At 43.8% G+C, this 144,179-nt stretch overlaps 1 long non-coding RNA gene and 1 pseudogene across 1 annotated transcript; one reads left to right on the top strand and one right to left on the bottom strand.

Moving 5' to 3' along the window:
• Positions 1 to 34,039: 34,039 nt before the first annotated feature.
• Positions 34,040 to 106,072, bottom strand: LOC147457486 (uncharacterized). Its single transcript, XR_015188282.1, has 3 exons — positions 105,839 to 106,072; positions 34,404 to 34,519; positions 34,040 to 34,319 (listed from the first exon to the last, which is right to left on the bottom strand). It is a non-coding gene; the product is annotated as an uncharacterized LOC147457486 (long non-coding RNA).
• Positions 106,073 to 130,906: 24,834 nt separating this feature from the next.
• LOC147457485 (uncharacterized) lies at positions 130,907 to 132,186 on the top strand (annotated as a pseudogene).
• Positions 132,187 to 144,179: the final 11,993 nt, after the last annotated feature.

The following is a 144,179-nucleotide window of genomic DNA, read 5'->3' as shown; positions in this document are numbered from 1 at the left end:
AACACTGGGTTCCTAGCCAACTGCATGCTGCTGAGGTTGTCACAATGAATGACAATCTGCTAGTCCACCTGCACTCCCAAGTCCTCAAGTAATGTGCGTAGCCAAGCTACCTCGCACGCCGCAACTGCTGCACCTCTGTACTCAGCCTCTGTGCTCGATAAAGCAACCGTAGGCTGCTTTTTGTTGCTCCAAGTAACAGCAGCACTCCCAAAAGAGAACATGAAGCCACTCGTAGATCTCCTATCAACAATGCTACCTGCCCAATCTGCATCTGTATACCCATACAATGCTAATGGTGCATCTGTTGCATAGAACAATGCGTAGTCAAGAGTACCTTGCACATACCTAAGTGTGCGTCGTACTCCATCCAAATGTGGCTTCCTCGGAAGCTGCATGAACTGACTCTCCAAGCCTACTGTGTAGCTCAAGTCTGGCCTCATGATAGTCAAGTAGATTAGACTACCCACAATCTTCCTGTACATGTTGACATCCTCAACAACATCACCCTTTTCTGCACTCAGCTTTGCATTCACATCCAAGGGAATAGAAATTGGCTTACAATCAGCCATACCATACTTTGACAACATGTCCAAAGCATACTGTCTCTGTGATAGCCATACACCCTCTCAAGTCCTGATCACCTCAATGCCAAGAAAGTAGCGCAACTCGCCTAAATCTTTCATTTCAAACTCCTGTTTGAGAAGACCCTTCACATGGTCAATCTCCATAGCATTGTCACCAACAATGATAAGGTCATCTACATATATGGTAATGACCACAATCCCCACATCACTCTCACGTACATAGAGTGAATGATCAGCATGAGCTCTCCTAAAACCAATACTGACAAGATACTTGGCAATCCTGTCATACCACGCTCTAGAGCCCTGCTTCAAACCATACAAAGCTTTGAGAAGTCTGCATACATAATCTGGGTAACCTGGATCGACATAACCAGGTGGCTGATCCATATACACTTCCTCTTGCAACTCACCATTCAAGAAGGCATTCTTTACATCCATTTGATGCATAATCCATCCTCTAGATGCAGCCACTGCTATGACAGCTCTCACAGTCGTCATCTTTGCCACTGGAGCAAAGGTCTCCTCATAGTCTATGCCATACGTTTGTGTATAACCCTTTGCGACCAGCCTTGCCTTGTGACGCTCAATGTTACCATTAGCCTTATGCTTGGTTTTATACACCCATTTACAGCCAATAACTTTCTTGCCACTTGGCAATGGCACCAACTCCCATGTGTCGTTTGCTTCCAATGCAGCCATCTCTTCATTCATTGCATCATCCCAATGCACATTTCCAACTGCATCCTCAAAATATGTGGGCTCCACATCCTGTATCACCTTAGCCCTGAAGGCTTGGTGATGCGCTAGATACCCATCATAAGTCAATTTTTTAACTGGATTTCTGACTCTATTAGATCTGCGTGGTCTTGGGTCACTCCTTTGCCCTCTAGCATCTTCTTGTACTTTCCTTACACCAGGTGTCCTGACAGCCGGGATTCCAAATTCCTCATCAAGACTTTGTTCAGAACCATCTGAATCCATGTCTACATGTGAAAAACCTGATGATGCATCAGCCATAAAGGGAGGTTCATCAACCTTTTCCTTTCCTTTTCGTGATACATTCCCTGTACCTGTTGGTGGAGTAACCTGCGTACGTAGTCTACCATTCCATGGTTTCTCAACAGAGCCACGAGAAGAGGACTCCTGTGGTCCACTCAAAACCTGTGACTGTGGCCTCACATTTTGTACAACCACATCATCTTTTACATCAGCCCCAATAGTGCCATGTGCATTACTGTACCAACTGCTCATCTCATCAAAGACTACATCTCTGCTCACTCGTAATTCTCGTGTAGTAGGATTGTAGCACCTGTACCCCTTTTGTTCAAGGGAATATCCCACAAGAATACATTTCTTTGCTTTAGGATCCAATTTCCTACGCAACTCATCTGGTACATGCACGTAAGCTATGCAGCCAAACACTTTCAAGTGTGCCAAATCAGGCTTTGTACCTATAAACTTTTCCTCAGGTGTTACATCATGCACCGTAGCTGTAGGTGTCCTGTTCATAATGTACACAGCTGTATTTACGGCTTCAGCCCAGAAATGATGAGGCATGTTCTTCTCATTCATCAATGCACGTGCAACCTCTGCAATGTGCCTGTTTTTCCTTTCTGCGACCCCATTCTGTTGTGGAGTATATCTGCATGTAAACTGCCTGCGTATACCATGCATTCGCAGAAAATCTGAAAAATCATTGGAGAAGTACTCTCCCCCTCCATCTGACCTCAATGTCTTGATTTGCATATCTGTCTCCTTCTCAATCATGACTTTGAAGTCTTGAAAATGACCAAACACTTCACTTTTGTTACGCATGAAGTAGACCCATACTTTCCTTGTATGGTCATCAATGAAAGAGACATAATACCTGCAACCATGTATACTTGCAGTATCGGTTGGACCCCAAACATCTGTGTGCACCACCTCAAGTGGCTTTTTACATACATTGCGCTCATGTGGAAATGAGCCCTTTGACTGTTTTCCAAACTGGCATGCTGCACACACTTTATGCATACCATCCACCTTGAATTTGGGCAAACCTTTTACAATCTGTTTTGATTGCATGCTGCGCAATCTCTGCTCATTGACATGGACAATGCGTTTGTGCCAAATGTCAACATCAGCCACAACACCTGTGCCCTGTGCAAATAATGCAGCTTTTACCTCAAGCATGTCTACATTCAGCGTAAACATTCTACCTACACATTTGCCCTCTGTGATCAGCTTACAGCCATTCTGGAAATCTTCTACATAACAGCCATTTGGATTGAAGCGAACCTGCAAACCCTGCTCAACCATTTGTCCAACAGAAACAAGATTCTTTGTAATGTTTGGGACATGAAGTACATCTGCTAAGTACTTTGATTTCCCACTCTTCGTATTTAGAGGTATGTCCCCTACATGAGCAATGGGGTGAGCTGTGTCATCTCCTGTCTGCACATAGCCTGACACATCTGGTTTGCGCATATCTCTAAACCACTCTCCACGAGACGTCATGTGATTAGAGGCACCTGAATCCACATACCAAACATAATCTTGGGTGGAATTCTCTGCAGTCATTGTATTCATTACATACTGCATAACAAATATGCGCTCGTTTTTGCTGTCATCTGCATCTCTGCTAGTAGATGCATAGTTGCCCTGTTCTCTCTTTCCACTTGCTTTTCCCTTTGGACAGTCACGTGACATGTGACCTCTTTCACCACAAGTCCAACATTCTCTGCTATCTGGAGTATGTTGTTGCCTGCTTGATCGTGCACCACACCTCTTTGACTCCCCCTGCCTTGAGACTGGTTTCCCCTGCCACCTGTATTGTTTTGATTTGATTGACCTTCCAGAAATTGGCCCCTGCAACCCCTTGGGCCTCGACCACGACCTCTACCTCTACCTCTATTGGAGTTAGAATAAAAGGCGTGTTCAGAATTATTTCTGCCATGAGAAGAAGATGTGTCAAGGTTCTTCTCCTCAAGAATAAGCATAGAAATCAAATCTTGGAACACGGGGATGTCGTCTCTTGTATTCATAGAAGACCTGAAATGTACATACTCATCTCCTAAACCATCCAAGCATGCACGGACAATGTCATCATCTTCCACTGAGACTTTAATAGATCCAAGAGCCTCAATGATACTCTTGATCTTCAAGGCATAATCATTGATTGAGAGGTTGTTCCTCTTAACCTGATTTAGCTCCGACTTTAGTTGAAGCTTCCTGGCCTTGGTGTTCACCTCGAACACTCTGCCTAAGTTTCTCCATGCAATGGCGTGGGTTTCAGCATCCTGTAGATAGCCCATCATGCCATTTGTGATGCTCATAGAAAGCCAATACATCACTTTGCTCTGGCCTTGTTGCCAGTCCCTCAAAGCTTTCCTTTGTTCTGCTGTAGCATTTGCCTCGGGAATCTCTGGTTCCTTTTCATTGTCTCCTTCTACATAGTCCCAATAACCTTTTCCTTTTAGGAAATTTGTTATTCTGAACTTCCATGCAGGGTAGTTCTTTTTCTCAAGCTTCTCAGTAACAATCTGACTGAAACCGTCAGACATCTTGAAGCAGTAAGACAAAATAGCTGCAATCTGCAAAAACCTGCAAATCTGCTGAACCTGCTATCGTGGTACCTGTAATGCTTTCTACACTCAACGAGTGTCCACAATCAAGCGTACATACAACCACTGTGCTTGTACAGTAAATCTCTGTATACTGCACTTTGGAGACCTGTTCAGAAATCTGGTCGTGGATTGCGAACGAAGGGATTGTGATGCTCTTGCTCTCTTAGCCTCTCTTGCCTGCACCAGGCTCTGATACCATGTAAAGAATGAGGATGCAAGAGAGCTACACAAGACAAGCACAAAGCACACAGAGATGGAAAGCTTCTTCTTCTTCTTCACAGAAAAGAGAGTACAAAATGACTAAGTGCTAAAGTAGAAAAGTAGCACATATGTACATGCGGTCACTAAGTGTGAACTCGCTAGAAGCGTACTAGGCTGGCACTATAAGTGTAGTCCAGCTGTAGAATCACTGGCAGAGATCCTCCGTGTCGGTCACCTAATGCGTCAGTGAGTAAATTCCGTAAGCGGCCAAGACCCGTAGTGGATGCCAGCTCAAGGTGTAGAGCTCGACATCTCAACAGCTTGCACATCCAACGATCATAGTGAAAGCATACGTACAAGAAGGTACGGGATTTTAAATAGTGCATCCCAATATCTGAAGCTCCAACCTTACAATGGTATCTATCCCTGTTGTGCATGCCCTCCACAAAACCCCATTTCTCTTCTAAAAGCCTTCCTAATTCTTCATAATACACATCTTTACATACAAGCATTGTGGTAGTCTCCACAAATCCAAACTCCTTAAAAATATGCAGGTAACAATGAATAGGCAAACACCAACTCAAGTCCACAGACCTAGAAGCTATAGAGTATTTCAAAGAGTTTTGGATATCTATTATCATCTTTTCCTTGAAAGATGTTACCGACCACAAATCTGGTTGTGGCCACTCCATACTTAATAAGGAAAATACTTTGATGGGTTCAAGCTTTCCAAACTCTTCTGTAGAAGTAGGCACAATATAAGAGTGAGAATAGAAGAAAATCCTTCTTTAAACTAGTTTGGTTGGGCAAAGATGTGCGGAAATTGTTGCTCCAATATCCGCATGTATAGCATTGAATGTTCCAGAGACTATGTAGCGACTGCTCCTCCACCAATGTGGATGAAAATATGACTATAAATACATGCAAAATCTTAAGTATGAATCCACAAAAACATTACATTGTGATTCATACCTAGCTTTGTATTCTCAAAACATGTACTTACAATGTGTTGGAAATCGATGTGGTTGTTGCTATAGCATGCTCGACATTGAGAAAACATGTTGCACAATGGCTACGGTCCCCTTGTCTTTGCGGTTCTTGAATCCAAAGAGCTTTCTTTTCCAATGATGATCCAAGTTTGCATGATTTCACACACGGTGAGGGCCAATATCAGATGGCTGCATATATAACCAAGCACCTTTGGTGAACTCTTGTGGCACCTACTCATCATATATACCTCATGTGTTGTGGCATGCAAGTACTGTGACCTCATCCTTTGGCCGCCTTTGCGGAGTAGAGCTGGCCATCATTGAACAAAGACAATTAGGAGGAGGAGCAAGACATTGCTTGTTGCTACAATGTAGGTGGGAGTAGGTGATAGGAGAAGGTGAATAACCCTTGCTTGGTGTGGCAATGGGAGGAAAAGATGGATAACCCTTGCTTGGTGTGGCAATGGAAGGTGGAAGGGGAGGAGAGAGGAGCTTTCTTACTACAGCAATGGACATGGTGTAGAGAGAGATTGTTGAAGTAGAGGGTGAGTGCGATGGTTGCAACCAAAGAGGGGTTGGTAAAGGGGTTCTAGAGAGAGAAAATCACTTTTTACCTGAGGACTAGTTTTGGGGGGGCTTTGGATAGTAAAAAATGATATTTCAAAAGTTTTTGAATTTTAGGGATTTTTGGTGCACGTTTTGAATTTTTGAGGTCAAAAATTGCTTTTTTGACCATAAAATAGGTTTAGGGAGGTTTTAAGAAGATAAAATTTGAGCTTTGAAAATTTTAAAAATTTTCAAAAATTTGGGATTTATTCAAGGCCGGATCAAAAATGAGGAAAGTTGGAGGTTCCATATGGCCCACCACACTCCCCCCCCCCCCCACACACACCTTCTCACTAGGTAAGAGGCCATTAAGAAGTGTAAAACTACTTTGTCCCCCTACTTTTTTGAGGACATAGAGTGTGTCCACCACCCTCTTCTCATTGGTTGGCCTCTAATTAACCTTAATCCCAAAGGGCTCCTAGAAGGTTCATATTTTTCCTAATGGCAAAAGTCTCTTCATAATTTTTGCTTTTTTGTTATTCATAACCCTTTGCAACAAGTCGAGCCTTATAGGGATCAATCTCACCATCCGGTTTGTGTTCCAATTTGTAAACCCACTTTGTACCAATGGACTTTTTGCCAAGAGGCAAATCACATAAAGTCTATCTGTCATTTTCTATAAGTGCACCATATTTTGATTGCATGGCAGCCATCCAATTTTTTGAATTCTGTGCTTCATCAAAAGACAGAGGTTTCTCAACATCATGTAAGCTAGACACAGCCACAGTACAACAATCTGATGCATAAGATGCATGGCGAGAACCTGAACGAGTATGACTATACAAAGGTGCATCCAATTTACTAAGTATGCACCAGCCATTTAGGCATACCTCTAGCTTGCTCATTCTTAGACCTTTCCTCATCATGTACATCATGTACATCTGCATCAGTGATAGGCTGATTTATAACATTTTCATAAACCCCCATAGGCTGTACATTTGCCTCATTGGAATTTACATTCGTACTTACACCCCTGAAAAGAGGCTACAAATTGTCATAAATGTCGTGTGAGCTTACATTAATGTCTATAGTACATGAGAGTACAAGCTGAACAAAATCTTCCACAAACACAACATCTCGTGAAACAGAATACGCTTTATTTGTAGATAATGCAACCTGTAATCTTTGCTATTAGCACTATAACCAACAAAAATACATTTGACAGCCTTATCATCCAATTTTCTGCGTTGTGTGTTTGTGGCACCAAAGCATATGCCAAACAGCCAAAAAAATGCATGTGCTCAATAGAAGTCTTTATATCATGACATGCTTCATATGGAGTAATAGATTTCAAAGCTTTCGTACGACACCTGTTAAGTACATAAGTCATCGCACACATGATGGCCTCAAGCCAAAAATAATGCGACAAAGCTTGACTTTTGACCATACATCGTGCTATCTCCGTAAGTGACCTATTTTTCCTCCCAACAATATCATCTTGTTGAGGCGTATAAGGCACTTTATAATGGTTTTTTATCCCACGACTAGCCAAAAATGCATTAAATTCATGAGACATATACTCCCCCCCTCGATCGGAATGAAGGGTGCCCATAGTACATTTCGAAACATTTTCAGCCATAGCCAAAAATTGTTTGAAGCACATAAAAACTTTGGTCTTTTCTTTTAAGAGGAAATACCCGTGCATGCCTAGAGTACCATCAATGAAAGTCACAAAGTACAGGTCATTGCCCAAGGAAGAAGTTTGCATGGGTCCACAAACATCACTATGCACAATCTGCAACCTGCATGTGGCCCTAATTGAACCATCCTTTGGAAACTTTGAATGCTGCATCTTAGCCAGAATACAGCCTTCAGATACATGTTTGGTAGGTGCTTCAAGAGACAACAAAGAAGCAACTATATTAGATTTTTGCAAACGTCGCAAACTGGTAGAATTCAGATGACCAAAACGTACATGCCAAAGTTTTGCATCTGAAATAGCCTTTGAATCCACAACTACATTTGCAAAAAAATTCGTACACTTGTCATAAAAAGTGAGCTTACATAGCCCACAACATAAAATGCCACATGCAACAAATTCATCACCAAAACTGAGATCATATACAGTTCATCTGTCATCCACAAATTTGACTACAAGACCAAGTCTAGCAAGTACAGATAGAGATAAAAGATTCTTCTTAATCCCAGGTACATAAAGTGCATCAACAAGTGTAAAAGAATTGTCATTTCTAGCAGTAAGCACAATCTTTCTAACTCCCTAAACCGGATAAGAGGAATTGTTGGCATAAGTAACTAATTTTCTGTAAGGGACATACTCAAGAGAGGTGAACAAATCATGATGTGAGGTAATGTGCTTTGTAGCACCACTTTCAAAATACCACACATGTGAATCTGTAGCAACTGACATGCATGCATCATGGATAGCAATATTATAGGTACACTCTGCACTAAAAGCCCATTCTGCATCAACATCAGTGTCACAGTCTCCTTTCATAGAGGACTAAACAATAGCTGCATTTGTAGTGGAACCAGCATTTACAGTGGAACTACCCTCTTTCTTCTTACCTCTTTAGCCTTCAATTTAGGATAGTGCTTGATCAAGTGATCATTATCTTTACAATAATGGCAACGCATCTTCTTTTTGCTCTTATCACTAGAATTTTTTGATGAATTGCTGTCAGCAGAAGCATTAGGAACATGTGATTTTCCACTCATAGAAGAACCATAAGAAGTGGCTACATTGTTGCTACCACCCTTTCTTTGAGCAGCAATAAAAGCATGTTCAACTGTATACTATCTAGTCTTGTTTTTTATGGAAAGTGACTCTTGCAATAGAAATGTGCACAATGCATCAAACTTGATAACTTCAGGATTTCCGTGGGTCACTAGTCTCCAAGTACTAGCAAAAGTATGGTAAGAGTTTGGTAAGGCATCAAGAACAGTCTGCATAAGGGAACTGTTTGAAATGACTTCACCTACAGAAATAAGTTGCTCATTGATATCTTTTTCACTAGCAAGGAAAGTGTTCATATCATCTTCCTCATGCATAATCTTTGACTCCAGCTCTTTACATAGCAATGCAATTTTTGCCTCATTGCGGCTTGCATAAAGACCAGCCACCATATCTCAAGCTTGTTTTGTAGATTTCACTAAACGAACGTGAGGAGTAATGGTGCGCTTCATAGACAACACAATCAATGCATGAGCATGTGCATCCTTTACATCCCCACGAGCTTGTTCTGTCTTAGGCAAAACAACTCTAATAGCAGCAATCCTTGTAGCAACAAGACCTGCAACATCCTCAACATCTCCTAAATCCTCAAAATTAGGACGTACATCAATGCCCTATGCAATATTCAAGACACCCTTTGATACAAGAACATGTTGCATCATGTAATCCCACATAGGGTAATTGTCCCCATCCAATCTGTCCTTATCAACAAACATCTTGAACACATCTGTGTTGTTGTCAGCCATGATAAATGTTGCACTTGATGTGAAAACTTCCCAAAAAGAGGATAATCAAAGCAGAAACAACACCTACTATATATATAGCACAAACTGTAGAAGACTGTAAGAGACTTGTTATGCAAGAAAAGGCGATGACAAAAATTTGCACAAAATGACGAAATAGCCCGTGCAATACTGCCTGTATAGTGGAAATGGGGGCCAAAATGAGCCCGAATAAAAAATCTAAACTCTCCCAAATATTTTGTCAATTTGTGAACGCTCCCAAAGCTCACAAAAATTGGAGAAAGTGAGCAGGCATGTGCTCGAGCTATTGGCAACTAAGTCCGGGAGGACGCAACCTGCTTTGATACCAATTGTTGGAATTATGATTGCAAGAAAACACACACAGCTTGGAGAAGATGAAGGAAGCTCAAGGTACACAACAAAGAGTGCATTACTTAGTGTGAAATGGAAAAGATAGATAGCCCTAGAATGATGAGCGTATATACAATGCACGGGGAAAAAAACCTCCTAGTGAGGGAAAAAAACCCCGATGGTCCTAAGTGTGTTCACACACATCACTACCACATGTATATGGTAACAAAATTATGGCGGTTCTCTACTGGATTCATCGCTATGGTTCACAAAGTGAGACTTTGGTAGGTTCACTAGTAGTCCTAGTAGGTAGTACAAAATTTTGTTCATTTATTCATTCATCTATAAAGAGAACGTCATGCGTGTTCTCTTCAAAATTGTCTTCATGTTGTTGTTGTTGTCATTCATCGTCATCGTTGTTGTTTCCTTCATCTTCATGTCATTGGCTTCATCTTTACCGTTTCATACCTTTTCATCATGTCTTTATTGGTCCAAAATGTCCAGGATGTGGCCTTCATGGCCAATGATTTTAAACACACATACAGTTCATTTTGTGTGCTTGTGTATGTGCTCATAGTGATGAGCGGTCTTACCGTACACTCATTGTGTAGGCAGTGTCTAGAACTCGTGTGCGTTATGCTTTTCTACATAAATATCACCTACATGTCTTTTATGGCTTGTGTGCTTGTGTTTGTAGTGCCTTCATGCACATACACATGATATGTCAATTCAAAGTGGTACATTGCTCTTGCTTACTAAGTACTATTACTAGAGGAATTCTCAACTCCCTTCTTGCTACTCAATCTGAAGTTGGGGCCTCAGTGCCAAACGAGCAAGTTATGAGACACTACGAGGTGGGAACCTCAACCTAAAATATGCAAGGCCAAGAAGTGGGTTTAAAGTAGGAACAACCGCTCGTAATGAATTTGAGCAAAAATAAAAATCCCAAATAATCACAAGCTATTGATGATCTGGGGCAGACGGAGTTGTAAGCGATGATTGATGAGGATGAGTGCATGTGTGGGACTTGGAGATGAGCAAGAGATCCAATTGTTGTCGGGTCTGCAAAGCATGGGATCAGCACAACGCATAACAGGGTAGTTCCAGTTGAGGACCCTTGCAAGTTGGTCGGTGCAAGTCAGCCACACCTGCTGTGCAAAAGGACAGTCCCAAAGACAGTGACGCTCACTCTCCACAAGATGGTCATAAGCTGCACATGCGGTCGACAGACCACTATGCACAAGCCAGCTCCCAACTGCTGTAGCTCTGTGTGCGACCAGTCACTGAAACAAGGTGACTTTCCTTGGCTATCTGGAGTCCCACAACCTCTCCCAGAAGGCTGCCAAGAACTCAACTGTGAGACCCTCCTCTTGCCAATGAGGTGTTGCAGTGGGGCGGGCCTCTCTCTATGCTGCTAGTATGTCATGTCCCAGTCGAACAGTGTACTGAAAGAACGGGACGCCTGGATGGTCTGTAGAAGAGAAGGGGTCCCTCCAAAGCCACTCTCCAGGATCCCACTGTACTCGTGCCAGTGGACAGCACTCCGAAGCCCACAGTCTCCAGTGTCCAGTCTCAAGAGCTGCTGGGTCAGGATCGACGACACAAGTCACAGATACCTACCACTCGGATCCTCTGAAAACAGCACTCTGCCACCTGCAGGGCCTCTACTGCAGCATCCCTCACCTTGTAGCTCGAAGAAAAGGGATGGAACAGTCTTTGAGCAGGCTTGAACTGAGATAGAACCTCCAGTCATGTGAAGGCTCCCATCCACCTGGGTGCTACTGGCTCGAGCGGTGTGAGCCACTCAGCTCGAACTGCCTCTGAAATGTCCTGACACATGCCCTGCACCTCTCTCATGCCCTGTAGTAGCTGGAAACCTTGCACCTCCTCTGACAAGCCTGAAAACGCTAACCAGTCACCTAAAGAGCACGTTGGACCCGCTGCCATGGGACCCCAGGAAACATGAGGCCGACCACCAACCAAGTGGCCTCTCTGAGTGCTAACCATGGGGTTCCAAACAAGGGGCTGCCGTAGGCGCTCCTCCGTGCAAGTAGGCTGTCGCTGCTCTAGGTCTCACCTTCGTGCAAGTAGGTGGTCGCTACTCTAGGCTCCCAAGATGGAAGCAAACTCACAGCGAAGAGGTCCTCCAGTCTCCTGCTCAAACCAACTCTGTGCATCTCTGTGAAGATCCATCTGGTGGAAGGTCGCCAGGGGCCTCTAGCCTGAGGCACCCTAGCACGAAGTGGTTGTAGCAAGAACTCCTTCCAGGGCTCCTCACCTGGAAGAAGTCCTCTGACTATGAACTTCCCAAGAAGGGCTCTGCTCTGTTGTGCTGGGTCAATGATCCCAAGCCCTCCCTGTTAACAAGGAAGAGTGATGACCTGCCAAGCCACTTTGGCTCGCGCTATCCGAGTGTCACATCCTGACCAAAGGAAGCTCCTGATTAGCCTCTCTACATGGATAATACAAGAACTCGAGAAGATCCAGCAAGAAGTGATGTACCACATAGTCGCCAACGACACCTGGTTGGCCACTACTACTCTGCCAGCCAAAGAAAGTCGTGTTGAGCTCCAGTGTAACAGCCTCCTCCTGATAGACAGTAGGAGGGGAGCAATCTACTGCTCGGGAGACAAGTCCAAACCGATCTGATACCCCAAGTATCGAGCTGCAGTACCTGGGGGAATCCACCTAAAACCCTCTCCTGGCATCCAATCAGGCACAGGAGCACTACCAACCGAGAAAGCCACTGTCTTTCTCCAGTTGATCAGTGCACCACATGCACAACAAAAGGTCTCCAGAGCCTGCTCACACCTGTGAAGGTTGGCCTCCTGGCCATCTAAGTACAAGGCTGAGTCGTCGGCAAACTCAGCGTCCAGTAGCTCATCTCCCCAAATAGGGAGTGCTAAGCCCCGTAGACCAACCTGCTGCGACACCAAAAACCTGCTCATTACCTCCACATAGAATAGAAAGAGGAAATGGGTAAGAGGATAGCCCTGTCTGACCGAACGTTTGAGCATGAAGTGCTCACCTCTACCTCCTACCAAAAGTACCTGACTGGAGCCTGTCTATACAAAGCTGACACCCCTCTGATCCAAGCATCTGAGAAGCCCATCCTGCATAGAGTGCCCTCTAGAAAGTCCCAGTCAACTCTATCGTATTCCTTCTCAAAATAGAGAAGAAGAATCACCAGGTCCTCACCACAGAGCCTCGCTAGGGTAGAAGCCTCCCAAACACTAAAGATGTTGTCAAGGATACTGCGTTCCTTGAAAAAACCTGTCTGAGTCCCATGCATAAGGCTCTGTAGAAGTGGCTGGATCCTCAAACTGAGAGCCTTGGCAAGAATTTTGTAGGCTGAGTTGGGGATGGTGATGGGACACCACTCTTGAATCTCATCCAAGGAGCCACCCTCCTTGAGAATGAGGTAGATCAAGCCCTCACTCATGTTGTCAGGCATCACTTCTGTGTGCAAGATGTACTAGAAAGAACTACAGAGATCTGGGCCAAGCAAGTCCCAATACTCCAAGAAAAATCTGGGAGTCCATCCATCCTCACTTGGACAGCTACCACGGGGGAGGGCACTAAGAGCTGTGTGCATCTCCTCAAGCTGAAGTGGCATCTCAAGCCTCTAACGCATCTCCTCAGTCACAAGGCAAGGCATATGTGCCCACACCTGCTCCCTGCATGCATCCTGATGCTCTAACTGAGGCTTTGCAGACAGTAACTCACGGTAAAAGTCAGTAGCAACTGCAAGCATATCCTCGGGCTCAAAAGCAACTGACCTGACGGGCCTCCTCAACTGACTGACCTTGGCATGCGAATGCCGAGGTCCCACTGCCTCGAAGAAAGCACCAGTCACTTTGTCGCCCGCCTGTGTCCAATGAGATGCCTGTCAATGGAAAGCAAACTCATGTCGCCGCTCCTCTGTGCTAACAAGCTCTTGGCGAGCCTATTCTAGCTGCTCCTCCAACCAAGGAGTGTCTAGATGCTGCTCCTGCATCCTCTACAATGAATCAATGCCCCGTCTGAGACACTTCTCCTCCTCTCTCCCTGAAGCCGGAGAGCCAAAGACTCCTGGAGAAAGAAACGATTAATCTGAGCTAGTCCTGAGCCCACTCTGTCAGCATGACAATCGTGCCTCTCCAAGCTCTCTGTCTAGAGAGCCTCTACTCGCCCTCTGAGTGCAGAGTCCATCAAGACCCTCTCTAGGATGCGAAGCATCGTGCTCCCTCTTCTCTGCCTGTCTGCCACTGTGAGGATCACTGGTGCATGGTCCAAGAAGGAAGTCCCTGCCAGAATTCCAATGGTCCCTCCCAAGTCACTGAAGTGGTCACTAGTGTAGAAGTGATCTATCCGTGATGGATTCACTCCTCCCACTCTGCGGTCCGAACAAGAGAAGGCAAGGCTGCCTGGGAGCCTCACAAAACTAGAGTGTTGCCATACATCCGAGACCCTCAGAGTCATACAAAACCTCTCCCAAGCTGCCAGCTCAACTCCATGCACAATAGCATGGCTACCACCAATCCTGTCAGAAGGGTCCTCCAACATGTTGAAGTCCCCCCCTATGCACCAGTGTTCTGCCTACAGCAGAGACTCAACTATCTGTGACCAGAACTCTGCTCGAGCACTCTCCACATTGGGTGCATAGATGTTCAGGAAGCCCACAAGACAACCCTGAACCTGCATACTAATCCACTGAGCCCTGGCACAATAATCCCTCTGCCCTCAATGGCTTGCTGCAGAGAATCCACAATAGTCATACATACCCCACCCTGGATGCCTCCAGGTCCAAAAGCAGTTGACCAAAAAGTATCATATCGTCCACGCAAGAGCTGACCACAGTTTCTAATGCGGCTCTCACATAGATGGTGCTCCTAAAGTATAAGGAGATCAATCTCTCCTCCCACAAGGCAGCGCTGAAGCTACTGACGCAGTCAGCCCCGCTGACGTTGAAACTAGGGCCCACCAAGTCCCTGCACATTCCATGAGACGATCCTCATGGGGAGAGAGAGAGAGAATAGATGCTGCTGCAGCAGCTAAGCGTGCTATCTTCGAGGCTGGATTGGATTGGGGATTAATCCGCATCCGAGCATCCTCTAGATAGGCGTGACTGCAACGAGTGCCTGGCCCAAGCCCAAGTAGAGCGAGCAGTCCGTAATGCAACCTCCTCTATCCATGAGTCCTCATGAATGTGTACTTAGCATGGCAAGCACTGCGTATCGGCAAAGAAGTAGATCACAATGTTTCTACATCCTGCTGTATCAGGGGGGGTCACCGCAAACTTGGCCAGTGGCCACAAGTCTGCATCATGTCTGTAACTCCTAGTTCTCCCATGTGGTGAGAGAACTCTAGGACCTGTGTGTGTAACCACCCCAACACTGAGTCGAGAGTCCACTCAGTCTGGTCCCTACCACAGAGGGGGAACGAGAAGCCAACCACTGATTCCAAGGCCTCTTACCCCCTAGCTACAAGGAACAGAACATGGACCCTGAAGCAGGATGCCTCATGGTCTGCTGATGGGTCGCAGACAAAACGAGTGAAGTCATAGTCGAAGAAGTCCCATCGGCCTCGCAAGTCAATTCTCGTCAAACCACGAGGGATAGATGCAAAAGGAGACATATGTACCTATAGAGGGGGTCGCAAGAAAGGCTGTCCCTCTCTTGCCAAGCGACTCGTGGCAAAGGCGCTGCCAAGAGATCTCCTAGCAGCCGGAGATGGCCCTATCCCCTGGGGCGACTAAGGAACTGGAGCGGGAGGGGGGAGTAGGAGCAGGGGGAAGAGGTGGAGAAGAAGGGTGGGGGGGAGCGGCAGGGGTAGAGGGGCGAGGGAAGAGGCGGCAGGAGCAGGAGGCGAGGGGGAGGATGATGAGGAAGGGGGAACCCTAGAAGGGCTGGCGAGGGTGAAGATGAGGTGGGGGCTGGAGCAGGGACCTCATCCTGATCAAGAGGACCAAAATGATTCCCCGTGGGAACCCACCTGTTGGGCAGGCACCTATGGACCACTTTGAGTGCCTGGCTATCGCTGTGGCCCCTGCCTTTTTGTCGCCCAGGGACCTGCTACCATCCCTCCTCTGTTGGAGCCCCAGGATCAAAGGGTGGCTATGCATGTGTGTGTTGTGTCTCTGTCTGGGGCTGCCGGCCAGCCCTTGCAGGCTAGGGTTGAGCCTCTGGTGTAGGTCGAGGCCTCCTTCTTGGACAGGCCTTCGCAAGATGGCCCATCTGTTGACAAATGAAGCAATGATTCGGGAGGCCTGAATACTACACGCTCTATCTAAACCAATCCCCACTCACCCGAGGCAGAAGAATGACCTTCGGGAGCGTGTGAGCGTGTGAGTGTCCCCAACCAGAACGCGAATTGAGGGAATGTCAGCCGCCTTGGCAGCGATTGAGGTTTCCGTGTGAGGTGTCTCTAGGATAGTCCCAATCGTTGAGCCTATCCTGGATAAAAGTGGTAGGTACTCCCTCCGCAAACCATGTCTTCACTGTCGAAAGTGGGCTCGAGCTGCTCGGATGGTCAATGGACTCATGGCAATGACCTTGGACGCCATCTTGGAGGTCTCAAACTCGGTCTGATAGTATCCTCGTCCGAATATCTGTACGTCCAAGATCTTGCCCACCTCTGCGAGAAGGCGGGCCTGGAGAAGGTCACATAGCTCTCCTCTGTTGGGTCGAGTGCCAAGAATCTTACAGATGACAGAAGTCGCCTGCAAGCGCTCTACCTCTCCGGCTAGGCTCGCTTGCTCTGATGATGAAAGAGCAAGTTGAATGGTGGGCTCAGCGGGGTCGGGCGAGGGGGCTTTCGATGAGTCCCTCTGTGGCAGAGCTGGAGCCTCCATCTGTGTCTGCTGTTGTGGCGGAGAAGAAATAGCAAGGAGTCAGAGAGAGAAGTTCCTCTGCAACAAGAATAAAAGACATAGAAGATAGGGTTCTTTGAGAACAACCTGCTCCTTGGAGGGATGAGGATGAAAATCCAAGTGTTACTTATTGGATCTAATAGATGTTTGGCAGGTTGCAAAATGGCTAGTGAGGACCTTGGTCACCTCTTCAAGGATTGCCCGGCTATAAGTGGCCTAGCTAGAAATACGTGCAAATGGGTACAAAAGACTTAGAAGATAGGGTTCTTCAAGAACAACCTTCTCCTTGGAGGGATGGGGATGAAAAGCCAAGTGTTACTGATTTTCATGCAAATTGTTAGATCTTTCTATGTCAAGCAAGTATGGAAGGCAATGAATTGTTGGGTCTTCAAGAATTGTCTTTCTTGTGTCAATTTTTTGGAGATCATGCAAGAAAGCAAGGAATTGATTGTATCAATTGGTAAAAGAAAGGACCTTGACAAATGGTATTCTGCCATCAATGTTATTTTGGTAGTGTAGAGATAATCTAAGTCCGTGGCTTTCTTTGTTGGATTCTCTTTGAGCCCTACAATGTCTCATGTATCTCTATGATCCTATGGGGTGCCCTAGATCGGATTGTGAGAATGTATAGTCTTGTAATGTTTTGATATGTTTAATGCGAATTTTCCCAAAAAAGAAAGAAATTGGAATCTCAGGTTATGTCCTGGTAATTGTGGTCCTTGTTTTAGGCTCTATGCATTGTGAGTATGCTTGAAGTAAGAATTGGTGATATATCATTCTATAGCTAATTGTGATCCTTGTTTAAGGCTCCATGCATTGTGAGTATGCTTGAAGTGAGAATTGGTGGTATACAGGTTCTTGGATCTAGCGATAAAGACAGATAAAGCTCTAGATTTGGACTAAGTTTTGATTGGCCATTGAATGTGGGAAAAGAGACACTTTCCATGGTAGTAAATCAATGAGCAAACAATCACAAACTTTTGACTTAGTATAAAGGTTTACACATGGTTGAAAAACTTGAGCAGGAGCTAAGAAGAGCACAAAGCTAAAATAGAATAAAGATGCTTACATCAAAAGAGTGATAGTTATCAAGAATGGGCAAGATGATGGGACGTGGGGATCTAAGGATTTCATCAAGCATCTCTGCTCCAGATAGGAAAACAATCTTTTGCTGGAAGAATATCTTCCTGTCAATGTACATGTTTACATGCATGTGTTGCAAGAAACGAAAAGGAAATACTTATGGCCTATTGTTATTATCCATGTTGGATGTAGGACAAGGCTTTGACCACGAGAGTTGCATACCTTAAGTGTTGACAAGGTGACACCTTCACCACAGGCCTCTACCTCTTGTTGAAGTCCACATAATCCTACATATTGGATTCATAATAGACTGGGCAAGAAGAGTCTACCTCAATTGGATTTCCATTTTACATGCAAAGGCGACGCTTGGGTGGTCGTGACTTGAACTCTCTAGGCCTAGAGAGAACTTAGGCCCACTTGCTTTCACCAAATGCTTTAGGCTTTGTGGCTTGGACTTCGTGGTTGATGTAGTTTATGACTCTTCTTTGACTGTTGGAGAGAAGACACTTGATGCTACACAAAATCTGATTGATGTGAGAGTCCTGATGCGGTTCTCAAAAGCAAAACTCACCGAACTTTATTCACCTTCTCTGCCAGTACTCATTGATAGAATGCTTTGGTTGACATAATGATGAAATTTTGTAGCCCTCCCTCTTACTGCTCTTGATTTGCGATTAGCACAAGAAATGTGAGATGGAGAGTTTACCTCTTGGATATCGATGACGCTACAACCTGGCAGTAACACTTCGATGAAGGCCTTGACTGCTACTACTATTTCCTCTTCTCAATCCTCCAATTTGAAAACTCTTGTAGCCACTCGTCCATGATTGATGGCATGCATTTCTATGCTTTGTTGACTGAATATCTTTGCAAAGACCTCCCTCAGTGGGGGTACCAAATGAGAGGCGGAAGCACAAAACAGACCTACACCAAGCCTATTCACACTAGATTTGTCATGGGAGGTACACAATAGGGTTACCACCTAGCTTGGAATGCGGCCAGGACACACGGTAAGAGGTGGGCACATAACACAAGGAGATTATGAGAGAGAGAGAGAGAGAGAGAGAGAGAGAGAGAGAGAGAGAGAGAGAGAGAGAGAGAGAGAGAGAGAGGAAGATACCATTAGATATTTATTAATATAAGCTTCATAAACACCATAACATAAGGAAGATGTGAGAGAAGGAGAGAGAGGGAGAGGAAGAGACCATTATAGATTCATTAATATAGGCTTCTTCTATGTCTTTTGTACCCATTTGCACGTATTCCTGGCTAGGCCACTTATAGTCGGGTAATCCTTGAAGAGGCGATCAAGGTCCTCACTAGCCATTTTGCAACCTGCCAAACATCTATTAGATCCAATCCCTCTGGTGAGATCTTCACTCCTGACAACAAGGCTCCCCTATAACACTTTCCATAGAAATATCTTCATCATCAGAGGCCACTATGTCTTCAAAGTGTAATTTTTTTACCACCATCCACCTTGCCTCGGTCCATTGCTTTCACTAGAGCTTTTTTAGGGGACATAACAAAAAAGATGAGACCAGAAGATAGTGGTAGATGCCTTTGGTCTTTGGTTAAATTGCAAAAAATTCTATCCTTGGGCCATTGCCAAGCTTTCCATTTGAACACAAACTCACACATTGTCATACAATAATTTTCTAGCCCATCCGAAACTCTATTGGCCAGTAGCCTTTCAATCCCATTGAGGTGGAATTGGGTGGCCATGTGGTCTACCCTTTTCTAGCTCTTGCTAATGTTGTCCCAGAAATGGCCCAGATGTCAAAGTCCTATGTTGTTGATATTTCTAGCCATTTTTTCCCCAGCATGCATTATGCTACCTTCCAATGTTAGAGAGCCAAGGGGACCAATGGGTAATGGAGTTTTGGAAGTACTTTTCTCCTCTTCCCATTCCACGGCCTCTATAGGTCTAGTACACTTTCATATGATCTCGCCATCTATTCGTAATCTATTCCTCCTAGTCTTAAGCTAGAAATAACACTTTGAGCCTCCTTTGACCCCAAGGGAAGGACAGGCACTAAAGGATCAAGCTTAATTTTGGGTCCTCCACCCCATTTGGGAGAAAACAATTGTTAGGTTCCATCTTAAGTCGAGGGCCAAACAATGGCTTGAACTTCAGTTTGAGCCATTGCCCCATTCATAGCAAAAAAGTTGATGGCTCCATCGATCCCAAGGAGAACATGTCAGCACTTGAGGCTCAAACTTAAGTTTGAGGGCCTCCACCCTGTTCAATAAAAAAAATTATGTGGCTCCACTAATCCTAGGGGGTAGATCAACGACTGTTGGATGCTAGAACTTAAGTTCAAGCCTCCAACTCATTTTGACAAAAACATCATGTGGCTCTGGACCAAACCTAGGGGGCCGATCGAGCATGGAGGCTCAAATATTAGTGCACGCCTCCACCCCATTAAAGGCTCGCACTAATGGGTAAGAGAGGCAGTACTCAAGCCTTAAAACTCAAAATTCACCTAAGATTCCAATTTCATTTTGGGCCTCCTCTAGTCCCAAGGGAAGATCAAGCAGTGAAGGATCAAGCTTAATTTTGGGTCCTCCACCCCATTAGGTGGAGGGCCAAGCAATAGCTAGAACTTAAGTTTGATCCTTTGCCCCATTCATAGCAAAAACATTGATGGCTCCATTGATGCAAAGGAGCATATATGAAGCATTGGAGGCTCGAGCTTAAGTTCGAGCCTCCACCCTATTAAAGAAAAAAATTATGTGGCTACACTAATCCTAGGGGGTAGATAACCAAGTATTGGAGGCTTGAACTTAAGTTCAAGCCTCCAACCTATTTGACAAAAACATCATGTGGCTATGGACGCTATGGACCAAACCTAGGGGGTGGCCAAGCATGGAGACGGAAACATCAGTGCAAGCCTCCGCCCCATTTGAGGCTCACACTTATGGGTAAGAGATGCAATACTCAAGAGTTAAGTCTCAAACTTCACCTGCAATTCCAAATTCATTTTTGGCCTCCTGTGATCCCAAGGGAAGTTCAACAATAAAGGATCGAGCTTAATTTTGGGTCCTCCACCCCATTTAGAAGAAAAACATTGTTAGGTTCCATCTTAAGTCGAGCGCCAAGCAATGGCTCGAACTTAAGTCCGAGCCTCTGCCTCATTCATAACAAAAATTTGATGGCTCCACCGATCCCAAGGAGCATATGTCAAGCACTAGAGGCTCGAACTTAAGTTCGAGCCTTCACCCTATTCAAGAAAAATTGAGGCAGAGCGAGCCTCTGCCTCATTCATAACAAAAAAATAATTGGCTCCGCCGATCCCAAGGAGCCTTATGTCAAGCACTGGAGGCTCGAACTTAAGTTGAGCCTCCACCCTATTCAAGAAAACAATTGTGTGGATCCATTAAGTTTGAACCTCCACCCTATTAGAAAACAATTATGTGGCTCCACCGATCCTAGGGGGTAGATCGACAAGTATTTGAGGCTCGAACTTAAGTTCAATCCTCCAACCCATTTTGACAAAAACATCATTGACTTTGGACCAAACCTAGAGGGTTGGTCGAGCATGGAGACTCAAACATCAGTGCAAGCCTCCACCCAATTAGAGGATCACACTCATGGGTAAGAGAGGCTATACTCAATCATTAAGACTCAAACCTCAGTTTGAGACTCATGTGAATTGATATTGATGCGGTTGGAATGCCCGAGTTTGCTGTATTCAATTGTCATCATGACATCAAAACTCATCTCTACAAAATCCTCATATAAAAATCTTTTACAACTAAAGTCAGGTTCATATGAGCACGATAGCAAAGAGTGGCCTTTACATCATCCTCCTCCCCCCTCGTTCACAAGAGGCGATAGCAACATATGTTTGTGTATTTTCGACCTTTGTTCTGATTTGTAGCCCAATGGTGGGTCCAAAGCCTTTGCACACATTGGCACCAATTCAACGCGCATGCAATGCATTTTATGCTGGAAAATAGGTGGTAGTGAAGGTCTTCCGAGGGGGGTGGGGGGGCAATTTTAAAGTGGGTCCAAAAATGAGCCATAAAATTTTTGTCAAATAAAAATTCTCCACAAAGGACTCATGCCCCTTTGGTATTTTGTGTGTCGTTGCCTCGTTTGAACCCAGAAGCAGAAAAAACCTTGGTATATGCCTACACATTACAAGAAGGGTAAATCGAACCTCTCAAGTAGCAAGAAGGACAACATGAGAGGTAGCAAGAAGGACAACAGCATTAGCCTCTTTGATCTTCTTCTCCCCAAGGTTAGAGAAGAATTTGAAAGTTGTAACGACGAGAGGAGTTTTCGGGGGTGGGGGGGGGGGGCGGGGAAATCGCCTTCAAAGCTTTTAAAAAATATATTCTCTAGCGCATCGAATTACCCAAATTGTGGTATCTAGCAAGGGCCGTCCTCGAGGGCAGAAGTGAGGAGAGCCGTATCTAGCAAGGGCCCTCGACAGGCAGAAGCAAGGAGAGCCGAATCCAACAAGGGCCGTCGACGGGAAGACCCTCACCATCATCCGTTACTGCGACCTTTGAGGGCCATCGACGCGCAGAAGCGGGCCATCGGGCAAAAGCTAGAAGAGCGGAATCCAACAAGGGCCTCACCATCATGCGTTACTGCGACCTCTGAGATCTTCCATGGCATTCACTGACATGAGATATTTTGCTTCAACCTAGTTGTCATGGCGGCCTCGCTACGCTTGAACCAGTCTCTCTCTCTCTCTCTCTCTCTCTCTCTCTCTCTCTCTCGCACTTGCTGCAACAAAATCGAGTATGAGACAAAGGGTGCCGACTTGAGCTACTGCACGCTTTCCTTCTCATGCCTGTGCCATGGTGTGCAGGTTTAAGATGGAGCAGATGATGTCCTGGAGTATTTGATGATAGACGTCTATTTTGAATTCAAACTTAACGTTGACAATTTTCTCCGTCAAGTGCAAGAGGAATAATGAGACAACCGTGCAGTCTTGATATTTTTTCCTAAATCTATCCTCAAACTCAAGTTCTAGCCCTTGAGGCCAATCCTCATTCCTCACATCCTTTGGTGTTTGACACATCTTGCATTTTTTTTATATTCCCTCAAGATGTTCTTCATTCACTGCTCCTCCTCACATCTTAGCTCGTATTCAGTTTTATGAGCTCAAATCTCTAGAGATTCCCTCCTTCGACTCGCTTGCAACAACACATGGAGTTTAAAACTACCAAAGTAGTGTGGGAGTCGAACTCGAGTGTGTGCTACTCACGCCAAGCTTGTTGGGCTATCCATCACACCCCATCCTCCCCGTGTCAAACTACCTGGCCAACCTCTTCCACTTCATCCTACCACATACCTGGCTCTCAGGTCCCTACCTTGCTCTTGCGACACTAAAGGGAAAGCAGTACAGCAAAATGAGGGCCAAGAAGAATTTGATGCTAGTCAAGTTGGGGGTCAGGGGATGAGAAGAGTGCAGATGGGAAGACTGCAAAATAGGGACGGTTCGCTAGCAGCCTGGCATCAAAAGGAGCAACGGAGCTTAGTCGGATTCATGGGCTGGACAAGGTTATGGAAATTTCACTGGATTCAGAAGAGAAGAGGGGAAGGCTCGCAAAGAGTGAGGGTTCGTTAGCGGCTTGGCATCAAAAGGAGAAGTGGATCTTAGATGGCTTCATGGGTTGTACAAGGTTATGGAAATTGCACCCAATTCTAGAGAGCATAATGAGGAAGAGGAAGATGAATAGGACGAGCATGATAACGATGATTTTGAGGGGATTTGGAGTTGAGTAGCCCGTGTCCTTGCCCAACACCTACCATCTATAATTCCTTCCAATCTTTTACTCCCCAAGGCATCCCTAAAGATTCAGAAGAGCATAATGAGGAAGAGGAAGTTGTAGAGGACGGGCATGATATCAATCTGGTAAGCTAGTCTCCTTGCCTAGCACCTGCCATCTATGTTTACTTCTAATATTTTACTCCCCAAGGCATCCCTAAAAACTTTCCTTAATAAAGGAATTACTAGAATCATTGGCACATACTAACTCATCTTCACAACTTTTTTGTTAGGTATGAATATTCCACCTCATTTTGACTCTCTTTGCACCTCTAAAAAGGTTGAGTGAACAACAAAAGCACATAGTAATCAAGCTTTTCACTTTTTGTTTCGAGCATAGGTCTTTCACATTCACCACCATAGTTTGAGAGCCAATCTATTGAGGGTGTGAATATGCCACTTAAAAGAACTCTCCCTACGCACCTCCTCATGATGTGGCACCCTCACTAAGCCCTCCACTTCATGCAGTGTGCTTTCCTTGGCTTCATTGTTAGCTACTCGTTGCTCCTCCATTGCGCCATCTGCTTTGCTTGGCTTCATTGTTAGGCCAGCTGACACCCTTTAACTTTTCTTTGTTTGTAATGGGTATCCCCTGGGATTCGCATTAATGAACTATTTTCCAAAATCTGTACCACGTACTTGCTACAAGCTCATGAAGTTGTGGTAAGTAATGTGGGGATGTTTTATGCTTGATCATAGTTCTTGGGTTAGTTGTTGGGAAGAGTTTAGGAATGATGAGCAACTTATAGCTAAGTTCAAACTAGTATAAGCTAGATGTGTTGAAGTCTCTACATAACCTAGTTACTTCATAATCTAATTTTGGTTGATACAACTTCTTCATAATGATATTGTGTCTAAAATTGTGTCTCCATGAAATGTCCAAAATTCATTTTCAATTCTAAGTTTCAAGCAAGCTATGAAATTCCTTTAGCTTAAAATCTCTCCACTCCTAGTTTCAAGACGTGATGAAGTCTCTAACTTCTCAACTAACAAAAATTGTCCCAAAATTGTGCATTTTTTTCAAAATTCCTAAATATGTCTTATACACATAATTACTTATAGGTTTCTCTCCGTTATTGCTTGATTTTCTCTTATTTTATCAAGATTCTCTCAAATATTATCAGGAAGCTCTTGGACTCAAGCTATGGAAGGAGTCATGACAAACCTCACCATGATAAAGGCGATTAGGAGGAAATTGATCAATAAACGAGTCACGCGTAACTCTCTCATTGGGGGAATGTCTCTAACTAAGGTTACTTTGTAATAAATCCTCTTGCTCATAATCTCTTTTCTAATCACTCTCTTGGCCTATAAAAAAAGGCCTCTTCTTTCGTAAATAGACAATCAAGCTTTGACACACACAATCAAGCTCTAGTACTCACGCTCGCATATGTACATCCTTATGTATGCACCTCTACGCACACATAGTTCTACTATGGCATGATATTCGTTTTGGTTTCTTAATGGCCAAGAGGTTAGAGTTACCATGCACACATGAGTTTGTGAGATGTTGATTATGTGAAATTTCCCTCGTGAATGTTTGTATGGTGTTTATGAAGCCTATATTAATGAAGCTCTAATGGTCTCTTCAACTCCTCCTCTCTCCTTCTCTCACATCTTCCTTGTGTTATGGTGTTTATGAAGCTTATATAAATGAAAATCTAATAATCTCTTCCTCTCTGTCTCCTTCTCTCATAATCTCCTTGTGTTATGTGCCCACCCCTTACCATGAGTGGAGTACCAAATCAAGCTGAGGTTTCTCTTCCAGCTTAAGATTTTACATTATGGCACTTTGATTTTTTATTTGTTCATTTTCATCATTTTAATTTTGTAACTTTGGGGGGTCATATAACACTGTTACCCTCCCCAAGCTCATCACACTAATAAACTCCATTTATAATACTTAAGCTAAAGGTCAATAGGGACTAAGCCCACTAGAAAGCCCTAGTACATTTCACACAATGCTGCCTAAATCGAATTAAGAACCTAAGTAACCATTGTTTATTAGGAAGGCATTCCCCATGGTATTAAGAGAAGATCTCTAACGCCTAGCTTGGTCAAACTAGCTTAGTCAGACAGCTAGATTTTTAAACCTAGACAAGTGATTATGACAAAAAATTACATTGAATTTAATGTTTGATACTAAGCAAATGTGTTGAATATTATGCTACCAATCACAATTAAAGCAGACAAACATAGATGCAAAAAAGATAAGGGACAATGCTAATGGACAAGAAACACTTGTTTGTGTTGATGGTCGTTCTTGATTTGAAGTGTGAACGAGAGAAAGATTCCATGAAGGTCCAAATCCTAACCACAGCAACATGTTCCTGTACACTCTATGAAACACAAGAATACCTCTAGGAGGCACATCAGTGGGAAGAAAGAACTTTGCTAATCACTAAACTCTAAAACAGAAACATGTTCCTGTACACACTATGATCTTAGCTAGGAGAGAGGGATAGCTATAGAGGAGGAGGAAAGCAAGCGTGGAGGATGGACTCTCTCTCTCTCTCTCTCTCTCTCTCTCTCTCTCTCTCTCTCTCTCTCTCTCTCTCTGTGTGTGTGTGTGTGTGTGTGTCAATTGTGGACATCTCTCTCTTTCTCTCTCGCGGTGGAGATGGAGTGAGAAGGGCGTGAGACCGGCGGCTCAAGATGGTGTGCAATGCTCACTAAGAGAGACATAAATTTTCTAAAGCATAGTTTTCTATTGAAGTGTTAATTTCAGCGTTGATGAGGCTTGTGACAAGGTAGTTCAACATCGAAAAACATCAATTCTTCATGCCATGCAAGTGAAGGCATGCCAAGATCGGCATGGCCCTCGACATCTTAGAGTTTTGGCATGCACAAATCTCATCTATACGTGGAGAGCCGACGGCTCGGCAAGTTACCGAATGATGGTAAGGGAGATTTTGCAAGGAAGCAAGGCTTCTAGTTTCTACAAAGTTATACGCCATCATTGACCATCAATTTTGCACACGACAACAAGCTTTGAGACCAGGGAGTATGCAACAAGGCTGAAGGTGGACATGAATTTTTGTTTTGGCGCTTAATTTGGGTTGCATGGAAGGTTTTCAAGTAAAAGCATGAAGCTGGACTATCAAGCAAAGCATTCATGCAAAGAGGAGAAAGGCTTCATATATTGTTGCTGAAAGGCAATTTCTTTTCGAATCACATCATATGGGCTCTAAGATCAGGATGAAAGAGAGTTTCTCTGACATATTTCGACATGTCTCACAAAAACAAGGTAACTTCTTTCCAATCTTTTATCAATTGATCACAATCATAGTAGATGCAAGTAGGCAAGGTTGCGTAGCAACATAAGTAGATCAAGCATGGCTTGTGACTTGTACTGCAAAGATACTCGATAAGACCGGTTATTAATTCCAATTCTACGAAGCCAGCATGCATCTTTTTCTTCTAATTCAGAGTTTTGGGGCATGGCTCCTAGACCAATTTACTAAACCCGATGCAGTTAAAACAGATCATGTTCACCCCATTGTCAGCAAGAAAAATCCAATGGGATTTCAAGGGTAAAAGCCAGCAACATTAAGCAACCTAGATACGGTTGTTTCTACAATTACCATAGATGTTTTTAAACTTTTACTCCTGTATATTACTCAACAAGGTCAACAATTGGCACGGTTAATTTTCTTTCACCTAGGGTAAAAGTCCTAGTTTAGAGACGGTGAAATTGAAAAGAGAATGCCCAGGCGTATGTTGCATTGTTTTGCAACTAGAGGGGCGCAAACAGTGGGCCTGCTCATGACCTATCTACAGCAAAAAGCCGCACCTTGAATGGCACACGAACGACATCGCACCATACCATTTTCTTTTTTTGCGTGTAACAAAAATGCATACCACTCTTGACACAGTGTAGGGGGTGTTTAGAGACAGGTCGTCAACAATGCTTGAATGCACGATCGGACGGATGGGATTCAATCCTAGCTAAGATAACCAACATAGATGAGAAGCTTCATTGTCTCTGAACCGGCGCTTTATATGTTAAATGTGCACGGGGTCGATGGGTGCCTAAAAAGGGACCCGTCTTTTAATTGGCGCCTTTACCCTATCTCAAGTATGATAATTCCATAAGATGCATCATGGGAGCAAGGTTCCATATAAAGATACTCAAGAAACTAACTGGTGCATTACGACGGTAGTATCTCTTTAATGCATCCTCTATGTGTCGTCAAGCGGAGGGGAAAAGCAAGGCTTTTAGGAGCACCTCTCCCTACCTATATTTATGCATTGGGGACATGGTTACTTCAAAGCAATCACAGGTTGCCAGAGTGCAGGCAAAATAAGTACACGAAGTACATTGAAGACACAATCATGCCATAGGATGCTACGATTTCTCATGCCAAGGATGGTGATCATAGAAAATCGGTAAGTACCTTATATCTAAGTTTCCATTTTGGACTTATTCCATCTTGCAAGATTTTCTACAATGCCAACTTGACAAGCAGATGTTGCTTCGTTCAAGCGGAGTTTGACAATTGGACGACACTTGATAGGTAATTAGATTTAGGAGCTATCTCTTGTAATACTAGGCAATCTCATGATTCTCAATAAGCTGCATGTTTCGAAAAGGCCGTTCCTCTATGAAAGATGAAAGATCGACAAAGTCGATTCTGTTTTGCTTTAACATTTGTGTGTCACCCAGAGCACATTTTAGCTAAGAGCACTCGGACTCTATTCTAATTCATCTCCTAGATGAACTTATGCGAATCAAGGCTTCACTTTAGGGCATATTGCCTAGAAGTTTGCAAAGTTTGGAATATGCTAGTGACATACGATCTTGGGAAAATTTGGTAACCTCTCTCACTCATGTTTTCTTGGAGATCGGTATGACCCAAGCCATGAGGGCATCTAGGGTACAATCGATAGCTCTAAATTTTGTATGTATGCATAGCTATTAGGTAGATTCATCAATATACATGGCTATGAGCCTGCTTCAAGTACAAGGACGAAAAACGTAGACTAAGATTCACTCTCAAATGAGCATCTCCTTCTGAAATTTAATATCACGGTCCATGGAGGGGTGACAAGGTTAGCCACTTTCAAGTTCTTCTTGTTTTTTGTGTTTTTAACCTTTAATTTGGACATGATTTTCTTGTTGTGCAAAGCAGGTGCTTTGAAAGTTTTCATGGGAAGCAATGCTTCTATTCTGTGCGAACTTTATATCCATTGATTTGGGATCAATGATAATGGCACACAGATTTGGTAAATTGGCAATAACAGGATATAAGCTCACAGTAATGTTTGGAAATTGGCACCAACGAAATATGATGTATCCATGCCATTACAAAAAATATGCAAGGCATGTATGTTGAGACCATCATTGACGCCAAGGGATTATCTCAGTATTTTGTGTATAGCAAGTAGGCATGGCCTCACTATCAAGCAAATAATTCATGGAACGACATGAATAGAGTAAGAGAGCTTCAAATAAGGTGATCTCTTGTTTGGGGTGTTGATTTTATTTCTTTTCTCTTCCTGAAGAAATATGATTCTTTCAATCTAGTTGTGAATACGGTTCCAATTTACAAAGATCTGTTGTTGAATATAGAGCACTAATTGTGGCTATAGGAGTGGTGTTTCTAGGGGTATGACCTATCCAATACCAAATCACTCCATAGGTGTTGAGGGTCACTTATTGATCTCATCACAATCTTTCTTTGAAGGAAACAAGTCTACAAGGGGTAGTGGACAAGTTCAACTTCCAAAGTTGACTTCAATCACTATCAGACACGGTAGAATGTGTTGGTCACCATTGGCTACTAGTTTGAGATGTTCTCATATAGAGTCTAACCAAGGGGTTTGGCATTCCAGATTTTAACCAAGGGGTTTGGATTGCAAAGGAAACACCTAGGGTTACCAATGAAATACTAGTCAATTGTCACTAATCTTTCAATTAGTGTTACTAGGCCTTTTCATGTGGAAAATTTGATCATATGCATTTGATTACAGGTAAGTGAACACTATGTTCAACCTTTAGGTACTCATGTGATTTGGTTTTATTCCATTTCTCAATATAATTTGCCTAAATTCTCTAAGTAGGATGTGTCAGCTAAGACTTCACCCTCCATTTTGCTCTTCAAAGACATGACAAGGTCATGTAAGAGCAAAGTATTTTGGGGCCGTAGTGTTGGAAATGCATTTCTGCATCATGCAATTATGGACCTACATGTAGGGTTTTGTTTGGCACATGTTGTCACATGGGATACAACATGGTCTAGGAACTCATGGAGTTTGGTTTAGTCAGTGCGGAGCAAGGATGACGAGGGTCCCTCTCACTCATATCGCAGAGTGTTTATAGTTACCTCCACACACAAGTACATCTCATACTTGAAGGATATTCTTTTTTTGGACATCCTTATCTAAGACATATTCCACATGTGGAGAATATAAGTCTTTGGGATTGACACTGGCCCTGTTATTTCAATTATGTGTCGCGATAGAGTTCCTAAGTGATGGTCAAATCCGTTTATTAGGGAAAATTTCAATGGCAAAAAATTGTTGGATACTTGTTAACACTAGGTTGGTAACCTAATAGGACATAAAAGTGTCCTTTCAGGGTTTTGAAAAAAACCTCCAAAACCATAATAGATCCACTCATTTTGTAAAATCCTTTCATGAGGTTATAGTTCAAGGCCTACTACACATGTAAATAATAAGAAACTTGTAAAATTTCTCATCTTTTGGTCACACCAAGCCTCCAAAGTTGATGGACCAGTACATTTTCATCAAAACAGTCATTTCTTACGTTTTGTTGCATAAAAATAAGATTAGGGATTTTTGTAGGACTTGAGATAAATTCCCTAGTTAACTTCAATGGGTTGGTGATCAGAACATATGATTGCTTCTCACTCACTATTTTTTGTTTTGCCAAAAGAAATAGGTACAAAAAAGTTTAATTTTTACCATTCTGCAAACCTATCATCAAAGTTTCTATAGCCACACTCAATACAAATAATATATGCATGTTTTCTTAGTTCCCTATTGTCCTTTAGGTTCATAAGGAGCCATGGAGCATGTCAAAAGAATAATACATCTCTTCCCAAGGGGAATCTTGGGGACAAAGATGAAGTGCTAAGTACAACAAACATGAAAAAACTGGATTCAACATTATGAGTTGTAGAATCCCATAGAAACTATTCAATATCTATCCAAATTTGATCCTTATGACTAGATATGGTTACTACCTACAAAATGCATGTAGTTGTCACAAGAAACTAACAATATTGAAAAAGCTATACTTGATATACTAAAATCTTTCGTTTTCTTCTATAATTGAAAAAATCAACCATCGTTGTCTACTATGCAAAATAGGGTATTAGGTGCCCCAAAACTCAAGGAATATTAGCTTTATGTTACAATATGCGACGTAGAAAATCAAAACTGCATTTGGATATCATGAAAGTCACCAAAAAATCATAGAAGAGCTAAAATTGGCTAAAAAACAGGATTTGACAATTTTTGTAATTTGGTCATAACTTACAACTTTAACATTTATTTCTCCCTAGAAGCATCAGGTGATGTTGAGGACTACTAAAGATAGTTCTCTAGCATTATAGACCTCACAAACATGAATTCTAGAGTGGTATAGTTGAAAAAAGTTGAAAAAAGCCAAAAACAGGACCCGTTATTTCACACACTTTAGGTTGTGAAATGTTGTGCAAGGACAAGGTTAAAGATGGAATTGATATTCCAAAAAAATGTTGAGTTTTTTTCAGCTCATGAGACAACTTTCTAGACCGATAGCACCTCAAAATCCATTTTGAAACTCTTGACATAATTCAAGGAAAATGGTCACTTAACAGGACATAAAAGTGTCTTAGGACATAAAAATGTCCCATTACCAACCTAGTGTTAAGGTACAAGTATTGTTAAAAAACTTTAAGGGATGGTTATTTATACATGTAGCAAAATTATGTTTTATTAATGAACAAGTCAATTTGGTACCTAGATGTGATGGATTTTTACATTCTATTATAGTCCAAATATGTTAACACGGTTGTCAAGTAGTATTTAATTCTTTTCCCGATGAGCTGTGAGAGTAATATTAGCAATAAGCATTGGCAAGTACGGTTATGGATATGTAGGTTCGGATCCGTTTTTTTGGCTAAATGCATGCACACTAGGTGTTATGGACCCTAGTGTTTAGCAAAGGCTCATTCAGAGTGCCATGCACATTCATAACATTTTGTAGATCTACCAATCACCAATAGAGGTCATGGATCGGTTTAGGTGCTTGTAGATTAGCTCAGTAAAGTTAACCAAGATGGTTATTCCTAACACTGTTGATTACTTAGCAATTTTGCAACGAATTATGATCCTTGTTTACTACTCATTTTGGAGGATTGTCTGTAAACGAAGGGGAAACACACCTCAATTTTGTCAATTATCCAGAGAGGATAGGAAGATTATAAATGTTAGTCTTGTGCTAAAAGATATGCTAAGCGCGTACGCTAGCATCAAGCAATCCAATTGAAAACGGTTATCATGCTAGTTGGAATTTTCTTATATGAGACAAACCATGTTGCGACTAAGTTCAACCTCTTCGAGTTTAAATCGGGCTCTCACCCTTGAACACCGGATATGGTGGGGTTGTTTACTGATGACGAATGATATTAAGTCAAGGACTTGTACTTTGCTGATGAGTTACATCAGCCAGTTACTTTCATGGAAAGTGACAAGAGGTACTCTTTTAAATACAACTTACTTGTGACAACTTGTTTAGCATACTCAAGTGAGTTCTAAATGGAGTCTATACACTATGTCGGCAGATATGGGACGGTCACATAAGACTGTTGCAAAGTGACAACAATGTGAAAAATCAAGATGCTCGTCTTGATTTCATTGAACCTCCTACTAAACCGTGTTTCAGCGAAGTGGACAGCTAGATCCATAAAGGATGCCACTACAAAAAACATCAGTGTTTTTTATCAAGATATAACCACTTTTGTTTTCAAGGACGAAAACGCTTCTACAAGGGGGGAGTAATGTCATGCCTAGTGTAAAACCGGGTAGGCTAAGGGCCAGGACAGACATGCGGTCAAGGGGTGCTATATTTGGACGGCTATGAGCTTATCTATAGCGAGGTTGGATGGATAGTTGCATGGTCCAGTCCCCTTTGATCTTAGACTCTCTCTCTCTCTCTCTCTCTCTCTCTCTCTCTCTCTCTCTCTCTTAGAGAAAGAGAGAGCAAGCTCCAACATTTTTGCCTTGTTTCCAACCTCTTTTTGATACTCTCCTCCCTCCCTGCCTCCCTCCCTCCCTCCTTCCCTCTATGAAAACACCTTGCTTGTGGTGAATTGCAAAGAGGAATGAGGAAGGAGTGCAACCTATTGCTGGTTGAGCTTACCTTATACGTCCCTCCACCACAGTATTTAAGTGTTGTTTTTGGAGACGAATTTGCAGGAATGATCTTAGTTAAAGCGTAAACACAGTTGTTTAGAAAAGTTGGAAAGTAAGTGAGCAAAAATGTGAGTGGAATCACCCCACACATGCAAACATCTCTCTCTCTCTCTCTCTCTCTCTCTCTCTCTCTCTCTCTCTCTCTCTCTCTCTCTCTAGGCCGAGTAAGGAGGGAAGCAGTAGTACAAACTTTAGAATTAATGGTTATTGTGTGCTACCTTTCCACATCGAGGGTGCTGAGCACCCAATAAATTTAGTTATAAGGAAAACTAAAATAAAATAAATAATAAAAATGAATCCAATAAATTTAGGTACTTAGCTACGTACGAAGCAAATCGATTGGGCATCCTTGCCCATCCATTGCAAGGTGCAAACAAACAAAAAAAGTGTAGCGCGAAGGGATTTGATTGGCTTTCAACTCTACACATGATGCCGAAAACCCATGTACCTTTTGAAGCACTTGTGGCTAATTCGTGTAAAATCTAGTAAAGAAAATACCTATTCTCAATGTCCGCTCATTATGTGACATCTTAGGCGTCCATACAAGATCCTTTAGGGCATGTCCGACATCCATATGTGACATTGGTCCAAGGCAATAACTGCTCATCGAGTGCAAGAGATTCTTAATGTCAAGCCTAACTGACTTCAATGCAAGCTTGACCTTTCTACTACTTCCAAATTTGTGCAAGTGCTCCTCTCATGATTATTTATATACACCTTTTGAAATTGCTTCACTTCATGTCTAATTAGTTGGATCTCGATTGTGAGGACAAGTTTATATATTCATGCCTAATTTGATATGATGCAGCTTTGTTACACACTAAAGGAGACTAATTTCTGAAAATCTAAAGTGTTCTTGCTAGTAGATAACATGACCTCTGTAACGTCTTTGAAAGCGATGAAGCATATTCTTGGAAGTTTTGTGCTAGAGCAATATGAAAATGTCCCCAGCCTAGCAAATGAGGAGGCTCTTTGAGTGCTTCGGATTTGAGGTGCATTTATGGTACACAAAAAACTCACTAGGATTTGTAGGTTGCAATATCCAAGTCTTCACTAAGAATTCAAAACCATCAGATGCATATGGCTAATGGCATCTACAATTATGCAAGAGCAAGGTGCGAAGCCCACAAACTTGATATAGAATGCTCAAAACAAGTATTGCAATGTTTTTGAAGTGGCTGTAAAGATTTGAACAAGGTTCCCAAGTATGAGAGGGGGATTAAGAATACAAAACATTGTAGAGGTTAAAGAATTGGCTTTCACAGCTACATCATTCATGGGAGGGTGCAATATATGCATTATTTAAAGATATAGTAGCTTGGTAGCCTAGTTAAATATCCATGAAAAAGGCAGTGCCCTTGTCTACTACAGATGACCTTGTTTTCAAAAATCGTAGCACCTACCTGCAGACTCAAATTTTTGCATGTGAGTGTCAAAGATTACCTCTTCAAAATTTTAGCATTGTAAGTCGAATCTCCGTCTCTCACCATGGACGCAGAAGCTGGTGTGGATGAAGGTGAATCATGAATGACGAAGAAGAAGATGATTTTAAGCTTGGAGCATAGGTACAACTATAAGGAAGGGAAAAAAGCTTCACAAATATCTGATGAAAACATCCGCCATCGACATCAAATCAGAGACTAAAACGATCAAGCTTTATAGATTGCGGAGGTGAACCCGTTTCTTTACAGCAATGCTGCCAGAACTATCGACAATAATCAACAGAGAAGAAGCACCCGCTAGAAACAAATGCGAAAACCTGAAGTCCCAACCGGTCATAAATGTTGTCAGTACCACAACAGGTAACTCTCTCTCTCTCTCTCTCTCTCTCACACACACACACACACACACATCTGCTCATGGAAATACTAACAACAATGTGCTAGACTTTCCATGAGCAGATGTGTGTGTGTTTGTGTGTGTGTGTGTGTGTGTGTGTGTGTGTGTGTGTGTGTGTGTGTGAGAGAGAGAGAGAGAGAGAGAGAGAGAGAGAGAGGTTGAAGCTGATGGAAATACTAGCTACATTGTGCTTTAATTTAAGAAGAAGAAGAGAATTTTAATGTCATAGGAAACTATCCAGAGAGAGAGAGGTGATGCTCTCAAGGCCGTGTCGCTCTTGCCCCACGTTGCACACCTTGCGTCCAAGTGTGTACTTCGCACTCCGTTACCTCCCCGTTGCATGTTCGCCGTCGATGCCCTCCCCTCGCACGAGTCTACCAGTGTATGGGCACATGTTTGCTGTTGCGCTACCTTCCCTTTCCTATCTTGCATGCTTGCCTGGTTTCCCTTCTCCCTTGTGGTGTGGCTCTTCGTGTCTCCTTTGCAGTTGGACTCTCATCCATCGACCACTGATGGAACCCTCTGCAGATGCAAGCTCAACGACATCATTAACTTGTAGCGTTGTCCCTGTCGGCTATCGTTTTGTCGCCGCTAGCCTGTATAGCTTCGCTTGGTGGTCTGCTTCTTCAACTTCCCCGTCTTTATGCCTGATTCCCAAGTTACAGCCCTACCTCCTTCAACACGGAGCCCGTCAGGAGAATTGTCTCTGCCTGGAGGAGGATGCTTCCACGTCCTTGCTCCCACACTAGCTCCCCATCCTCGCGCTGCATATTCCCTGTCACTTCTCCCTGTGTTGGTTCGTCGATGCCCTTCTAGTTTTAAGAGTTTGGTCTTTGCTTTTGTTTTTTGTTGGTTTTTGCTTTTGTGTTTGTCAACGTTGGCATGTGCCTAAGTGTGTGCCCATGTATCCTCTGTTGGTTGACTTCTAGGTGTGTATGGATTTGATTGTGTATGGGTGTGTGAGTGGAAGCTTTCCTTTAGGGTATGTGTGTGTGTTTCCTTAAGATTTGATTTCGGGTGTGTGTGTGTGTGTGTGTGTTGAAGCTTGTCCTTAAGATTTGCTTTGTCTAGTTTTTATTTTCTTCGTTTTTGGTTGTTTGCTTTCCTTCCTCTTCTTTTTGGTTGGCCTCGGTTGTTTGTTTGGGGTTTTAGTTTTGGTTGTTGCTTGTTCGCAGTTGGTGTTTGGGGCTGGCCAATTGTGCCCATCTCGGCTTTTTCTACCAAGCTTCTTCTTCCGGTTTCCACCTGGATGTTGTGTCAAAGCCTCCTACACGGCCTTCTTCTGTAAGTGGACTAGTCGCTCTTCTTGATGAAAGCTCCTTGTCAGCTATGATGCAGTGCTTTGTTAGTCACCTAGTGTCATACTCATGAAGTATCTTGGTGATGTCAATTGCCTCTTCTCCCTCATCTTCACTACCAAATGCCCTCTCCCTTCTATTTCTCCATTACCTCTTGATGTTAGATTTTACCAATTGCAACTGCTTGACAAGCTTCTTGTAGCTACTCATTGTCATCTTCACCGTTGGTGGTGTTTGTTGGCTCTAGTTCTTGATTTACAGTTGTTCGCTTGGTTGAATGCATATCCTTCAGAGGTTGTTGACATCCTCTCTCCGGAATTGAAAGTGAAACTACGACGGATCTTCAACTGTTTGGAACACATTTCGAGGGAGTATCACCCCACTTTCAAAGTGAATCGAGAACAAACATCCATCAAAAAGAAACACACGAATACTGAGACTGCACCTAACACGGCAAGATCAAAAGAAGATCCTGCTCCCAAGCTCCACAAGAGGTGCTGAAGAAAGCAATCAAATAGGCTGTCAATCCTGCCCGCTGTACATGGAACCACAAGATTTGTAAGAAAGTAGTTCGAGAAACTTACTCCCAAGCTGGCTCCAGAGTCCACATCCCTCTATGAAGGGAGAACCATTGTAACATGGAATAAACGGAACGCAGACCAAATGTTCTGAAACGATGTTCCGGACGAGTCCCGTTCCCGAAACGGAGTTGGAAATGGAGCCCTTCCGGAATGGGATGTAACCGGAGCGATGTTTTGGAACGGGTGAGAGACGGGACGGAACGACAGAACGTGAGGCAGAACGGGCAAAAGTAGGCACTTGGGGGAAGGGGCTGTTTGGGGGAAAATTTGGGGCAGTTCAAGGGCAGGTTTGGGCAGATTTGGGGTTGTTTAGGAGTTGATTTGGGACTAAGCTGAATGGAGGTAATGCAAGCCTTACTTTAGTCAACCGTTCTGGCCTCATTCGCGTACTAGCCCCCCCTTCTCCTCCCCTTACCCGTCCCCTGTTTTCGTTCCGAGTAATGATGGGGAGAACACCCAAACCATAAATAACTATCATAACTCTCCAACAGTCTCTGTCCGTGATAGGTGAATCTGAAAGGAAAATAATATGCTTGTGGAATTTGGAACCAAGTATGGGAGAAGGACCACTATCCACTCGAAGGAAGTAACATACCAATCTAAGTGTGGCTTGTATGGTATAGTGTCCAAAGACGAGGCATAGGAACTACTTCTCGGATGCACTGGGAAGAGCAACGTCACACCACAAATCCGAAAGAAGAGAGAACCATCGAAATGGCTAAAGAAAACATCTTCTAAGATACTGACTGCATTGTGGCTAAAGCTCACCATCCAAAATCTCAAGAAATGGGCAAAACAACCAAGGACTGGAAGACTTCGTGCATGGTACTTCACTGAATGGAGCACCGGAAAAGTCGACTGAAGATAACAACCTGGAAGCCCCCGTTGAAAGAGACGTATTCTCAAAAGTATGCTCCAAGGTAACAACTGGCTCAAACCCGCGTCGTAATAAAGCAAACACTGTCACTGAAAGCTCCAACGCTAAAGCTGAGAACTCCCCCCAAAACATCACATTCATATTATATCACATTCAGATCTACGACCATGATTCCTGGCAACGTATTTAGCAATCGCATCTACATTCACACCGGACCTCAATGACGTCTATTTAACTGATTCTTATTGGAATCATGTCCATAGATTTCTCAAGACCGAAATGCTGCAGTCATTTTGTCAATCATTCCCTCTTTCAATCCTACACTAAAACACAATGACATGTGTGAGTAATCATTTTAGGGAATTCCAGTTCATCAATCAGACACTGAGTTCATATTGAACAAAGTGTTTCAATCATTCAGTTCTAGTCATCTTATCGTTGTGTAGCTATCTCATTTTGTCTCAAAATGATGACGTGGCAGCATTGTCCAGACGCAGAGAGCTAATGACGTGGTAGGCGGTACCTATTTCCACGTTTTACGGAATTTCACAAATTACGCTGACTGCTTTTTTGGCAGTTTTTGGGTCTTAAAACTTTTGGGACAATTTGCTTTTGAGTTTAACTGTTTTTGGAGCTTTGCTTTTAGGGCATCCCTTGTAAGAATAAATATGCCCTAAGGGCCACACTCTTCAGAGCATCTAGACACAGAGTCTGAGAGCACAGGTTCCTCGGGAGTTGTACTTTTGCAATGATTAATACAATTGAAAGGGACGCCAGACTTTGGGGCCAATACCTCTCGGGCTGTGTTGTCACGTGACACATCCAACCCTATGTGTCCGTGGACAAGCTATAGCGTGACAAGGGTTTAGTTCAGTCAAGTCAATCTAAAATAGGAAGTAATCTGGCACTTATGTGAGTCTGTTCGCAGACCGTGCATGTCCAGAAACTTAGATTAGATGCATATTCTCCGGTTGCACTCAGCATGATCATCAGAATCCATCAGGGGAATTTTTCAGTGCATTAAACCTATTTTCCCTATTTTTGACATTTTCCACCTATTTATTAAGTGACTTATGTTGAGAACTAGGCAGGGCAATTTTGCTAATGAAATATATAAGCAACCTAGCACTCGCACTATCTGGAAGAGGAGGAGAAAGGACATCAGGCAATTTATTGCAGTAGGCTTCTCTCTCCCACTCTCAACAAGAACTAGGACCCTCTCAGCCTGGCGTTTTCAGCAAAGGACTCCTACGTTTTCAGCCCTGCCCTTGGGTGTTTTCAGCAGCGTTTCCATAAGCGATTTCAGGCCTGCATGTGGCGCTTACAGTAGCATGTGATTGCAGCAACGATTACAGCCTCAGCCCTAATCAGCACCAATAGCATAGCGTTTTTGCAGCAGTAATTGAGCGCTTAGGAGACCAGCAACATAGCATTTTACAGGGCAGTAGGACAGCGGTTGGCACATGCAAATTCAGCGTTTTCAGTAGCATGACTTCAGCGTTTCTCAAGTAGCATGAACAGTAGCAGATCAGTCCGTCATTGTCGACAATTGCAAATTCGCAAGCACTCACAAGCATTCAGTTTTCAGCCCTAGTCTCGTCATCGTCAGCACCAGCGTCGGCCTCGACATAGCCCCATTTAGATTTGCATCAACATCTTGTACCAGATTGTGCAATCAATAGGAGACCACTCTCGCCATCGAGAGTGGGGCCCTTGGAGCAAGGTTTGACAACTTTCCGGTGTCGTATTCTCTTCTCTCTCTATCTCTGAGACTCATGCACCTTCACGCACAGTGTCCATTCACTTTGTTTGTGTCCATTGCACTCTCTCATTAAAGAACGGAAGGCTCTCTCTTCCCTAAGTAAAAGGAACCTTGAGCACAGTTCGGAGCACTCATCTTGAGCAAAGTTCAACATTCGCTTCCGCTGCATCTTACATTGGTATCATAGCTTTGGCAATGTTCTGTATCACTCAAGGAAAGAACCACAATATTTTTTTTTGCTTGTTGCGGTCGCACGTAACCCAAGTCCTCTTGGGCGTATCGATTCCTAATCGTGTTTTTGAAGAGTGACAGGAAACCCAAGAAAGAAGGGCTTGTCTAGCCTCCCCTTGTGCCTCTTTTCACTCATTGAGAGCGGACCGTGCACTTAGCGGCTGGCCAATTGACGTGAGGTGGGAAAAAGCAACCTTGGTGTGAGCGCAAGGCTGCCAAGGGGTGCGCCCACGGAAAAGAGCAGAACTCGGGTGAAGAGAAGATCCTTCTCTAACACAGATTGCAAGCGAAAGAAGAACCTCAAGAACCTGAAGAGCTCAAGAACCCCAGACCCACAAGAACCCAAGTTCCTCGTGAACTTAAGAACCCAAGACCACAAGAACCCACAAGAACCCAAGATTTCAGTGGATGATCATCACTCGAAGCGGAATGGATACTTCGCTTGGAGGCGATGAGCATGAGAGAGGCGAAGAAGAATTTTCCCCACGAGGAGGTTTTTCCGACCCTCCCCCTTCCCCATCTACGCCAAGGATTGCACTAACTCCTATGGAGGAGTTGGAGCAGATGTTTATGGACAGCAAGTTAGAACGCGAAGCAAGGAAGTTAGAACGCGAAGCAAGACAAGCAGAAATTGATGGTAAGTACGAAGACACAATGGCAGCCATAGCGCGTGAGCGCGAAGAAAGAGAAGCAAAATTTGATCACAAGAACAAAGAAATACAAGCAAAATTCAATCGCGAGAACAAAGCAAGAATGCAAGAGATGTTGCGACTCTTTTCTCAAGTTCACGCACAGATGCAAGAGATTCGGGAAAAGGAGACTCTCTCAATCTCTTCTTCTCCAGAGCATGACACAGGATCTGAAAGATGATAAGCATGAAGAATTGCATGACAATGACAAGCATGATGATCAAGATGTGATTTCTCACAAGCACGATGATTTGCATGAAGATAATGTGATTGTTCACAAGGATGATGTGTTAGTAGATACTTTTTCTAGTGAAGCTAACCTCATTGCAAAGACGATCAATCACGAAGAACCAATCTTGGCTCTCCAGTCAAGGTCCAAAGAACACGCACAGGACGATTCGACCAATCAAGAAGAACCGCTCTTGGCTTTCGAGTCAAGGTCCACAGAACCCCCACAGGAAGATTCGATCAATCATGCAGAACCGATCTTGGCTCTCGAGCCTAGGTCCAAAGAACCCCTGAGGGAAGAACTATGTGTTCGGATGATTCGTCAGCACGCATTGTTCGAGTGTTTCATTCATGATCGTTTCCTGTATTTTAGTCAGCATCTTTATGCGATCCCTTTCCAAAGGCATACCATATTGTACGTTGAGCACAATTCACTCATGGCTGAGCACGGATGTATGCGGATTTCTCATGAAAAGATGAAATGTTTGCATTCTAGGAGGTCATATTCAATGTCTCTTCCTTGGCACGACACGGTCGAAGAAAGAGCACAAGAAATATTGAGCATCAAGCATCGTCATTTCCATTGTGATTTGCCACAGTTAATTGATTTAGATCAGAAAGACAAGTTTTGACCCCATTTTTTGCGTGTGTTTGATGAACGGTTTGGCACTCCGTCACTTTGTTCATCTGCATTGCATGCATAGTTTTTTCGAAGGAATAGTATTTTTCCAGTCACTTTACATGGAATGGGTATGTTCATGTTAATGTGTTGGAAGTGGTTTTAGGAATTTTCAGCATCGGAGATTCTTGAAGAAGTTGGACGCATGACTCTCGACAAAGTTGAAGCATTGATGGAGCCACAGAAGACTTTGTGTCGCTTTCGGCGCAGCCCAAAGAAGCAAGCGTCGCAGACCTTTATGAAGTTCAAGTATCGCACGACCCACACATCAGAGTGGACCGGCGAAGAGTCCTTTCCAGGATTCCGGATGCTATTGCAATCTCCCTCGACGCCATACAGTTCGGTACCGGTACATCACTTTGAAAAGGAGGGGATGTCACGTGACACATCCAACCATATGTGTCCGTGGACAAGCTACAACATGACAAGGGTTCAGTTCAGTCAAGTCAGTCTAGAATAGGAAGTGATCTGGCACTTTTGTGAGTCTATTCGCAGACCGTGCATGTCCAGACACTTAATTTAAATGCATATTCTCCGGTTGCACTCAGCATGATCATCAGCATTACCATCAGAATCCATCAAGGGAATTTTTCAGAGCATTAAACTTATTTTTGACATTTTTCACTTATTTATTAAGTGACTTTTGTTGGAAACTAGGTAGGGCAATTTTGCTAATGAAATATTTAAGCAACCTAGCACTAGCACTATCTGGCAGAGGAGGAGAAAGGGCATCAGGCAATTTATTGCAGCAGGCTTCTCTCTCTCACTCCCAGCAAGAACAAGGACCCCCTTAGCCTGGCGTTTTCAGCAAAGGACTCCTGCGTTTTCAGCCCTGCCCTTGGACATTTTCAGCAGCGTTTCCATAAGCGATTTCAGCCCTGCATGTGGCGCTTCCATTAGCATGTGATTGCAGCAGCGATTCCAACCTCAGCCAGTGTTTTTGGGACAGCAACCTCAACGTTTTTGACAGCCCTAATCAACGTTTTTCATCAGCACTTCAGCACCAGCAGCATAGCATTTTTGTAGCAGTAATTTAGTGCTTAAGAGACCAGCAGCATAGCGTTTTACAGGGCAGCAGAACAACGGTTTGCACATGCAAATTCAGCGTTTTCAGCAGCATGACCTCAGCGTTTCTCAAGTAGCATGAACAACGCGTCATCGTCGACAGTAGCAGATTCGCGAGCATTTCTAAGCATTCAGTTTTCAGCCCTAGCCTTGTCATCGTCAGCACCACTGTCGGTCTCAACATAGCCCCATTTAGATTTGCATCAGCATCTTGTACCAGATAGTAGACCACTCTCGCCATCGAGAGTGGGGCCCTTGGAGGGGGGTTTGACAACTTTCCGGTGTCGTATTCTCTTATCTCTCTATCTCTGAGACTCATGCACCTTCACGCAGAGTGTCCATTGCACTCTCTCATTAAATAACGAAAGGCTCTCCCTTCCCTAAGTAAAAGGAACCTTGAGCACAGTTCGGAGCACTCATCTTGAGCAAAGTTCAACATTCACTTTTGCTGCACCTTACATGTGTCGACTCTCTCTCTCTCTCTCTCTCTCTCTCTCTCTCTCTCTCTCTCTCTCTCTCTCTCTCTCTCTCTCAATCAATTAAAGTTTAGTGACTATGAAGTTTATGTTCGCATGTTGCTATTGATTTCTTGCTTGGAGTGTCCAAGCCTGTTACAATGATATCAGAGCGTAGAAAGATTCTTCTTCTACGGAGGACCCGATCCTTGTTGCAGCACACGCAATTTTTCCGACCTTGATCAGATGAACGGAAATATCAAACTTTGCACAGCATGGGACAAAGTGCGAGACCAAGAAAACCCTTATCTTCTTTGATGGAGAAGCCAAGGCCAACTTCAACCGAATTGGCGGCTAGATTTGGAATTACGCCCATGGAAATAGGGCCACAAGCCGAGGCTGTTCTAGCGGAACCGGGACGGGATGTTGCCATTACACCGGTCATTGGCAAACTACGTTTGCAGTGCCAAGGGTATTTAGGGTACGAGGACTTTTTTCCCCAAGAAAAAGATCCTTCCATCAGTTAATAAAACTGTCCATAGTGCTACAATCACCTCTACTAGAGAGGTCTTTATCAACAGCAAGGGGAGACTGTCCCAATGAAAAAACAAATATGTACGATGGGGGCTAAATCACGAGATGGGAGGAGGAAAGAGCCACACAGGTGGATGTTAGTGCCATGTGGGTGCACCCTGGACCAAGGTGAAGAAGGGCCCTGGGCGCCAGAGTCGCAGGAAAGCCTCTCTGCGCTCCTGCAAGCGGTTAGATCTGCTCTAGAGTCTCTTGAACTGACCCCTGAGAGTGTGCATCAGCCCCAATTAAAAATCATGAACAGCCTCTGTCGGTGGAACAGGGCGAGTCCGAAAATGCCGCAGCAACAGGCCCGCCAATGAAGCATAATGTCAGGCCATAGATGAGCTTCCAACACACCTCTCTCTCACTGCACCACTCCTAGGGTAGCAAGCTGAAGTGTAGGTCGACCCCCTTGGATCACTATCATCCTACGTGTGGAGGCCAACTCAAACTAGAGTGCAAGGCCCGTAAGAGTGGACTAGGCTGCAGCACCCCAAGTAAATTGTCGAGCTGTGGAGAGAGCTAGCATCAGCCGAAGAACCTGAAGCCAAACCTATTGTGCCATGGGACAGCCCCACAAATGGTGTTGCTAACTCTCCAAAGGATGACCACAAGCTGCACAGGCTGCGGAAAAGCCATTGTGTACCCAGTTGATGTAGCTCTATGTGCAACAAGCCATTGGAACAAAAAGACTCCTCGGCTGTCTGGAGTCCCACAGCCGCTCCCAAAGACCCTAACAGGAACTTTTAGCGGTTGGACCTTCCTACCAATAAAGTATTGCAACAGGACAAGCCTCCCTCCGTGCTACCAGTATGTGATGCCCCATCGAACTGTGTACTGTAAGAATGGGATCCTAGGGTTATCGGCTGAAGTGAAAGGGTCTCTCCAGAACCACTCTCTAGGGTCCCACTGCACTCGTGCCAGAGGGCAGCTCTCTCAAGCCCACAACCGCCAGTGACCTGTCTCTAGATTTGCAGGGTCAGGATCTAAGACACAGGCCCTCCCCTTGACGCCCAAAACTCGTATCTTCTAAAAGCAGCACTCTGCAACCTGAGGAACCTCTACTAAGACTCTGCGAAGGAGACCCTCTCCCTGAATCTCAAAGAACATGTGAGGTACGGACTCCGAGCTAGCCCGAACTGCGACAAGGATCTCCAATCGCGTGAAGGCCCCCATCCATCTATGAGTTGTTGTCTCTAGAAGGGTGAGCCACTCAACTGGTGAGGCCTCCTTTATATCTTGGAACATGCTTTGCACACCTCTCATGCCCCGTAGCTGGATGCTCTAAGCCTCCTCGGACAAACCTGAAAACTGTAGCCAATCACCGAGAGTGCAGGCTAGACCCTCTGCCATGGGACCCCAAGAAACATAAGGCCTACTACCAACCAGGTAGCCTCTCTACGTACTGACCATGGGGTTCCAAACAAGGGGCTGCCTCAAGCGCTCCTCTATGCAAGTGGGCTGATGTTGCTCTAGGCCACTCCTCAACTGCTCCCAGGATCTAAGCAATCTCGCAACAAAACGGTCCTCTAACCTCCTGCTCAAACAGCTCTGCGCATCTCTGTGAAAATCCACGTGATGGAGGGGCTCCAAGGGCCTCCTGTATGAGACACTTGAGCTCAAGTCGATGAAGCAAAAACTCCTTCCAGGGCTCCTCCCCTAGAAGTAATCCTCTGACCACAACCTTCTCAAGAAGTGCTGTGCTGGGTCAATGAGCCCTAGCCCCCCCTGAGAACATGGTAAGGTGATGACTTGCCAGGCTACTTTGGTCCGGGCGAACTTGGTGTCTAACCAAAGAAAGTTCCTGATCAGCCTCTCCAGCTGGCTGATACAAGAGCTCGAGAAGATCCAGCAAGATATAATGTACCACATAGTGGCCAACAGCACCTGGTTGGCCACTTCAACTCTGCTTGCCAAAGAAAGAGTCGTGCCGAACTCGAATGTAGCAACTTCCTCCTAATGGACAAGAGGAGAGGAGCAATCTGCTGCTCAGGGGACAAGGTTAGGCCAACCTGACAACCCAAGTATCGAACACCAGTCCCTAGGGGAATCCATCTAAAACCCTCACCTAGCGACCAATCAGGCATAGGAGCACTGCCAACCCAGAAACCCACTGTCTTCCTCCAGTTAATCAGTGCGCATGATGCACAGCAAAACACCTCTAGAGAGTGCTCACACATGTGCAGGTTGGCCTCCTAGCCTACCAGGTACAAAGCCGAGTCGTCGGCAAACTCAGCATCCAATAGCTTGTCTCCCCGAATCAGGAGCTCTAACCTACGCAAGCCAACCTGCTATGAGACCAAAAATCTGCTCATCGCCTCAATATAGAACAAAAAGAGGAAGGGGACTAGAGGACAACCTTGTCTGACCGAGTGTGTGAGCATGAACCGCTCCCCTCTACCCCCTGCCAAAGCACCTGACTGTGTACACCTTTGTAGAGAGCTGACACACCTCTGATCCAAGCATCTGAGAAACCCATCCTGCGAAGAGTGTCCTCCAAGAAGTGCTAGTCATCTCGGTCGTAAGCCTTCACAAAATTGAGAAGCAGTATCAGCAAATTCTCTCCTCGGGGACGTGCGAGGACAGATGCCTCCCAAAAAGTGAAGATATTGTCAAGGACACCACGCTCCTTGACAAAACCTGTCTGGGTCCCATATATAATGCTCTCTAGTAGTGGTTGAATCCTCAAACTCAGAGCCTTTGCTAGAATTTTGTAGGCTGAGTTGAGGATGGTGATGGGTCGCCACTTTGAAATCTTATCCAAGGAGCCCCCATCCTTGGAAATAAGGTAGATCAAGCCCGCACTCATGCTGTCAGGCATCCCTCCTATGTTTAAGATGTACTGAAATGCACTGCAAAGATCAAAGCAAGTCCCAGTACTCTAAGAAAAAACTAGGAGTCAAACCATTCTCCCCTGGTCAGCTGCCTCGGGGGAGTGCTCTAAGGGCCTCATGGAGCTCCTCTAGCTGGAGGGAGAGCTCAAGTCTCTGGCGCATCTCCTCGGTCTTGAGACAGGGCATCTGTGCCCAATCCTGCTCTCTGCATGCATCCTGACACTCTGATTGAGGCTCAACAAACAACAGATCTGGGTAGAAGTCAGTCGGAACTGCTCGTATGTCGTCAGGCTCTAAAGAAACTGACCCGTCGGGTCTCCTCAACTGGTTGACATTGGTGTGCGCATGGCAGGGCCCCACCGTCTCAAAGAACTCCCCAGCCACTTTATCACCCAAGCTGCTTCTCAATGCTCACTTGCTCTTGTCAAGCCTGCTGCAACTGCTTCTCCACCCAAGAACTTTCTGGATGATGCTTCTGTATCCTTTGCAAGGAAGCAACGCCTCGTCGGAGACACGTCTCCTCCTCCCTGGCTGCAGCCAAGCAAATTGCAGACTCCTGGAAGAAGAAGCGACTAAGCTTAGCAAGTCCAGAGGCCACTCTACGAGCAGGAGTCTTTGCGTCCAAGCCCTCTATCCAAAAAGCCACCATTCTCTCTTAAGCTTTGAATCCAACAAGATCCTCTCAGGGATGTGTAGCATCGTGCTCCCCCTCCTCTGTTTGTCAGTCACAGTGAGGATCATTGGTGCATGGTCGGAAAAACAAGTCCCTGTCAAAATGCAAACAGATCCACCCATGTCACAAATGTGGTCATTGGCGTAGAAGCTATCTATCCATGATAGATTCACTCCTCCCACTCTGCAATCCAAGCGAGAGAAGGACAAGCTGTCTGGGGACCTCACATGCTGCCAAACATCCGAAATCGTCAAGTTCATACATGGACGCTCCCAAGCTGCCAACTCAGCCTCGTGTATAGTAGCATGGCTACCTCCAATCCTGTCACAGGGGTCCTTCAACATGTTGAAGTCTCCCCCAATACACCATTGCTCTGCATGCAGCAGAGACTCAACAATGTGTGACCAAAACTCTACACGTACACTTGCCCCATTGGACGCATAAATGTTCAGGCAGCCCATGAGGCAACCTTGAACCTACATAGAAAAAAATTGAGCCCTCCCCTGCACAATAATACCTCTGCCCACAATGCCCTGCTACCGTGAGTCCACAATAGTCATACATACCCATCCCTGGATACCACGAGGTCCAAATGCTGCTAACCAAAATGTCTCATACCGACCACGCAAAAAATGGCCACATCGTCCAATGGGGTTCTCGCTAGGATGATCCTCCTGCAGTATAAGAATATCAATCTCACCACCCACAAGGCATCATTGAAGCTCCTGACGCAACCGATCCCTCTCGTGCTGAAACTAGGGTCCTCCTAATCCCTGTACATTCCATGAGACAATCCTCATGGGGTTTGAGAAAGAACCAATGCTACAGCAGCAGCTAACCTCGCTATCTTCGAGGCCGGCTTGGATGGGGAGTAATCCGCATCCGAGCGACCCCGAGATAGGCGTGACTATAAAGACTGTCCAACCAAGGACCAAGAAGTGTGACTTCCGTAGGGCTACCTCCTCTCTCTAGGAGTCCTCATGTATATATACATAGCATGGTGAGCTCTGCGTGTCACCAAAGAAGTGTACCACAATGTGTCTACATCCTGCTATGTCCACAGGTGTCACTGAGAACTTGGCCAACGGCCACAAAGTCTATATCAAATTTGTAATCCCCAAGTCTCCCGTGTGGTGAGAGAACTCGAGATCTTGGGCCTGTAGTGAGTGCATCACTGAGTCCCTAGGACCCCCGCTACAGGTGCTCTCATTTTTGGCACGCCTGGTGGGACCTCAACGGAAGTCTCACTCCGTCAAAAGTCGAGTAAAGGAGCTACCTGGTTTCAGCTCTTTGTATCTGTCGGTTGATTTGCACAGGTCTGGGCCTGCTTCAGCTTGGTCCCATCTAGTTTTCCCTCGACATGCGTAGTTTTCAACGTGCTCGTCTAGACATGCTTGTCTAGTCTCTTGTCCTGGTCTAGTAGTCTCTCAGCTTGGTCTAGTACTCTCTCGTCCAGGTCTAGCCAGGAGGTCTAGTCACTCGCCCAGGTCTAACCAGGAGGTCTAGTCACTCGCCTTGGTCTAGTGGAGTCTGGACTAGTGTTTAGTAAGTTAAAGGTCTTTGTGCCCAAAGCTTGCATGGGCATTTGGTTATTGCATGACACATACAAGGCAATCAAAAGAGCGACAAAGCCCACTACTAAGTCCTTTGAAGTACTACCACACGAAGCGTTAACCCTTCGTGCCAAGCAGAAGCCCACCATCCCCATTACCCCTACCTTCTCCCTCAACCAGTTCTACACCTCCCCAGTCACCCCCATCAATAAAGTTCTCATCCCCAGTGTTATAGCAAGCTCCAGTACAACAAGCTCCTGCACTCTAGCTAAGGTGAATATTAAGTTTCCGACTTCCAAGAGTCTCTCCACAGAGGATGGCGACGACCATGCCCGGAGGTTTGTTTCTCTCTACAGAACTCGTGGCCTCAACCGAGAAGATGCCTACTTAGTACTCTTCCCATCTACCTTGGATGGCTTAGCAGACAAGTGGCACAGTCAGTTTGTTGAAAACCACTTTACTACTTGGGCCACATTAAGACAACAATTTTGTGACGCTTTCAGACCAAGGAAAAGGTTTTGGATGAGTTGGCCAACCTGATGCTTCAACCCAAAGAGACTTTTGCAGAACTCATGACCAAAACAAAGTCTCTGGTCGCCAAGCTTCCTCAGTAACCAGGTGAGTTTATGGTCAAGAAATGGGTACAGAAGGCTCTTCCAAAGGCTTCTCAGCAAAAACTCAGAGAGAATTTTCGACATGCCGCCAACGTGGACGAGTTTGTTGCTGTTGCTACTAGGATAGAGGGGGCAAGGAAGCTGTTTACCGTCTCTTCTCAAGTCGAGACTGCCTCTGTACTCTTGGAATGTCCATCCCCAAGGACCTCTGCTCTCAAACTATTGTGTTGTCCATACTACCACGTCATCAATTTGTGACAGTTGCATTAGTAACCAGCCTAGGTATTTATATGCATGTGAAGCACCTCTTTTAAGTGAGTTCATTAACTTACTAATAAGTGGCATTTTTAGAATCGTGGGATTTTATTTGGCATTGCCTGACCCAGCTTTAATCCCATATATAAATGACCCTAGGGGTCACTTCTTAAGCATAAGTCAGTACCAACACCCAATACCATCAGTATCCATGGCATTTTTGCATCAGCAGTTTCAGCCATGACCAGCTGATCATCGGCAATCTCAGCCATCAGTAGCAGATTTGCATCGCCGTTAGCTTTCAGCCCTAGCGTTTTTCAGAAGTTATTGATTTCAGCCAAAGTCCCAATGTTTTCAGATGCAGCACTCAGATCAGCCAGCGTCTTACAGTTTTCAGCCCATGGCCAACATGATCAGCCCATAGACTCGTCACAGTTGCAGATCCTCTTCAGCATCCCTAGCGTTTTGCATTTTCGGCCATTAGCCTCATAGATCCAAGCACCTATGGCAAGATCCAATCATCATCTCAGCATCTAGGATTATTGTATTAGCATTTGTGAAATTTGCCCTTGGAGGGGGGTTTGGGTACCCATCTAGTGTTAGTCTTCTCTCATAGAACCTTCACTCACCGTATCATTCTCTTCTCTCTCTCTTTCACTCACAGAACCTTCTCTCACCGTATCATTCTCTTCTCTCTCTCTTTCACTCACAGAACCTTCTCTCACCGTATCATTCTCTTCTATCTCTAGTCTTTGCACATCTCTCATGAAGTAAAGAACTCTCTCATTCAGTAAAAAGAGCCTTGAATACGCACTGAGCACTCGTCCTGAGCATTCACCATCAATCACTTCCGCTGCACATTGCAACTTTTGGGCAGCCATCGATGACCAACCGTAAGAGAGGCACGCAACACGAGATCTCGAGTCAAATACCGTGGAGGTTCTTCCACATATGCTGCAACCACTTCTCCATGCACCCGGTACAGCAATCCTAGATCCGATGATCCTCAAGGTACGTCTTCCTTTTCCAAAAGAAGATCTAGACTCACTATCCTCGTGCTTGCTTAATGGTTTCCCAATTGTTGCCAAGGTCTCATGTGCAGGAGTAGTTGGTCCTGTTAGTAGCAGTCGCAGTTGTGTGTACCTCGAGTCTATCCATTGGGCATGTCAGTTCTATGCCGGACCATCCTTGGTCACTTGTATGAGCAGCTTGTTATTAGCGTGAAGGGCCTCTCTCTCTCTCTCTCTCTCTCTCTCTCTCTCTCTCTCTCTCTCTCTCTCTCTCTCTCTCTCTCACACACATATTATCAAATGTCCCGTCTCTTCCTACCTCAGTGATCTCTCTTCTCCACACGTGCCTTGTTCATGTATGTGGGATTGCAAGAGTTCTGGATCGGAGTTGAGGTGTCCACCGGATCGCAAGCCAGTTCTTGTCTTCATTGCATCTTCCGTTGCCACCTTTGACATGGTATCAGAGCCCTCGCCAATACGACCACCTTGGATGCTTGGATTTGGTTAATCCGGTGCCGTTTTGGACTTGATTGAGAGAGAAGAAGCTTGCTGTTTTTCCTGTTTTTTTCTCCAATTTGGGGCTGATTTGGGTATATGGTGGCTATGAACCCTCAAGTACAACTTCCCCGTCTTACCCTTGTTTACCCCGACCTCTTTATCGAGGGGAGCCCGATGGAGGTTTCAAGATTTTTAGCAATGTTGGATTGCTTTGATTTTCCTAGATCGAGTCATGTTGTCGTGCCTTCCCGCAAGGGGAGCAAGCATGCAGTTGTTGGATCCAGAGGGGGAGCTATTCATTTCCAGTTGCTTCTTCAGAGAGAAGTGTTTGGACATAAGTAGGATCTTCTTCAACACTTCTAGAGTAGGTTTCTATGTCTGTGTTCTCTTCGAGGAGATGGATTGGCAAATTTGTTGTGCCTTTCGCAAATGCAATTCTTGGAATTGTCAACAGAGCTACCTATCCGATGGATATCAGGTTCATGATTCAGTTGCACTTTTGTACCAAATGTATAAGTACTCTTAGCTTTAAGCTTTGTGAAAAAAAGTACAAATTTTGACGTACCTAAAAACACAATCCATTTTGTGCTACATACCTTACGAACCAAATTTGTACCGAACACTACGTACCTAACCACCTTGGTTTAGAGTTGAAGCATGTGGTGCTAGACCCTTAGCCAACAATGACAACAGTTTGAGAAGGTTTTGTTGGAGTGTGGACTTCTATCTCCATGTTCTCTCCTTCCCCAGTGGTAATGTGGCCCTACAGATTTGGTCACTCCTTTGCCCTTTTTAAGATTTTGTCAGCACCAATTGTGCGACAAGTTTACGATCTCTTGTGTGTTTTCAAAGTTTTATGGGCAGTTTTCTCGATACCCGGCAGCAGATTTGTCCAAATCCTTTGGATAGCAACAGTTGGTGGGGACATCTAGCTCCTACTCCCACAATCAACAACATTTGAATTCTTCTTTCATACATCCCTTTGGAGAGCTTCAACCTTGGGGGCAATCCTTCGGGTGCAGATCTAGCCACAGCTAGCAACTATAGTAGGTTCTTTCTTCACTATTTTTTGCCCATCTTTCAAGCATGTTACAGATCAGCCCCAACATTCTTCTTGGGATGGTTGCAGTTCTTTTACTCTTCCCTCAGTGTTGGTGTTATATTGTGTATTGGTTGATTGTACAGTTTAGTGGTGGGTATATTCCCTCTAGCATAAGGGAAAGGACAATTTTGTTGCAAGAGGTCTCATGTGCAGGAACAATTCCAATGTTAGTAGCAGCAGTTGTGTGTACCTCGGGTCTATCCATTAGGCAAGTCCGTTCTATGCAAGACCACCCTCGGTCACTTGTATGAGCAGCTTGTTATCATCATGGAGAACCTTTCCCTCTCTCATTCTCAGGTGTACTCTCTTTCTACCTCAGTGATCTCTCTTCTCCACAAGTGCCTTGTTCATGTATGTGGCATTGCACGTGTTCTAGATCGGACTCGAGATGTCTACCAAATCACGAGCCAATTCTTGTCTTCATTGCATCTTCCGTTGCCACCTTTGACATAGGTATCCAATTGTACTAGTCATTGTGCAATCTATAAAGAAAATACCACTGTAATAATAGACATCGGGTGGTCTTGTCTCTCTTCCATTCTCTCTCATCTCTCTATTATCTCTCATCCTACATAAGGACTAAGTATCTCTAAGTAGTAGTTCAGTTAAGGTCATGTTTCTATGCGAAGCATAGAGCTTGAGAAACAATGCCTTCAAGTGCACCTTACATCCCCCATCACCATCCTCTCCAGTGTCTCAATGGCATTGGTGGACTCGGTGGTCAAGGCTATGATGGAGATGATGTTGAAGTAGGATGAGAAGCGGTTGGTAGCAGTATCTGAGTGTGAAGCACGTTGCTTGGCTTTTGAGGCTAAGGAGGATTGCAGTCTAGCCAATAAAGACGAAGGAGGAATGTTGTCTTGCCATGAAAGGAGGAACGTAGGCTCGCTTTGAAGGCAAAGAAGGAAGAACGTCGTCTCAGTAGTAAGATTGAGAGAGAGGAGCGTCATTTGAGCAAAGGCGCGCTCCCTACTAGGTAGCGGGCAAAGTCCCATGCTCTCCTTCTCCCTATCTTTTGCTAGCACGGAGACTTGGACAAAGGCTTTCGTTATGGAGTTTGTTCTTCACCATACTTTGCAAGCTATCCAAACTTGGGCAAGCTACATTAGATCATGCACTACCATTGACAGCCTTGCACAGAGTATGGGGACCACCTTACAGAGGACAGTTATGTTATGGCATCTCAAGTAAACTGCCCAATGTGATCCCATTATTTATTTTGGTTTTTAGGTTTTTATTTCACTTATTTGTCAAAGTCTGGATAGAGCAATTTACTGAGGTGAGCACATATGTGACCCATTGCCCCCATTGTACATTGCAAGAGATATTCATTGTCAAGGTTGCTTGGTTCAGGAGACTCTCTCTCTCTCTCTCTCTCTCTCTCTCTCTCTCTCTCTCTCTCTCTCTCTCTCTCTCTCTCTCTCTCTCTCTCTCTCTCTCTCTCTACGCTTCGGCATTCTCGACTTTGACATGGTATCACAGCCTTGGAGGAGTTGCACTAAGAAGAGCCCATGAAGAGAAACTCAGCACTGTGAGCCTGTTCGCAGGAACTCCATGTCGGGACAAGTCCATTAGATTAGGTTTTCCAATTTTGGAACCCTCTCGCATAAATGGTTTGTATACACGTTTTGACAGATGTTATTACACTACGGTGGGCATCTCACATAGCATGCATGAAGTTCTAGGTTAGAGGAATCCAACGAGCCATTCTTCACATCAATCGGATTCTCGGATGGGTAGATGTGCGACAGTTTCATTCAAACTGGAACCCCTTGACCTAACTTATTAATAGATCAGTTTATTGATTTATTTGTTGGGTGTGGTCGACGGATTGCCCTACCTAACCCTTAGAAGATTTATGAGCCTAAATCTCACCTATAAAGGGAGTCAAGCTGCCAGCGCTTTCATCAGATTGCAGTAGCGCCAGAGATCTACTACCGTTATTTAGAACAGATCAGCCCCAGCGTTTTTGCAACACATCAGCTAGCATTTTCAGATTTCAGCCCTAGCACTTGCAATCTTCAGCAAATCAGCCAGCATTTTCAGTTCTCAACCCGTTCCATCGCCGTAACACGGGTTGGAACTGCGGTGCGTACTTCCCGTTGCGGTCCGGTACTTCGGCAACCCATCGAGCCTCCCCTCGGCAATTCCCTTGCCAGCAATGAGTGCTCCATTGCTATCCATCATCGGCCTCCTCAATATCTGCGTTTTCAGCCCTTCATTCCTCTCACATCGGGAGTGCAAATCAGTCCCTTGGTGGTCATCCGCAATCGCACATCGAGAAGGATCCAAAGGTGCGTCAAATCAGCCCCGGAGAAGCCTCATCTTGAGGAGTTACCGCGGCAATTGTCATCATTCAAGTCAAAAGAGTTTGCACTTGAGGTATTGCATTGTGTGTGCATTCCATTTACCTAATCTAAAGAAAATACCAGAGATCTACTAGAGTTTTTTAGAATAGATGAGCCCCAGTGTTTTTGCAACACATTAGCTAGCGTTTTCAGATTTTAGCCCTAGCACTTGCAGTCTGCAGCAGATCAGCCAGCATTTTCAGTTTTCAACCCGTTCCATCGCCGTAACACGGCTCGGAACTGCGGTGCGTACTTCCCGTTGTGGTCCGGTACTTCAGCAACCCTTCGAGCCTCCCCTCGGCAATTCCCTTGCCAGCAATGAGTGCTCCATTGCTATCCATCATTGGCCTCCTCGAGATCTGCATCTTAATCCCTTCATTCCTCTCATATCGGGAGTGCAAATCAGTCCCTTGGTGGTCATTTGCAATCGCACATCAAGAAGGATCCAAAGGTGCGTCAAATCAGCCCCGGAGGAGCCTCATCTTGAGGAGTTACCATGGAAATTGTCATCATTCGAGTCAAAAGAGTCTGCACTTGAGGTATTGACTCTCTCTCTCTCTCTCTCTCTCTCTCTCTCTCTCTCTCTCTCTCTCTCGTTACTTTCATGTCCTCTCTTTTTCTACCTTAGTGATCTCTCTTCTCCACGGGTGTGCCTTGTTCATGTGTTTGGCAATGCAGGTATTCTAGATCGGAGTTGAGGTGCCCATCGGATCACGAGCCACGTCTTATCTTCATTGCATCTTCCGCTGCCGCCTTTGACATGGTATCAAAGCCATATGGTGATACGACCACCCTGGATGCTTGGATTTGGCTGATTCGGTGCGGTTTTGGACATGATTGAGAGAGAAGAAGCTTGCTGTTTTTTCCTAGTTTTCTCCAAGTTTGGGACAGGTTTGGGTATGTGGACGCGTTGGATCCTCATCTACAACTTACTCGTCTTTACCCTTTCTTTACCCTTGTATAGCAGTGCTTGATTGCTTTGGTTTTCCCCAATGGAGTCATGTTGTCGTGCCTTCTTGTAAGGGGAGCAAGCATGCAGAGGGGGAGCTATTTATTTCCATCTTCTTCTTTAGGGAGAAGTGTTTGGACAGCAGTAGGATCTTCTTTATCACTTCTGGAGCAAGTTTCCATGGCTATGTTTTCTTCGAGGAGATGGATTGGAAGATTTGTTGTGCCTTTTGCAAATGCACGTCTTTCTTGGAATTGTCCACGGGGCTACTTGGGTAGCATGTTGATGATTCAATTGCACTTTTGTATACGATTGTGGATTGTGGATTGTTGATGACAGAGAGGGATCTCTTCCCTTCTTGAAGCAGAGGATGTTTCTTTGACTTTCAATTGTCTACCTAAGGATGGAAGTTCTAGTCCCGACTTCAAATGACTCTTGTTTATCCAATATGCAGCAGTTCAAGTGCATTTCATAGTGCATATATTGGAGTCGGCTTTGACAAGCAGAGGAGGTTACTTCAATCTCCAGAACCACTTCTTGTTTGATCATCCGACTGCTTTGGATGAGGTTTAGAGGTGGAGCATGTGGTGCCAAACCCTTAGCTGACAATGACAACAGTTCGAGAAAGTTTGTTGGAGTGTGGACTTCTCCTATCCCCGTGTTCTCTCCTTCCCCGATGATAATGTGGCCCTACAGATTTGGTCATTTCTTTGCCCTTTTGTGAGCTTGTCAGTATCAGTTGTGGGATAGTTTACGACCCTTGTGAGCTAGTCAGCACCAATTTTGCGACGAGTTTGCAACCTTCCATGGGCAGTTTCCTTGATGCTCGACAACAAATTTATCGAGATCCTTTGGATGATAGGTTTGCACGTTGTGTCAATAGTTAGTGGAGACATCTAGTTCCTACTCCCGCACTCAAAAACATTCGGATGCGTCTTCCATACATCCCTTTGGAGAGCTCCAACTTTGGGGACATCCCTTCGTGTGCACATCACGCCACAGCTGGCAGTATAGCATGTTCTTCCCTTGCAACTTTTTGCCCAGCTTTCTGGAATGCTATAGATCAACCCCAACGTTCTTCAAGGGCTTGTTCCTCAAGCTGGTTCCTTTACTCTCCTCTTGAGTATTGGTGTCATGTTGTGTATTGAATATTGATTGCATAGTTCAATTGTCGGTTTATTCTCTTTAGCACCAGTATAAAGAACAGTTTTAGTGAAGATTTTAAAGAAGCAAGTTACAAGAGTGGAAGTATATGTGCTCTTCCTAGTCTATACACTTTCATATGCATGCTCCTTGCTCCTATTAGTTATCTGTACACAAATAACAAGAGCTTCTCAAAAACATTAATTCCACACATATTGAAATTTTTTGCAAAAAAAACCAGAGTTGTTGGACATAAGATCCATTCGTGTCAATGTCTCGAGCTTGTTGAAAGGATCAATTTTTCCTTCTGCAGCATATCTAAATTCTCAACCATCGAAGAGATTTTTGAAGGTCTTTTGGCAAACTTTCCTATCAAAAATTTGTCGTATTCTTCATTCTTTTCTTCAATTCCAGCGCTGGGTTGCAACTTTTCTATGCCTGTCCACCGAGAGGTGTTATCTCTGTCAAATTCTCCGCAATAAACCTGTGTACTCTTGGGTTCTTTATGGCTTATGCCCTTTAAGACAGAGCGATGAAGACGGGAGCACACCCAATGCGCGATGCATGAAGGGTAGGAGTCGCTAATAAGTCCGAGATCAGGGCGCGCAGATTCTTTATTAAAATTCCCACTAAACTTTGAAAGCACCGAAGTGCTCTGTTTGCTATTGAGTATGCTTTAAGAAAAGCACACGCCTGATGCTTTGATACTATTATTCCAGACTTGGGCAACCCAAGTCAAGAATCCGGCACGGCACACGAGAGAATCATTTAAAATACTTCACAAATTTTTTTCACACTTCAAAATTAGTCAACACGGCCCGACGTAGTTCCATGTCTAAAGGCATTGGCCCCAAAATCTGGCGCCCCTTTCAATATTTATTTTTATATTAATGCTTAAGCAGAAGTTACAACTCCCGTAGGACCTCTGCTCTTAGACTTTGCGTCTAGATGCTCTACAGAGTGAGGCCCCAAAGGTTCTATTTATTCTTACACAATGGATGCCCCAAAAGCAATTAGTTCAAAAGCAACTAATCCCAAAAGCATCTAGTCCAAAAACTGCCCTAAAAAGCATTCAGCGCAAATTGCCGAAACCTGTACAACTTGCGAAGTGGCACAGCCAATGCAAAACGTGAAAATCCATACTACTGCCACGTCAGCATGCTAGCGCAATTTCCTATCGTCTGTACAATGCTGCCACATCATCAGCTAATCAGTCCGGGTAGTACTACCACGTCAATATTTTGTGACATGTTTCCTCAATAATTGAATAGCTAAACTTGAATCTCATGGAACTCGAGACACAAAGAGAATCATACCATCGGTAACCTCCGGTTACTAAGAATAGGAAGACTCGTAAGATCGTCACATGAGAATCATGTTTGCTAAAGAAGTCGTCGGGGTTCAACAAGAACCTAGCTACTCAAGCAAACTCCGTGAGATCAAATCAAATGTCCGCCACTTCTATGCATCTGCCAAGATCAACTCTATAGGTACAATCCAATACAATATGTTGGAAGCATGGAGCTGGACCTTGACTCTTTTGCAACCCGGTAACCCATTTGCTTGAAATTTTGTCTGTTTTGCAAAAAAAATCAAGGATGACATGGCAAGGAATTTGCATTTGAAAGCAATATGGAGCGATGGAAACTCAAGAATGATTCCGTCGATTCAAGATAAGAATCATGAATTTTGTTTTTGATTTAAATGTATAATGATGATGAATGATTCTAGTACATCAAGATTTCCATATGAATGAGATGACTGGATACTGTGTGAGCGCATCAAGAGTTCTTGCAAAACAAGATGGTTACGCATCCATATGAATGAGATGACTGGATACTGTGTGAGCGCATCAAGAGTTCTTGCAAAACAAGATGGTTACACATGGATCTACGTGCATCAAGACTTCTGGACGGATGAGATGACTAGACTGAGTGATCTGCTGCTCAGGAGACAAGTCCAAGCCGTGACCTTAAGAAAGAAGTACTTTTAGGGAAGAAAGAGTATTTTTAGAAGAGGAGTATTTTTTAGAAAAGGAAAAGTATTTTTAAAAGAGAAGGAGTAGAAAGAGTATTTCTAGGAAAGGAGTATTTTTAGAGAAGAAAGGATAGTGAGTCAAGATTAGAGCTTCTTTTCTTGGAAGCCAAGCTATATCTAAAATAAGAGACTTGAAACCGTGCATCAAAATTCGTGTCCTTTATAAAAATAGAAAATAAATAAAAAATAAAAAATTTTAAACAGCCGCGAATGTGCGCGAACTTATCTTTCTGCTTGATGCTATTCTTAGCTTGTGCTTTTGGCTCTGGAGAGCCTATATAAAGACCCCTCTTCCCTCACTTTCAGACACACACACACACATAGAAGTTCTCAGAAGCGGAAGCTCTCTTGCCATAACGCCGGAGTTACCCTCTCTCCCTCAACCTCTCACCCTCAAACCTGACAGCCCAAGTAGCGAACTGCAGTCCCTGGGGGAATCCATCTAAAACCATTGTTACCAGGAACGGGAAACCGGAACGGGAACGCGAAACGGGAACACGGAACAAAATGCCATTCCCTGTTACGGGTACTCACGTTTGAAACACGGAACGGGGATTCGAAATGGGAACTTGGAATGGGAATGGGGAACGGAGACTTGAAAGCGGCCATTCCCTGTTACTATGTCTAAAACCCTCACCTGTTAACCAATCAGACGTAGGAGCACTGCCAACTCAAAAAGCCATTGTCTTCCTCCGGTTGATCAGTGCGCCGGATATACATAAAAAAGTCTCAAGAGCCTGCTCACACCTGTGCAAGTTGGCCTCTTGGCCCTCCAAGTACAAAGCTGAGTCATCTACAAACTAAGCATCCAGTAGCTCATTGCCTCGAATAGGGAGCGCTAAGCCACGTAGACCAACCTGCTGTGAAACCAAGAATCTTCTCATCGCCTCAGCATAGAACAGAAAGAGGAAAGGGGCTAGAGGGCAGCCCTGTTTGACCGAGCGTGTGAGCATGAAACGGTCTCCTCTATCTCCTGCCATAAGCACCTGACTATGTACACGTCTCTAGAGAGCTGACACACCTCTGATCCAAGCATCTGAGATGCCCATCCTACGTAGAGTACCCTCCAAGAAGTCCCAATCAACTCTATCGTAGGCCTTCTCAAAATCAAGAAGAAGTATCACCAGATCCTCACCTCGGAGGCGAGCGAGGGCAGACGCCTCTCAAAAAGTAAAGATGTTATCAAGGAGCATTGTCTCCTTCTATTGATAGCATTTCATCAGTTACAATTGTTAGCAAACGTGCCAGATACTTCTTCAATCTATAACCATTAACACGGTATTTATGCTCTGCACCATTTAAGTTTGCCAATTGATATGTGCCATTTTCAAATTTGTTTACAACAGTAAAAGGACCTTTCCACTTAATCTGAAACTTTTTCTGGAAAGTATTGTCCAGTTTACTATTGTACCGCAACACAAGATCACCCTTTTCAATTCCTTTATCCTTGACGCATTCATTGGCCTTCATCTGAGCCTTCTTTGACACTTCTTCATAATGACTCAAGGCCAAAATTCTGTCTAACTGCAAGCATTGTAAATCTAACAATCTTTTCTGCCAAGCATCTCACTGCTCTTCACCTTCCAATGACAACCACTTAAGTGCAGGGATTTCCACTTCAATAGGTAATAAAGCTTCCTTGCCATAAATCAAGTGAAAAGGAGAAAACCCTGTGCTTGTTTTGATAGCAGTTCTATAAGCCCATAGTGCACAAGGCAACTCTGAATCCCAAGTCTTCCCATGTGTCTGAGTCATTTTTGTCAAGATATTCACTAACTCTCCATTGAATCTCTCATTAAGACCATTGCATTGTGGATAATAAGGAGAACTGTACCTATGTTGTATATTAAGCTTGCCACAAAGGAAATCAAACAACTCTCCTCTAAATCCTGGTCCCCGATCAGAAAGTAGTTCCAAAGGCACACCAAACTTGCAGCATATGTCTTCGTACACAAACTTCCCCATTTCTTTACTGGTAATCTATTTGACACTTAGCTTCTGCCCAACGTGACAAATAATCCACTGCTATCAAAATGTAAGCATTTCTTTTACCAGTCATGGGTAAGGGTCCAATAGCATCAAGACTCCATTTTTCAAATACATCAAAAGCTAAAATCGTCTTTCGCAATTCAGGCTTCAAAATTCTCTTCCCCATCTTCTGGCAAAACAAACAAGACTTGCACCAATGGTTCACATCCCGCTGGACACTCGGCCACACATAGCCTTCTTGTAAAATCTTATGTAGCATAATTTTCATGGCAAAATGTCCTCCACAGGATCCTTCATGGTTCTCTTCCAAAATCTTATAGATTTCTTCTTTCCAGGGCACACCTCGCAATATCAAATCACTTCCTTTCATGTAAAGCACATCATCAAGCATTTTGTACTTTTTGACTCTTCTCATAAAAGCATACTTTTTGGATGATGGCAAATCTTCAGGTAAAACACCTGTTAGCAGAAAATCCGCTTCCTTTGATAGCACTTCTCTTCCATGATATAGAGGGGCATCAACCTTCAACACAAAACACACAAGTGATCATTTCTTGGGCAGCATCATGAGCTTCTTCATTCTGAGACCTCTCAATATGCTGTAAACTCCATGCCTCAAACTTTTTAAGCAAAGATTTCACTTTGAAACACAAATTTTTCAACTTAGGGTTCTTATTCTTCCACACCCCCAATACCTGCTTCACCACCAACAAGGCATCTCCTTTGACTTGCAGGCGTTTAATTCCCAACTGTAAGCAAATGTGCAGACCGCCCTCAAGGGCCATGTACTCTGCTTCATTATTACTTTTCGCATCAAGCTTTAACCCTTGTTTCCTCACAAGATTTCCTTGCGCATCGTAGACAACAATCCCTCCAGAAGCAACTTCATGACTTCTTCGATAAGAGCCATCAAAATATAACATTGAAGCATTGGATATAGCAAGAGTTTCGACCTTCTTCCTTTACACCACCTCTTCCTTAACCATTCCTTAACCAAAACAGGAGTCTCTTTGTAAGTGAGTAAATCTACCAGGGTAGCCTGAGTACTCTCTTCCACCAAAAACGTGAATTGAAATTCTGCAGTTCTATAACCCATTTCATCACTGTCTTTGATATATTTGAGTTGTTAAAGAACTGAGGCAGCAACGAATAGCTGGTGAGAAAAGTAAACGACTTTTGCAGTAGGTAATGCCTGAATCGTCTGCAAGCATAGACCATACTGATCATCACCAACTCAATCTCTGAGTACTCTCTTTCATGAGGGGTTTTAACCCGGCTAGCATAATAAACAGGCTTCATATACTTGGACTCCTTCCCTCTTTGCAATAGCATAGCCCCAATGGCATCATCTCCAACTGACGGGTTAACATAAAATTCTTTCTCCCAGTCAGGAGCTTGCATAATAGGCAGTGTGCTCAAAACTTCTTTGACCTTATCGAAAACTTCTTCACAGTCTTGTGTCCACTCCAATGGATCATTTTTAACCACTTGCTGCAGTGGGTACAGTAATTGTGATGCCAAAGGTATGAATCGAGACAGATAATTAACCTTCTGAATGAAAGTAGCCAATTGTCTTGTATCCTTTGGGGATGACAGCAATAATAAGGCTTCCACTTTCTCTGGATCTGCCTCAATCCCATTTTCTGAAATCACATGTCCAAGAAGCTTCACCCTTAGTTGCGCCAAATGACATTTTTTGGGGTTTAACTGACCCCTGCATTCATCATACCTTGCAAACGTCATTTCAAGCTTATGAACATACTCTTTCCTTGAATTGTATATGCAGAAATCATCTATGAACCCTTTGACAAACTTCCCAAGAAATGGGGCAAGGACCCAGTCTACTTTCCTTTCAAAAGCTCCCGGCCCATTTGTTAACCCAAAAGGAAGGCAGCAAAAGGAAAAACAACCCCATGGGGTGATAAAGGTGGTCTTTTTCCGATCTTCAGGAGCAAGAATAAGTTGGAAGTATCCTGAATAGCCATCGCAAACATTGTACCTTTCAAAACCTGCCACTGCATCTAGCAATTGATTTATAAAAGGCAAAGGGTAAGGATCTTTCTTGGTCACTGCATTTAGTGGCTTGTAATCAACACATACTCTCCAACGCCCATCTTTCTTTGGGGTGACTACTACAGGGCTTACCCATTCAGCATTATCCACTGGCACAATGAACCCTGCATCCAAAAGCTTATCCACTTCTTCCTTTAAAGCATTCATCTGGTCCTTGCCCATCCTCCTTAACTTCTGTCTGATTGGTTTTGCCCCTTCAACTAGCTCGATCTTCACAGGATCCCCAACAAAACCCCTTATTTCATGATAGGAGGTAATGAAAAGATTTGGAAACCTGTCCAACATTGCTAAGTACTCCCTTCTTTCTCCTTGTGTCAGATCAGTACTCAGCATATTTTGAATCAAATCTTTCTTCACCGACAGTTCCTGTTTAGGTTGCATCAACTCTTCAAGTTGCTCTAAACGGCTTGAAGCATTTATATTCCCTAATAATTGTAGCACTTCCCTAACTTCTCTCTGTTCCTCGTCTAACAACAAGAATGACACTTCACCCTCATCACTGGAACTTGAAGTAGTGCTACTTTCTGAGTCTTCAGAACTATGATCACTGGTAGACTCATCATTCTCACTCACATCTTCAAGTGCCATAGGTTGTTTGGTAGTCGTATCAAACACCCTCTTTTCACCCTTCTTGCCATGCACACCGATTGTGCCCTTGCCCTAATCTTGCACGGCACCAACAGCTCGAGCGTAACCGCGAAACGTTTCACCCCGAAACGTGGCATTTCACCCCGAAACGTTTGACCGAAACGCCAATTTTGTGTATATATAGAGTTATGTACCGACAAAATAAGTGTTCACAGTGCAGTGAGTAGAGACACATGCTATGTTAACGTTGAAATAGCATATACATAATAAATAAATACCTATTTAATGGCTAAATTCTCTAAAGGCAATTTTTCATTTCACGCGTTTCACTCCAGGCATTTCACCTTGTAGATGAAACGTTTCACCCGTTTCACCCGTTTCGCGTTTCATGCCTGCTGAAACGCGTTTCGCGGTTACGCTGAACAGCTCTCAACCAAGGTCGTCCCAAAATGAGAGGAAAGGCTCCTAGACCAGCTGGCATAACATGAAAGTTCACCATAACTTTCACGTTAAAGACTTCAACTTCCAAATTCTTGATCATCCCCAAACATTTCACCTTGGCATGGTTTGCTAGTCGAATCTGAAACCCAGAGCTTCCACATGTAATGAGACCCAATCTCTCGACACATGACTGTGTGATCACACAAACTTGAGCACCTCCATCAATGTAGGCTTCTCCCATGCCCACACCTTTGTGCCAAGCATTCACCACAGGATAGATGTCGGGTAACTCTCCCATGGACAACACTCTAACTTGTCCATGCTTCGGCTCTGTTTCAGGATTCACTAATGACTTCCACTGCCTTTTGAGTTTGGGTACCATATTCATCAACTATCCAAAAGTACAATCTACTTTCCTCCCGATCAAGTCCTCCTTTAAACTGTAAGTTGTTTGGCCTTCTCCCAAGGGCAAATCTGCCACTTCAAATCGTCTACGAGGCTTTCTCTTTCTCTTGACTTTTGCATCTTCACCCTCCTCCTTCCCTTTCTTTCGACTAGGCCCTGGTGCTGCATAGCCTTCCCTCTCTCTTTTGCCTACTGCCAACACATCTGCATCTTTCTTTTCTATCCGCACAATACCCACATGACCACCAGAGGTTGAGGCTTGATTTTCCTATCCAGTACCTTGATCTCCCCGTATATCCAATGCATAATCATTAGCTCTGTTAGGAATCTTCTGAGGAAGTGGAAACATATCCCCTCCCATCCTTGTTGGCTTTGGACAATAAGTGCTGATGTGACCAAGCTCACCACAATTATAACAAGTAGGAATGAACCTCCTTTGCGGCTCAAAACCACCTTGCCCATGACCCTGGTTAGCATTAGGATGAGCTTCACATGCCTGAGCCATCCCTCTACCACGTCCACGACCACCTCCACCACCAAGAACGCTAAGTCGTAATTCCTGCATCATGGTCATCATGTCTTGCATATTTCATTGTAACTGTTCAGTACTAGCAGCCCTTTGAACAGGTTGGCCTCCAGCTTTTGCCTGATTCTCCTCCTTTTGGCTACCATTATTTTGCTCAGGGACCGCTTTCCCGTATTCATTCTCTCTGGCAATGACGACCGCCTCCTCGAAGATGGCGGGCCTTTTTGGCTCAACTTTGAACTTCAAACTTTCTTTTAAGTTTGCCACAAAACGGTCCTTCTTTAACATGGATGGAGGGATCTCGTTTCCCAAAGCCCGGGCCCATTTATCCCATAAACGGGTGAACTGCATGACAAAATCATCAACACTTTGACTAGCCCTTTGAGTGTATCCCAGAATTTTATGCCAAACTTCATTTGGTACTTCGATGGATCGGTATTGTGCCAGGAAAGCTTGCTTCACACGATTGTAGTCCAAAACCACCCCTGGGCTTTGTGCCTGCATCAACTCCTCAAAATTGTGTAGCCAAACTTTTACCTTTTCCTGTAAGCTATATTGCAACAGCCGCAATAATATAGCTTGGTCTAGTATATTGCACAGTAAGCAATTGACTTCCAACTTTTCAATAAACGTCTGTGCATTTTCATTAGGCAATCCATGAAACTGTGAGAACTCGTCTGCCATGTTTGATTGCCACAAAAACATTTACATGTGACGTGAAAAACTCAAGGGATGTCGATGGATCGCTCCAGTACCTAATCCATCTCACACTGGGTAACCCGGCCCCCAGTGCTCGGCTTCACAAAACCTCACGACCCTCCAAAGGCTGCAATCCAATTATACGACCGCCTCAAGTGTTGTCCACAATTTGCACATATTTAGGCGGTTGTCCATAGGGACCCACATCTCTTTTACATTCACTGATTGCAGAATAGACAGATTTCATAGGAATTGAAGCATAGGAGCACTTGCTCCTCAATGGGGGCACCAAAACGATGTGGAGTGCAAACGACAATGAAAACGAATGTCCCTATAGCCTTGCACCGATCACACCGTCGGAAAGAACAGTTGCACCGTTGAATTCACCTGTGTTAAACACCTGTAAAGCTTGGAGAAGAACAGCTCTAGCGGAAACCACACTTGGAATTAGGAGAATTAGAGAACATAAGTGTGTAGATTGGCTCGTATAGATGTCCGTAGAGCATCCATATGCTTGATTCCGATAAGGAATGAGCAAATTACAAGCATTTGAAGTTCGGGGGTTTTGAAAAAGCTCCAAAAAGGAGGTCTCTGGAAAGTGTCTGCAGGTGTGCAGAGAAATGCAACTATTAAAGGGGGATTTTTTTGGCTCTTATCCCAAGGGATTTTCTCTCCCCTCTTAGCCGACTTCATTTCCCCCTTTGAGCACCTTTTTATTGGTCCATTTTGAGCTTTTTTTGGGTTAAAAATTGGGTTGTCGGCCACTTTTTGACCAAGGCAAGTGGGGGCGGGGGGGGGGGACAGTGTCTGGGGATCAAAAAATGGGCAGGGCGCCTGTCCAGGCAGTGGGAACACAAATTGGGCGCCCCCCTCCTCTCCCCAAAGTCCACGAGCCCTCACAAGCAAGGCCAAGAAGCTCCATTAACTCCTTTGATACGCTCTTAGGGGGTACCCACTCCCCCCCCCTTATACCCTCCAATTTTCATTTGCTCCCCCCCCATGTGGGGTTATTCCATTGCCACTTGGCACCATCCTCCCACCTCCCCAATTGAGCCAGTAAATTTCCTGTTTGCTCCTCACACCGAGCAATCTTGGCGGAGGTGTGGCGGGTAACTCCGAGCACCGAATGCAACGTTGTAAAGCCCGGCTCGGAGCTTATCACTTCGGCTATTTCCAGAGATTCTCGGCCACACTTTTTCTAGTTAAATCCATCAAATCAGCCCACTTGCCTTTCCTCGCATGCATCCGCATCCACTTTCTAAGTAGGGTACCACCCACCTCCAATGCATGTAACTCATGATGTATGAGTCAGATTCACTGGCTATCAAGCACGACTGAAAGCACTTATTAAAAACCACCTTTTAGAAGTTCGACTAACCCGAAACTCTTGCAAATGACAAGGCAGAACCAAGCCTTTATACATAAATTCTACAAGAGCACTCCGAAAACTCAAAGCATTATGTACATCTATGTACTCGGGACTAGTGAGCAAGCTTTTTAGCATGGATTAGCAACTTCATTTCCACCCAAAAAATGCATGACAACGCCAAGGATTGCACTAACTCCTATGGAGGCTTCCGACAAGACGATGATGGACAGTAAGCTAGAAAGCAACAAAAGAATGACAGCCATAGAACGTAAATACGAAGAACGAACGGCAGCCATAGCACGTGAATGCGAAGAAATATTGGCAGCCATCGAGCGTAAGTACGAGCAAGCACGTTTGGAAGCCAAAGAAAGACAAGCCAAATTTGATTGCGAGAACAACGCAAGAGAAGCAGAATTTGATCGTGAGAACAAAGCAAGAAAAGAGAAGAGCGACAAATACATGAAACACTTCTTGCGACTCTTTTCAATTGTGCAGGTGCGGTTTGAACAGAATCAAGAGAAGGAGACTCTCTCAGTGTAAGGTGCAGCGGAATGAATGTTTGAACTATGCTCAAGATGAGTGCTCCGAACTGTGCTCAAGGTTTCTTTTTGTTCTTATGCAAGGGAGAGCCATCCGTTCTTAATGAGAGAGTGCAATGATCACAAACAAGTGAATGGACACTGTGCGTGCAAGTATATAAGATTGAGAGATAGAGACGGAAGAGAAATACGACACCAAAGACGTTGTAAAACCCTCCTCCGAAGGCCCCACTCTCGTCGGCGAGAGTGGTCTACTATTGATTGCAAAAACTAGTACAAACTGAATTGCATGTGACTGATGCAAGTCTAGGCTAGATTGATGACGACGATGGAGATGGCGAGACCGACCTAAGGGCTGAAATCTAACGCTTATGAACTGCTGTCCAAAAATGCTGCTGGCTGAAATCTGCGGCTGATCTGTTGCTGTAACAAAACCGCTACTGGCTGAAATTCACCACCACCGAAAACGCTGATGTGGGCTACTCTTTGCGGGCTGAAAACTGCTATTCTTTAAGGTGACCAAGGCTGAAATCTGCTACCTTTTGCCTGCTGAAAAACGCCAGCACAAAGGAGGGCGATTTGGGGAACTTGGAAACGCTAGGGGCTGCAGATACTTGGCGATGCTGCTCGGATCAAAACGCTAGGTCTGGGACTGTTGGCTACGGCGATGACTGCTGAGTTTGAGGGCGATACTTGATGAAAAACGCTAGGGCTAAGGATCTTCTGCTTGGAGGGAAATCGCCACCAAGGGTTCCTGCATGAGAAGTTGCATGTGGAGAGATGGAGCTCTTGCTGCCTCTTGTACCAATTAGTGCTAGTCTAGGTGTCATGTGACACATCCCAACCCTATGTGTCTATGGACAAGCTACACCACAGCAAGATTCAGTCAGTTCCGTCAAGTTAGATTAGCAATGATCTGGCACTTTTGTGAGTCTATTCGTAGACCGTGCATGCCAAGTCACTTAGCATAGATGTATATCCTCCGGTTGCACACAACATGATCATCGGAATTCCCATCAGAATCCATTAGCATCAGTTAGGGGAATTTTCCAGTGCATTTAGCCTATTTTCCTATTTATTGGGATTTTCACTTATTATTTTTAAGTGACTTTTCTACAAAAGTAGGTAGGGCAATTTTGCTAAGTTAATATATAAGCAAACCCAAGTTAGCACTTTCTGGCAGAAGAGGCAGCAGGAGCACCTTGCTCAACAGGCAACTTCTCAGCAAGACCAACCTCCACGACTACTCTGGCATTTTCTCCACAGAAGACCTAGCGTTTTTGCATCAGATCAGCCTTGGCGATTTGTGCACAGCAGATCAGCCCCGGCGTCATCACAACACAGCAGATCAGCCTAGCGTTTTTGCATTTGCAGAATCCCGGCGACAGAAGGACCAATTTCAGCCCTTGGCGTTTTTGGATTTCAGCAGCAAATTAAGACCGGCATTATTCACCTAAAGTGTAGCAGATTCAGCCCGTAAAGACCATCAGTTTTCAGCCCTAAGAAACCTCATTTTTCAGCCAAGAAAACGCAGCCAAAACAGTCATTTTCAGCCACCGAAACAGTCCCGAAATTCAGCGATTAGAAGATCTCAGATTTCAGCCATCATCGTCGTCGTCGTCGTCATCAGCATAGACCAAGTTGCATCAGTCCATTGCATACGCATTGTACACCTTTGTGCAATCAAAGTAGACCACTCTCGCCGACGAGAGTGGGGCCTTCGGAGGAGGGTTTTACAACCTCTCGGGTGTCATATCTCTTCTCTCTCCTTCTCTCAGTCTCATTCACTTGCACACACAATATCCACTCACTTTTTTCGTGACCACAGCACTCTACAAGACGGAAAGCTCTCTCTTTCCCTAAGAACTAAAAGGAGCCTTGAGTAGTAAAGATCACTAATCTTGAGAAAATACAACATTCATTCCGCTGCACCTAACATTGGTATCAGAACTTTGGAGGTGTTTTGCATTACTCAAGGAAAGAACCACAAGACCCACAAGAATTTTTTTCCTTGTTGCGATCGCACGAACCCAAGTTTACTTGGGCGTGGCGATTCCTAATCGTGTTTTGTTGAAGAGTGACAGGAATCTCGAGAAAGAAGGACTTGTCCAGCCTCCCCTTGTGTCTCTTTTCACTCATTGAGAGCGAACCGTGCACTTAGCGGCCGGCCAATCGACGTGAGGTGGGAAAAAGCAACCTTGTTGTGAGCGCAAGGCCGCCAAGGGGTGCGCCGCAGAAAAGGGTAGAACTCGGGTGAAGAGAAGATCCTTCTCCAACGCGAGTTGCAAGCGAAAGAAAACCTCAAGAACCCCAAACCCTCAAGACTCAAGAACCTCAAGAACCCTAGATTCTCACGAATCAAGGACCTCAAGAACCCAAGTTCCTCGTGAACTTAAGAACCCAAGACCCCAAGAACCCACAAGAACCCACGATTGCAAAATGATCATCACTCGAACCGGATTGGATACTTCGCTTAAAAGTGATGAGCATGAGAGAGGCGAAGAAGAATTTTCCCCACCAGGAGGTTTTTCCGACCCTCCCCCTTTTCCATCTACGACAAAGATTGCACTAACTCCTATGGAGGAGTTGGACCAAGAAAGAGAAGCAGAAAGAAAAGCCTACGAAGAAGATATGGCAGCCATCGAGCGTCAGTACCAAGAAAGAAGGGCAGCCATAGAAGCAGAATTTTATCGCGAGAACAAAGCACAAATGCAAGAGTTATTGCGACTCTTTTCTCAAGCTCAGGCACAGATGCAACAGAATCGGATAAAGGAGACTCTCTCAGTCTCTTCTTCTCCACAGCATGACACACAGGAATTGCATGATGAGACGCATGATGAGACGCATGATGAATTGAATGATAATGATTTGCATGATGATTTGAAGCACAATGATAAGCATGATGATTTGGATGCCAATGATTTGCATAATGATTTGGATGACAATGACAAGCATGATGATTTGCATGATCAAGATGTGATTCCTCACAAGCATGATGAGTTGCATGAAGATGATGTGCTTGTTCACAAGGATGATGTGTTAGTGGATGCTTTTCCTAGTGAAACTAGCCTCGTTGTAGATTCGATCAATCACGAAGATCCGATCTTGGCTTTCGAGTCGAGGTCTAAAGAACCCCCACAGGACGATTCGATCATTCACGAAGAATCGATCTTGGCTTTCGAGTCGAGGTCCAAAGAACCCCCACAGAACGATTCGATCATTCAGGACGAACCGATCTTGGGTCTCGAGCCTTGGTCCAAAGAACCCTCACAGGAAGTATTATGTGTTCGCATGATTGCTACGCACGTATTGTTCGAGTGTTTCATTCGTGAAGGCCTGTATTTTAGTCAGCATCGTTATGTGATCCCTTTTCCTAGGCATGCCATATTGTATGTTGAGCACGTTTCTCTCATGGATGAGCACGAATATATGCGGATTGTTCATGAAAAGTTGAAAAGTTTTTATGTCAGGAAGTCACATTCCATGTCTCTTCCTTGGCATGACACAGTTCCGAAAGAGCACATGATAGTATGAGCACCCAGCATGCGCATTTCCATTGTGATTTGCCACATTTGATTGATTTCGATCAAACAGAAAAGATTCGACCTCATTGTTTGCATGTGTTTGATGAACGGGTTGTCACTCCGTCTCTTTGTTCATATACATTGCATACACAGTCTTTAGAGAAGACAAGATTTTATTCCTTCACTTTACATGGAATGGATATGTTCATGGTTTTGTGTTGGAGATGGTTTCAGGAATTTTCAACCATGGAGATTCTTGAAGACAAAAGACGCAGGTCTCTAGACGAAGTTGAAGCAGGAAAGGAGATTCAGAAGACTTGGTGTCGCCTTCGGCGCGGCCCAAAGAAGCAAGCGTTGCAGATCTTTATGAAGTTCAAGTACCGCACGACCCACACATCAGAGTGGGCCGGCGAAGAGTCCCTTCCAGGATTCCGGATGCTGTTGGCGATCTCCCTCGACGCCATATAGTTCGGTACCAGTACCTCACTTTGAAAAGGAGGGGATGTCAGGTGACACATCCCAACCCTATGTGTCCGTGGACAAGCTACACCACAGCAGAATTCAGTCAGTTCCGTCAAGTTAGATTAGCAGTGATCTGGCACTTTTGTGAGTCTATTCGTAGACCGTGCATGCCCAGTCACTTAGCATAGATGCATATCCTCCGGTTGCACACAACATGATCATCGGAATTCCCATCAGAATCCATTAGCATCAGTTAGGGGAATTTTCGAGTGCATTTAGCCTATTTTCCTATTTATTGGGATTTTCACTTATTATTTTTAAGTGACTTTCCTACAAAAGTAGGTAGGGCAATTTTGCTAAGTTAATATATAAGCAAACCCAAGCTAGCACTTTCAGGCAGAAGAGGCAGCAGGAGCACCCTTGCTCAACGGGCAACCTCTAAGCAAGACCAACCCCCGTGACTACTCTGGCGTTTTCTCCACAGAAGACCTAGCGTTTTTGCATCAGATCAGCCTTGGCGATTTGTGCACAGCAGATCAGCCCCGGTGTCATCACGACACAGCAGATCAGCCTAGCGTTTTTGCATTTGCAGAACCCGGGCGACAAAAGGACCAATTTCAGCCCCTGGCGTTATTTGATTTCAGCAGCAAATTAAGACCGGCATTATTCACCTAAAGTGTAGCAGATTCAGCCCGTAAAGACCATCAGTTTTCAGCCCTAAGAAACCTCTTTTTTCAGCCAAGAAAACGCAGCCAAAACAGTCATTTTCAGCCACCGAAACAGTCCCGAAATTCAGCGATTAGAAGATCTCAGATTTCAGCCATCGTCGTCGTCGTCATCAGCATAGACCAAGTTGCATCAGTCCATTGCATACGCATTGTACACCTTTGTGCAATCAAAGTAGACCACTCTCACCGACGAGAGTGGGGCCTTCGGAGGAGGGTTTTACAACCTCTCGGGTGTCGTATCTATCACAAAACGGAAGCGTACACGAGTAGTTAGAAATCTGAAAATTATAATACTTTGCAGACATGAGAGAAGGGAGAAGATCGATGCAGTATTGGGGACTAGAAGATGGGCTGGTCCCCCCCCCGTTAAGAGTATTCTTTTATTCAGGGAGAATTCTTATACAAGCACGAGAACCCGAGGAAATCCCTCCGTTTTGTAATCTTAGACCCGAAGGTCGTGCTTTCCCGTAAAGGGCTTTGGCACAAGGCTGTTCCTTCCCGTAAGGGACTTAGGCGTGAAGCCATACTTCCCGTAAAGGGCCTTCTCGTAAGACGGGAGATTCCTGCAAAACAAACCACACAAAGCAACAATTCTCAATGCGTATCAACACCTTATACCTGTCGCTCCTTGCTCGGAAAAGCGACCTCCGTACTTAGTCGTCACACGAACACTTGCAGTTTCCGTCGCCAGTCTCTGCTCCAGAATCCCAGCGCTTGCACTTTCTGCTGCTTCTGGCTTGTCCAGAAACTGAGCGCTGGCTGTTACTTTATAGGGCCTGGCACCCGGCGGGAATAGAAGCCGAAAAAGCAGAACTGGGCGCCCCCTAGAGAGAGGAGAGAGAGAGATCGCAAATTCAGTCCCCCCCCCTTGAGTAGCTTTTTAGCGCTGGCATATTTTTAAGAAGAGCCTTGCTTTATTTTATTAATAAAAGGGCTGGTCACTTAAAAGTGACCGGCCACTTTATAAAATAAAGTGTGAACCTGTTCAAACTTTAAAAACTCACTCAGTTAGTGAAAACAATGCTACACGAACACATTCCAGGCGTCCCCGGGTGCAGGACACGGCACAGATGCAATGCAGACACAGACTCCTCGCGGGAAAGCATCTGTCCTCCCGTGAATGTTCTTGCTTTTCGTAATAAGCTTCCTTGAACCCATCTTTATTCTTGTGCTTGCGTTCTTACTCGTATTTTCTTACTCAGTTCGGATTTCCTCCTTAGCCTACGGAATGTCCCCTTACTGATGCACCCGTCACCCATCATGTGACACATCAGGGGCACTCTTAACCCGGCCCTTTCCACCGAACTTACGGAAACTCCTTCGCGATGTTTACCCATCAAATGACACATCAGAGTTGTCCGTTCTTGATGGCAGTTCCTGTAGCTACAATCTTTTAACAGTTCTTAGTGCACACAATAAAATATCCTAAAAAAGAGATTAATCATTAAAAATAAGAAAATAGTCCAATTAGCAACATCCCTCTGGCTTCTAAACAGTTGACCTCAACTGTAGTGCTGGACATATACCTCCAGTATCTCGAGATAAGCTGCTAATTCCTCCTGCGTCATCCACTGAGCATCTAGATTCGAATAGTTCTTAAACTTAACCAAATACTTCCGTGTTATCTTTCCGGATTTGAGAGGCCGCTCTTGATGACTTGCTATCTGCTCCGGTTGGAGTATTTCTTCTGTTTCCTCAACCTCAGGAGGTTCCTCAGCACTAGGCTGGCTCGGAGGCGGTCCCACATACGGCCGGAGTAAACTGACATGGAAAGCATTATGGATCTTCCAATTAGGCGGTAGCTCTAATCGGAAGGTGACATCATTTACTCGCTCAGTGATCTTAAACGGCCCATAATAACGGGTAGAAAGTTTTACCACCTTCCCCTTATGAGACGCTTGTTTCTTAAGTCTTGCCTTCTCAAACTTAAGTAAGACTAACTGTCCGACTGTTAAGTCGAGATTCCTCCTGTGCTTGTCTGCAGCTTTCTTATGCTTTTCCTGAGAGCGTAGAATAGCTCTCCTAACTTGCCCGTAGGCTGTGTCCAAATCCCGGACAAATTCATCTGCTGCAAAGATCTTATCCTTAGTTAAAAGGATCGGTGGAAGCAAAGGCTTACCATAGAGAATCTCAAAAGGTGCTTTCCCCGTCGATGAGTGTATGGTATTGTTATACGCATACTCGACAAGAGGCAAATATTTCTCCCAGTCAGATTGCCGGTCTGACACATAAGCTTTTAACATATCCAATACTGTGGAATTGGCTATCTCACTTTGCCCGTCCGTTTGAGGATGGTAGGCAGATGAAAAATTCAGCTTCGTACCAAGATTTTCCATCAAGGCATGCCAAAAATTTCCTGTCATGCGAGGATCTCGATCACTCACAATAGACTTAGGCATTCCATGATGCTTAAAGATCTGTGCTAGAAAGACCCTAGCCATATGATCTGCTTTGATCGTTTTCTTGACTGGTATAAAGTATGCTTGCTTGCTAAACCTGTCCACAATGGTCCAGATCGCGTCATTTCCAGTCTGAGTTCTAGGGAGGTCCATGATGAAGTCCATGGCAATACTTTCCCAAGGTTCATTAGGCACAGGCAAAGGTTGTAGCAACCCAGGCGTCTTATGCCGATCATACTTCACTTTTTGGCAAACCAAGCATTCCCTGACATACTTATCAATGTCTGCTTTAAGGCTAGGCCAAAAGAAATATCTTTCCATTGCTAAGGTCGTAGGGAGAATACCCCGATGACCCGCATAAGGCGAAGTGTGTGCTTCATCCATGATCTTCTTTCTTAATGGTTCCGCCACACATATGGCCTAATGGTGGTAGAGAGACCCGTCCCGAATGGAATAGGGAAACTCATTCTCTCCACGATGTAGCTTTCCCCAAATGGTGGAGAAGTCTGGGTCATTCGGATACAAATCCGGTAGTTCTTCTAATTCTTGGTGATACACCGAAGTGATAGCGTTCACCCTTGGCCGCCTAGACAATGCGTCCGCGACCACATTCATACTCCTAGCCATGTGAAGGATCTGGAAGTGAAACATAGACTCAGATAGTTTCCTTTGCGTAAGAAAATACCGCAAACTCTAGTGATCAGTCTTGATCACAAAATCCGCTCCTAGAAGATAGTGCTTCCAGTTGGATAAGGCGTGAATCACAGCCGTGAGTTCCTTTTCGTAGATTGATGCATGCAACTCTGCATCCTTAAGCCGTCTGCTTTCGTAAGCCACTGCATGGCCTTCTTGGTTTAACACTGCTCCGATGCAATCGCCTGAAGCATCGCAGTGAACCTCAAATGGTTTCCTTAAGTCAGGCACTATCAAAATAGGTCCATGGCTTAGCAAGTACTTGAGCCGATCAAAAGCTCCTTGTTGTCTCGATCCCCATCTGAAAGGAATCTTCTTCTTTGTCAAATCATGAAGTGGTCCTGCTACATGAGCAAATCCTCGGACAAACCTTCGATAATCCCAGAAAGCTACGTACATCATGTACCGTAGTGGGAATAGGCCAATCTTCTACCACTTGGATCTTGGCAGGATCCATACTCACTTGATTGTGAGAGACTATATGGCCGAGATAGTGTATCTCTGAGAGGAAGAACTCGCTCTTCTTTGCATTCACATGCAACTCATGCTTTCGCAATTCTTGAAACCCTAAGTCCAAGTGCTTCCGATGTTCCTCTTCTGACTTAGAGAAGATGAGTATGTCGTCAAAGAATACTCCCGTAAAAGCTCGATATGGGCTAAAAATGCGGTCCATGCGATTGAACATCGCAGGAGCATTGGTCAAGCCAAAAGGCATTACCAAAAATTCATATAGTCCAAAGGTTGTGCGGAAAGCAGTCTTATGGACATCCTCAGGTGCGATCCGTATCTGATGATACCCACTCTTTAAGTCTATGCGACTAAAGACACTTGCACCCTGCAACTTATCAAGTATATCATCAATCCGAGGGATCGGAAAGCGATTCTTGATCGTGATCTTGTTTAAAGACCTATAGTCTATGCACATCCGAAACGTGCCATCTTTTTTCTGCACCAGTAGAACTGGAGAGCAGTAGGGTGAAGCACTTGGCCGTACTAACCCTTTCTCTAGAAGCTCGTTGACTTGCTTCAAAATTTTCTCTTGCTGAGCAAGACTCACCCGATAAGGGGGTTGATTGGGAGGCGAGCTACCCGGTATGAGATCCATGCGGTGATCTTCCGGGCGTACCGGAGGGAGTTCATCAGGAAGTGTTTCCGTGAAACAATCTTTGTACTTTCCAATAAATTGAAGACGCTTATTTTCCAGACTAGAGAGAGAGTCCCTACTAGTTTTATCCTTCTCACGTGCAAAAATCAAGTAAGCAGAAACACACTTCTTCATTTCTTTCTTAATGGAGATATGGCTTACAATTGGGAACTGCCAATCTCCTGCATCAGCATGAACCTTTATTTTCTTACCCCCATGATCAAAAGTGAGGGTCTTTTCCACATAATCGGGAATAGGTGTCATGTGGAAGTGCCATGGCATACCCAAGATGATATCACATCCCTCGATAGGTGCCATCAAAAATGATTCGCGATCCTTGTACTCACCAATCCGAAGATTGAGCTGTCCTTGCATGGGAGTTGCATTGGTTGTCAACCCCTCGAATGCCGATCCGGATGTAACCGGTGTGCCAAGCTGAGCCGGTGTGAGGCACATACGTTCTGCAGTATCCAGGGAGATGAAGTTATCCGTGGATCCTGGATCATAAAGAGTCAGTACTCGCTGGTTGTTCAAAGACCCCCAGCCCTTCAGAAGTTGACGCTTCCCTTTCTCCATTTCTGTGTTTCCTTGAACATCTGGGATTGAGTTCGAGCTTGGCGGTGCGGGTTCCTTCCTTGCTTTCTCTTGCCTCGTAGAGGCTTGTTCTTGCCATTGTTGCTTTAGCGGGCAATCCGATTTCATATGTCCTTTCTCGCCACAGTAGAAGCATCTTCCTTCCTCTCTGAAAGTTTGAAGTTGAGTAAGAGAAAGGTACTTAGTTCGCTTGCCAGTGCCCTCTGGCTTCTTAGAATGATCATCGTCCCTAGATGGAGGACATTTTCTTTCTTGGCCCCCTTGGTCATCGTAGACCCCTCTTTGTCTTGCACGGTAAGTGCTATGCTCCATTTTTCTGGGCGTCCCAGTTGAGTGCAAATCCTCAGCAATGATTGCTGACTCCATCATCCTCTGAAGAGTGTCATGCGGATACACTTTCATACCCTTTCGAAGCTGCGGTTGGAGACCCGCTTCGAACTTTCGTTTCTTTTCCTCGTCGGCAATCTTCATGAAGGGAGTGACCTTAAGAAGAACCGACCAATACTTGTCCACATAGGTCGTTACTCTTTCATGTTCCTTCTGGGCAAGCCAGTCCCATTCCTTCCGTATGTTCTGCTCGAAGTCAGGTGGAAGAAATTGTTCATAAAATTCAGATTTGAAGCTCTCCCAAGTTCTGGCCTGTGAACCTTCCAGAATCTTGGCTAACCACCAATTACTTGCCGTTTCCTTGAGATGCATCCCCACATGGCGTAATTTGGATCTTTCTGTGAAGTGCCCATTGGTAAAGGCGACTTCAAACTGTCTGATGAAGGACAGTGCTTTGGAGATGTCTCTTCGTCCATTGTAGGTTTCGAATTTGATGTCCTTGTCGCCCGATTTGAAGACTCTCATGCGATGTTGAGACTTGAGACCATGCTTCTTGAATTGAGGCTTATCTTTAGGTTGATGTAGGGTAGTGGCAGTAGTAGCGGCTTCCTTCTTCTGACGAGATGATCGAGAAGTAGAAGTATAATCAGGAGAGTAAGATGGAGATGAGATAGAGATGTCCTTGCTCTCGTCTAGCAGAGAGAGCGCTTTTTCCTGGCCTTTCCTTGAAGTAGGCCGTTCATTCCGATCTGAAGATCCTTTGTGCACCTCGGCACGTCCTTCTTCTCTTTCCTCCTGTGGTCTCACGCCAACAGCGTTGTCTGGATGCTTGGCTGCATCAGTTCCATTCGTTTTCTTCATTCCGCCCAAGAGCTTTTGGACGTCTAGCAACAGTAAGATTTGTTGCAAATCCGCAAGATGAGCTTGCACTTGTTGAAGCTCCTCTTCAACGCTTCTCCCTTGGCCCGACATGGTTCTTCCCATTCTTCCCGGAATCGTCCTTCTTTGCAGAGAAAGAGAGGATTCCGAGCTCTGATACCACTGTCACAAAACAGGAGCGTATACGAGCACTTAGAAATCTGAAAATTATAATACTTTGCAGACATGAGAGAAGGGAGAAGATTGACACAGTATTGGGGACCAGAAGATGGGCTGGTCCCCCCCCGTTAAGAGTATTCTTTTATTCAGGGAGAATTCTTATACAAGCACGAGAACCCGAGGAAACCCCTCCGTTCTGTAATCTTAGACCCGAAGGTCATGCTTTTTCGTAAAGGGCTTGGGCACAAGGCCGTTCCTTCCCGTAAGGGACTTAGGCGCGAAGCCGTACTTTTCCGTAAGGGACTTAGGCGTGAAGCCATACTTCCCGTGAAGGGCCTTCCCGTAAGACGGGAGATTCCTGCAAAACAAACCACACAAAGAAACAATTCTCAATGCGTATCAACACCTTATACCTGTCGCTCCTTGCTCGGAAAAGCGACCTCCGTACTCAGTCGTCACACGAACACTTGCAGTTTCCGTCGCCAGTCTCTACTCCAGAATCCCAGCGCTTGCACTTTCTGCTGCTTCCGGCTTGTCCAGAAACTGAGTGCTGGCTGTTACTTTATAGGGCCTGGCACCCGGCGGGTATAGAAGCCGAAAAAGCAGAACTCGGCGCCCCCTAGAGAGAGGAGAGAGAGAGATCGCAAATTCAGCCCCCCCCCCCCCCCCCGCCTTGCGTAGCTTTTTAGCGCTGGCATATTTTTAAGAAGAGCCTTGCTTTATTTTATTAATAAAAGGGCTGGTCACTTAAAAGTGACCGGCCACTTTATAAAATAAAGTGTGAACCTGTTCAAACTTTAAAAACTCACTCAGTTAGTGAAAACAATGCTACACGAACACATTCCAGGCGTCCCCGGGTGCAAGACACGGCACAGATGCAATGCAGACAAAGACTCCTCGCGGGAAAGCATCTGCCCTCCCGCGAATGTTCCTGCTTTTCGTAATAAGCTTCCTTGAAGCCATCTTTATTCTTGTGCTTGCGTTCTTGCGCGTATTTTCTTACTCAGTTCGGATTTCCTCCTTAGCCTACGGAATGCCCCCTTACTGATGCACCCGTCACCCATCATGTGACGCATCAGGGTCACTAGTAACCCGGCCCTTTCCACCGAACTTACGGAAACTCCTTCGCGATGTTTACCGTCACCCATCAAATGACACATCAGAGTTGTCTGTTCTTGATGGCAGTTCCTGTAGCTACAATCTTTTAACAATTCTTAGTGCACACAATAAAATATCCTAAAAAAGAGATTAATCATTAAAAATAAGAAAATAGTCCAATTAGCAACAATATCTCTTCTCTCTCCTTCTCTCAGCCTCATTCACTTGCACACATAATATCCACTCACTTTGTTCGTGACCACTGCACTCTACAAGATGGAAAGCTCTCTCTTTCCCTAAGAACTAAAAGGAACCTTGAGCAGTAAAGATCACTAATCTTGAGAAAATACAACATTCATTCCGCTGCACCTAACATTGATATCAGAGCTTTGGAAGTGTTCTGCATTACTCAAGGAAAGAACCACAAGACCCACAAGAATTTTTTTGCTTGTTGCGATCGCACGAACCCAAGTTTACTTGGGAGTGGCGATTCCTAATCGTGTTTTGTTGAAGAGTGACAGGAATCCCAAGAAAGAAGGACTTGTCCAGCCTCCCCTTGTGTCTCTTTTCACTCATTGAGAGCGAACCGTGCACTTAGCGGCCGGCCAATCGACGTGAGGTGGGAAAAAGCAACCTTGGTGTGAGCGCAAGGCCGCCCAGGGGTGCGCCGCAGAAAAGGGTAGAACTCCGGTGAAGAGAAGATCCTTCTCCAACGCGAGTTGCAAGTGAAAGAAAACCTCAAGAACCCCTAGAACCCCAGACCCTCAAGACTCAAGAACCTCAAGAACCCTAGATTCTCACGAATCAAGGACCTCAAGAACCCAAGTTCCTCGTGAACTTAAGAACCCAAGACCCCAAGAACCCACAAGAACCCACGATTGCAAAATGATCATCACTCGAACCGGATTGGATACTTCGCTTAAAAGTGATGAGCATGAGAGAGGCGAAGAAGAATTTTCCCCACCAGGAGGTTTCTCCGACCCTCCCCCTTTTCCATCTACGACAAAGATTGCACTAACTCCTATGGAGGAGTTGGACCAAGAGAGAGAAGCAGAAAGAAAAGCCTACGAAGAAGATATGGCAGCCATTGAGCGTCAGTACCAAGAAAGAAGGGCAGCCATAGAAGCAGAATTTTATCGCGAGAACAAAGCACAAATGCAAGAGTTATTGCGACTCTTTTCTCAAGCTCAGGCACAGATGCAACAGAATCGGATAAAGGAGACTCTCTCAGTCTCTTCTTCTCCACAGCATGACACACAAGAATTGCATGATGAGAAGCATGATGAATTGAATGATAATGATTTGCGTGACGATTTGAAGCACAATGATAAGCATGATGATTTGGATGCCAATGATTTGCATAATGATTTGGATGACAATGACAAGCATGATGATTTGCATGATCAAGATGTGATTCCTCACAAGCATGATGAGTTGCATGAAGATGATGTGATTGTTCACAAGGATGATGTGTTAGTGGATGCTTTTCCTAGCGAAACTAGCCTCGTTGTAGATTCGATCAATCACGAAGATCCGATCTTGGCTTTCGAGTCGAGGTCTAAAGAACCCCCACAGGACGATTCGATCATTCACGAAGAATCGATCTTGGCTTTCGAGTCGAGGTCTAAAGAACCCCCACAGGACGATTCGATCATTCACGAAGAATCGATCTTGGCTTTCGAGTCGAGGTCCAAAGAACCCCCACAAAACGATTCGATCATTCAGGACGAACCGATCTTGGCTCTCGAGCCTTGGTCCAAAGAACCCTCACAGGAAGTATTATGTGTTCGCATGATTGCTACGCACGTATTGTTCAAGTGTTTCATTCGTGAAGGCCTGTATTTTAGTCAGCATTGTTATGTGATCCATTTTCCTAGGCATGCCATATTGTATGTTGAGCACGTTTCTCTCATGGATGAGCACGAATATATGCGGATTGTTCATGAAAAGTTCAAAAGTTTTTATGTCAGGAAGTCACATTCCATGTCTCTTCCTTGGCATGACACAGTTCCGAAAGAGCACATGATAGTATGAGCACCCAGCATGCGCATTTCCATTGTGATTTTCCACAGTTGATTGATTTCGATCAAACAGAAAAGATTCGACCTCATTGTTTGCGTGTGTTTGATGAACGGGTTGTCACTCCGTCTCTTTGCTCATATACATTGCATACACAGTCTTTAGAGAAGACAAGATTTTATTCCTTCACTTTACATGGAATGGATATGTTCAGGAATTTCCAACCATGGAGATTCTTGAAGACGAAAGACGCAGGTGTCTAGACGAAGTTGAAGCAAGAAAGGAGATTCAGAAGACTTGGTGTCGCCTTCGGCGCGGCCCAAAGAAGCAAGCGTTGCAGACCTTTATGAAGTTCAAGTATCGCACGACCCACACATCAGAGTGGGCCGGCAAAGAGTCCCTTCTAGGATTCCGGATGCTGTTGGCGATCTCCCTCGACGCCATACAGTTCGATACCAGTACCTCACTTTGAAAAGGAGGGGATGTCACGCGACACATCCCAACCCTATGTGTCCGTGGACAAGCTACACCACAGCAGGATTCAGTCAGTTCTGTCAAGTTAGATTAGCAGTGATCTGGCACTTTTGTGAGTCTATTCGTAGACCGTGCATGCCCAATCACTTAGCATAGATGCATATCCTCCGGTTGCACACAACATGATCATCGGAATTCCCATCAGAATCCATTAGCATTTTTCTTGAGAGCGCGCCAATCGTCCTTCAATCGTGCGAGGTACTGAGGTGGCATAAACCACGCCTTGAGCTTGTCTTGGAAATTAGTCCAATTGAAGGAAAGGGACGTGAATTCGTCGGCTTCCTCTAGGTGCGCGGATAACTGTGCCTCTTGCCATTCGTAGTACCAATTGATGGAATCACCGGCAAGGTACATAGCTGCCGTCAAGACCTTGCTATTTCCAGTCTTCTTAGTTGTCGCAAAATAAGCATTAAATTGATGCAACCAATAATGAATAACCGTAGCATCCATCTTACCATCATATTTACTGAAAGTCAACTTCTCTGTGACTGGGTTGTTGGAATCCGCATCGTGGCTTGCGCCACTTGAGGAACTCCCATGATCTTTGGCTGGTTCGGAGTTCGAGGCAAGTACTTGTTGTACCAATTCTTGAGTGCGGAGTTCTCTGTGAGCCTCACGCTCGGCCTCCAAGGCCGCTCTTTGAACCTCACGATCGGCCTCCAAGGCCGCTCGTCTAGTTTCGGCTTCCTCCTTTCTTTGTGCTTTTCTTTCTTTTCGTTCGTCGCGCTCACGTTCCAAAGCAATGCGAGTCACTTCTTGTTCTATGGCAATTCTTTCGTTTCTTTCTTCGCGCTCGCAGTCCTTGGCTTCCTGTCGTTCTGCTTTTCTTTCTAGTTGTGCCATCATCTCCATAATCGACTTGACCAACACCTCCATAGGATTTGGTACAACTCGTGGCGTAGATGGGGAAGGGGGAGGGTCGGGAAAAACTCCTGGTGGGAAAACTCTTCTTCGCCACTCCCATGCTCATCACCTGTATGCAAAATATCCATTCCGCTTCGGGTGATCACCATGCACTTTGATCTTGGGTTCTTAAGTTCACGAGAAACTTGGGTTCTTGTGGTTCTTGGGTTCTTGGGTTCTTGAGGATCTTGAGGTCTTGAGGTTCTTGAGGGTCTTCTTTTGCTTGCAATCTGTGTTCGCGAAGGATCTTCTCTTCACCCAAGTTCTACTCTTTTCCGCTGGTGCATCCCTTGGCGGCCTTGCGCTCACACCAAGGTTGCTTTTTCCTACCTCACGTCAATTGGCCGGCCGCTAAGTGCACGGTCCGCTCTCAATGAGTGAAAAGAGGCACAAGGGGTGGCTGGACAAGCCCTTCTTTCTTGGGATTCCTGTCACTCTTCAAAAACACGATTAGGAATCGACGCCCAAGCGAACTTGGGTTCGTGCGACCTCAAGAAGCAAAAAAGAATTCTTGTGGTTCTTTCCTTGAGTGATACAGAACACTGCCAAAGCTCTGATACCAATGTAAGGTGCAGCGGAATGAATGTTTGAACTTTGCTCAAGATGAGTGCTCCGAACTGTGCTCAAGGTTCCTTTTTGTTCTTATGAAAGGGAGAGCCTTCCGTTCTTAATGAGAGAGTGCAATGATCACAAACAAGTGGATGGACACTGTGCGTGCAAGTGTATGAGACTCAGAGATAGAGAGAGAAGACAAATACGACACCAGAGACGTTGTAAAACCCTCCTCCGAAGGCCCCACTCTCGTCGGCGAGAGTGGTCTACTATTGATTGTAGAAACTGGTACAAACAGAATGCATGTGATTGATGCAAGTCTAGGCTAGATAGATGACGACGACGGAGATGGCGAGACCGACCTAAGGGCTGAAATCTGACGCTTATGAACTGCTGTCCAAAAACGCTGCTGGCTGAAATCTGCGGCTGATCTGCTGCTATAACAAAAACGCTACTGGCTGAAATTCACCGCTACCGAAAACGTGATGTGGGCTACTCTTTGCAGGCTGATATTTGCTACCTTTTGTCTGCTGAAAAGCGCCAGCACAAAGGAGGGCGATTTGGGGAACTTAAAAATGCTAGGGGCTGCAGATACTTGGCGATGCTGCTTGGATAAAAAACGCTAGGTCTGGGATTGTTGGCTATGGCGATGACTGTTGAGTTTGAGGGCGATACTTGATGAAAAACGCTAGGGCTGTGGATCTTCTGCTTGGAGGAAAATCGCCACCAAGGGTTCTTGCGTGAGAAGTTGCCTGTTGAGCGATGGAGCTCTTGCTGCCTCTTCTGTCAATTAGTACTAGTCTAGGTTTGCTTATATACAAACTTACTCAATTTGCCCTACCTACTTTCCAACAAAAGTCACTTAAAAATATGAAGTGAAAAATGTCAAAAATAGGTAAAGTAGGCTAAATGCACTGGAAAATTCCCCTGAAGGATTCTGATGGGAATGCTTATGATCATGCTGTGTGCAACCAGAGGATATGCATCTACAGTAAGTGACTGGGCATGCACGGTCTACGAACAGACTCACAAAAGTGCCAGATCACTTCTAAATCTAGACTAACTGAACTGATTGAACCCTTGTCGTGCTGTAGCTTGTCCACGGACACATAGGGTTGGATGTGTCACGTGACACTCAGTCTCTTCTTGTCTAAAGCATGGCACACATGAAGATTTTCATGATGATTTGAATGATAATGACAAGCATGATGAATTGCATGATGATGATGAGCATGATGATTTGCATGATCAAGATGTGATTTCTCACGAGCATGATGATTTGTATGATCACGATGTGATTGTTCACAAGGATGATGGTTTAGTTGATACTTTTTCTAGTGCAGCTAGCCTCGTTGCAGATTCGATCAATCACAAAGAACCAATCTTGGCTCTCGAGTCGAGATCCAAAGAGCCCCCACATGAAGATTCCATCATTCACGAAGAACCGATCTTGGCTCTCGAGTCGAGGTCCAAAGAACCCTCACAGGAAGTATTATGTGTTCGAATAATTAGTCAGCAAGCATTGTTCGAGTGTTTCATTCGTGATCGTTTCCTGTATTTTGGTCACCGTCCTTATGTGATCCCTTTTCAAAGGTACGCCACAAAGGTATGTCATATTGTACGATAAGCACGATGCGGATGATTCATGAAAAGATGAAATGTTTGCATTCAAGGAGTTCACATTCCATGTCTCTTCCTTGGCATGACACAGTATCAGAAAGAGCACAAGAAGGATTGAGCATCAAGCATAGGCATTTCCATTGTGATTTGCCACAGTTGATTGATTTCGATCAGAAAGTCGAGATTCGACCCCATTGTTTACGTATGTTTGACGGACGGTTTGGCAATCCGTCACTTTGTTCATTTGCATTGCATGCACAGTTTATTCGAAGGAATATAATTTTTCCAGGCACTTTACATGGAGTGGGTATGTTCATGTTTTTGTGTTGGAAGTGGTTTCAGGAATTTTCAGCCTCCGAGATTCTTGAAGAAGGTAGACGCATGACTATAGACGAAGTTGAAGCATCAAAGGAGCCACAGAAGACTTTGTGTCGCTTTCGGTGCGGCCCAAAGAAGCAAGCGTTGCAGACCTTTATGAAGTTCAAGTATCGCAGGACCCACGCATCACAGTGGGCCGGCGAAGAGTCCTTTCCAGGATTCCAAACGCTATTGGCGATCTCCCTCGACGCTATACAGTTCGTTACCAGTACCTCACTTTGTAAAGGAGGGGATGTCACGTGCACATCTAACCCTATGTATACATGGACAAGCTACTTCATGACATAGGTTGGGTTCAGTTAGCTTAGGAAGTGATCTGGCACTTTTGTGAGTCTGTTCGCAGACCGTGCATGTCCAAACACTCCGAATAGATGCATATTCTCTGGTTGCACACAGCATGATCATCAGATTTCCATCAAGAACCATCAGGAGCATTTTTACAGTGCATAGACCTATTTTCCTATTTTTGAAATTTTTCACTTATTTAAGTGACTTTTGTTGGGAACTAGATAGGGCAAGTTTAGAAAGTAAGTACATAAAGAAACCTAGCGCTAGCACTTTCTGGCATTAGAGGCAACAAGAACTTCGGTTCAACGGGCAACTTCTCAGCAGGAACCCCCCAGCAGACCTAGCGTTTTTGCACCAGCTGCAAAGCCTAGCGTTTTTGCATCAAGATCAGCCCAGCGTTTTTGCATTGCAGTAGACTGGCGACAGCAAGACCACAGAGCAGCACTAGCATTAGCAAATTTCCACCAGCAGGATAGTTTTCAGCCCTAGCGTTTTTGGTTGCAGATCAGCCCTTGGCCTTTTGCAGATCCACCGCGACAGGACAACTACAAGCACCAGCGTTTTCAGTTTTCAGCAGTCCGACACCGCAGTAAAAGTCCCAAACCTCGCAGATCTCACCTTCCCGCAGCAAATCCTCGCCGCACGGTCAGATCCAGCGTAGTTTGCAGATTCAGCCCGGAAAACACAGATTTCAGCATCTACGTTTTCAGCATGTCGTCATTGCATCGTCCTCATCGATATAGAGTCAGAATTCAGCAAATAAAGATTTGCAGATTTCAGCCCTTAGCATTTTCAGATGTCAGCCCGTCTCGTCGTCTTCTTCATCGTCTCGACATCGTAGGCAAGTCCAAAGCATTGTAGAGATTTTTGCAATCAATAATAGACCACTCTCGCCATAGAGAGTGGGGCCTTCGGAGAAGGGTTGACAACATTCTGGTGTCGTATTCTTCTCTCTCTATCTCTCAGTCTTACCACCTTCATTCACAGTGTTTATCCACTTTGTTTGTGATCACTTGCACTCTCTCATTAAAGGAACGGAAGGCTCTCCCTTCCGTAAGTAAAAGGAACCTTGAGCACACTTCGGAGCACTCATCTTGGGCAAAGTTCAACAATCACTTCCGCTACACCTTACCCTACACTAGTGACCACTTTTGTGACTTGGATGGGACAGTTGGCATTCTGGCAGGGACTTCCTTTCGGACCATGCAACACTGATCTTTACAGTGAGTTATAGACAGAGGAGGGGGAGCACGATGCTACACATCCCTGAGAGGGTCTTGCTGGACTCTGCGCTCAGAGAGCGAGTAGAGGCTCTTTGGACAGAGAGCTTAGACATGCAGGATTCTCTTGCTGACAGAGTGGCCTCAGGACTTGCTCAACTTAGTCGATTCTTTCTTCAGGAGTCTTTGGCTCGCCTAGCTGCAGCGAGAGAGGAGCAACAGCGTCTCCGACGAAGCGTTGCTTCCTTGCAGAGGATGCAGGAGCAGCATCCAGACAGTCCTTGATTGGAGGAGCAGTTACAGCAGGCTCGCTATGAGCTCGTCAGCACAGGGGAGAGGTGCTATGAGTTTGCTTTCCATCGAAGGCATCTCGGTGGACCCAAGTGGGTGACAGAGTGACAGGCACTTTCTTTGAGACAGTGGGACCCCGGCATACGCATGCGAAGGTGAGCCAGTTGAGGAGGCCCGACAAGTCAGTTGCTTTAGAGCCAGAGGACATGCGTGCAGTTACTACTGACTTCTACCATGATCTATTTTCTGCAGAGCCTCAGTCAGAGTGTCAGGATGCATGCAGAGAGCAGGTGTGGACACAGATGCCTTGTCTTGTGATTGAGGAGATGTGCCAGAGTCTTGAGCTTCCTCTTCAGCTAGAGGAGTTACACACGGCTCTTAGAGCACTCCCCTGTGGTAGCTGTCCAGGTAAGGATGACTGGACTCCCAGCTTTTTCTTGCAGTACTGGGACTTGCTTGGCACAGATCTCTGTAGTGCTTTTCAGTTCATCCTGCACACAGGAGAGATGTCTGACAGCATAAGTGAGGGCCTGATTTACCTCATTTCCAAGGAGGATGGCTCCTTGGATGAGATTCGACAGTGGCGCCCCATCACCATCCTCAACTCAGCCTACAAAATTATTGCCAAGGCTCTGAGTTTGAGGATTCAGCTACTTCTAGAGAGCATTATACATGGGATACAAACAGGTTTTGTCAAGGAGCGTAGTATCCTTGACAACATCTTTACTTTTTGGGAGGCTTCTGTCTCCGCGCGGCTCCGTGGTGAGGATCTCGTGATTCTTCTTCTCGATTTTGAGAAGGCCTACGACAGAGTTGACTGGGACTTTTTGGAGGGCACTCTACACAGGATGGGCTTCTCCGATGCTTGGATCAGAGGGGCGTCAGCTTTGAGCAGACGGGCACAAGCCAAGTACTTTTGTCAAGAGGTAGTGGGGATCGTTTCATGCTCACACGTTTGGTCAGACAGGGCTGCTCTCTTGTCTCCTTCCTCTTTCTGTTCTATGCTGAGGCAATGAGCAGGTTTTTGGTTTCACAACAGGTTGGTTTACATGGCTTAGCGCTCCCTATTCGGAGAGATGAGCTACTGGACGCTGAGTTTGCAGACGACTCAGCCTTGTACTTGGATGGCCAGGAGGCCAATATTCATAGGTGTGAGCAGTCTCTTGAGAATTTTTGTTGTGCATCAGGCACACTGATCAACTGGAGAAAGACTGTGGCTTTCTGGGTTGGTAGTGCTCCTACGCATGATTGGATGCCTGGTGAGGGTTTCAGGTGGATTCCCCCAAGGACTGTAGTTCGGTACTTGGGCTGTCAGGTTGGTTTGAACTTGTCTCCCGAGCAGCAGATTGCTCCTCTCCTCTTGTCTATCAAGAGGAAGTTGTTACATTGGAGCTCCGCACGACTTTCTCTAGCAGGCAGAGTTATAGTGGCCAACCAGGTGTTGTTGGCTACTATGTGGTATATCACTTCTTGTTGGATCTTTTCGAGTTCTTGTATCAGCCAAGTAGAGAGGCTGATCAGGAACTTCCTTTGGTCAGGGCGTGACACTCAGATAGCCCGGGCCAAAGTGGCATGGCAGGTCATCATTCTTCCTTGTTCTCGGGGAAGATTGGGATCATAGACCCAGCACAGCAGAGCAGAGCCCTTCTTGGGAAGTTTATCGTCAGAGGACTTCTTCTAGGAGAGGAGCCCTAGAAGGAGTTCTTGCTTCAGCGGCTTAGTGCTAGGGTGCCTCAGGCTGGAGGCCCGTGGCGACCCTCGACTAGATGGATTTTCACAGAGATGCACAGAGTTGGCTTCAGCAGGAGACTGAAGGATCGCTTCGCTCTGAATCTCCTCCGATCTTGGGAGCAACTGCGGAGAGGCCTAGAGCAGCGTTGTTAGCGTGCAAACAAGAAGAAAAATGAGAACCTCCATAGCCTTGCACACACCACACCGTCGGAAAGAAACACCATGAAGTTGCAGAAAACACCTATGCCAAACACCTATAAAGTCGGGTGAAAAAGACAAAGCTTGCTGAAAACCAGAGACCATAAAGACAAAGCTTGTGTCGTGTAAATCTCCGTAGAGTACCCATATGCTTGATTCCAATAACAGATGAGAGAGTTACAAGCTTCCGAAGATGGGAGTCTCTCAAAAACCTCCAAAAAAACAAGTCTCTATAAGAAAAAGGGATGTGCAGAGAATTGCAGCTAAAATAATGGGGGCATTTTCCCTTTTATTGGAGTGGATTTTTCTTCCTTATCTTAGCCGACATATTTCTCTCTCATCTCCTCTTTTTATTGGCTCATTTTGACCATTTTCTGGAAAAGGGGGGCTCCATGTCAGTCACTTTGACTTGGGGAGTGGGCAATGTGGAGTGTCCAATGGCAAAAAAAAAGGTCCAGGCGCTTGGGCGGGGTGTGTGAACTCAAAATGGGCGCCCCCTCTCTCCCCCAACACCCACGAGCCCCCATTGGAAAGGCAAGAGAGCACCGTTTCCCCCTTTGACTCAACCTTAGGGGGTACCACTCCCCCCTTTATACCCCCCATTTTCCACTTGCTCCCCCCCATGTGGGATTACTCCATTTCCACTTAGCACCATCCTCAAGCTCCCCAACTTCCCAAAAATTTCCAGTTTCTCCCAAAGCATAAGAGGACTTCTCAGACAATTTTCCCCGAGGCATAACTTGATGCTCCGGTCATCAAATGACGCACCGTGACACACGGCTCGAAGCCCATCACCTCGGCTATCTCCAGAAATGTATGTCATGTGACACATCCAACCCTGTGTGTCCGTGGACAAGCTACACCATAACAGGGTTTCCATCAGTCCAGACAGTCTAGATTAGAAGTGATCTAGCACTTTTTGTGAGTCTATTTGTAGATCGTGCATGCCCAGTCACTTAGTATAGATGCATATCCTCTGGTTGCACACAGCATGATCATCAGTATTTCCATCAAAATCCATTAGAATCAGTTAGGGGATTTTTCCAATGCATTTAGCCAATTTTTCTTATTTTTGACATTTTTCATTTATTAATTTAAGTGACTTCCCAACAAAAGTAGGTAGGGCAATTTGGGTAAGAAAATATATAAGCAAACCAAAGTTAGCAATAAATGGAAGATGAGCCAGGAGTACAACAGGCCTTTGGCAACAGGTCCTCCCCTCTCTCAACAAAAACCCTCAAGCACCCATTTGCCTAGCGTTTCCACTCCCCAACAGCCTGACGTGTTTGGTCCCAAGCATCATCGCCCGCAGCTTCAGCCCTAGAGTTTTGTAGCATCGCCAGCAACCCTTTTTTCCTTGGCGTTTTCCACAGGATCTAGACCGCATTGCATCCTTTGCATCCAGCGTTTTCAGCAGCAGATAAACCTGCGTTTTCAGCCCTAAAACACGGCAGCCATCAGCGTTTTTATCAAGGGAAATTCAGCGTTTTTTGCAGCCTAAAATCAGCCTCAAGAACCAGCGTTTTACTTGCAGCAGATTTCAGCAGATAGCGTTTTTGGACAGCACTTAGAACCATCCCCATTTCAGCCCTATTGTCGTCATCGCCATCCCGGTTGTCGTCGTCGACATAGCCCAGATCTGCATCAGTTTTATGGATCATCATTGTACCCGTTTGTGCAATCAATCGTAGACCACTCTCACCAACAAGAGTGGGGCCTTCGGAGGAGGGTTTTACAACGTCTCTGGTGTCGTAACTCTCTTCTCTCTATCTCTCAGTCTCATACACTTGCACGCACAGTGTCCACTCACTTTGTTCGTGATCATAGCACTCTCCATTAAGAACGGAAGGCTCTCCCTTCCATAAGAACTAAAAGGAACCTTGAGCAAATACGGATCACTCATCTTGAGAAAGTACAACATTCATTACGCTGCACCTAACATTGGTATCAGAGCTTTGGCAGTGTTTTGTATCACTCAAGGAAAGAGCCACAAGAATCACAAGAATTTTGTTTTTGCTTGTTGCGGTCGCACGAACCCAAGTTCGCTTGGGCGTGTCGATTCCGAATCGTGTTTTTTGAAGAGTGACAGGAATCCCAAGAAAGAAGGGCTTGTCCAGCCTCTCTTGTGTCTCTTTTCACTCGTTGAGAGCGGACCGTGCACTTAGCGGCCGGCCAATCGATGTGAGGTGGGAAAAAGCAACCTTGGTGTGAGCGCAAGGCCGCCAAGGGGTGCGCCCGCAGAAAGGAGTAGAACTCAGGTGAAGAGAAGATCCTTCTCAAACACGGTTTGCAAGCAAAAGAAAACCTCAAGAACCTCAAGACCCTCAAGAACCTCAAGACCCTCAAGACCCTCAAGAACCCAAGACTCTCAAGAACCCAAGTTCCTCGTGAACTTAAGAAACAAAGATCATAGTGCATGGTGGTCACCCAAAGCGGAATGGATACTTCGCATACAGGTGATGAGCATGAGAGAGGCGACGAAGAGCTCTCCCCACCAAGAGATTTTTCCGACCCTCCCTCTTCGCCATCTACGCCACGAGTTGGACCAACTTCTATGGAGGCGATGGTCAAGTCGATGTTGAACATGATGGCACAACAGCAAGAAACGAATCGAGTTGCATTGGCACAACTAGCAAGCAGGAAGCTAAGGACCGCGAGCGCGACAAAAGAAACGAAAGAATTTCCGCACAACAAGAAGCAAATCGCATTGCTAAGGACCGCGAGCGTAACGAAAGAACCGAAAGAATTGCCGCACAACAAGAAGCAAAATCGTATTGCTTTAGAACGCGAGCGCGACGCACGAAAAGAACGGAAAGAACAAAGAAATGAGGAAGCGGCAGCACAAAGCGCAGCCTTGGAGATCGAGCGAGAGGCTCAAAGAGACCTACGCACTCAAGAGTTGGTTCAACAAGTACTTGCCTCGAAGTCCGAACCAGCCAAAGATCGTGGGAGTTCCTCAAGTGGCGCAAGCCACGATGCGGATTCCAACAACCCCGTCACAGAGAAGTTGACTTTCTGTAAGTATGATGGTAAGATGGATGCTACGGTTATTCATTCTTGGTTGCATCAATTTAATGCCTATTTTGCGACAACTAAGAAGACAAGAAATAGCAAGGTTTTGACGGCAGCTATACCTTTCCGGTGATGCCATCAATTGGTACAACGCATGGCAAGATGCACAGCTAGCCGTGCACCTAGAGGAAGCCGACGAACCCACGCCCCTTTCCTTCAATTGGGCTAATTTCCAAGACAAGCTCAAGGCACGGTTTATGCCACCTCAGTACCTCGCACAATTGAAGGACGATTGGCGCGCTCTCAAGCAAAATGGTATGCCGGTTATGTCTTTCTCTAATCGTGTTTTGTAGCTAGGTACCCAATTACGCAAGTCGGATGATGAACGCAAAGAGGCATTCCTTGATGGATTGGACGAGTATATCAAGTACGATATCGAGGTGCTCGATCCAATCGATCTCAACAAGGCGGTAGCAATTGCTCTCGCACAGGAGATGAAGCACAACAAGGGAAAGCCTAAGGAGAACAAGACTTCCACAAGTACCTCGCATACTTCTCAGAACCCTCAGAACGGTAAGAACGGTAAGAATGGTAACTCTTCTAACCAATCTTCCAACAATCTCTCAGAAAAGAATTCTTCCAATGAATCTAAGGGTAAGGCTAACACAATTGCTAAACCTAAGCTTACTCCAGATGAAAAGGTAGCACAAGGAATTGTAGGAGGATACATCACGTCGGAAGAGCAAAGCACTTATTCCAAGGAAGGTCGTTGTTTTCATTGTCACATTAAGGGTCACATAAAAAGAACATGTCCTAAGCTTGAATCGAATGAATCTAAAGAATCCACAAAACCCACTTCCTCTGTCCATGCAATTAATGATAACACGAGTATGCCCCAAGTTTCTCATGACCCTCCCATTGATGATTCTCTCATTAAATCTTATGGTCATACGACGGGGCAGCGTTTTGTCATATTGTTTGACCCAGGTAGTATACATGATGTGATCAATCCCTCCCTTGTTGAGAGAGCCCGCCTAGAAGTTAGTCAGAGATCTCCTATCGAGGTCTCTGGCTTTGTTCCCAGTACGGACGCTCTCATCACGGAGGAGTGCCTTGTTGTGTTGTTTGCAATTCAACAAGTTGCCTTCACTAGAAGATTTGTTGTCTCTTCTCTCTCAGGATGTGATATGATTTTGGGCTTTCAATGGTTTCGTGATGCTAACCCTCTCATTGATTGGGAGGCTAACACTATAAATCTCAATGCCACAAGTGGTTCTCCTATCGTCATTCATGGAGAGGACATTGCTCATTCTCCATCTCTCATTCCTAATATGCAGGACAAGATTGAAAGGATTCGGGATAAGGAGACTCTATCAGTCTCTTCTTCTCCAAAGCAAGACACACAAGATTTGCATGATTGTGAGCAGCATGATATTTGATTGACAATGATCAGCATGATGATTTGGATGATAAAGACAAGCATGATGATTTGCATGATCAAGATGTGATTTTTCACAAGCATGATGATTTGCATTATCAAGATGTGATTTCTCATAAGCATGATGAGTTGCATGAAGAAGCTGTGATTGTTCACAAGGATGATGTGTTAGTTGATGCTTTTGCTAGCTAAAGCTAACTTCGTTGCAGATTCGATCAATCACGAAGGATCGATCTTGGCTCTCAAGCGTAGGTCCAAAGAACCTCACAGGAAGTATTATGTGTTCACATGATTGATTTGCACGTATTGTACGAGTGTTTCATTCGTGATCGTTTCCTGTATTTTAGTCAGCGTCTTTATGTGATCCCTTTTCCTAGGCATGACATATTGTACGTTGAGCACGTTTCACTCATGGATGAGCACGAATGTATACGGATTTCTCATGAAAAGCTGGAAAGTATGCATTCAAGGAAGTCACATTCCATGTCTCTTCCTTGGCATAACACATTCGTAGAAAGAGCACATGAAAATATGAGCACCAAGCATGGGCATTTCCATTGTGAATTGCCGCAGTTGATTGCTCTAGATCATAAGAGAGGGTGAACAGTTTAGCACTCCGTCTCATTGTTCATCTACATTGCATGCACAGTTTTTAGAGAAGACAAGATTTTTCCCCTTCACTTTACATGGAATGGGTATGTTCATGATTTTGTGTTGAAAGTGGTTTCAGGAATTTTCAGCCATGGAGATTCTTGAAGAAGAAAGAAGCATGACTAAAGACGATGCCAAAGCATCGAAGGAGCCACAGAAGACTTTGTGTCGCTTTCGGCGCGGCCCAAAGAAACAAGCGTTGCAGACCTTTATGAAGTTCAAGTACCGCACGACCCACACATCAGAATGGGCCGGCAAAGAGTCCCTTCCAGGATTCCGGATGCTATTGGCGATCTCCCTCGACGCCATACAGTTCGGTACCAGTACCTCACTTTGAAAAGGAGAGGATGTCACGTGACACATCTAACCCTATGTGTCCATGGACAAGCTACACCATAACATGGTTTCCATCAGTCCAGTCAGTCTAGATTAGATGTTAGGTGCAGCGAAATGATTGTTTGCGCTTTGCTCAAGATGAGTACTCCGAACTGTACTCAAGGTTCCTTTTAGTTCTTATGGAAGGGAGAGCCTTCCGTTCTTAATGGAAAGTGCTATGATCACAAACAAAGTGAATGGACACTATGCGTGAAAGTGTATGAGACTGAGAGATAGAGAGAGAGAAGAGAGAAACGACACCAGAGACGTTGTAAAACCCTCCTCTGAAGGCCCCACTCTCGTCGGCGAGAGTGGTCTACTTATGATTGCACAAAGTGGTACAATGACGATGCAATGGACTGATGCAATGTGGGACTATGCCGATGACGAGGTCGGTGATGACGACGATGACTTTAGGGCTGAAATCTGTGATCTTCTACCTGCTGAAAATCTGCAAATCTTTGGGCTGTTTTGGGTGGCTGAAAATGACTGTTTTGGCTGCGTTTTCGAGGGCTGAAAATGGGGGTATCTGCAATGCTTCTAGGGCTGAATGGTCTGCTGTCCACGAAGGCTGAAAACGCTACTGTTCTGCTGCGGGATGGGCTGAAAACCAAAAACGCTGCAGCTTCTCTAGTGTTAGTAGAAAACGCTGCCCTGTCTGATCCTGATGGCGATCATGGGAAAAACGCCAGTTGTGGAGGTCTTGTTGCTGCTGCTTGAAAACGCTAGGTTTCCAGGGAAGTTGGCGATGATCTAAGTTGAAAAACGCCGGGCTGATGTGCGGCGAGGATGAGGACCAAAAACGCTAGGGGTTTCTGTTGGGATTCTGCTGAGAAAGTGCCTGTTGAGCATGTGCTCCTGCTGCCTCTTCTGCCAGAAAGTGCTAGCTTGGGTTTGCTTATATATTAACTTAGCAAAATTGCCCTACCTACTTTTGTTGGAAAGTCACTTAAAAATAATAAGTGAAAATACCAAAAATAGGGAAAATAGGCTAAATGCACTGGAAAATTCCCCTGACTTAATCTGATGGATTCTGAAGGGAATACTGATGATCATGATGTGTGCAACCAGAATATATGCATCTATGCTAAGTGACTGGGCATGCACGGTCTACGAACAGACTCACAAAAGTGCCAGATCACTGCTAATCTAGACTTGACTGGATTGATTGAACCCTGATCATGCTGTAGCTTGTCCACGGACACATAGGGTTGGATGTGTCACGTGACATCCCCTCCTTTTCAAAGTGAGGTACTGGTAACGAACTGTATGGCGTCGAGGGAGATCACTAATAGCATCCGGAATCTTGGAAGGAACTCTTCGCCGGCCCACTCTGATGTGTGGGTGGTGCGGTACTTGAACTTCATAAAGGTCTGCAATGCCTTCTTCTTTGGGCCGCGCCGAAAGCGACACAAAGTCTTTTGTGGCGCCTTCGATGCTTCAACTTCGTCTAGAGTCATGCTTCTTTCTTCTTCAAGAATCTCCGAGGCTGAAAATTCCCGAAACCACTTCCAACACAAAACCATGAACATACCTATTCCATGTAAAGTGAGTGGAAAAAATCTTGTCTTCGCTAAAGACTGTGTATGCAATGTAGATGAACATAGAAACGGAGTGACAACCCATTCATCAAACACATGCAAACAATGAGATCGAATCTTTCGCTTATGATCTAGAGCAATCAAATGTGGCAAAACCCAATGGAAATGCCCATGCTTGGTGCTCATACTTTCATGTGCTCGTTCGGAAACTGTGTTATGCCAAGGAAGAGACATGCAATGTGACTTCCTTACATACATACTTTTCAGCTTTTCACGAAAAATCCGCATACATTCGTGCTCATCCATGAGAGAAACGTGCGCAACACACAATATGTCATGCCTAGGAAAAGGAATCACATAATGATGTTGACTAAAATTAGGAAATGATCACGAATGAAACACTCGAACAATGCGTGCGTATCAATCATGCGAACACATAATACTTCCTATGAGGGTTCTTTGGACCTGAGCTCGAGAGCCAAGATCGCTTCTTCCTGAATGATCGAATCGTCCTGTGGGGGTTCTTTGGACCTCGACGCGAAAGCCAAGATCGATTCTGCGTGATTGATCGAATCTACAACGAGGTTAGCTTCGCTAGAAAAAGCATCCACTAACACATCATCCTTGTGAACAATCACATCATCTTCATGCAAATCATCATGCTTGTGAGAAATCACATCTTGATCATGCAAATCATCATACTTGTGAGAAATCACATCTTGATCATGCTTGTCATTATCATCCAAATCATTGTCATTCAAATCATCATGCTTATAATCATGCAAATCCTGTATGTCTTGCTTTGGAGAAGAAGAGACTGATAGAGTCTCCTTATCCCCGAATCCTTTAAAATCTTGTCCTGCATATTAGCAATGAGAGATGGAGAATGAGCAATGTCCTCTCCATGAATGACGATAGGAGAACCACTTGTGGCATTGAGAGTTATAGTGTTAGTCATAAAATCCATGACAGCGTCATTATCACGAAACCATCGAATGTCCAAAATCATATCACATCCAGAGAGAGGATGTGATATGATTTTGGACATTCAAATCATCATGCTTATAATCATGCAAATCCTGTATGTCTTGCTTTGGAGAAGAGGAGACTGATAGAGTCTCCTTATCCCCGAATCCTTTAAAATCTTATCCTGCATATTAGCAATGAGAGATGGAGAATGAGCAATGTCCTCTCCATGAATGACGATAGGAGAACCACTTGTGGCATTGAGAGTTATAGTGTTAGTCATACAATCCATGAGAGCGTCATTATCACGAAACCATCGAATGTCCAAAATAATATCACATCCGGAGAGAGGAGAAACAACAAATCTTCTAGTGAAGGCTGTCTGTTGAATTGCAAACACCACATCAAGGCACTCCTCCGTGATGAGAGCGTCCATACCGGGACGAAAGCCAGAGACCTCGATAGGAGATTCGGACTAACTTCGAGGCGGGCTCTCTCAACAAGAGAGGAACTGATCACATCATGCATACTACCTGGGTCAAACAATATGACAAAACGGTGCCCCGACGTACGACCATAACATTTAATGAGAGAATCATCAATGGGAGGGTCATGAGAAACTTGAGACACCCTCGTGTTATCATTAACTGCATTGACAGAGGAAGTGGGTTCTGTGGATTCTTTAGATTCATTCGATTCAAGCTTAGGACATGTTCTTCTTATGTGACCCTTAATGTGACAATGAAAACAACGAACTTCCTTAGAATAAGTGCTTTGCTCTTCCGACGTGATGTATCTTCCTACAATTCCTTGTGCTACCTTTTCATTTGGAGTAAGCTTAGGTTTAGCAATTGTGTTAGCCTTACCCTTAGATTCAATGGAAGAATTCTTTGCTGAGAGACTGTTGGAAGATTGGTTAGAAGAGTTATCATTCTTACTAATCTTACCGTTCTTACCGTTCTGAGGGTTCTGAGAAGTCTACGAGATACTTGTGGAAGTCTTGTTCTCCTTAGGCTTTCCCTTGTTGTGCTTCATCTCTTGTGCGAGAGCAATCGCTACCGCCTTGTTGAGATCGATTGGATCGAGTACCTCGACATCGTACTTGATATACTCGTCCAATCCAAAGAGAAAAGCCTCTTGGCGCTCATCATCCGATTTCCGTAGCTGAGTACCTAGCTGCAAAACACGATTAGAAAAAGACATGACCGGCATACCATTTTGCTTAAGAGAGCGCCAATCGTCCTTCAATCGTGCAAGGTACTGAGGTAGCATAAACCGCGCCTTGAGCTTGTCTTGGAAATCAGCCCAATTGAAGGAAAGGGACGTGAATCCGTCGGCTTCCTCTAGGTGCGCGGCTAGCTGTGCCTCTTGCCATGCGTGGTAACAATTGATGGCATCACCGGCAAGGTACATAGCTGCCATCAAAACTTTGCTATTTCCTGTCTTCTTAGTTGTCGCAAAATAAGCATTAAATTGATGCAACGAAGAATGAATAACCGTAGCATCCATCTTACCGTCATACTTACTGACAGTCAACTTCTCTGTGACTGGATGGTTGGAATCCGCGTCGTGGCTTGCACCACTTGAGGAACTCCCACGATCTTTGGGTGGTCCGGTCTTCGAGACAAGTACCTGTCGAACCAATTCTTGAGTTCGTAATTCTCTTTGAGCTTCACACTCGGTCTCCAAGGCCGCGCTTCGTGCTGCCGCTTCCTCCATTCTGAGTTCTTTTCTTTCTTTTCGTGCATTGCGTTCGCGTTCTAAAGCAAGGCGATTTTCTTCTTATTGTGCAGCATATCTTGCGTTTCTTTCGTCGCGCTCGCGGTCCTTAGTTGCTTGATCACGGTCCTTAGCTTCTTGTTGTTCTGCTTTGCTTATGAGTTGTGTCAATGCAACTCGATTCGTTTCTTGTTGTTGTGCCATCATGTCCAACATCGACTTGACCATCATCTCCATAGGAGTTAGTATAACTCGTGGCATAGATGGCGAAGGGGGAGGGTCGAAAAAGTCTCTTGGTGGGGAAAAATCTTCGCCGCCTCTCTCATGCTCATCACCTGTATGCGAAGTATCCATTCCGCTTCGGGTGACGACCATGCACTATGATCTTTGGTTCTGAAGTTCACTAGGAACTTGGGTTCTTGAGGGTCTTGGGTTCTTGGGTTCTTGAGGTTTTCTTTTGCTTACAAATCGCGTTTGAGAAGGATCTTCTCTTCACCCGAGTTCTACTCTTTTCCACGGGCGCACCCCTTGGCGGCCTTGCGCTCACACCAAGGTTGTTTTTTCCCACCTCACGTCAATTGGCCGGCCGCTAAGTGCACGGTCCGCTCTCAATGAGTGAAAAGAGACACAAGGGGAGGCTGGACAAGCCCTTCTTTCTTGGGATTCCTGTCACTCTTCAACAAAACACGATTAGGAATCGACACGCCCAAGCGAACTTGGGTTCGTGCGACCTCAAGAAGCGAAAAAAATTCTTGTGGTTCTTGTGGTTCTTTCCTTGAGTGATATAGAACACTGTCAAAGCTCTGATACCAATGTTAGGTGCAGCGGAATGATTGTTTGCGCTTTGCTCAAGATGAGTGCTCCGAACTGTGCTCAAGGTTCCTTTTCGTTCTTATCGAAGGGAGAGCCTTCCGTTCTTAATGGAAACTGCTATGATCACAAACAAAGTGAATGGACACTGTGCGTGCAAGTGTATGAGACTGAGAGATAGAGAGAGAGAAGAGAGATACGACACCAGAGACGTAAAACCCTCCTCCGAAGGCCCCACTCACGTCGGCGAGAGTGGTCTACTTATGATTGCACAAAGACGATGCAATAGACTGATGCAATCTGATGACGACGATGACTCTAGGGCTGAAATCTGTGATCTTCTATCTGCTGAAAATCTGCAATCTTTGGGCTGTTTTAAGTGGCTGAAAATGACTGTTTTGGCTGCGTTTTCGAGGGCTGAAAATGGGGGTATCTGCAATGTTTCTAGGGCTGAATGGTCTGCTGTCCACGAAGGCTGAAAACGCTACTGTTCTGCTGCGGGATGGGCTGAAAACCAAAAACGCTGCAGCTTCTCTAGCGTTAGTAGAAAACGCTGCCCTGTCTGGTCCTGATGGCGATCATGGGAAAAACGCCAGCTGTGGAGGTCTTGTTGCTGCTGCTTGAAAACGCTAGGTTGCCAGGGAAGATGGCGATGATCCAAGTTGAAAAACGCTGGGCTGATGTGCGGCGAGGATGAGGACCAAAAACGCTAGGGGTTTCTGCTGGGGTTCTGCTGAGAAAGTGCCTGTTGAGCATGTGCTCCTGCTGCCTCTTCTGCCAGAAAGTGCTAACTTGGGTTTGCTTATATATTAACTTAGCAAAATTGCCCTACCTACTTTTGTTGGAAAGTCACTTAAAAATAATAAGTGAAAATACCAAAAATAGGAAAAATAGGCTAAATGCACTCGAAAATTCCCCTGACTGAATCTGATGGATTCTGAAGGGAATACTGATGATCATGCTGTGTGCAACCAGAGGATATGCATCTATGCTAAGTGACTGGGCATGCACGGTCTACGAATAGACTCACAAAAGTGCCAGATCACTGCTAATCTAGACTTGACTGGACTGACTGAACCCTGATCATGCTGTAGCTTGGCCACGGACACATAGGGTTGGATGTGTCACGTGACATTAAAAGTGATCTGGCACTTTTTGTGAGTCTATTCGTAGACCGTGCATGCCCAGTCACTTACTATAGATACATATCCTCTGGTTGCACACAGCATGATCATCAGTATTTTCATCAAAATCCATTAGAATCAGTTAGGGGATTTTTCCAATGCATTTAGCCAATTTTTCTTATTTTTGACATTTTTCATTTATTAATTTAAGTGACTTCCCAACAAAAGTAGGTAGGGCAATTTAGGTAAGAAAATATATAAGCAAACAAAAGTTAGCACTAAATGGCAGATGAGCCAGGAGTACAACAGGTCGTCCCCTCTCTCAGCAAGAACCCTCAAGCACCCATTTGCCTAGCGTTTCCACTCCCCAGCATCCTGGCGTGTTTGGTCCCAAGCATCATCGCCCGCAGCTTCAGCCCTAGCGTTTTGTAGCATCGCCAGCAACCCTTTTTGCCTTGGCGTTTTCCACAGGATCTAGACCGCATTGCATCCTTTGCATCCAGCGTTTTCAGCAGCAGATAAACCTGCGTTTTCAGCCCTAAAACACGGCAGCCATCAGCGTTTTTATCAAGGAAAATTCAGCGTTTTTTGCAGCCTAAAATCAGCCTCGAAAACCAGCGTTTTACTTGCAGCAGATTTCAGCAGATAGCGTTTTTGGACAGCACTTAGAACCATCCCCATTTCAGCCCTATTGTCGTCATCGCCATCCCGGTTGTCGTCGTCGACATAGCCTAGATCTGCATCAGTTTTATGCATCATCATTGTACCCGTTTGTGCAATCAATCGTAGACCACTCTCGCCAACGAGAGTGGTGCCTTCGGAGGAGAGTTTTACAACGTCTCTGGTGTCGTAACTCTCTTCTCTCTATCTCTCAGTCTCATACACTTGCACGCACAGTGTCCACTTACTTTGTTCGTGATCATAGCACTCTCCATTAAGAACGGAAGGCTCTCCCTTCCATAAGAACTAAAAGAAACCTTGAGCAAATATGGATCACTCATCTTGAGAAAGTACAACATTCATTCCGCTGCACCTTACAATGTAAAACTTCAGCATTTCTAATATTAGATCCCCAAAAGGAGAGAGAGGTGTGCGAGAGCAGAATCATCGTGCTACATAGTGCAAGGGAGAAGGCAAGCTTTCCATTAAAGTTTCAACACCTGCACCAACTACTCACACACACACACACTGTAAGTCACAAATGAGAGAGAAAGGTAGCCCCAAATTGCTTTTTGCGCCAAATCTTAGCTGAGGTGGCTGAGTTTGACTTTCTGCACGCTCTGGTCTTGAAGTGTCCATTATGCCTCTTTGAGTTAATTTTCCTAGTACCCACCAACTTATAACTGTAGCAAGGGGGCCTAAATGACTTTGAACTGAGCCTAGACACCCTTTTACTGCTCTGATTCCGGTGCCGGTCAGCCTGACCAACTCGTGGGCGACAAGGCCTTCCCATCTGCGGAAGAGACTCTCGGCCACTGGCCGTTTCACACTGGCCACACAATGTCCGACCATTTGCAACTTCAGAAAGAGGATCCCAAAAATTAAATAAAAATCATTGGAACCAACAACTAAGGTTAGCAGTTGCCACGTCTTCGTGACAATAATTAGCAAATGCAACGTGTCTAGTTCTAAGATGTCCTCTCTATTTCTGCCTTAGTGATCTCTCTTCTCCACAGGTGTGCCTTGTTTATGTGTTTGGCAATGCAGGTGTTTTAGATCGGAGTCGAGGTGCCCACCGGATCACGAGTCAGTTATTGTCTTCATTGCATCTTCCGTTGTCACCTTTGACTATCAAAGCCCTATGGTGATACGACCACCCTGGATGCTCGAATTTGGCTGATGCAGTGCAGTTTTGGACATGATTGAGAGAGAAGAAGCTTGTTGTTTTCTCCAAGTTTGGGACGGATTTGGGTATGTGGAGGCGTTGGATCCTCGTCTACGACTCCCTCGTCTTTACCCTTGCTTATCCGACCTCTCTTCACCTAGGGGAACTGAAGGAGGTCTTAGGATGTATAGCAGTGCTCGATTGCTTTGGTTTTCCCAGATGGAGTCATGTTGTCGTGCCTTCTTGCAAGGGAAGCAAGCATGCAAAGGGGGAGCTATTCATTTCCATCTTGTTCTTCAGGGAGAAGTGTTTGGACAGTAGTAGGATCTTCTTCATCACTTCTGGAGCAAGTTTTCATGGCTGTGTTTTCTTCGAGGAGATGGATTGGCAGATGTGTTGTGCCTTTTGCAAATGCACGTCTTTCTTGGAATTGTTGACGGGGCTACCTAGGTAGCATGTTGATGATTCAGCTACACTTTTGTACACGATTGTGGATTGTGGATGACAGAGAGGGATCTCTTCCCTTCTTGAAGCAGAGAATGTTCTTTGAATTTCCATTGTCTATCTAAGGATGGAAGTTCCAGTACCGGCTTCAAATGACTCTTGTTTATCCAGTATGCAACAGTTCAGGTGCATGTCATAGTGCATGTATTGGAGTCGGCTTTGACAAGCAGAGGGGGATACTTCTATCTCCAAAACCACTTCTTGTTTGATCATCCAACTGCTTTGGATGAGGTTTAGAGATGGAGCATGTGGTGCCAGACCCTTAGCCGACAATGAAAACCGTTTGAGGAGGTTTGTCGGAGTGTGGACTTCTCCTATCCCCATGTTCTCTCCTTCCCCGATGATAGTGTGGCCCTACAGATTTGATCATTTCTTTGTCCTTTTGTGAGCTTTCAGTATCAGTTGTGGGATAGTTTACGATCCTTGTGAGTTAGTCAACACCAGTTTTGGGACAAGTTTGCAACCTTCCATGGGCGGTTTCCCTTGATGCTCGATAGCAGATTTGTCGAGATCCTTTGGATGACAGGTTTGCACGTAGTGTCAATAGTTAGTGGGGACATCTAGTTCCTACTCCCGCACTCAACAACATTTGGATGCTTCTTCCATACATCCCTCTAAAAAGCTCCAACCTTGGGGGTAGCCCTTCATGTGCAGATCAGACCACCGCCCCAACGTTCTTCAAGAGCTTGTTCCGCGAGCCGGTTCCTTTCCTCTCCTCTTGAGTATTGGTGGCATGTTGTGTATTGGATATTGATTGCACAATTCAGTTGTGGATTTTTTCTCTTTAGCACAAGTACAAAGGATAGTTTTAGTCAAGATTTTATGGAATCAAGTTACAACAATGGGAGTATATGTGCTCTTTCGAGTCTGTACGCAGTTTGGTATATTGTATTGGATTGTACCTATAGGGTTGATCTCGGCAAATGGAGAGAAGTGGCGAACATTTGGTTTAATCTCACTGAATCTGCTTGAGTAGCTAGGTTCTAGTTGGATCCTGACGGCTTCTCTAGCAAACATGATCCTCAAGTGACGACCTTATAGGTCTTTCTATTCTTAGCAATCCAAGGTTATCGAATGTCATGAATCTCTTTTGTGTCTCAAGTTCCATGAGATTTAGGTTTTGCTATTCAATTATTGAGGAAGCACTTTTACTCAAGATTGTCTTAGATTTCTTCTGGTGGTACTTATTCTCTTTTCCTAGGATTGAGCGAGAGGAGGACCTCCTATCTTGGGGGAGTTCTCAGCTTTAGCTCTGTTTGTTCTGTTTCGACGTGGGGTTGAGCTAGTTGTTACTTCAGAGCATACTTTTGAGATTTCAAAGGGGTCTTCCACGTTGTTATCTTCAGTCGACTTTTTCGGTGCTCCATTCAGCAGAGTACCACGCACGGTGTCTTCCAGTCCTTGGTTTCCTTGCCCATTTCTTGCGATTTTGGATGGTGAGCTTTAGCCCATAGTGCAATCACTATCTTAGCGGATGTTTTCTTTAGCCATTTCAATGGTTGCCTCGTCTTTCGGATTTGTGGTGTGATTGTTGCTCTTCCTAATGCATCAGAGTAGTAGTTCCTATGCCTTGTCTTCCAGATTGATCCCTCGAGACTATACCATACAAGCATACCTACTTACCTTATCCTTTGACTGGCATGTTACTTCCAACAAGTGGATGGTGGTCCTTCTCGAACTAGGAACCAATTACATTTAGCCATGGCATTCTTCAAAGAGGAGAGACAGTCTTCTTGGTTTTCCCAGAATTGATTCCAGGTTCCACAAGCATATTATTTTCCTTTGTGAGTCACCTATCACGGGTGATCCAGCTACACAGGCAGAGACTATTGGAGAGTTATTATAATTATTTATGGTTCGGATGTTCTAACTTCTTCCTTCAGAGAGGGATGTGGAGCCAGCTTAGGAGTAAGTTTCCAGGACTACTTTCTTACAGTTCTTGTGGTTCCATGTGCAGCGGGCAGGATTGACAGTCTATTTGGCTGCTTTCTTCAGCACCTCTTGCAGAGCTTGGAAGCAGAATCTTCTCTTGACCTTGCCGTGTTAGCTGCGTCTCAATATTGTCTGGACTTTTGTTCCCAGTTCACTTTGAGAGTGGGGTGATACTCCCTCGGAATGTGTTCGAAACAGTTGAAGATCCATAGCAGTTTCCCTCTCAATTCCGGGGAGAGGATGTCAGCAATCTCTGAAAGATATGCACTTCAACCAAAAGCCAAGTCAACAACTGTAAATCAAGAACTAGAGCCACCAAACGCCACCAACGGTGAAGATGACAATGAGCAGCTACAAGAAGCTTCGTGTCAAGCAGATGCCTGCCAACTGGTAAAATCTGATAGCAAGAGATAATGGAGGAACAAAAGGGAGAGGGCATTTGGTAGCAAAGATGAGGGAGAAGAGGCAATTGACATCACCAAGATACTTCATGATTATGGCACTAGGTGAGTAACAAAGCACTGCATCGAAGCTGACAAGGAGCTTTCATCAAGAAGAGCGAGCAGTCCACTTGTTGAAGGTGGCTCTTTTATTCTTATAAAGGGATGCAAAAAGCAGAGCCCCAAAGGCAGTTAAACTCAAAAGCAATTGGTTCTTAAAGTAATAATTCCAAAAGCAACTAGCTCCAAAAACTATCAAAAAGCAGTCAACGCGAATCACGGAATTTCGTACAGTTCAGCCACGTTAGCATGCTGCTAGCGTAATTTGTGCCACGATTTGCGGGCGTCCGTGTACTGCCACGTCAGCAGGTTGTCAACATGATCTACGAGCATCCGTAGAGTTGTCACGTCAACACTGCCACGTCATTTGTTAGTATTGTCTGTCCGTCCGGGCAATACTGCCACGTCAACATTTTGAGACGCTCTCTCTCTCTCTCTCTCTCTCTCTCTCTCTCTCTCTCTCTCTCTCTCTCTCTCTCTCTCTCAATCACTCAAATTATGGCACAATGTGGCTAGTATTTTCATCAGGTTCAAGAATCTTCTCCTCTCTCTCTCTCTCTCTCTCTCTCTCTCTCTCTAAGTAGTTTCCTACGATGTTAAAATTCTCTTCTTCTTTGTCTTCTCTATCAAACTCTCAAATTAAAGCACATTGTAGCTAGTATTTCCATGAGCAGATGTGTGCTTGTGTGTGTGAGAGAGAGAGAGAGTTACCTATTGTGACAGTGACACCATTTATGACCAATTGGGACTTGAAGTTTTCGCATTCATTTCCGGCAGGTATTTCTGCTGCGCTGATTATTGCCGACAGTTGTGGCAGCGTTGCTGTAAAGAAAAGAAGTTAAGAAGAGAGAGAGAAGTTCACCTCCGCAATCTGTAAAGCATGACTGTTTTAATTTCTAATATGGTGTCGATGACGGATGTTCTCATCAGATAATCGAGAAACTTTTTTTCTTCCTTGAACCTTGCTGTCTTGTGTGCAAAATTGATGGTTGACGATGCCTTCCCTCGATCGTCAACACCTGCATACATACTTGCTACTTCCCGCTGCCCTATGCCATGGGAAAAACCTCATAGAGTGGAGGGCAAAATAGGACGCCCTTAAACTCTTAAACTCTAAAAAAATAAGCATGTATGAAAGCTTATGCCGTGGGAAAAACCTCATAGAGTGGAGGGGCAAAATAGGACGTCCTTAAACTCTAAAAAAATAAGCATGTATGAAAGCTTATGCCATGGGAAAAACCTCATAGAGTGGGAGTAGGGGAGGGGAAACAAAATAGGACGCCCCTAAACTCTAAAAAATATGAAAGCTTGAGATCAAGCTATGGCAATAGCGCATTGATACGCAGGGGGAAGGAGATTTCCCACAGTGATGGTTGATTCAACAATGGGAGATGTTCATGAAACAAAATCTGCTCCATATGGCGGTGCAAATTCAGAGATGTTGTCTGTTTGGCATTCTCTGGTGCTCCACCATGCCCATGGCCCTCTTTAGGGACGTTTCTCGCGTTCTTCACTGCCAAAACTCAAAGCCTTCTTAGCCGCGAGTCTCACGCCCTTCTCACCTCCCACCTCCATCTCCATGGAGAGAGAGAGAGAGAGAGAGAGAGAGAGAGAGAGAGAGAGAGAGAGAGTCCATCCTCCACACTTGCTTTTGCTGCCCCTCTCGCTGAATTTGATACCAATCTAAGACTAATCTAAGACTAGAGGAGATTGGAGAGGTAGATGAAAAATTGTGAGAGGATACGTTTTTCTGTAACATTTGTTTGACCACATATGCCATAGCACAAATCTACATTAAACCATGCAAATTGACATTACACATTGCTTGGTTTCTTGAATACCACGTTTGCACAAGCATGCACAAAGTAAAACTAAAGCTAAAATAGGAATCAAACTCGTCAAAGAGCCAGCCAAGTCCAAGCAGTAATCAAACATGTCAAGGTTGCTTGTTAGTTGCTTTGAATTGTAGCCATCCAAATATATCACCCCTTGACCGCATGTCTGTCTTGGCCCTTGGCCTACTCGATCTTACCGTAGGCATGTTAGAGAGGTAGAGTTATTCAAGCCTCTCTAATAGCTATAGTGAGAAGAAAGATCTCTCTCTCTCTCTCTCTCTCTCTCTCTCTCTCTCTCTCTCTCTCTCTCTCTCTCTCTCTCTCACACACACACACACACACACACACACGTTCATGCCTCTCTAAAATCTATCGTAAGACATACCAAATATAGAGAGATAGAGGGCTAAAGAGAGGGATCCCTCTTACCATAGCTATTAGAGAGTCTTGCATATGTGTGTGAGAGAGAAGGGAGCCGTCTAAGAGGGGGGGATGTTAGGGTAAGCTTAACTTGTGGGACCATATGGGAAAGACTTCTAGCCACCTAAGAAGAGATAAATGATGAGATGGTCTAGTAGCAAGAAGGTGCAACCTCTCTAGCCAATGATTGTAAAGCACTAAGCTTATATTAGAGGCTATTTTTTAATAAATCATTGTACTTTGAGCATTATCATTGTCTTTACTCTCTCTCTCTCTCTCTCTCTCTCTCTCTCTCTCTCTCTCTCTCTCTCTCTCCATGCTCTTTCTCTAGGCATAGCCTAACCCTAATCTTCATATCTCTAACCCTAACCCTAATATTATCCTTAAGCGAAGGCTTCACCCTCCATAGCCTAATGCTAAACCATTGGTGATTAGGAAGTGCAAGTCTGCAAACAAACCCAACTAATGCTATCAGAGCCCACGGTTCCATACCTAGGCCTATCTATCAATAAACCCTTGTTGCATTAGCAATCCTAAGAATCCACTCCCTAATCTACGATCACTTATTAAGCTTGGACATGCTCTTGGAAATACCAATGAGCCACTATCCTTCTTAGTTAATTGATTTGTGATTAATGATGTTCTAATAATTGTGTGCATGTGTGCAATTTTTTTATTATTGTGCATTTTTGTGTTCATTTTCAGCTTGCTTTACAGCCCCATTTCTCTCATTCTTTGCATCATTTTCTTGTGAAATTTGTGTGTGTACGGTGTGCTTCTCGACGCCATTTCATTGAAACCTCAATTACTTGCATCAAACATCTTTTAGCCCTCCTACCAAGCTGTCAAAATCCCCGTGTTTTTAGCTTCAAAACCAATTCTTAATCTCTCGATTTCAATTTAATTAGCCCTTCTAATCTTAACCCTATTTCTAGGTGTGTGTGTGTGTGGGAGAGTTAAATTGCCGTCAGGGGAGTGGACATCCACTTTACAACAGCTAGCACTAGCCCTGCATTTTCATTATGGCAAGTTTTTTGCGGCCCCTTCTTCTCCCTCAAGAGAATCTTGCCAAGCGAGTCACATGTTTCTATCACATGTTACTCCCATCCTTTCGATGTAGTAGGCTCAAGACTTGGAAGTTGTTTTCACCGAGTCGGAATTGCATGCCAGCTTTCTTGATTTGGGTCCATGGAGAGCTCCTGGTTGGGATGGTCTCTCTGTGGAATTTTTCTTGTCTTTCTAGGATTATTTGAAGTTGCCTTTGTTGTTCATGATGAATACAGCTTGGGAACAGTACAAATTGCCCTCCTCTTGGAAAGAAGAATTGTGTGAAGAATTCCCTCATTGGCGGCCTATTACACTCATGCCTGTGGTATATAAAATAATGGCAAAAATGCTAGCTAACCGACTCAAGGGCTTTCTGCAGGAAGGCTTGCATCAATCCCAATATGGCTTCATTCCACGACGTCAAATTATTGATAACCTCGCGAATGTTATCATTGGTATGGAATATGCAAAATATACTCAATAGGATGTCTTGGTCATGCAAGTTGACATTGAAAAGGCATTTGATATTGTTCTTTGGGATTATATTGCGGATACCATGCAACACTTGGGATTTGGGCCTAGGATATCCCGTGTCGTGCTTATCTTTTATGCACACAGCACTTTTGTAGGCTTGTTGGATGGATCTCGTACAGAATCTTGGCCTTTGGGACGGTCGGTGAGGTAGGGTTTCCCTTTGAGTGCTTTGCTTTATGCGATCGCTACTCACCCCCTGTTTATGTATTTGGATTCCTTGACTTCCACTGCTAGGCTACATGGCCTGACTTTACCTTCAGGACGGCAGTTTACTGGTCAGGCCTATGCGGATGACTCTTTGTTTATGCATGGCAATCATTATGATGATGTACAACAAATTATGCATACTTTTCACTTGTTTGGATTGACAGTATGTCTCAAAGTCAACTTTTGTAAATTCAAGCTATTTCCTCTAAAGGAGTGTGATTGGCATAAGATATTGTGGCATGGGGAGATTGTTCCTCCACATGTTCTGGTTTGCCATTTGGGTTATCCGTTGGGTTGAAATATATCGGCTGTGCGAAAACTAGATTGGTGCTCCAACGCCTACATTCCAAGTTGTATTATTGGAAGTTGTCCACGTGGCCACTTCATGTACGTCTCAGGATTGTCTAATGCATCCTTGTGGTTTATGTGCAGTTTTACTTTCCTTTGTTATCGTGGCCTCGGTTGCGCTTGCAGTCCCTCGTGTCCAATATTTTAGAGAAATTTTGGCGGACCTCGTCTACCAAGAAGGGTCTTCGGCTTCTTTCTATGGATAAGCTGTGTTCTCCCAAGCGGCTCGGACGGTTAAATATTTTGGACTTGCAATGTCATCTTTTGGCTCGAAAAGCTGTGTTGTTGCCAGTTTTGGTGGAGCAACAGCAACCCTGGGCTCTCATGGTCACATATTTGTGTACGCGCATTGTCACCCCAGCTTTTGGTCATTGGCAACCGACTTATTGGGATGTTGTTTTTGGGAATCTTGAAGGACACATTCCTGGATGTCCTTTTACTTCTTCTCTCATTGTTGATTGTAAGGACATGGGTCCTATGGGCAAGGTCACTGGCACACAGCGGCTTGCATGTGCGTGCAATGCCTTGCTTCTCTCCCATGTTCCGTAGACAGCGACGTCTTCGCTGTGCAGCAAAAAGAAGGCAGGCACAGTTTTCTGTGTGAGCAGCGCATGGTATTCGAGCTATTTTTGGAAGGAGGCTAAAAGTGGCTTGCATGTGCGTGCGACGCCCTACTTCTCTCCCACGTTCCGCAGACAATGACGTCTCCGCTGTGCAGCAAAAAGAAGACAGACACAGTTTTTTGTGCGAGCAGCGCGTGGTATTTGAGCTATTTTTGGAAGGAGGCTAAAAGCGGCTTGCATGAGCGTGCGACGCCCTGCTTCTCTCCCACGTTCCGCAGACAGCGACGTCTCCGCTGTGCAGCAAAAAGAAGGCAAGCACATTTTTCTGTGCGAGCAATGCATGGATAGACAAAGATAGCCGACCGCGACCGCCCCACCTAAGCCCTCCATAACGCACGACCATTGCAATCAAGGCAAACTCGACCAGCAACTCGACGGCACCAAGGCTCCGAAGGCTTCTGTTGGCACCGTTGGCTACGCGCATGGGAAGGCCCGCTTAACCCTTGCATGAAGGAGGGTTGAACCCACCCCATGAGGGTAAGAGGCCAACACTTTACCATCAAGCTATTGGCCCTTGTTCTGTATAACAAGGAAAGATAGTCTACTTGTGTTGAAAGGAAAACTAGAAGGAAAAGAAAAGCTTCAAACTTCAAGGAAGTAGCTTTACCCTTCCTTTTCACTTCTTGGAGGAAGGCAAGTTTTTCTCCAAAAATTCATTTTTCCTCAACAAGGTCGCTTCAAAGTGAAGAAAATCCTTCACAAAAACGATGAGTTTTTGTGAAGAATCATCAAAGGTGTTCTTACAACGAACGACAAGTGAAGCGCTCAAATTTTTACAAGACGACGTTCGCATGCAACGCAAATCGCGAAGCATACAAAACACAAAGACTTCAATTTCTCAAGGTAAAAGTTGTCATTTTTTTTTCTCTTTTCACATTAGTGTGTTTTTACCATGGCTAGTGAAGATATCCCACCTACACATACGTTTGATTTTTAGCAAGTAGTTGAAAATTAGGGCACCACGGGTGCTACTGACACTAATATGCATGATGATGATGATCTAGGACATCATGGGCTTGTAGATATGGCTTCTTTCAAGACTTTGGAACATCACCAAAGCGTACTTGAAAGCAACCTCTCTACACTCAATGCAAATGTTACCAATCTTACGGAGTTGTGAAATTTATGAATTCACATATGACTCAAGGAGCCACAAGTGGCACGGTTCAAGGGAACCAAGCTCTCACAACTCAAGGAGTCCAAGAGACAAGTGTTGCAGAAGATGCAGAAGGTAGCAATGCATTACTTAAGAATATCACCATTCCTGAGTTTCATGGGGAAGAGCGTGATCGCAACAAGGATGCGGTCAATACGTTCTTACACAAATGGAGTGATATTCATAGATTGAGACACACCCCAGATATAAAGATGGCTGTGGAAACAAGTCTATCTCTTAAAGGCAAGGCCTATAAGTGGTGGATGACATTTCCAATTGATGCTCGTCCTCTGTCTTGGGCTGCGTTTCAAGCTTCTTTCTCCAAAGAGTTTTTGGACTCCAATGAAGAAGATAAGAATTGGTTAGCATGGGATGCATGCCGCATGTCTGGCCTCTCTCTCACACAGTACCTTTCACAGTATCGGGAAATCATACTAAAACTAGAAGGTCTAGAGGAATTCCAAAAGATACGGGGTTTTAATAGGGGCCTTGACAAAGACTATCGTCTTCATGTCAAGACCCAACATCCAAAAACTTTGGAAAAAGCCATTAGTCATACGCAAAGATATGATAATGACCAAGAGAGGAAAGGAAATGTTCCCTACTCTAAGAATACTTTTGCTAAGAGCAATGTGGCTGAGAGCCAATGGCGAGGTAGATCTCCCACACGTTCCAAGAGGAATAAGAGACAATCTACCTCTCCACGCCCACAAGAGGCTAAGAAGCCTAAGCAATCACGAGATACTCCGCATGGGTCTCTCAGCACTGCTGATTTTAAGCGTGCAACGAAACACAATTTGTGTTTTAGATGTCTTTCGGACCAACATAACAAGAAAGATTGTCCTCTTTTGCAAGGCAAAGAAAGGGCCATGCACACGGTGCAACGGCTCACATTAGTTTCGTCTCCTAAATATTGTGTTGTAAAGGTTCTTCATATGGAAGAAAAGCACGAGTGTTGTGTGCCTGCTTCAATGTGGTAGCCCACCTTTGGCCCCCATGATTTGATTCGCATGCATGGCATTATTAACGGACAATGTGTTCGTATTTTAGTGTATGATGGTGCAACTCATAACTTCTTAAACTATAAGCTAGTCAAGAAATTGAAGCTTACATAGACTCCTTGCTCTCACAAGTATGTGGTGGAGCAGATGTCTGGGAATGATAAAGAAGTATGGGACACCGTAGTTCAAGGGGTTGAGCTTATTGTTGAAGATCATACGATGACCCTTGACTTCCAAGTTATGAACATGGACCTTGCTGATGTAGTTTTAGGACGGGAGTGGCTGCATGGTTTAGGAAACACATTGCACACTAGTTATGAACACAACTCCCTATCCTTTATGGCCAATGGTAAACATGTGCTTTTGCTTAGTGAAAAACATATACCATCTGCACCTCTTATATGTACAGCCAAGCTTTCTATTTTGCAGAAAGCAAATTTAATAGATGAAGTCTTTTTGTGTTACTGCTTGTCTCCAAGTCTTGTGAATTCTCAAGAGCAAAGTGTGGTGAATTCTAGTAATGGTATGCAAAGTGCGGTGAATTCTAGTAATGGTATGCAAAGTGCAATGAATTTTAGTAATGGTATGCAAAGTGCAATGAATTTTAATGATATGCAAAGTGCAATGAATTCTACTGATAAGCAAAGTGTTAACAAATTTAACGAGCAAAGTGCTCTCAATTTTAATTTTATAGAGCAACGTGCAGCTGTTGTAAAATAAACATTACAAGCATTACAAGATTCTCCATCCCAGCATAACTCTAGTTTACTTTCTCCTTTTGCACGGCAAAAGCTGACTCACTTACTCACGGAGTATAGTGATGTGTTCTCAAGCGATTTACCACCGGGTTTACCCCCTACATGTGATGTGCAGCATGGCATAGATGTCTTGCTAGGCACTAAACCGGTGAATAAACCACCTTATTGTATGAGTGCTAAAGAAGCCAAGGAGGTTGAGAGTCAATTGGCTGACTACCTCGCTCGTGGTTTCATTAGACCTAGCACTTCGCCTTGGGCATCACCAATTCTATTGGTAAAAAAGAAAGATGGTACTATGCGCATGTGCGTAGATTATCGTGGATTAAATGCGATAACCATCAAGAACAAGTATCCTTTATCTTGAGTGGATGAGTTGTTTGATCAACTCACAAGATACTATACAAAGATAGATCTTCGTTCAGGATACCACCAGGTACATATCCTAATACAAGATATCTCCAAAACTGCCTTTAGAACACGGTTCGGGCATTTTGAATTTTTGGTTATGCCTTTTGGTCTAACCAATGCTCCAGCTACATTTATGACACTCATGGATAGTGTCTTACGTCCCTATCTTTGAAAAATTTGTTGTGGTTTTCCTTGATGGCATTCTCATTTACAGTAAGACTGAAGATGAACACATAGAACACTTATGATTAGTGTTTGAACAGCTACGAGCTCGCGCGATGTATGCTAAGCAAAGCAAGTGTGATTTCTTTAAAACAGAGATACATTACCTCGGTCATGTGATCTCTTATTCTTGCATCAAGATGGACATTGACAAGGTCGCTTCCATTCTTCGATGGCCACATCCGAACACGGTTGAGGACCTTCAAATATTTTTAGGCATGGCTCGATTTTATCGACAGTATATCCGTGACTATGCCAAAATGACTGTTCCTATGACGGATCAACTTAAAGCAAACGGTAAGACCTTTTCTTGGGAAGAAGCCCAAAAACGCAGTTTCGAACAGCTCAAGGTAGCTATAGCCACTGCTCCCATCCTAGCAATCATCAATCATTTGTGGTAGAGATTGATGCTAGTGATAAAGCCATTGGTGCGGTACTTCTCTAGGAGGGAAGACCTATAGCCTTTGAAAGTAAAAAGTTAGATAGAGCTCAACAGAATTATTATGTCTATGATACGCTAGGGGGAGGCTATAAGATAGCATGGTTGGGTGGAGACTACCACACGCATTACCGCCGCCCTTTCATTGATTGGAAGGTTATCACTGTGCATTTGGCTTGGAATGGTCGACAATCCCATGTGGGTAACTCTCTACGTTCCAAGAGTCATCATTGAAGGAGGGCCTTCGCTTCGACTTTGGTTCAACGGTCTCCTCGCCAAGCATATTTTCTTTCCCAAAAAGGAATCTGTCAGGTGCATCAGGTGCTTGATGACTCGGGTTTTGTTCTTTCCTTTGTTGATGCAGTGTCCTGCTTTCGGAGTGTTCCTCACTATTCTCCTCTCTGGCGGGAAATTCAAAGGATTCTTGCTGATCACTCACCCATTCCTCCTTTGGATGTGGACTCTCACTTCTCTGATTGGAATCTGGCCACTACTCGATTGGACTGCATCTCAGCTGACAGTGTATATGCCATCCTTCAATCTGATATATGGATTGTGCATCATGGTAATCAATTGTGGGTGCTTTCCGAGTCCTCCTTGTGGTGGCAACGCACGTTGTCTCATATTTGGCAAAGTCATCTACCTTTGAAGGAACGTGTTTTTGTGTGGCGCTGCTTGGTGGGAGCTCAACCTGTTGGCGGTGTGTTACATGCTTGGCATATTGCGCCTTCCCACTGTCCCAGATGCCTTGAAGCTGAGGAGACTGTGCTCTTCGACTGCATTTTCCTTTCGGCTCTTTTCTTAGACACTTTTGGATTTTGGGGTGCTCCAATCATAGCATTCTCAATTTGCGGTGTTCTTCACCTGGGTCAGATTTTGGACTCTGTGGGCTATCTGGCATCATAGAAACTCCTTCATGTTCCAAGGAACTTACGTTGACCCCTTCTCCTATTTCAAATTATCTCTTGGTCAAGCACTACATTTCGCTTATGATGTTGGAGACATCACTCTTGATGTCTACAGAATTTACTTTGACTGCTTCTAGCTTTTGGAGCCTCATAGTGCTCTGCTCTTTGTATCCCTTTCTTTTCGTGGGTTTTCCTCGCTTTGAGGTTTCCCAGTTGTAAAGTAATCAAAGCAAATTTATAAAAAAACAAGTGTGTGTGTGTGTGTGTGTGTGTTTGACTTTGTGTGGAAAACTATTTTTCTCAATAGAAGCAAAGTAGCCTTACTTGAGCCTTTTGGTTATTCAAATGGCAAGGGTTACATTTCCACTCAGATCGTTGGTTGAAGAATATTTGTCAAAATCATATGGTCTTTAATTGTTGGCATTCTGTGGTTCATTGTTCCAGATGCATCATATCACAAATCACAAATTATGTATGCCCATGAGCAAGGTGTAGACTAGTGCGACCTTGTGATTGGAGTTCACAAGACGACACCATGAATATTTAGCACATAGCTAAATGACAAAGAACTCCCTTGTGTTCCTGTGTCTAAACATATGGGTGAATGTGCATGTGTGCATGATAGACAACCAGACCCAATGAGGGTTGTAGGAGGGGTTGTAGGAATGTGTATGTGTATGCTCTTACATACATGCCCAAGGGCTGCCAAAGAAGGTCTCCACGTGTGTGCGTGTGTGTGTGTGATATACAAAGAGAGAGAAAGTGAGACAACGAGATGATGACCAGCGTATACATACATACCATATTGATTAATGCGAGTAAAAGCAGAGCCATCATATGGTTGTTGTGTGAGCATGTGCAAGGCTCCGGATGGTGAGCCTGATGCAACCTGTCCCTCTCTGAAGCTCGTGTATTGAGTTCAATGAAAGTCCAAAAAAATTTATGTAAAATCTCAAAGGGAGAGAAAAATTAACCTGAGAATGGGTGACAGAGAGAGAGTGCCAGTTTGATATAATAAATCTTAGCATGTGCCTATTATTAAGAGGCAATTATGTGGGCCAACACCCATGTTGGACATGTCAATATGGGCTGAACATCCCTTGGCAAGAGGGAGAGGAACCAAACTACCCTTCTAAGTGTAGGTACTACTCTCCAGGCAACATCATCTTGGAAGGAATATCTGAATATAGTGTTAACAAGAGCGAGTCACACAGAGAAGGAGGGACAATATTTGATGACGAGCTTAGTAAGTTTAGGATTTTCAAACTCGAGAGAAGAGAAAAAATTTGGTCGGCATGTTGACAATAGTCTAAGTTTTAGTTGGATAAGCTTGTGTTGGTATTAGGTAGTCCAAAGTGTCTGAATGCACAAGGATGGGATAGAGTGTTATAGTTGTTTAAGAGCGATCGGAACAGACATTCTCTTGTTTATATAAGTGTCTATTAGCAAACTTGGGGGTGGAGTTCAAGGCACTCTATAATTAGAGGGCCACTAGTTTGTATGATAATTTGGCTACTGCCTGTTACCTAGAAAATGTGTGTGTGTGTGTGTGTGTGTGGCCCTCCCCCAACCCTAGGAGAGGTTCCACATGGTGGGAGGTAGGGCCCACCATGTGGAACCCTACCTCAACCAAGTAGAATCAAATGGGAGTTTAGATAAAAAATTATTATCTTGTGTTCAAAAGAAATTCACAAGCATGTTTCCAAAGGATATCTTTTCGTAAAAGTGGTGCCCATATGGCTTATAGAAATATCTTACTACAAAGAGGGTCAAATCATGGTAACATACGTAACAAATATTGTAAAATGCAGACTATATATCATCACGAATACCATTTACTAGAGCAAAGATCGGTGCCAATAATAGGGATACCGGTAAGAGAATTCCTCTTACCCATTATTCTATATAACTTAATTAGACAGCGAGTTGTTTATCTAGAATATAATACTATAAGCTTTTATGTACTTGACCAGATGAGGAGCCATTGGCCCCAACCCATCCTCTTGGATTGGGTAGGTCAAGTCAAGAGATAAATGATTGTTCTAGGCCCATTGTATGGTGCTAGCCCGACCAAAGGCTAGCTAGAAATAGGAGTGTGTGTGTTTATGATTGATTATCTAACAAAAGTTTGATTTAACAAACTATTGAACCATACAATGGGACTAGAGACAAGACAAGGGTACATAAAAATACATCTTTATAATAAACAAGAATGATAGAGACAAGATTGTACAAATGACAACATTTAGACTGGATGTATTGCATATATATTTATCCAGGAAGTGTTTACAAGTACTATCTATACATTGTTAAAAACAAAACCAACATTGGATGATCTCCAACTATTACTGCAGCTCCCTTTGTAATCCCAAGGAAGGAACCTCTTACCTGCCACCATCCAAGAACACAAGCACGTCAATACTGGCATTACTTGGGAAGACAGGTGTCAATGACCCCTTCCCCTTGTTATCGGTGTCCAGAATTACCAAGAAATTAACAGCTAAGCAGAGATCAAATTTATGACAAAAAGAAAATGAACCACATTTTGGATATCTTTAAGATTATGTATGCTTATAAATTTCTATTCAAAATTTGCAAAAATATTCTTTTCTTCTATATTATGAAAAGTCCTTGTAATCCAAGGTCCCCACAATAGTATAAAGTAAAGAGTTTATTGACGTTTATATACCATTCCATCTTCTAGATTACTAATCTCTAGAAAGTAAAAATTGGACAGCATCTCTTTTGTATAGCGGATAGATTTTCAAATTTCTAGTCAAAGCCATCTCTATTGAGACCCTCACATGAGGTTAATTCTGGCCATCAAAAAAAGAAAACAAGTTCAAAATCTATAATGTCCTTGTAGTTTTATTCTTCCAAAGTTAACAATCCTACATTTGTTACCAGTACCAATTGGACACTCATCTGGGTACATATTGAACTTTTTCTTGCTAAAAACCTGCAAAACAATTGTCTAAAATTATATATTCGAGAGTGAAAAACTATGAAAGCCATCATGTATATGTCTATGTGCAAAGCTATAGTATGCCAACAAAACCAGAACCAGTCAAAAACTAAGCAGACTCCATATCAAACAAAGTACTGAATAGGTGTCATTCATGGATTAAAGTATTTTTTGGGGCCAATTGGGAAATTGATATGCTTTATCATAAAGCAAGAATGAATATCACGTCATAAATTCCGATTCTTGACACAAGTTAGCAACCAAGGTGCTCCATATCAATATTCCCATCAATCAAAGTCACCTCAGTCCAATAGACCAACAACTTTCAGCCAAAAATTTCAAGTTCTAATTGATCAAATGCTAAAAACTCTCGATTTTTTTTATTTTTTTTTTTGCAGCTTCATGTTTGTGTTTTAGGGAAATTTCCAAAACTCCAGTCAATAGGTATAAAGTTAAAAAGACAACATTACGAACCATCATTTATATGTTTCTTTTACTAGCGATGGTGTCATTCACAAGGATGTGAGTTTAAGAGTCGTAGAAAAAACCATCATTCCATCAACTGATAAGTATCTACCAACAATTGCGCAAGTTCCCACATGCATTAAAACCTCGTTCAATAAAATAATTTTCAAAGTTATCTTTAAGGTTCAAGGTCTCGATTTGTATATACAAGGGTCGCTTTATGATGTTGGTCAATTTCTCAATCAACTTGCCATCACCAAGCCGATCTTCATTAAATCCCCAAAGTCAATAACCATACCCGGATATGAGTGTTTTTATCCCTTAGAATTATTAATGTGCGTGACTTCAAAGCTAGAACCCACACCATTACAATAAGAAGAAACCTTATCTATACAAGTAAAGGCCAGTCTCTACTCATACTGAATTGATTATTCATCTTTGGACATAACATGTGCAATAAAAAAAAGAGTGTCACAAAAAATACGTTTTCCAAAATCCGAAGTGTACTGAGTAGGTGCAGATGCACCTACCTGAATGATGTTGTATCCTTTTCTGTTGTCGACATTGCATAGAGGATGAAAGGGGGTTGTAGCCGAAGGAAGCACTTCTTCAGTTTTCAAATGGAGAGGGTTACATTTCCACTCAGATCATTGGTTGAAGAATATTTGTCAAAATCATATGGTCTTCAATTGCCGACATTCTGTGGTTCGTTGTTTCCAGATGCAGCATATCACAAATCACAAATTATGTATGCCCATGAGCAAGGTGTAGACTAGTGCGACCTTGTGATTGGAGTTCACAAGACGACACCATGAATATATAGCACAAAGCTAAATGACAGAGAACTCCCTCGTGTGCATGTTTCTGAACATATGGGTGCATGTGCATGTGTGCATGATAGACAACCAGACCCAATGAGGGTTGGAAGAATGTGTATGTGTATGCTCTTACGTACATGCCCAAGGGTTGCCAAAGAAGGTTTCTAGGTGTGTGTGTGTGTGTGATATACACAGAGAGAGAAAGTGAGACAGCGAGATTATGACCATCGTATACATACATACCATATTGATTAATGCGAGTAAGAGAAAAGCCATCATATGGTTGTTGTGTGAGCATGTGCAAGGCTCCGGATGGTGAGCGCGATGCAGCCCGTCCCTCTCTGAAGTGGTTGTATTAAGCTCGATGAAAGTCCAAACAATTTTATGTAAAATCTCAGAGGGAGAGAAATATTGACTTGAGAATGGGTGAGAGAGAGAGAGTGCCAGTTCGATATAATAAATATTAGCATGTGCCTATTATTAAGAGGCAATTACACCCATGTTGGGCATGTCAATATGGGGTGAACATCCCTTGGCAAGAGGGAGAGGAACCAAACTAGCCTTCTATGTGTAGGTACTACTCTCAAGGCAACAGCATCTTGGTAGGCATATCTGTATATAGTGTTAACAAGAGTGAGTCACACAGAGAAGGAGGGATAATATTTGATGACGAGCTTATCAAGTTTAGGATTTTCAAACTCGAGAGAAGAGAAAAAATTTGGTCGGCATGTTGACAATAGTCTAAGGTTTAGTTGTGTTGGTATCATGTAGTCCAAAGTGTGAATGCACAAGGATGGGATTAAGTGTTATAGTTGTTTAAGGGTGACTCTATATAAGTGTGTATTAGCAAACTTGGAGATGGAGTTCAAGGCACTCTATATTTAGAGGGAAACTAGTTTGTATGATAATTTGACTACTACCTGTTACCTAGAAAATGTGTGTGTGTGTGTGTGTGTGTGTTTGACTTTGTGTGGAAACCTATCTTTCTCAATAGAAGCAATGGATTCATTTTTGTAGCCTTACTTGAGCCTTTTGGCTATGTAAAGGAGGGAAATTGATAATTTTTTTCTCAATCGAAGCCTTTGTGGGAGGATTTTTGATTTGTATCACATTCGATTCTCATATCCAATTGGCTCTAACTAGCCGGATATCACCGGAGTAGTTCAAGATCCTCACCCTCTTGTGCTCGTTCACCAATTGGCTACTCCGCACCGACCGCCTTCTGCCTATTACCTGTTGCCATCAACGACGACTGCATCAAGTGTCGATGGCTGCTAACTTGCATCAACTATCTTGTGAAGGCCCTTAGCTGGAACTATCCTGCTATGCATTGTGCTTCTTGCACAACCAATTGTGCTATACGACACTAAGCCCATGCTTTGCAAGCCCAACAACAATTGGATCTCCTGCTCATCCTCCTCATTTTGAGCTTGTGGCCACTCTCATCAATCATTGCTTACAACTCTCTCTGCCCCATATCATCAACGGCCTGTGATTATTTGGGATGTTATTTTTGTTGGAATTTATTACAAGTTGTTGTTCCTACTTCTTCTTGGCCTTGCATATTTGAGGTTAAGCTTCGCACCTAGTAAAGGACAACACATCAAAGCCGTAGCATCTCATAACTTGCTCGTTTGCAAATATGGCTCAGTAAGGACATTGACTTTCTCACTCTTTTCCAAAATGAGAGCACTGAAATTTTTTAACAAAAACTTGTCGGTGGACCTTTTGGATTTAGAATGTATTCATTTAGATCTATCCGTTGATATATATCATGCCATTAAATTGCTTAGATTCTAGAAGATTCTATTTTTTGATGTGACAATTCTGTCTTATAAAATGGAATCTCTTTCCACTTTTCATTTTCAGTGGGGAGGTCATAACTTCTACAAATCAACTCCAAATTTGTCAGAGTTTTAGAACCTACTTTCTAAGATCATTCCAATGATATGCTGGTTGATAGGGTTTTGACAAAGCGTTCATGGACTTCATCAGGTTTCCCACTTTGGACAAGAGAGACAAAGTCAAAGAAGCCAAATTTTCCCTAATGAAGGGAGTCGAGAATTCCTCTATTCATACATTCATCATAGTACTCGGTCGGCAAGAGCAATGTACCACTTTGAGTTGATGCATCATGTGTATGTGCATGAAGACACTACAAACACAAGCACACAAGCCATAAAGACATGTTTTTAATATTTATGTACAAAAGCACAAAGCAGACAAGCTCCAAACACTGCCTACACAATGAGTTTATGGTAAGACCGCCCATCACTATGAGCAAACACACAAGTACACAAAATGAAATGTATGTGTATTTTACACCATTGACCATGAAGGCTACATCCTTGACATCTTGAACCAATAAAGACATGATGACAAGGCATGAAGATAAAGATGAAGTCAATGACATGAAGATGAAGCAAACAAAAATGACAACAATGAATGATGATGACAACAACATGAAGACGATTTTGAAGATGACACACATGATGCCCTCTTCACATGTGAATGAACAAATGAACAAAAGTTTGTACTACCTACTAGGAATGCTAGTGAGCCTACTAAAGTCTCACTTGTGAACCATAGCAATGAATCCAGTAGAGAACCGCTATGATGTATCGTGGGACATTGAAACATGGTTGTTGAATCCGTTGAGAATCGCCCACGATGTATCTAATTGATAATCGTGAAGTGTTAAATCTAGTAAGAACCACCATGTTGTATCGAGTAGATGAATAGTGTTAGCCTAGGAGTGCACCATGAAATGAACACATGAACCACAAAACACAAGTAAAACCCCAAGTTTGTCTTAAGGGGTCATTTGCTAGGGTAAGCCCAACTTGTGTCACAATGTGGTAAAGCCCTCTAGCCACCTAAGAAGAGATAAATGATGGATGGTCCAATAGCAAGAGGGTGCAACCTCTCTAGCCAATGATTGTAAAGTAGTAAACCTATATTAGAGGCTATTTCTACTGAATCATTGCACTTTGAACATTATCATTGTGTCTACTCTCTCTTTCTCTCTCTCTCTCTCTCTCTCTCTCTCTCTCTCTCTCTCTCTCTGCTCTTGCCCTAGGCATAACCTAATCCTATTGTCCATATCTCTAACCCTAACCCTAAAACCATGGTTAAGATAAGGCTTCACCCTTCATAGCCTAATGCCAACCCATTGGTGATTAGGTAACACACTTTCACAACTAGCCCAACAGCGGACAAGAGGGCTACTTACAACCGTCAATTTATTTAACTTGGATCAATGAGTCATGTTTATGTTCATTCTTTAAAATCGATTTGGAGAAATGAGAAAGGAGAACAGTGCCATGTGGCTTCCCTTGATTGGACAGAGACATTGGGAACATCATTTGTGTACACAAAAAGTGGAAAAAGCAATGGGTAAAAAAAAAAGCGCATGAATGGACCCGCCTAAATCTGTCACAATGAGAGCATCGGCCTAAATCTAACATACAAAATCATATAATGCACCCTATCCCCGTCGATTGCACGCGTGCGTGCGGGCGCAGCACACACACACACACACATAGAGAGAGAGAGAGAGAGAGAGAGAGAGAGAGAGAGAGAGAGAGAGAGAGAGAGAGAGAGAGAGAGAGAGAGAGAGAGAGAGAGAGAGAGAGAGAGAGAAGAAGAAGGAATTGGTGCACACACGGCTTTGTAGACAAGAAAGAGAATGGGTCTTTCTTTCATGAGCTCACTTAAAGACTGTGCTAAGGAGAAGTTTTTGTACCAAGGCAGTAGAATTCATGCTGATAGTGGGTAACTTGAAAAGAATGCATACTTGGAAAAATGATGGCCAATAAGTATGTCAAGTGTGGTGCACCTGTTAGTGTGCACCAAGTCTTCGACGAGATTACTGTGCGGGATGTCATCTTGTGGAATGCACTGATTACAGAATATGCCCAACACAGAAATGTGGTGCACTTGAGAAAGCACAAATAGTGCTTCAAGAGCTTTTTGTTTGGAACAACGTCTCTTGGAATGCACTATTGTTTCAAAATAATTTCGTGATTTGCTATGCCTTGGTTGATATGTATGCCAAATGTGGTACACTTCGAAAAGCAAAAAAAGTGTTTGAGGAGCTTTTTATCTAGAATGTTTTCTCTTGGAGTGCATTGATTGCAGGATGCGTACAATAGGAGCAAGCCAAAAAGCTCAAGGATATTTTCAATGGATGCAAAGCAATGGCCTCTCTCTAGATGAAATCACATGCGCATGCATCTTGACCTTTTGTACCAAGGCACTATGATTCATGTTGATATTCGCGATAGTGGGTAACTTGAAAAGAATGCATACTTGGAAAAATGTTGGTCAGTATTTATGTCAAGTGTTGTCAGTGTGCAACAAGTCTTTGACAAGCTTATTATATGGGACATTGTTTTGTGGAACGCACTGATAGCAGGATATGCTCAATAGAGATGCAATCACCTATGCATGCATCTTGAAGGCATGTGGATCTACCGAAGATGTTGATATGGGCTTAAATATTTGCTTTGATATTGTTAGCCAAGGGCTGTTGCAAAAATTGTCGTGTTTGGCAATGCCTTGCTCCATACACATCGATTTTCTCTCGCAATACCCCCAAGCAAGCAACAATAAAGGCTAGACAAGAAAAAATGGAGAGCAAGAGAATGAGTCTTTCTTTTGTGAGCTCACCTAGAGATAGTGCTAAGGAGAAGATTTTGTACCAAGGCAATAGCATTCATGCTGATATTTGCAATAGTATGTTACTTGAAAAGAACATGCATACTTGGAGAAAATGTTGGTCAATAATGTCAAGTGCGGTGCACTTATCAAGTCTTTGACCATGTTATTGTGTGGGATGTCATCTTGTGGGACGCACTGATTGCAAGATATGCCCAGATATGGCTAAGAAGTTGTGGGATGTTGCTAGCTGGTGCATAGTAAGGGCCTATATCCAGATGAAATCACCTATATCTGAAAGATGCAGATATAGACACAAAAATTCATGATGATATTGTTAGTCTAAAGCTTCTGAAAAGAGACGTCATGCCAATCTGTTTTCAGCAGATGCAAAGCAAAGGCCTCTCTCCACATGCAATCACCTACATATGAATTCATATGGCTGTACGCAAGATGCTGATGCAAAGCGAGGGCCTTTGTCCATATGCATCTTGAAGGCATGTGAATCTATGTAAGATGTTGATATGGGCTTAAAAATTTACTCTGATATTATTAGTGAGGGTCTGTTGCAAAAGATTGTTGTGCTTGGCAATGCCTTGCTTGATATGTATGCCAAATGTGGTGCGCTTTGTAAAGCACTAAAAGTTCTTGAGGACCTTCTATCCAAAATGTCGTCTCTTAGAGTGCGTTGATTGCGGGATATGCACAACAGAAGCAAGGCCAGAGAGCTCAAGACTGATTTCAATGGTGTATGCAAAGCGAGGACTTCTCTTCACGTGCAATCATATACGCGTGCATCTTGAAGGCATGTGGCTCTATGCAAGATACTGATATGGCATAAAAATTTGTGATGATATTGTTAGTCAGGGGCTGTTGAGAAAGGGTATTGTGCTTGAAAATGCCTTAGTTGACATGTTTGCTAAATGTGGTGCCCTTAAGAGAGCACAAAAAGTGCTCAAGGAGCTTTCTGTTCGGAGTGTGGTTGACTCGTCAAATGCACTGACTGAAGGATTTTCCACACAGGGGTAGGGTCAAAAAGCTCTAGTCCGTTTTCAGTAGATGCGAAGCGAGGGCGTCTCTTCAAATGCAATCACCTACGTACGCATCTTGAAAGCATGTGACTCTATGCAAGATGCTGATGTGGGCACAAAAATTCACAATTGTATTTCTAGTTAAAGAATATTGAAAAGATGTTGTACTTCACGCTGCCTCAATCGATATGTATGCCAAGCATTGATTGTGGGTTACTCACAACAAGAGCAGGGCCAAAAAGCTATAGGTTGTTTTTAGTGGATGCAAAGTGAGGGCCTCTGTACAGACAAAATCACCTATGCATGCATCTTGAAGGCATGTGGCACTATGCAGGATTCCGATATGGGCTTCAAAGTTCACTCTAATATGGTTAGTTTTGGGTCGTTGCAAAAAGTTATCGTGCTTTGCAATGCCTTGGTCAATATGTAGGCTAAATCTTGTGTCCTTTAGGGAGCACAAAAAGTGCTCGAGGACATTCATGTCTGTAATATCGTCTCCTAAAGTGAATTGATTAAGGGATATGTGCAACATGAGGAGGACCAAAAATCCCTACGCTGTTTTTAGCGGATGCAAAGTGATGGCCTCTCTCTTGATGCAATCACGTAGGCGTGCATCTTGAAGGCATGTGGCTCTAAGCAAGATGTTGATATGTGCATAAAAATTCACACTGGTATTGTTAGTCAAGGAATGTTTAAAAAGACGTCATGCTTGGGAATGCCTTAGTTGAAATTGTTTGCTAAATGTGGTCCACTTTAAAAATTCACTTCTGATATTGTTAGTCCGAGGGTTGTTGCAAAAAGTGTCGTGCTTGGCAATGCCTTGGTCAATATGTATGCCAAATTTTGTGCACTTCACAAAGCACAAAAAGTGCTCAGGAGCTTCCTATTCGGAACGTTGTCTCTTGGAGTGTATCGATTGCGGGCTATGCACAAGAGGAGCAAGGTAAAGATCTTTAGGTTACTTTCACCTGATGCAAATCGAGGGCCTCTCTCCTGATGCAATCACGTACATGTGCATCTTGAAAGCATGCGGCTCTATGCAAGATGTTGGTATGGGCATAAAAGTTCACACTGATATTGTTATTCAGGGGTTGTTGAAAAAGATGTGCTTGGCAAAGCATTGATTGACATGTTTGCTAAATGTGGTGCAATTTAGAGAGCACCAAAACTTCTCAAAAAGCTTCCCGTTCGGAGCTAGAATGCACTGATTGCAGGATTTGCCCCACAGGGGCAGTTTTCGATAGATGCAAAATGATGGCCTCTCTCCTGATTGCAGGATTTTGTCCACAAGGGCATCACCAAAAACCTCTAGGCTATTTTCAGCAGATGTGAATCGAGGGCTCTTGGAGAAAGATATCGTGCTTGGGGATCTTGGAGAAATTTGTCGGGATTGACAATGCTTGGATTGATATGTATGCTAGATGGGCAATTTGTGTATGTGTATGTGTGTGAGCTTACGGACGGACAATCTGACAAATTCAACCTACCAATGCACGTAATGGTAGGCATGATAGAAAAAAGTAAATGTGACAGTTGACATGTTGGCAAAAGTCACGAAAGGGATGACAATGACAAAACACATACTGGTGGGAAGGTGATGCAACAATGCAAGGGAGGTCTAATAGCCGATCCATCCAACATTGTGCTTCAATGCAGACTACCAATATCAAAGGTACACTTATATTTTGTGTTTTGATTAAAGTAATGAATTTATATCATTTTATTAAAAAGATTTCAGATGAAAGTGACAAGGACTTGTTATGCCCAACAAAGGGACACATGGACAATACACCAAGACATGGCAACATGGAATGATACATGTCTCTATAACCATCCATAATGAGTTCTTCTTTGCACAATTATAATATTTTTACAATGAAAAGTCCAACACTGGAGGAGAATCATAAGTCCCCCTTAAACACTGGAGGGGAAAAGGTGGTGTGGGAAAGGCATGTTCCCTACGGTATCTTTATAAATGTGGAGAACGCTGCCAACTCCACACCATACATATGTATGGTTTTTTTTCTAAAAACGGGCACAAGCATCGCAAATGCACTAAATGCATCTCGTTTTATTTTTATTACAATGTGGAAATGTTTACATTCATACATCTTTCCATGCAAAATCTCATTTGTGATGCGAGGCCATAGAACTTTTGGAGAAAGCTTCAAGGAGAGATGCTATGGAGCCATCATCACGAGCTATGCCATGCAGTAAAATCCACACCACTATCACTATATTACTTCTTACCATATACATAGTAAAGCAATCAAGGCAAACTAGTTATTGTCTTCATAAAAGGGGATTCAAACTTGAACATTCAGCTAATATGTACCGACCTATGAAGAGTGTGTTTTTTTTGCGAGCTTCCAATTTTGAGCTTTTGCAATGAAAACAATTTTTGCGAGCTTTTTGACGTTAAATTTGGAGCCTTTTCTAACAATACCAAAAAATCTAACCCAAAAAATAGCCATTGCTCATATGATACACACCAAAAAACGTGCATAAGTTCCCAAAAGTCCTAACTTTGAGCTTGAACACCTGTCAAGATATAAACATAAAGCATACATCTATAACGAGAGGAGATTTAAAAAAAATCGAGTGCATGAAGATGTAAAAATATCCACTTTTTTGGGAAAAAGGGGGGCAAGATTGTCCCAATCATCATCGGGGGGCTCTTGCCCCCCTTTTTCCCTTTGAAAATTTTGGATATTTTGAGCACGTGAAGAAGTCAAAATATTGAACTTTTTGGAAAAAAAGGGGGCCAAAATATTCAACTTGTGGGAAAAAAACGGGGGGCAAGAGCCTCTCAATCATCCGCGTACACACGGACTCAGGGGGGTTCACTATATGTAAAACTACCATATCACGTGCGTTCAAGACATGTTTGTAAAACCCCTTATCTGTGAATTTTGTTAAGAATATAACGTACCTTTTTTTAAAAAAATCTTTAAGTTTTTTTCAAATTTGAAAAAATAATGCCCTTTTGTCTATATATTTCTGTAAGTTTCAAGAACTTTAAATACCCTTCTGTTGAACTCACGTGATAGGTTACATTTTTATTAAGTGACCTCCCCGAGCACACGGATGATTGGGGAGCTCTTGTCACCTCCTTTTTTTTCAAAAAAAATTGAGTACGTGAAGATGTTAAAATATCCAAATTTTGGAAAAAAAGGAAGGCAAGAGCCCCCGATCATCTGTGTGCATGCGGATAATCGGGGGGTTCTTGCCCTCCTTTTTCCCTTTAGAAATTTTGATATTTTGAGTATGTGAAGAAGTCAAAATATTCAACCTTTTGGGGGGAAAAAAGGGGAGGTAGAGCCCCTCGATCATCGGTGTGCACACTAATGATTGGGGAGCTCTTGTGCCCTCCTTTTTTTTCAAAAAATTTGGATATTTTGAGTATGTGACGATGTCAGAATATCCAAATTTTTGAAAAAAAGGGGGGCAAGATCCCCTTGATCATCCGCGTGCACGCATATGATCATGGGGCTCTTGCCTTTCTTTGTTTTTCCACAAATTTTGATATTTTGACCATTTCACATAATTGCACTTCTTTTTTCTTTTTCAAAACTTTTGAGATTTTGAACTCTTCATGTACTAGAAAACCGTTTTCTCAAAATTTTGGAGGTTTTTTCACCCTCAAATTTCAAATTTAGAGGCAAATATTAAAATTTATAAGTGGCATTACACTAAACTAAGGTAGAGTTCTTTGTCTCGTCCCTCTCTCTCTCTCTCTCTCTCTCTCTTTCTCTCTCTCTCTCAGCTGCGATCTCTCCATGGTGCAACCTGCATGGGCCTCTCAAGGGAATGGAATGTTATGGGTGAGCTCCCAAGGGAAAGGGACAATCTGCATGTCCATGAAGAAGGAGTTGTCACTACCTACAAGTGTGAAAAAAGGGAAGGGTTGGAGCCCCCCCATCATCCGCGCACGCGTGGACGATGGCGGGACTCCAACCCCTCTATTTTTTTTCCAAAGTTGAGAATTAGCTTTTGTTTCAAAGGTCATGCTATCAATTGCTGAGAACAGCTATCACTTCACTTTTGGGGCCAATGAAATAGATATCAATGCTTTGGACACTAAAGACTAGATAAACCAAAAACGGGGCCCGGCTATGTTTCATAGAGCAAGCCCGGAGCAATTTATAGTTCAAATTGTTTGTCCAAACAACTGTGTAAAGCGTTGTAAGCATCTCAATACATAGCCAAATGCATATTTTGAATGTGGCGGTAACGAAAGACAAGTGAGACTTAAGCTTATCTCAAAATGTGAACCTTCTACACATCCACCTTGACCACTAGGCTACAAGGTCAGGCTCGAACCCTCGATGGTATCTTTCTTGTTCAATTTCAAAGTTCAACTACCGTCAAGAAAAAATAAAATATGAGGCTTCATTTGGAAGGTAGTTTTATTGCTTAGAGAAGCTTTAATAATCTACTAACATAATATGGCGGAAGGGGGAGCCCTTTACACGTGTCGCAATCTGCGAGCTGAAGGCTAAAGTCCAAAACTAAAAAAAGCCCCTTTGCACGTAATAAAGAGGGAGAGAGGGGAGAGAGAGAGAGGCCGCCGAAGGCGGCCGGCCGTACTAGTAGTTATCTATGTTTAGGCCATGTCATCAAAGGTTTTAATCTAGAAAAAAAAAGGGGGGGAAGGGGTTGGAAGAGTACACTTTGTTTTCATATCATTACAAGAGAATGGGCACACGCTGATGATGGGGGGCTCCAACCCTCCCTTTTTTTTGGATGTGGTTGCTGCGTTATCATATTTCTTAGAAAGTTGAGTCGCCAGAGTTCCTTACCTAGAACTCTTTTGTTTTCCTGTGATGCTGTGATGAGCATACTATGAAGAGCAGAAGATATAGCAGGCCTGCAACTTCTAAGGTGATGTGCTTCAAGAAACACGTGTACAACAAGGTCATATATAAGAGAACTAAAAAGGTCGGAAGTCAAGTCCTTTTTGGTCCTACAAAACCTTAAGTCTCGCTTCTAAAGGAGGACACTGTCAATTCTACAAATCGATGAGACCAGTCATCATCACAATCACCTTTGCAAAATCACACCTTGATCTTCAAAATCCCATAATGTATGCAGAATATTCACACAAGGTGCGATGCTATAGAGCTGCATGCAAAGCAACTATGCTAGGAGCAGTACACGCTGTTGTGAAGCTCACTGCCTGGACAAGACGTCCTGCAATTCTTGCTTCCTCTTGTTTCTGGTTTTTTGGAGCACCACAATATGAAGCCATGTTCTTCTGCAAACGTTTTGTCCATGTCTCAGGGGTGTGGGTGTGTGTGTGTGTGTGTGTGTGTGTGTGTGTGTGTGTGTGTGTGTGTGTGGGGGGGGGGGGGGGGGGGTTGGAAGAGACCTTTGAGACGGCCATTATGCGGCAAGGAACGTAGACGGAGATGGTGAAGGAAAAATCCTGCATAATGTTGCAAAAGACGACCTGCCTTGTCACACAAACGTTTGCATAGCCTACCATCGTCACTATGTGGCATGACTGGATTCCAGAGGGGATCGAGGGCTGGGGGAGTAGGGGGGATAAGAGCTGTCCGATTGGGGGGGACCTCGGTTCAGGCGATGGCGGCGCATTGAATGAAGGGGGAGCGTGAGCATCAAGGCCCTGGAGGGTGAACTAGCCTCGGTGAACTGCAGTCTTGCTGCACGGTTTGCTTTTCGACTTGCGTGCCTCCCTCCATCTCCCTCCCTTGCGTGTCATGTGTCAGGTCGGCCCCCAGCGTGAGCACCTGCCACCCCTGCCCATGCCTGCACCGCCTAGCTTAGCTCCTATGCGACACTTGGTTTAGCCCCGGCACGAGATTGCAGCACCCACAATAGGCCTGCGTTTCCTCCTGCTCACCATATTGTAGTTTCCCGCCTTGGGTTCCCCTTGCTTATTACCTTATTTAAGCATTGAAGCATTGCTTATCTACACCAGTATCATATGCTCGGGGAGACCCGTGAAGCCTTATACCCTCAGCTCTGTGCATTAAGCTTAATACCATGCCTTAAGCTTTAGGAGGAGAGCATTCAATTAAATTTCCTGCTTCAAGAAGCTCACAAATAAACAATCACGAGGGATGGAAGATGCGAGGCCGCTTTACATCAAAATTGTGCGTGACAATGGGAGAAAAACTCATCAATGCATTGCAACGAAAGAGTTTCGGGCTAACAAAATATGTTACGAGAAGAGGGGTGACATGATGGACCATCTTCGAGATGATCATGGCACCGAGTGTGATATCCCGCTACACAAGGGTGGTAGACCTCGAGGCATGATGAATCGGACTTCGTCAAGGGCAAACACATATGAGAAGCAATCAAAGGTGCGCTTCAAGGATGCGGCTTATAAGTTCAAAGACATATGAGATGCAAACACATATGAGAAGCAATCAAAGGTGCGCTTCAAGGATGCGGCTTATAAGTTCAAAGACATATGAGATGCAAACACATATGAGAAGCAATCAAAGGTGCGCTTCAAGGATGCGGCTTATAAGTTTGAGAGAAACAAATCAAAGTTTTTATAAGGGAGGGAGCAATCCTTGCTTCGAAAATGGAATGCTTTCGATGAGAGTGAGAAGCTAGCAAAGGGATCGAAAGAAGCTTTTGTAGAAAGAGAAATGGCCAATGCATTAGGGGACTACATGAGCACAAATGATGCACGCATGGCGGCTATACAAAAACGGATTGATGGTGGCTTTGAAATGAATGTAAGCATATATACCGCAACCATCACTTTTTATTTGTTATAAGGATTAAGTTTTTTTTTCTCTTCGCTCTCAACTCTTTTTAGAAGTGTAACCCCGGTGGAAAAATACATAAGGAAGAGGAAAACGTAGAGGACAAAAAAGTAGAGGAGAAAGTTGATATTGAGCAAGCATGTACTCCGGTATGTCACATGTAGTGTCGTTATTTAAATGACTAATTGTATGGTATGATGTTTTGGTGTTAAATGAGTTCCATGTCTTGTAGACAAATCTCACATTGGATGATGGTCATGGTCCTTTGCTTGCACCCATGAAGCAAGGAAAAAAAATGAAATTCATAGAGGGTACTCCCGTACCGTTAGGTGCTTCCTTGCTTGAAAATTCGTTGTCCATTCAAAGAGGAAAACGGGTAAAACTTTGTTCATGTAGAAATATAAATCATGCATATAGTAAATAATGTTACTTAGCTTCTCTTGATCTTGTCAATTTACTTTTAGGTTCGGGTGACCATTGGTTCGTCAAAGCAAATCCAAATGATTAGTGACTCTCCTCTTTGCAAAGGCGACATGCCACTTTCTTTGGTGATAAGCAACGGGGGAATTAACTTGGAAGCAAGTAGTAGTAATGGCAATGAATCCATAAAAGCAAGGTGAATATTACCATCCTTTAAAGGTTTGACATTCTCTATCATTTGTTAATGTTTAAATTTGCTTTGACATATAGTTTTGAAAGTGGATCATCATTCACTTTAGATCTCATTGATCTAATATAATTTCGGGAGTGGACATGAAAATGCTTGAAGATATTTCTCATGCCAAAGATTCCACAAAAACAATGAACTTGTTTATGATGTAAGTATAGCTTAGAGCTCATTTCTATGCTTTCAAAAATATTTTGTGTATTATGTAAGTTTTCAACGCAATGCCTATGTATACTATTTACATTGACTCACCGTTACCACAATTTTCCTTACCATTTTGCATACTCTTCTTTCCATAAAAATATTTTCATGCAAACTTCTCTTATTTTTGGTGTAACTCCATCCCAACAAAAATCCAAAAAAACTAGTTTTATTTGTGTGTATATTTTTTCAGTAGTGTGTTTTTTCCTTCCTACATCTATTCTCTTTTACTCTCATAAATTAGAACACCAAAAATATTCATCTTTTTATGGTAGCCTCATAATGAGAGAGATTTACTTTTAAAGTTGACCCCTTTATATTTTTTCCACCTATATTATTTAAATTTGACATGTACATATTTTTTAGACCCCTCAATATTTGATTTTCTTAGTTGTATTATTCACTTATATCATGAGCTGAGCAATATCTTCAATTGTAAACCCACAAAATAAGGTCAAGGATATGTGACATGCATGCATACATTATGGAGGGCTCACTCTTGGAGGCATTCAAAAGAATCATCCAAAGAGGGACCCCACAAGGACTTTGTGCAGTGGAAGAAGGCAGTCGGTTTTGTTGAATTTTTAAACACCACTTGCTCTCCAAATTTGAAAAAGTGATAAAGACAAGAATTGTAGCTCGTGAGCTGAACTTTTGCCTCAAAGTTTTTCATATTTGTTTGAGCTATGATCTGTGAGCGATGATTTTATTGGTGGACCCCAGTTTGCCCATTCCATGCAGCCACACTCCCTCTTCCACTTTATCATTTATCCTACATGGATACTCCCATTGTAAATATACAAATCCATTTGTAAATTAATAAAGATACTAACTCTACTAATCTACTAACACTAACCCACTATGAAAAGTCCTATCACCTCCATTTCTCTCCTCTCTTTTATTCATCTATCTCCACCAACTTCTCGATAATTCCAAGCAAAAAATAGATAAAGTGCTGAAAAATTAACCCAACCATGGCTAGAGGAGTAACCCTAGCCCTCAAAAATGCTATAAAAGGAGGGTGTAGCTAGCACAAAAGTGGGAAATCCATAATCAAGAGCACTATGCTATAGCTTAGAAGCCAAGCTCAATCTCTTGAGAAGGAGCTCTTGAGTGGAATCTCATTGGCTTATGCACATGCATGTGTTGTATTAGGGGTGATTAGCAAGGGAGCTCTATGCCATTGTAAAAGAGAGTGATCATTTAATTGAGAGTAGGAAGCCTATATTTCTCCTACAAGTGTAAGCCCAACATTTGCTGAATCAAGGAGGGTGGATTTGGACTAAGCATGGCTACTTTGTCTCTTTTCCAACGTGAAGTCATGGAAAACAATGTTGTGTAAGTGTCTTGGTGTTTTATTTAAGTTATTTATAGCTTGTCTCTGAGTGTTGTTATCAATTTAGCCATAAATTCCACATGCTGTAATAGGACGATAGGGTGGAGAGGACTCCCCTGGCCTTAAGACACTGATTGGGGTGGCTTGTCTTGTGATGTGTTGTGGTGTAATTTATTCAAGCTATATTGAACAAATGCTAATCTCACTTTGATTGGTCATGGCAGATTTGTAAGAAGGTATTAGTGTAACAAGCACCCCCTTCCCCCTTCTCTTTCTTTCTTATGTATATATTTGTGTTTGCTTGATCACTGTCGATACGTTTCAAAGCAGCCTAAGCACTCTCTCTCTCTCTCTCTCTCTCTCTCTCTCTCTCTCTCTCTCTCTCTCTCTCTCTCTCTCTACACGTCCTAGTTCGCATCCAAACCTAGGTGGTGCCCCAAATTTGTGTAGGGTTAGGTTGCGGGTTTGTGTATGTATGTTTGTTGTTTTTTTTTCCAACCCCAACCAAATTGAGCAGCACGGGAGCCAAGAAGAGTACTTAGAGGCCACTCTTCTTGTTGCCGGTCCTAGACCGCCTCAAATTGGTGCCTCCACTGAGGATCAACTTGTATATGTTTTTGTGTAGGATCAACCTTTAGAATAGTCAAGTAGTTTGCATGAATCACGAGAATTTGTATGATCCTTTCATTCCCATTTCGAGGCAAAAGGTGCACATAATTGTTAGTAATAAGTTACAATTTCAGCGAGTAATTCGTAGAATTTTCGGCCCTCTTAGGTTGGTCGAGATAAACGCTTCAGTAAATCCTTTTATTTTGCCTCTCATTAGGTACAACCTTAGTTTGGAAGTCTATATTTTCGTTTTGTTTTAAGCATTAGGTCATGCATAGACCATGGATAATGGCTTAGGAATAGAGATTTTTTCTTTCCATTTCACTCCACACATTAGAATAAATGTTGCAATTAGTAGAAAGATCCATTTTCAACAGCATATGATGTTCATGTTTGGTGCCCAAAGAGTAGGAGAAATTCTTGCATCACCAAACCCTGTCATCCTGCCTCTTATTGATTATCATAGATCGTTTGATGTGCATATTTTTATTTTGTTGTAGAGCAAATTGCAATTTAGAAAACATTATTGTGTAAATATTTTTAAGAAAAAAATGTGTGTCACTTTGAAATCAATTCAATGGAAATCCAATGCCAAAGTTTTGGATATCCTCTTTTCTTTGGAGATCTTGGAGAGGATGCAAAATTATTTTTAGCAAATTTCAAGATGTCTTGCCCTATCAAAAGGATAGTAATTGATCAAGAACGTGTAGAAATGTTTGAGGTGGTCCTTAGGAAAGACGCTAGCACTTGGTTTGACTCTTTGCATGAGGAAGTTAAGGAAAATCACACAGAATCTTTGAACCATTTCAAGAGATACTTCTTTGATCCCCAAAACACTCAAAAACTATGGCAACACACTGTTTTTTATAACAAAAAAGACTTAGATGACTACTACTTGTACAAGCAAGAGTTTCTACGTCTTTGGGCCCTATGGATACGAAATGTTGCTAACCCTGGTGATGGTGCATAATTTATAAAGAAGGAGAGGTTCATAGCTGGACTCTTTCCTGATCTTAAGGTAAAGGTGGCGATGAATGCACCTACCACCTATGATGCATCTGAAATTAGAGCTTCCAAGAAGTATAGGATACTCAAGTGCCTAAGGGAAGAGGTTCCAATAGAAGGTCTTAGACCCAAAGGTAAGTCACAAGCATCGACATGTAAGAAGCTTCCTGAGGTAACGGTAGAAGTGATTGAGAAGTTAAATGAATCTTTAAGCAGCATGTCGATTCACCTTGCACAAGTTGTAGGACCAAAGGCACAAGAAAAGAAGTATGAAGAGAGAGGGCCATGACCTAGCAAATTCTTGCAATGTTGGAACTGCAGAGAGTCTAGACATGGGATGTATGATTGTCCCTGGCCCCATGGGGAGCCAGGGAGACCTAACTTGAATTACCCAGTGATGAATGTAGGTGAAGGAATGAGTCAACAACCAAGGCTTCTACAAAGGCCAAATGGAGCACGACCACCTCCACAAGGGGTAGAAGGAGTTCCACCTTTGCGAGATCCAAATGTGCACGTGGTAGAGATAACAAATTCAAATGAAATTGACATGGAAGCAAATGGCATCAAGCGTGGCCGTGGGAAAGGTAAGGAGAAAGGAGTCACATCACAAAGTGACCATGGAAGAGGCAAGAAGGCAAAGGAGAACAAGGAGTCCAAGAGGACTTGATGCCATATCAACCTCCAAGACTTCTCTCTTGGACATGGTATGGCTCCATAAAACCTGTTGGAACATATGAGAGGTAAGGGTCCTAATATCTCATGGCCTCAATTTCTTGCATTATGTCCACAAGTTAGGAGAGATTTAGCGAAGGCAGTTAGCAATAGGAGAAAGGTAAAAGAGAGTGTACCTGTTGTAAAAATTTCACATGATGAAATGAATGAGGATATTACACATGTGCTAGATTGTTACATCAAAGGGAGGTTGGTTAGGAAAGGTCTAGTGGGTGGGGGTGCACAAATTTGTATCATGATAGAAGGACTCATGCAAAGACTACATCCATGAGACACCTGAAATTAAAGTCAAGATGGCAAACAATAGCAAGGCTAGGTGTGTAGGCATTTGTAAAAATGTTTTTGCGGAGGCCTTTGGCATTAAGAAGGCAGTGTATTTCTATGTCATGTCTACCAAAGGAAATGGTTACCCATTTATCCTAAGAAGACCATGGCTAATGAAAATGTGAGCTTTGCAAGATTGGGAGAGTGGAAAGGTAATTTGCAGGAATGACAATCATAAGAAGGTTGTCTTTGACATGAAGGAGAAACACCAAGAGGAGCTCCATGACGAATCATCTCCAAGTGAGATAGAAGAAGACTGGACCGATATCACTTCACAAGAAGAAAGTAGTGGTAGCATTACTGAAGAGGAGTCTTCCATCAAAGTCATTGGGGTAAGGTTTAAGCCAAGCAACCAAGAGACATTTTGCCCAGGCTTGGAGGAGGTAGGTCCTCAAGAGAACCAAGTTGTGCAAGATGAAGGGATGCTAGAAGGTATGCTATCAACTACACTTACAAAGCAAGAAAGAGAGGAGTTCAAATGTGTGCTAAGGAAATTTCCTAGGATTTTTGCTAAAGACTACACCGACATGCGTGGGATGATGTTCAATACAAGATTGAGTTAAAGCCTGAGGCCACACCTAAAGCTCAAAAGCTGCGGAGGCTAGGAGTTATCAAGGAGCATTCTCTACTCAAGGAGGTAAGAAAGCTTCTAGCAACAGTTTTCATTTATTCAATGGAGAATTCAGAGTGGGTCTCTCCCATTGTTGTCACTCCCAAGAAGAACGGCAAGTGGAGAGTGTGTGTGGATTACCGTCCACACTAAATGAGGCAACAAAAAGAGATCACTTTTCCCTCCCATTTCAGGATGAGATACTAAATGAGGTAGCTGGTCATTAGAAGTACACTGTGTGCAATGGCTACTCAGGTTACTTCCAAATAGGTATCACATTGGAGGATCAGTTAAAAACAACCTTCATCACTCCTTGGGGTTGTTATGCTTTTAGAGTCATGCCCTTTGGCCTGACAAATGCTCCTGCAACTTTCCAACGTTTCATGAACATGGTGTTTCAAGCATTCTTTGGAAAGTCAATTAGGGTGTTCATTGATAATTTCTGCATTTATTGCTCAAAATCATTGCATCTACAAAAGATAGAAGAAGGTTTAAAAAAACTTTACGACATGGGAGGTCAGCTCAATCCCGACAAATGTCACATATGTGAGGATGAAGTGATCTTGCTCGGTCACAAAGTTTCCTAGTAAAGGCATTGAGGTGGATCCTTCAAAGTCAAAGGCTCTTATTGAGTTACCATCACCCAAGAGTCTTAAGGAGGCATATCATTCATTTGAAAGGTGAAGTATATTCATGCTTCATTCACTTAGCCTCAGTGTTACTTCACCCATTGCAAAAGTTGATACAGCTAGAATTTGCATGGTCTGATGAGCTTGGAAAGTACTTTTGTAACATTAAAGTCATCCTATCAGAGCTACCAACACTCATGCCTCATTGTTGGGAGTACACATTCTTTGTTAGCTCTAGTGTTGGGAAAGAAAAAATTGGTGAGGTTTTGCTACAACAAGTCCCCATAGTACTTGGATGCAACCCATCTACTTTGCTAGTAGGGTCATGAATGCATTGGAGAAAGGCTACACAAAAGCAAAACTCATGATGCTTTCTCTCATGTTTGCGGTGAGAAAGTTTAGATCCTACTTGCTACTAAAACCTTTTGTAATTCTCACTGCTGCTAAAAATTTGTTTTCCTTGGGTGTCATCTCAAATGAATCTTAGTACTAGGATCTCAAAGTGGATTATGGAGTTGCAAGAGTTCCAATAATCTTTCAAAGGTAGAAGATAGTGTGCGTGCATAATTGACAGGGATTCTCACTTATAGGGTACATGAGAAGGAGATTAATGTGCTTGAAATAAAGACCCTACCATTGCCACCGCCTAAAAGTATCCCTAATGCATTTACCTTGTTCTTTGATGGAGCTTTTTGACGAGCCATAGGAAAAGCAGGGGGAGGGCTAGTGTTGCTCAACCCAAGAGGAGAGGTGGTCATGAAAGAGAAGGTCAATCTACCATGTTAAACTAGCAACAATGAAGAAAAATACAACACACTACTTCATGGTTTAAAGATGTGCATTGGCCGAGGTATACAACATCTCATGGTAAAGGGGGATGCACTTCTCATTGTGAAGCAGATTTTAGGCATTTGGGCATGTAAGAATGAAAGTCTAAGGAAAAAAGTTCATGCCATTTGTAGGTTGTTTAATCAGTTTGAAGAAGTGCAACTATATCATATTCTTAGGAAACAAAATGAAGATGCACATTTACTTGCACAACAAGTAGTTACATGTGTTGAGAAAGAAGTGCAGGTCATCATGGTGGTAGTAGTTGTCAAGTAGCTGAGATACCAGGGATTGGAGTCATTGGCTCCCATTATTGCTACATTCTAGAAGGTGAGTTTCCACAAGACTTCACAAAAGCTCATAAGAGGAGACTCATTAAGAAGGCAAGTTCCTATCTCTTCCTAGAAGGCTCCCTCTATCAAAGAGGAAAGGATCAAGTGTGCAGAAGAGTACCAACTATTAAGGAAATTCTAACCAGTTTAAAAGGTTTTCATGAAGAGGCATGTGGTCGTCATTTTGCCCAAGAGTTAACTGCGAAGAAGGTTTTGCTTGCAGGGTATGTTTGGCCAAGTCTGCATGTGGATGTCCAACATTGATATAAAAGTTGTCACAATTGTCAGGTAAATGGGAATAGAAGACTGGTATATGGTCCAAGGCAAATTGTGCTTGCCAATGAACCCTTTGAAAAGTGGGGCATTGATACTATGGGTCCTTTGCCTAGGACAAAAAATGGTAAACTCTACATTCTAGTGGCTATAGACTATATGACTAGGTGGGTGGAAGCACAAAGTGTGGCAAAGGTAAATGAGAGGACAATGAGGAGATTCGTCTACACTCACATTTGTTGTAGATTTGGCACACCTTTGTAGATTGTTTTTGATAATGGTCTAGGGTTTAGAAAGGGCTTGCTCACAGAAGTCTGTGAAGAACTTCACATTCTACATCGTCATAGTACACCCTATTATCCCCAGTCAAATGGTTTGGTAGAAAAAGATAATGGTGTCATTGCAGGAATCATTGGAAAGATGGTGTGGGGTGACTTCTTGGATGGTGCTTGTGGGCGTATCGAACCACATATAGGGAATCCACAGAGTTCACACCATTTCACTTGGTCTATGGTCAAGAGGCTTTACAGCCAATTGAGCTCAACATTCCAACAATGTGACTTCATGGAAAAGCAGTACAAGATGATCAAGAAGCATGGATGGATCGACCTCTTACCTTAGCTGAGCTTGAGTGGAAAAGAGAAGCAGCATACAAGTGCTACAAGAGGAAAGCTACACAAGCAAAAGAGAAGCTTGACAAGAAACTGAAGGACAAAGACATCAATGAAGGAGATCTTGTGTTAAGGTATGACAATCGACTCGATAATCATTTTGATGTCAAGTTTGAAACTAGATCATGGCAGGGGCCATACATAGTCAAGAAGGCTTTCAATTCAAGTTACTATCAACTTATGGACTTGAATGGGAAAGAGCACTCCAAGAAGGTAAACGGGTATTGCTTGAAGCCCTATTTGAGTCGCCTTCTACAGAAGGATCTACCAAAGATCTGTCAAAAGGTAGCTATCTCATGTAACTATGAGTCCATGAAGCATGAGCGTAACTCGAGCCAAAATGCCAAGGTGCCAAACACGAAGATCTTGTCAAGGACTCTGAAGCACTCGAGTCTTTGGAAAAGATGCTTTATGATGGTACATGAATATACCTCATCGTGGGTTAAAACTATTGATATCCGTTTTTTGGCTATTTAAAATTTCCATAGTGAGCTACCTCACCCTATCAAATCACTCAAACACTGTGGTTATCCTCACCCTTTCACTGTATGTAGGTGTGTGTGAGTTAGGGGGCCTTTCCCATATCTCCTTAAAAACCCTCAATTAGCTAGTCACTGGGCTAGTTGAGCCAAAATAAACATAAAAATTTAAAAATTATATTATGGCCTCTTTGTGTGTAAATATTTCATTGTATATAGGACCTAAATATAAAGATTTTTCATAATTATTTTGGTATTTATTTAAATATTTCTACTTAGGTGTGTGTTATTTGCCTATGTATGGTATTTACATTGACTCACCATTACCACAATTTTTCTAACCATTTTTCATACTCTTTATTCCATAAAAATATTTTAATGCAAGCTTCTCTTATTTTTGGCGTAACTCCACCCCAACAAAAATCCAAAAACACTAGTTTTATTTGTATGTATATTTTTTCACTATTGTGATTTTTCCCTTCCTACGTCTATTCTCTTTTACTCATAAATTAGAACGCCAAAAATATTCATCTTTTTATGGTAGCCTCAGAATGAGAGAGATTTACTTTTAAAGTTGACCCCTTTATATTTTTTCCACCTATATTATTTATATTTGACATGTACATATTTTTTAGACCCCGCAATATTTGATTTTCTTAGTTGTATTATTTGCTTATATCATGAGATGAGAAATATCTTCAATTATATTCAAGGATATTTGGCATGCATGCATTCATTATGGAGGGCTCACTCTTGGAGGCTTTCAAAAGAATCATCCAAAGAGGGACCCCACAAGAACTTTGTGCAGTGGAAGAAGACAGTCGGTTTTGGTGAATTTTTAAACGCCACTTGCTCTCCGAATTTGCAAAAGTGATAAAGACAAGAATTGTAGCTCGTGAGCTGAACTTTTGCCTCAAATTTTTTCATATTGTTTGAGCTACAAGCTGTGAGCTATGATCTTTATTGGTGGACCCCAGTTTGCCCATGGCATGCAGCCACACTCCCTCTTCCACTTTATCATTTTCCTCTTTCACACACACTTCTCCACTCATCATCTCCATCTCTGTGACCTCTCCTCCCTGCACCTTACTCACCTTCTCCTCAACCTTAAAGAATAAGAGAAACTATGGTGAACTCATGCCTTCTACACACCCTTCCATTCCAAAATTGAACACTTAGTCTCATTTTTTCTCCTCCAAATTACCCATATCTATCAAAAAAACGACAAAATTCAGCCTCTTCTCTTGAAGAACAGCATCATGGTGATTGATTACTCATCTTCAATTACCTTGGCTCCCAAGGAATGCCAAGAGTGGATAAAAACTGTACCGTCACAGCTAGTGGACCGTCAACAAGCGTCAAAATTGGCCCTACTCAAAGACACTTGAAGCATCAACATTGTAAGAAATCCATCTTTTCTTACCTCTTAAGCATTTTTCTTTCTTATTTTTATCTTACATGGATACTCCCATTGTAGATATACAAATCCATTTGTAAATTAATAAAGATACTAACTCTACTAATCTACTAACACTAACCCACTATGAAAAGTCCTATCACCTCCATTTCTCTTCTCTCTCTTTTATTTATCTATCCCCACCAACTTCTCAATAATTCCAAGCAAAAAATAGATAAAGTGCTGAAAATCTAACCCAACCATGGTTAGAGGAGTAACCCTAGCCCTCAAAAATGCTATAAAAGGAGGGTGTAGCTAGCACAAAAGTGGGAAATCCATAATCAAGAGCACTATGCTATAGCTTAGAAGCCAAGCTCAATCTCTTGAGAAGGAGCTCTTGAGTGGAATCTCATTGGCTTATGCACATGCATGTGTTGTATTAGGGGTGATTAGCAAGGGAGCTCTATGCCATTGTAAAAGAGAGTGATCATTTAATTGAGAGTAGGAAGCCTATATTTCTCCTACAAGTGTAAGCCCAACATTTGTTGAATCAAGGAGGGTGGATTTGGACTAAGCATGCTACTTTGTCTCTTTTCCCACGTGAAGTCATGGACAACAATGATGTGTAAGTGTCTTGGTGTTTTATTTAAGTTCTTGATAGATTGTCTCCGGGTGTTGTTATCTATTTAGCCATAAATCCCACATGCTGTAAGAGGGCGATAGGGTGGAGAGGAATCCCCTGGCCTTAAGACAGTGATTGGGGTGGCTTGTCTTGTGATGTGTTGTGGTGTAATTTACTCAATCTATGTTGAACAAATGCTAATCTCACTTTGATTGGTCATGACAGATTTGTAAGAAGGTATTAGTGCAACAAGCACCCCCTTCCCCCTTCTCTTTCTTTCTTACGTATATATTTGTGTTTGCTTGATCATTATCGATACGTTTCAAAGTAGCCCCGGCACTCTCTCTCTCTCTCTATGCGTCCTAGTTCGCATCCAAAACTAGCTGGTGCCCCAAATTTATGTTGGGTTAGGTTGCGGGTTTGTGTGTGTATGTTTGTTGTTTTTTTTTTGCAACCCCAACCAAATTGAGCAGCACGGGAGCCAAGAAGAGTGCTTAGAGGCCACTCTTCTTGTTGCCCACCTCGGACTGCCTCACTATCTGCACAACGTGGTATGGTTTTTTTACGTAGCACTAGCAAGAGTTGAACGTTGAGGTCCACAACAACTAATGGTTTTTCAACAATCAACTGTGATGGTTCCATCCGCATCTTCATAGGCTGCATGATTCGGAATTGCCTCTTGATAATCTCTTGCACCATTCAAAAACAGCCCCATTTGTCGCCTTGGATCCTCTTTGTTTGTAGCCACATGTCTCTCCCTTCAACCTCCACGCCAACGTTCATCGTCAACTGAGAAGGTGTTGGAAGTACTGAATGTGTTGGACATGCATCATCACTTCTATCCGCTATTGTTGCACTCACTTCTTCCGTGCTGAACGTGCTAGAACCAGTCCGTGCCGGCGCGGACTGGTTTTGACAGGTTTCACAAAATTTCTTTCTTCACTATAGGCAAAAACAATCTGCATGGCATTGATGCATGATGTTGTCCAGGCCCTGCTCTAGGCATCTCTCTTTGCTTAATAAGACGTGCTCTGCTGCAAAACGCACTGGCAATATAGCAAGCTGTAGGTACTGTGTTATCGAAATGTAGTGTTGCATTCTAGATTTTATAGGCAGGCTGGTTGGCTGAGTTGGTGACCACCCCCGGAAGCTCTGCTTAATTTTCAACATGGCATCGCTGTCTTGTCGATGCGTGGCTATTCACTTCTGCCACCACCTTATTTAAAAATGGCATCTTGGAAGCTTGCACGTAGACTACAGTGCCCAGCAGCAAGAACAATTCAGTTTGGCATGCAAGAGGGATTTGCACTTAACAAAAAAGCAAGGCCTAGTCTGAGCAATAGTGGTGCCTCCTGCCTTGAAATTTGAATACATTGCCATAGTAAAGGATCCACAAACGGCGCTTCGCATACAGGAGAACCAATGACAAATCTTATTGTGATAGCAAGGGCGTATTCATAGTAGGCAGGGTGGGATTGGTGATCTTAGGTGTGCCAGGATCAGTACTGCAGGTTATTACTACAATCATTGATGATACCATGTTAGGTAGTGGTCACACGAACATAGTTATCCGTTGAGGATAACTAAGCATAATTAATGAGACCTCATTTATCAGCAGGTGTTGGTCAGGTTCATTCTGGCCATGCATAGATATGCTTGTAAGGCACAGGTAGGTGGAGGTCAAGTCAGTTGGTCATCCCGTCGTGCATATGATAATGAGAGAGGGCCCAGCTTGTTTGCTGCTAAAGAGCTGGAAAAGCTGCCTTGCAGAAGGCCACACTACACTACTGCAATGAACTACGTAAATGTTGTCGCAATAAAGTGAATGCATTGCCCCTAGCTTAGACAATGCTCGAGAGAAACCTAGGTTTAGTGTACTTCCACCTACATATTTTTGGA

Source organism: Adiantum capillus-veneris, chromosome 5 (genome assembly GCF_014529385.1).
Source record: "Adiantum capillus-veneris isolate H3 chromosome 5, ASM1452938v2, whole genome shotgun sequence".
NCBI classification, from domain to species: domain Eukaryota; kingdom Viridiplantae; phylum Streptophyta; class Polypodiopsida; order Polypodiales; family Pteridaceae; genus Adiantum; species Adiantum capillus-veneris.
The sequence above is the reverse complement of the archived record's forward strand: the minus strand, read 5'-3'. Positions and strand labels throughout refer to the sequence as shown.